This window comes from Panthera tigris, chromosome C1, assembly GCF_018350195.1.
Source record: "Panthera tigris isolate Pti1 chromosome C1, P.tigris_Pti1_mat1.1, whole genome shotgun sequence".
Taxonomy (NCBI): Eukaryota; Metazoa; Chordata; class Mammalia; order Carnivora; family Felidae; genus Panthera; species Panthera tigris.
Genome location: NC_056667.1, coordinates 128245522 through 128389700, shown reverse-complemented (window position 1 = coordinate 128389700; position 144179 = coordinate 128245522). Strand labels below are relative to the sequence as shown.

Here is a 144179-nt window from a genome sequence, read left to right as displayed (position 1 = left end):
AAAGAGAAGGCTCAAATAAATAAAGCTAGAAATGAAAGAGAAGTTACAACTAATACCACAGAAATATAAAGGATCATAAGAGACTACTATGAACAATTATATGCCAACAAACTGGATAATTTTGAAGAAATGGATCAATTTCTAGTGTTCATCAGTGGATGAATTGATGAAGTGCAGTATATAAACAATGGAACACTACTCAGCCATAAAAAAGAAATCTTGTCATTTGAACAATGTGAATTTGAGGGTATTGTGCTAAGCAAAAAAAAAAAAAAAAAAGAGAGAGAGAGATATCATGATTTCCCTTATATATGGAATTAAAAAAACAAACGAACAAACAAAAAACTCAGAATCAGAGAACAGATTTGTGGTTATCGAAGGGGAAGCAGGATGGAGGTGTGAAAAAAGGGTTAAGGAGGTCAATTTTATGGTGATAGATGGTAACTAGACATACTGTGATTGTCACTTTTAGTGTATACAAATATCAAATGATTATGTCACATGCCTGAAATTAATACAATGTTATATAACAATTTTACCTCAATTAAAAAACAAGCAAAAAAACAACCTCCTCTCTTGGAAATGAAATAATTTTTTCTGTATCAAATAAAATTATATTTTTGAGATAAAGTTCACATTATTTTTACCATAGGTTACTTCTTTTTCCTCTATTTAAGAATCCCTGAGTATTTGGACCTTGGTGTTTAGTGGGAAACAGTAAACCAAGAATCTCTACTTCAATTATCCTGCCAGCTTACACACTGCCTTCTTAGTTGCTAATGATCTGAAACAAATGTCACTAAGTAGAAAGGAAGATTAATTCCAATAAGACTGTGTGGGTATGCCAAATCTATTTTCTTTCCTCATGCAGGAATCTGTGAGGAGGCCAAAAGTACAATCTGCTTTGTGTAATACAATAGGGCAATTTTCTCCATATTTTTCTTTGCCTTTAGAAGTCTTTTTACATTGGCTTTACCTTCCAGAAATCCTCTCTAGCTTCCTTAATAACCCGGGCTACAGACACCCTTATGATGTTTGATAGTAGATATTACTTGGTATCTAATTCATTGGGATTCCTCATCCTATAGCTGTTAGGTTTCTGACTTAAACAATTTCCCTGATAGCCTCTCCCAGTTCTCACTAAAATATGCTTCAAATACATGAGAACAAGAAATATAGAAATGGCAAAAGAAGAAAACTCAGAAAAAAGGAACTAAAATTAGAAACTAATATAATGCCAAAATCAAAGTAAAATTCTCCATTGCAGACGGAGCCAGATGGAAAAATCCTTCACATTCCATTCTTCTATTCTCCAGACACATTCTTCTGTTCCTAAGACATGGACAGCCAAGGAAACAAGCAATTCTTCTGTGGTGTCAAGTCTATGATGCCTACCTCATTTGAGTGATGGAATTGTGAGTAAATTTTATGTTTTTTTGCTGATACTTATTCTTTATCTTCTAACTTTTTAATCTAAATAGCTATAAAAAGAATATCTGTGTATCTATCTGTCTACCTATTAGCAGAAGATTAAAGTAGTTATTTTTGGGATTAGGAGTTTGGGTGATAATTTTGCCTTTCTATGTTATTATATTTTGAAATATTTCTATATTCATATTTTACTGTATAATTAGGGAATAGAATGTAGTTTTCAAAAGATAGTACTTTAGAGGACGTTGAGGAAATTCATTACCTCTTATTTTAAGTCAGATTTGCAACAAAATATTTTCTACTTGGTGTTTTTTTTTCTTTTTCTTTCTTCTTTCTTTTTACTACTAACGTGAGAAAGAGTATCTTTTTTATGAAGAAGATTGATATATATGTAATTCAAGATGGTGATCTGGGTTCTTACCCAAAATGGATGGTATGTTTAGGTGGTCTGCCTTAAAATATAGTCTAGGTAGTATGCGGAACTCACAATAGTGGTTCCAGGGGGCCGTTAAAGAGATAGATTATCTAGAAGATAAAAATGGGGATGGCTTTTCAATAATAATGACTTTAACAATGTTGAAACAATTATTGAGATAATGTACTATTAATAAAATTTCCTTGGATGCACGAGGGACTATGGCATATCTTAAGATAGGAGCCATCCTCTAAACAACCAAAACTGAGGTATAAGAGACTCTTGTAGCTGATTTGGAAGCATCTGCTTTATACTTCATTACTTTATCATTATTGTAATTGTTATTATTAAGGCATAATTTATATACTTTGAAATGTATAGATCTTAGGTGTGAGTTCTAACAGTCCTGACAAATGCATGTACTGTGTAATCTGTATCTATATCAAGGTATAGGTCATTTCCTTTTACCAGAACATTTCCCAGAAAATTTGGCTTCTTTTCAGTGTAGGGTTTTTATGAGTAAAAATGCTGTGGACACTCCTGTCTGGCATGATGGGCATAAACACACATTCCTGTGGGCAGATGTCTGGAGTGATTGGTAGATCATGGGATATGTGTTTCTTAATATTTAGTAGGTACTGTAAAACTTTTTTTCTATGTGATGGGATCAATTTACACTCTCCTGGCTACGTAAGAAGTTTATAGTTGTTCCGTATACTTGCCAACACTTAGTATTGCTCATCTTTTTAATTTTACTCATTCTGGTGAGTATGTCATGGAAACTTATCGTGGTTCTAAGTTACATTTTTCTGGTAACTAATGATGTGTGTACTTTTTTATTTGTTTACTGGATATTTTGATAGCCTCTGTTGTGAAAAGCCTACCTATCACAATGTATTTTAAATGGTATATTTTCTTATCTATTATTATGCCCCAACAACTGGTCTGTAAATTCCCTAAAGGTAAGGAATATTTTTAAGAGATTTTCTTAGTCTTGATACTTAGCACTTTGTACTAGCACAATGCAGATTCTAAGGCAAAAAAAAAAAATGATTTGAATGAAATAAAGATAATTATTAAATAGCTTTTCAAATGTGCCAGATGCTTTTCATGTTATTACCTCAATTAATTTCTGTATTAACTTCATTTATGGATGAGGAACTTAAAGCTTAGAGAGCTTTAAATATTTGCCATGACGACAGAGTTAGTAAATGGCTTGAATTGCTGTAGTCTGAAACCAGGACTTTCTTGTTCAAAAACTATTTTCTTTGTCCCTTTGAATCCATCACAATGGCTTCAGATTAGAAAGAGTTCTTTCATTGTACTTATTCTGCACCTATTTACTGCACATGTTGACAGAGAATGCTGTGCTCTCTAACATCCACATTTCTTTTCTTTTTTTCTGGGCACACAGATAAACTACATTTCTCAGGCCCTTTGAAATTAGTTTGGGTCAGTGGACAAGTTACAGCAATGGAATGTGATTTAATGTTTTGTATGATACTTCTAGGTCTCATCCATAAAAATCTCCCACATGCGATCTTCTACTTAATGTTTCTGTGGCACACTTGAACTTCACACGTTGAAGATGGTGGTATCATAAGATATAAAGAGCCTTGATCCCTGAGTAACTATGTGGAACAAAAACTCCTCTCCTCTCCCTGTCATATTGGTCTGTCATGAGTGAACATTAAACTCTCATTATGATAGACCACAGATATTTCAGAATTTGTTATATCAGCGCAGCCTACTAAAATCTCTTTCTAGGTGTTGGTGATGCAGAGATGAATAACTGTTAGCTTTAGGGAATATAAGTTTTACAGGCAAAGAATTCTAAACAATATGAGAAATGCTATAAAAAGGTACAGACCAACTTTTATGGCAAATGATGGAGAGAGATTAATTCTGCTTTGTAAATTTAGGGAATATATCACTGAGGGGTGCGTGTGTGTGTGTGTGTGTGTGTAGTTGTTTTTTTTTTTTTTTTTTTTCACTTGGGTCTTGGGAGGATCAGATGAAAATGATAGGAATTTTTGTTTGTAGAAACAGCATTAGGAAATGTGTAGAAAGCTAAAAAAAACATGCTATACTCCTTCCTGGAGATTTGTGAAGTTTTATGCGGCTAGAATACAGCTTTGCATAAGGAGGATGGTAAGAGAAAAGTCTAATAAAATAGACTGATAGCCAAAATTGAAGCATCTCATATGCCATGATAAAGAACTAGAACTTGGTCTTATGATCAATGGGGAGCCATCTCTTAAGAATTGAAGGGAGAAAAAACTGGAAGCAGGAGAATCATTTGAAGGTAATGCAATTATCTTGATAAAAAAAAAAAACGAGGATCGGAACTAAGACATTGTCAATGAGAATTAAGAGGAGGTAGATTCTTAAAATTAATACGGCTCTGGAGGCAAGAGAATGACATTTAGACTGTTTCTTTGGTTGAATGTCACCCACCATTAGAAAAGTGTTACATAAATCAAATCCAAATGAATCTTTTGTATTTTCAGGTCTCATTCTGTAGTCCATGTTTTTTGTTAAAATGTCAATTGTTGATTTCTTTCTCTAACTTCTCAGAACTTCTAGAAACCTTGTTCTATTTAACATGTGCTCATCAATAACATTGTATCAATGAAAAAAAAAGTTCTGATGCTATAATTGTTCATTCCTACACACCCTTCCTCAACTTCTCTGTTTCTTTGTTTTCTGTTTTAGATGGAAGAAAAGCAGTTGAATTCCATAAATACTTATGAGCTCCTATTATGTTCTCAGCATAGCAGTAGGCACTAATGATAAAGAGGGTATGAACCTCAGTTTCAGACTTTAAAGAATTCCTGGTCTAGTGTGGGTAGGGAGACAGTGGATTGAGAAGGATGAGATAACTCCAGATGGCTACAATGCAGTCTAACATAACTACCAAAATGAGGTATTATAAGGGTTCGTTCTAAGTGATAAGAGGGTTCAAAAGAGCGATGTTACTGATTAAGAACAATACGTATGGTTCTGTGCAGACTACACAATGTGGTACAGGTTTCAATGACAAGATGCTGCTGCTGCTGATAATGATAATGGAGGACAAGTTCCTTTTAGCATCTACAATTATGTTAGTTACTGTTGACATGTCTATGGGAATATAGCCAGGCAAGCTATTCATCCACATGCATGCCTGGTTTCCTACATTAATGATTCAAATCACTGATTATGTAATAATAATAATGAGAACTGTTAGCCAAAAAGTCAATTTCCATTGTTTGTTTTGCTTCTTCATGGAAATAAAGGCAGTTTTAGAAAACCTCCTTTGAATTTACAGAATAAAGCAAACACACAGGAGGAAAAGTATCACCAAGGATTAAGGAAGCTTATGCATCAGGATCAGAGTAGGAAACACCTAGCAGCTTAGCAAAAACAATAAAAGAGCAGTTTCTTCTCTTCTGCCCCTGAAAAAATATACTTACAAACTGAATCACAGTAGAAGAGGAAAAGATAGGCCGTCGTATGACAAGGGAAGGTAGGAAAAAAAAAAGCAGCAAGCAGGATTTTAGTTTTGTTTTTCAAGGATTAAGTAAGGATTCTGCCAGGAACATGATGAAGTGAATTTCTCAAAGCGGTAAAATTTTGGCAGAAAATCAGAATTATGTATTTAGAAATGAGCACTATTCTTTAACTGTAACAATAAAAACTCTAAATTATTCAGCCTGGAAATGAATTTTGGAAAGAATACAACAGATGTATTCATTCATTCATTTATTCTCCAAACATATTGAACGTCTATTATAGACCCAACACTGCAGAAAAAAATGGCAGAAAAAATGCTGAGACAGTGTAGTTACCCTCAAGAAGTTCATGTGGGGTGATTCACAGGAAAAGAAAAACAGCCAACAAACATAGTGATGTGTATTATGTAGCTATGTGTGGGCTGCTAAGGAAGTGGGGCGGTCTGGAAAGGTTTCACAGAAGAGAAACAATGAAACAATCTGGAACTGAGATGTGCAGGATGAGTAGAAATTGACCACGAGGAAAAAGTGGTGATAGATATTTAAGGCAAAGGGGAAAAAAATGAGAATGAGATCAGCATCAGTAATAATTGATGTAGACAAGATTCACTGTTGGATGCTAAAATTAGTGGATAAAAGCTTTAGAACAAACAAGATTTACATAGTCTCAAAGTATGTCTGCCAAGATATATATTAACTACAAAGGCAATGATAGAAATTTTACTGGAAAAAAAGTCCTGCAGAAACCATCTTCTGATAGATAGAGGTCAATATCACCAATAGTAGGACATATCAACATTGTGAAACCCATGATATGATGCACTGATAAGAACACAACATTTCTGTGTTGTTCTTACCAAAACCACATAACTTCAGTCCAAACATGAGAAAACATCAGGCAAACCAAAACTGAAGGACATTCAGCAAAACAACTGGTCCATACTCTTTAAAATGGACAAGGTCATGAGAGATAAGGAAAGACTGAGGAACTGTTACAGACTGCAGGAGACTAAGAAGCAATTACTCAATGCAAGGTGGGATCCTAAATATGATTTGGAATAGCAAAAAATGTTAGTGAAAAACTCACAAAATTTGAATAAGTTCATCTAATTTAGTTAATAATGTTATCTCAATGTGAATTACTTGATAAATGGACTGTTTTTATGTAACATGTTAGAGGGAGTAAGGAATATACGGAAAGAATTTACTATTTTTTCAACTTTTCTATAAGTCTTTGGTTTAAAATTTAAAAGTTAAAGAAAAGACCTACAGGTTTAAGATAACAGAATATGCATATGGAAGGATGAGTATATTGATAGAACCTTGATATTGGATACATGTAGGCCAAGTCCTTCCTAAGGAGTTTGAGTTTAATCCTGTATGTGATAACCAGCCATTGGAGAGATTAAACAGCAGAGTGTCACAACTGGATTTGTGTTTTACAAACATCCTGGTGACAACATGGACAGGAAGGTACGCTCATGGGAGTTGGGGACAGTGTTAAAGTAGCTAGGCCCATGGAAATATGGTAGAGGCTTGTACCAGGACAGTTGCCCAAATGATGGAATAGAATAACAGAGTTCCACAATAGTCTTTTAAGACATTCTTCATCATTCCTTTGTTAAAATTTACATAAATGTTTCCTAGGCCTATTTTTAACACCCAGCAGCCATATAGCTATGTATGTAGCTTACACTATTGTCCATTTTATCTTGATAGGTATTTACTCATTATCTCATTTGTGCTTCTCCTTCCTAACTTCTGGCCTGAAGTTTGGTGTTGTTACTTGGAGATCAGTTTCTGCTTGCATGGAGCACATCAGATTTATTTCAGTGAGTCATCCAACCTGACAGTGGTCTTTCCATCTCTAGAACACAGTCTATGCAGGCAGCAAGAAACAGAGACAAAGAACTTTCACCCTTGCAGTGCTAAAGTTGCCAATACATCTAGCTGATCAAGACCTCTAGGACTCAGGATCCAACAAATTCTGAGCCCAGCGCTGCATTACTCTTTTGCTAAGAGAAAGAGAGCGGGAGGGAGAATGGGGAATAGAAGGGAGGGAGGGGTAAAGAAGGAAAGAAGGAAGGAAGGAAGGAAGGAAGGAAGGAAGGAAGGAAGGAAGGAAGGAAGGAAGGAAGTAGGAGGAGGAAGCAAGGGAAAGAAAAGAAAAGGAAGGGGGAAAAAAAGAGAGATTGTCAAAGAGAAATTTTCTTGAATCTCTAAATAAAACACAATACAGTACACCTTCCAAACCATTTCTCATCTTTGGATTTTGTCACTACTTTATACTGTTTTACCACTCTTTCCAAATTTCAGCTGCCTGTGCTTCTGCTTGAGGCTGTTTAATTCTGTGTTGTAATTTACTCTGGAGTTTCTATTTTAAAAGGCTGGGAAATGGGAAAGGCTTCAAGTAAAATAAGAAGGCTGGCAAATGTATTCTTCAAAACTTCTACTTATTCTATACCCTCTACTAGTTTTTTGAATGCTTCCTTGCAAATGGAGCCCAAGTGACCATTAGGTAGATTAATAATCAAGCAGATTTAATTTGGTAAGTAGAGAAAATAAGAAGTTGCCTTCCTCAGTGACCTTCCATCTACTTTGTTCTAAAGACTAGTGATGTATGCCTTTTTAATTAAGCATAACTCTCAGTTCTTCCTAAATCTTTTTCTATTGAAGCTAAGATTCCTGATAGAAAGGCTACATTAGGCCACCACCATGTCAGTGTGCTCATTGTTATTAGATCTCTGTCATTGAGTAGAGAAAGTGGAAAGCCTGAATGAGTATGCTGGACACCTCAGGAGGAACAGTGGCATAGGGTCCAGGGTGAAAAAGGCACAGTGGAAGTCCTAGCCTTCCAAACATACCAGACTTTAGCACTTCTGCCTCATTGCTTTGCATGGGATTGCATAAATTAAATGAGATTAATTTAAATACATAGCTGCCCATTGCCTTGAACACTGGAGTAGGTAAGGAGTAATCTTATCCTAAGGTGGAAGGAAGTATAAAACGATTCCTGAAAAATATTTTGAAAGGAGGAGGAAAGAGAGTGTACACTTATAAGAACTGGAATTACCTCAAAAAAAAAAAAATTAAGACACACTAAAAATTAGCTTAGTGTCCAAACTGAGATGTGGAACAAAAAGTAGAGGAACTACAATCTAACCAGATGGGCAGTATAGAGTACTTAGTGGCAGGGAAAGATGAATTGTAGAGACGTTACAGACATGTGCCTGAATCCTTGGGTCTGGCTACTGCGATGTAGCTTTGCTTCCATAATCTGATGTAAAAGAACATGATAAATGTAATTAAGTCTAACAAGCTTCGTATTAAGGTTACTGAAATCCTTGGCCTATTCTGTGGTAAAAAATAAGGCCTGTTACAGGGAAGAGGAACCACTGTAGGTGGAAATTTCAATAATAAAACCATCCCAGGGAGAAATAGTCTGTATCTGTTTTTGGAGCATTGTTGTCCAGGTATTACGGGAGAGTCCCAACTCCTTCTCAGACTCCAAATTAATTGGTTCTTTTTATAAGACAATGAGGAAAATAAAGAAAATTCAAGAGAAACTTTAGACAGAAAGGCTCTTAGCAAAGTTCTTTTATTTTCTACTCAAAATGACATTAATAATCAAATATTACCCACATTAATTTCTTAGCTTGGTATGAGTGAGTTATTTTGCCTTTAATTTTTAAAATGTCAGAGTACGTATTTAAGATCTACTCTGATTTAGGAGGAGGAGACATAAAAGAGATTCGTCTGCAGTTAAGCTTGTGGACTATGCTTCTCCCTCTTGAGGGAGCCCATATTCTTCTGTCATACCCAAATGTCTTCTGTCATACCACTAATGGACATAATAACCTGTTACATCATTTCCTTTTTCATTTGAATTGTAAGAGGTAGGCCGTCTGCTTTCTGCTACCCAGATTTTACAGAGTAACAAGCAGCAAAATTATCCAGATATACAAAATATAAAGCCCAAAGAACTTTATCCACTTACCTTTCCATCCCTTGTTGTAAATCACATACCGGAATGTGCCATGATATCCTAGTGACAGTACTATCTTACGCTTATTGATCTTGAAGGAAACACTGCCACCAGGGAAGTGGCCAAGAAGAATTGTTCATGGGACATGAGAAGAGTTCCAAAGGGAAAAACTTCACCTGTTTCACAATTTTGCCCTGAGTCAGCCTTGACCTCATGGGAAAACTCCTAATAGCACTATGAGAGTGGTCCTCTCTCCATCACATTTTCACTACTCAGGACTGTAGGATAGTAGAGCCATCACCACTTGATGCACTGGCTTTCCTCCAGTAGTATGAATGGCTGCTGTTGGGACACAAAGTTGTCTATGGGGATTGGTGGGATTTTGTAACAATTACCAAGAACTAATTTTTGTTCAACATTTGTTAAGTGTGATATGCTATGTATTGAAAATATTACTAGTGATGATTTACTAGGATCTTTTGGAATATGAGGAATTATCTTGTTATGTATTATTATAGTAAATCCTCTGTCTCCTTTACCTAATAGCAAATACTTTTAGTAGGATTTTAAATAGATTTCTGATGATCTATTTTAAATATTCAACCTAATACAGAATGCTGTAAACCTATATTTTTTATCTAAAGTAAGAAGTTCCTCTTTTTTCCTTGGAGATCCTGGGCTTTAGATACACAAACTGCTGGGAAATGTGAATATGGAAAGCTATGCTTGTGAATCAACTCCCTTACTGTGTAGTAGAAAATTAAAGCTAAGAGGTTAGTTGGTTGTCCTGAGTTCATGGGCAAACCAGAGTCAAAGCCTAGACTCTCACTGAGTCTTCTTCATTCCCTGTCCAGCACATTGTCTTGCACATTGACTGAGAACAGGGATTAGAAGAAGCTGCTGTCTAGGAAGCCAAGAATGGAAAATCCACACAATGATGAGAGAAAGGAATTCATAACATATGCAAGGAATCATGTTGTCATCTAATGCTATGCTGCTGGCGGAGATAAAATGGATTGGTGGAGAATAAAGAGGTGTTCCTGGGATTCTGTTGTAAGCCAAGTTACATGTTTCTGAGTCATGGGACATCCCTTCTTTAAATAATATTTATTAAATATCTACAGCATGCCAAACATTGTGGTAGCAGTCTAGGGATCTTAGGAGCTAGGGTGAGATTTTTCCTTCCCTAGTTTCAGGTTTCTGTAAGAAGAGAAATCACAGGGCGCCTGGGTGGCTCTGTCAGTTGGGCGTCAACTTTGGCTCAGGTCATGATCTTACGGTTCGTGGGTTCAAGCCTCGCGTCAGGCTCTGTGATGACAGCTCAGAGCCTGGAGCCTACTTCAGATTCTGTCTCCCTCTCTCTCTTGGCCCCTCTCATGCTCTCTCTCTCTCCCTCCCTCTCTCTGTCTCTCAAAAATAAATAAACATTTAAGAAATCACTTGGTATCTTTCCACCCCTATACACTTATATCTTCCCAGGGGGACAGTGACCTACCTCACTGAAGAGCTTCAAAGAACTCAGTCCCTTAATCTTTTCCTTCTCTTTGGAATCTATCTGGTCAGCTCTTGGTCATGTGTTAAGCTTAACAACAAAGGTTCTATTTTAATGGGGGCCAGTCTGTAATTTCCCCTTGATATTTGTGACTAGAACTGTCAGTCTTATGAAGACTCAGTATTGTGAAACCCAATTTGCCTCACACCTATGTGAAGTTTTCTATTGAGTTCATTAATAATAAAGTTGGCTGGAGTCAGGCAAAGGGGTGCTAGGTCTACAAGCCGCATATGGGCCACCATAGTATAGGGCTGGGATCATGAGTATACAACCAGTGCAGTCACACAGAGCTCTGCTACTTGATGGGCCCATACTAGGTTTCATGCATTGATATCATCTTGTTGAAATTCTTACTAAGTTTGGAACAAAGCCCTGCATTTCCATTTTGCACTTGACCCCACAAATTATGTAACCAGTTCTGTCAAGGTCCTTTGCCCAAAAGTTTGGACTTAGATGTGGGATGCATGACTTAAATTACTCAAGTTCAGCTTGGCTGGTATTGAAAGGTCATTTTAGGCATTGGTGGAAAGAATATTTGCCACTTCTAAATCTGAACATGTCTGAGATCTGCATACAGAGCACTGGTAAGATTCTAATAGTAAAATGTTAGGTTGCACTGTATTTGTTCCCCCAAATTCCATTCCATGTTCAGGAATATGGAGGGAACTCTGTATTCCTGAGGACAATGGAAAGCTTCTCTACAGAAGATTCCCTTTTTTCTTTTCTCCTGCTAAAACAGATCTTGAATCTATGCTCTGACTTTGTTTTGGAAGAAATATGGACTTTAATGAAGATTATACCTTTTGGAAAAAGTGAGACCCGTGAAAACATCCAAACAACAGAAAATGGAGGAGTCAAGAATTAAGACAGTCAATTCCCCCTTATCCACAAGACCTAAAGAAAGAACAGCACCTGCTTCTCTGTCTTTGTGGTTGTGTCAGGCCTAGTGCAGGCCAGACCTATGGAAGGGACTCTATAACTTGCCCGACCTGTGGAAGGGTCTTTAGTTTCCTCCTTGTGAAACTGTAATACTCATTCAGTCAGACTTCTGCCTCCCAGCCTCATGGTAAGAGGCCCAGTTTTTTCTAGTCCTAGCTCAAGACTGACTTTCCTCTGACCCAGGTATCTCTAGTAGAAAAGATAGTGCTGCCAGTCCCAATTGCCTCACGCATTCTGTATCACTACCTCCAGCCCCCTGAAAACCACACAAATTGGATTCATATTGGCTCCCCATTAGTTAACTACTAAGATATTTCTGTATTGTATTGTATTTGAACAGCACATGTTAGAGATTTGGGTCCACGCGGGGCCCCCATGCACAAGTTTTGGAAGCAGTCGAGACAGCTTCAGTTCTCAGTGTTGGTCACACTAACATCCAGGTAAAGAGAGGGAGAAACTTTCTCTAGGAGGCAGCTTTCATAGGCCTAAGCACTGCCACAGCAAGGGGCTTTGTTAGCAGACATGGAGGCATAGGGAAGAATGCCTGACACCATGAGAGTGTTGAAAGTTGCTTCTACAAAGAGCTGTACCCAATAGAGGACCAGGATATCACAGACACAGGGATCGAGGAGAAATTGAAATTAGGAGGGTTTAAATACACTGAATGGGAAAGAGTGATACCTTGAAAAAGACCTGAATACACTAAATGGGAAAGAGTGATACCTTGAAAAAGACACGATGTTTGTACTGCTACATTGCGAATGTTTAAACTCCAGAAGACAGTATGTTAAATGGCACTTTCTGTAGATTGAGTTCCCTAAATCAGGTATGGTGCATAAATTAACCCTTGTTTAAAAAAAGACCTTTCAAATGAACAAGGTGATGGACTTTCTTAACAGGCTGGTCCTAACTGATATCCTTTGGAGCTGAAACCACATTTTTCCCCATATAATCACTTCTTTCAAATATCATTGAATCTTTTCTGTATTCTTTGGCAGTCCTTAGTTCTGGATTTCTTTGCCTTGGATGAGGACTTGAGGACTGAGAATTGCCTTCATTTATGCATTGCTAGGTTTGTAGCAGTACCAGAATAATCTCTTATGTACTAATATTTGGACTCTTTAAATGAGGTACCTGACAGACTTGATGTGGAATTAAGTCAGTTCTTGTGGTCTAAAGGAACTGTATTCTAGTGATGGGCAGCACAGGCTATAGCATCTAAAAGAGCCAAACTCTATTCAGGCATTGAAAAAAACATCTTCAGCTAGAACAGAATACAACAAAGACTTCACTTTCATTGGGATTTTCATACCCATGTTCAAGAATATCTGATTTTGGACTTTTTATTTTCCTATTTAAAGAGTATTTATTTTATTTTTAAAAGTTTTTATTTAATTCCAGTTAGTTAACATACAGTGTAATAATAGTTTCAGGTGTACAAATATAGTGATTTAACACATCCACACAGCACCTGGAACTAATCACAACAAGCACACTCCTTTATCACCATCACTTATGTAATTACTTTGAATTTTGATGTATTTGAACTTGAATATTCAAGGAAATCGAATCCATGGACTTTATTTTCTCACAAGGAATTTGATTCTGGAAGGGGGTTCATATTCAGGTATTGGAATTTTTATTATTAGGTTAATTTAAAGTTTTCTGGTTACTTACATACATTTTTTAATTTTTTTCTAATGTTTATTTATTTTTGACAGAGAGAGAGACAGAGCCATGAGCAGGGGAGGGCAGAGAGAGAGGGAGACACAGATTCCGAAGCAGGCTCCAGGCCCAGGGCTGTCAGCACAGAGCGTGATGCGGGGCTCAAACTCACAGACTGCGAGATTATGACCTGAGCCGAAGTAGGACTCTCAACCGACTGAGCCACCCAGTCGCCCCTTCCTGGTTACTTATATTAGGCAATGTGCTTGAACAGAATGCAGGATTGGGGGAAATAGGCAGACAGATTTCAGTTATCTACAGTGGCCTTGGAATTAGTTTAGTTAATGAACTATTTCAGTGAAGAAACATCTATACTGTCATCAGCAACCTCAAGAGGGTCTTCCCTTGATTGGTATGGGGGAGAGCTTTATGAAGACCACTTTAATGGGCTACCAATCTCCTCCCCCAAGGAGATATCCATACCAATTTTGACCATATGTTTAAGAGTAAGCCAAATGGGTTAAGAGAACCAAGGTCTTGGGAATGTTAATTGGAAAGCATCCTTTATTCTGGTTCATGTTTACAAAAGAAGCAACATTAGTATAACCTCTTGGCTTCTCCCCTCCCATCTTACTTATTCCTCTCAAAGGCAGATGGAGTGAGTGACCAGATTAATGAGATAGGGAGAGGAACTGGGATGCTCAGTCCCTTATTTCCCCTGTTTTTGGGCTCTCTGTGCCTTCAGAAATGTATATTCTCTGCTCTTGGCCATGAGATAAGCTTAGTGTCTGAGATTTTGCTTGGGGAGGCCTACAGTTTTCTCAGACTATTCAAGATTAAGGAGCAGTATTATGAAACCTACTGTTGCTTTTCACTTAAATCACAATCTCTATCACCTCTGTAATTGAAAAAGTTGATATTTTTTACTTCTCTCTGCCTTGTTGTAGACACTAGAAAGACTTCTATTTATAAGCTAGATGATCTTTGTCAAACTACTTAACCTTTCTATTTCTGTTTCCCTAGGTGTAAAATGGGAGAATGCCTGTACTTTTTTATAGGATTGTTACAGATTGAAAGAGTTCATGGAAAGTGCTTAGGCAAATGCTTTGTTAGTGTTTGCTGTTGCTCCCTTATCTCACATATCAATGTGTACATAATTTGAGGAGTGGGAATGAGGAGATGCTTTTTACTGGGTCTCCCATGAAGTCCAACAGTCGGTACTAGTATACACACAGAGTGACATCATGGTTCTGGCTTAATTCCAGTGATAGAGATGACAAGTGAACTGATAATTGTAGTACAGCATGTGATGTGTTATAATAAAAACGAGTACTATGTGCTATGGGAACTCGAAGTTGAGAGCAGCTGACAATTTAACTGTTCCTACAGCTGTACTCAAGGCTAGCCCAAGACAAATTGTGAGTTAGAGGGTAATATTTTTCAACACAGAGTTAAACCTTCATGTTAGTGGTCTTCTCCATTTTTCTGCCACACAGTGATCTATGTTCTCTCACCACTCCCTGGATGCCCTCCTGGAGTTTCTCCTTCTAATATGCAGTTCCCAGATCCAATAGCAGGTTGGCACAACAGCTGCCTGAGGCATCCATCCATATGAGCTGCCAAACCATCAGCTGAGGATTGAAAACATCACTGGATATGCACCAAAGTAGAGAAAATTGAGTTTATCTGAAAGGAAAGGATATAGTATATCAGATGAGAATCATAGTTCCAAGCAGCAGAAGCTAGCTCAGGATGATTAAGCAGAAAAAGAATTTATTAAAAAGATATTTAGCAGATCACAGAATCATTGAAAGCAAGCTGGATACTAAGCTCTCAGGGCAGTGCTCCAAAACCACACCGAAATTCTGGTCTGTGATAAAACTATAGTTAAGTCCACTGCAGAGTAGATAAAATGATTTGCACCATCACCATTTTGCATCAGGACCTCATTGCTTCTGCATTCATTGTTGCTGCCTGTACTGATGCCTCTTCTGCACCAGCAGGGAGCTCTGCACTTTCTACAACCACCATAGACCCCTAATGCTTGACGTCAATCTTTGCAACACAACAGCAAAAACAGCAGAAAAGTGGATTCCTTTCCTTTTCTGTGCAGTCCTTGCTTTTACCACTATTAACTTTCTATCACAGTTTTGCAAAGGTGCATCCAGTTGGTGGAGCCCAGGTAGCATAGCCAAATTCCAGCTGCGAGAAGCTGACAAAGCTAGTTCTCTAGCTTCTCCCTTAGGGTAGTATTAGAAAAGTCTTAGGGAGCCAGGAAATATGACAAATGCTCAGGATGCTATTCAGAACCTTGGAGGAAGAATGAAAGCCTTTAAAGACTTGATTGAATAATGATCGATGCCCATAAATATAAGGCTTTTTCTTTCTTTTTCAAATTGATGAAAATGTTTTCTTTTTCTTTTTTTATTTTACATGCAAGCTTGGAGCCAGAACTCAAAAAGGTACATGCAAGGCCAAGCAATTCCACTATGGGTTCCCTTTATTCAATGTTCCTCACATAGTGATCTGCTTCTCCTTTAAGCGTTGAGTATATATTAAAAGAAAATGTTGAGTATATATTAAAAGAAAATTATTTTGAAAGTACATCAAGTTATCAGCTTACCTGGGGCACCCATATGTCTTGATATTTCAAAACGGTGTGCCATGGTAAAGTTCTCTCCTTGCTCCTCCAAAGTACAGTGTTGTGGTTCTCTTCTTCAAATAGGATAATGTCAGATATTGTCTGATCATCAAATCCTTCTGAAATATGAACTAAATTATCTCTTTATCTCTTATCACATTCTTTCCCTCACCGGATGCCGTAACCATACTAGACACTGTGAGCCTTGCTCAAATATATCATTCTATTTGTGCCTCCAGGTATAAATTCGGGTCTTGACATGAAAAATGCCTTCAAACCTTGGTTCTGAAATGTCATAGATAAGACACTTTGGTTAAGTTTTCTTCCCAAGAATGAGAAAAAACAACACTATCAAGTAAATACTCAGAAAATATTACCCATTTATTATTATTTTTGTTAATTAGGCATAGAGGATAAAGGATTTTAATAATTTGTCCTCATGTAACTTATTTATTTTGATAAGGGGTTTCTGAAACTATATTGCAAATCTCTTAGGTATATGGGTTCCCTAAGGCAATACACATAACTACCCTTGAGAAGGGCAGTCAAGTAAGGCCTCATGGTCCAGAAGAGAGGTGGAATAATCCTCTGTTTCACAGAGAAAAAAAGAAAACATTCCTGATCCTTCAGAGAAGGATGACAGTGGGCTAAGAGAGCTGATGTCAGGAACCAAGTAGGGTACATTTGGGTTGAATTCAGCACCAAAAAGTGGAGTTACTTTTAATCTCTTCTTCCCTTGAAAGATCATTGATGGAAGCTGGCCCAATGAAAGCATGCAGTGCTGGACATCATCAGCCAAATTCTTCAGTGACACCTTTTGGTAGTAAAAAACTGTGGGTACAGAAGGTACAACAGACTGATTAGAAAGCCAGCTTCTCTTTCTTTGGACATGGAAATCCAACCAGATTAGGATGGCCAGCTGTCTTCTCAACTTCCTCTGGGGGTTGATCTGGTTTTATTTTAATTTGAAGAAATAAAGGGTGTCATCAAACTTATATGATGATTACAATATTTAAAACTGTAATTATGTTTTTATTGTTATGGAAATTGGCCACACATGCCAATATATATGGAAAGGACATGGGGAAGACTAAAGCGACAATGGGGAAATACATAGCAATATAAAATATAAGCATAGGTAATTTCACATGTTTACAGATAACAGTCTCACTTTGGAATAAGTTCTAGTGGTTATTTATTCTTCCACTGTCTCACAGGGTCCTTTTGAGGGAAAAATCACTAAATGACCTGGAAGAAACTTGGGAATTGTCTAGTCATTCAATTTGACAGAGAAATATCCTGAAGGCCAGTGAGGAAGTGAAACCTAACAAAGGTCACACAGAGTGAACAGCAGAAGTGAGACTGGAATTCTGTCTCTTCTGGTACCACCTTGCCTTGATCAAAAACCATCTAAGGATCTACTCAAAGACAGCATCCTTTGCTTTTCCTTTAAGCGTTAGGCAGACTTTCTTTCAAACTCTACTTTTCAAAATGATTACTTTGCAAATCTTAACAGCCTCATTAGAAAACAACAAATTCTAATGTTAATTATTATATGAAAAGAGAAAGAGGACTTTGCAAATATTTTATCACATCTCTAAGTAAATTGAGTTATGGGGCTAAACTTTTTTTTATTACTTTCTTCCCCAATCCTAGTTTAAAAATACATGCTGATGGGGCGCCTGGGTGGTTCTGTTGGTTATACATCTGACTTCGGCTCAGGTCATGATCTCACGGGTTCATGAGTTTGAGCTCCATGTCGGACTCTGTGCTGAAAGCTTGGAGCCTGGAGCCTGCTTCGGATTCTGTGTCTCCCTCTCTCTGCCCCTCCCCCGCTTATGCTTTGTCTCTCTCTCTCTCTCTCTCTCTCTCTCAAAAGAAGCATTAAAAAATTTAAAAAGTGAGAAATAAAAATACATGCTGATAACTAACCTGTTCCAATCAGTCCATTTTTCAGAATCCAACACTTGTCTTTGCCTCTCTTTAACGTTGGCCATCTGTGGGGCCTGCATTGGCTTTGTTCCTAATTACTATAGTATTAGCTTGCTGTTCATCTGTTCTTGGCCATTTAGTCTATGTAGACCTCTTTTCTTTGCCCTACTGATTATGAGTTGGGCAGTGGCATAACTGTGGCAATCCCACTGAGACCCAATAGATAACCCTGTGCAGTATTAATTGTCTCATTTGACGAAACTTTCACTAGCCATTCCCTGAAGCATTCCCTTTGAATTATTTATTTATTTATTTATAAAAATTTTTAATGTTTATTTATTTTTGAGAGAAAGAGTGTGAATGGGGGAGAGACAGAAAGTGAGGGAGACACAGAATCGGAAGCAAGCTCCAGGCTCCAAGCTGTCAGCACAGAGCCTGATGCGGGGCTCAAACCCACGAACTGTGAAATCATGAACTGAGTGGAAGTCGGACGCTCAACTGACTGAGCCACCCAGGCGCCCCATGAATCCTAATCCATTATTTAATAAAGTTCCCAAATTAGCAATCGGGGCTCCATATGGCTTAGGCAAGCATATCCTATGAGTTCATTCTATTAATCTAATTTTGGGGGCACAGCTTAGACCTGGGGTGCTTCTTGAGAATCTAGATCTAGTTTTAAGGTTGTATTTTGGGCAAAATATACTAAATAACTTAGTATGCAGTTTTCTCTAGATACTTCTATGTGTAAGTAGGCTTTCCATAGCACAATAAGTGAGATGGGTTGATAATCCAGCTATATTCAACTAAAAACACCTTACCCCCCAAAAACATACCCCAGATGGTCTTTCCAGGAAAAAAAATGCCTGAGACTCACTTTCCAATTATATTTGAAAAGCCCTAATTCTTTTTAATGATCCCCATTTCCAACAATTTAGTGATTACTATGGAACAGTGAGAGCAGGGCCTCAGAAGAACCCCACTCTTGGTTTAATGTTTTATGTTGCTGTCTTAAAAGTTAGTAATTTAATCTTTGTGTGTTTTATAAATGAAGTACTATGGTACAATGGAGCATATACTTGAGCAAAAGACATACATGGAAGACAGGTAAAAAATTAATATTTTAGTACTTTTAATGAAACTGTTTCTGCTTTTTAAGCAAGGAATCTCACATTTTCATTGCTATTCTGAATGAGAGTGTCATATATTGTAGAGTCCTTACTTCACCTTGGCCATTTGTATTCATGTATGGCCCTATAACCTTCTGTCCTGGTTTATATCCTACTCACACATCACCTCAATGACTAAGGTTCACTTTCTTTCACTTATACTAACACTTACTTAAACTATTTGTTAAGCACTTACTCTGTGCCAGACATGTACCAAGCACTTAATCCATATTATATATGTAATCAACATGGTGACTCTCTGAGATCACTGTTCTCATTATTCCCATTTTACATATGGTGAAATGTAGATTAAGTAACTTGTCCAAAGTCACATAGTAAGTGTTGGACTCAGAATTTGAACCCTAGAGTACTAAATCCATTGCTACTGCTCCAGAATCCCTAGTATAAGTGAGAAATATCTAAGAAAATGCTTAGTCCAAGAATATGATCTGAATGTTACATTCTTATTAATCTACTCCATTATTTTATCTGTGATCTTTGACCTTTTTTTATTTATTTTGACTTAAAAATACCTTTAATAAAAAAAATAAATAAAAAAATTAAAAATAAATAAAAATAAAAATACCTTTAATATAGTACTATTTTATATTAAGTTTATGGTCTATGAAAATACATCTTAATGAGGTTTTCATGAGGTGATAAGACCAGTAATCACCTACCTTCTCTCATTTCATTTCTTTATTGAGAGTAAGGAATATTTGAGTAACCTATTGGTCTTCTTAAGGTCCTTGGGTCAAAATTGAACTTTAGTTTACTTAATTGTTTCTATTTCCTTATCACTCCTTCTTTCTCTGAGACTCAATTTTAGACAACTATGTGCACTACAGATAGTAAGTTCAAAATCTGTAGAACTCAGTTTCTAGAACTGGATTCCAAGAAAGCATACATGGTCTCCATACCAATCATGCAGATATATCCAAAAACTATTCTCCTCTTTCCAGTTTACCCTTTGACTCCAAGAACAATCCAAAGATCCTACTATGAGGTGTTTATTCTCTCCCCTGATTGCCACATCAGTCATTCCAAATTCAGAACTGAGATGATCTTTCAGTCTGTGAATGCAAAGAAAAAAGTTCACTCTTTACTTCTTTCTTCATCTTTCCCTACTGCTAAGTCTAAGTCAAAATGTTACACATTCAATAGAGTTCCAGTATGAGCCCATCAGTAGCTGGCAACTGAAGTAGAGAATGTGTAGCTCTTATGATGAGTGTTTCCCAAACTACTTAGTGGGTGTTGTCTTGTTGGCACTCCACTGTCCAGAGTGGAAAGAGTGAGGGGTAGTGCTTGCCCTCTTGCAATTACTGGAATGGGCAACTCTGGGTAGAATGTATACATTAGTCTACCTCTCCCAGTGATGAACAAAATTTCATCTTTCTTATGAAAGATGCCTTATGATCTTTGATCTGAGATGTACAAAATGCAACTGTTTTTGGGAGAACAGATTTTCCTACGATTTATGTTCTGTTCCACGTGAGTTTTCCTAAAGAAGATGCTCTTGACTAACAAGGAGAAGGAATTTGGCAGTGGCGGCAGACTGCAGAGAAGGATAAATGACTTTGTACACACACAAGTCACCAGAACATGTATAACCATTGAGTGCGCCTAGGCTGTGTCCTCTCTGGCTAAAAGTATTTCCAAAGAGAAGAAGCTCATTTTTGCCACTTTACAACTTGCACTGGCCTCTGTGCTATTAGTCTGACAGTTTCTTGAAGTTAGAGTGATTTAGTGATAGTTTTTAGTGAGTGAATGAATGAATTTGTCCAGGACCACATATCTAGACATTGTAGAGCTTCTCTACAGTACAGGGTTGTTGGGATCATACATATGCCATTTTTTTGAAAAGCATAAAGTATGAAAATTTAAATGAAAAAAAATCATAGTACACTTTAGAAGTTTGTGTTACCCTGCATTACAAAGACATGTCTGCTGGGTGGTAAATAAATAACTAAAAGACTGAGCCACCCCCGGCCCATTAAGGATTTTATCTTCTCACTAGGCAGGCAAGGCTTATGCGTGCTAGAACTCATTGAGAACAATATTATATGGCACTTATAAATGCTGGGGAGAATAATTGGGGGAGGTCCTCCCTCTTTCGCGTTCCTTTGCATTGTTGAGGAAGAGTACAAATAAAGAAAGGGGCGCCCACCCAATCAACCTGATTAAGTCAATCAATGGAGCATCATTATAACTTTTAGCCAGATTTCCAATGTCCTATGTGGAATCCTCAGCACTGGACTTAGCTCACAAGAGTGTGTCAAATCTGATCCTACAAAATAGTGTCTAATAAAAGAGGTCTTCTCTGACACAGTGTTCACACTGCCTTGCAACTCCCCACCCCTTTAATCTCACTGCTCTTTAACATGATTTATTTTCTGTCTTCTCACCACCTGACACCATATATTTATTTGTTCTTGTTTCCTTGTTTTGGTTTATTTTCTTCGTCCCTCAACTAGAATGTTAAGTTTGAAAACAATAAGGATTTTGTTTTGTTTGTTGTTGTGTCCCTGGTCAGTAACAGGGGCTAGCAATTGGCAATCACTGAATGTGTTAAATGCATGAATAATGAAGCACTAGATTGAACTGATTCCATTCTTTAACTGAGGGACTCTGATTAGAATGGTCCTTTAACAATTCTCTAATATTATGTATTTTTGACTGGAAAATACCACTAACTCACCTCTCTCAATTTTCAGAACAAACTGCCCTGCCCTTTTACCAAATCTTTTAATTGGAGAAACTGCAGCCTCACCCACCCCTTTTCCCTGGGGAATATGGCCAAATGCAAGAGCCATGCCCTCTTCAAAAACTCTCTGAGAGTCACCAAAGGAGGCTATCTGGTGTCTCAGTGGGCCTCACTTTGGGCATGGCTGATTCCAACATAAAGAATCACTAGCTCATTTCCAAATGTTCTGTGTCTGACGATTGATCCAAATAACCACCCCACATCCCAAGAGGCCCCACACTGGCTCCATTCAGCTGTGACAATGTGCCTAAAAGCTACTGCAAGTTTCACTAAAGTACAGAGGAAATGTCAGACTTCCTTTGCATTATCAGACACACGTCTTACATGGTTTCTTTATTGGGTTTTATATCTTGAGGGGGGTCTTAATAGGATGAAAGGGAGGCTTGCTAGGTGCAAATGAGTGCCGTTCAACTATTTAAAGGCACATTTAATTAAACTGGATTCATTGCCTGCATGGGGCAAGTTAAATGAAAACTAAATAGATGGAGTATGATTACATATTATTAAGAAGAGAGACAGCTCTGGAGACCAAATTCTTTTAACACAACATTAAGCCGAGCTCATTTCATATGCACAGTTTAGCACCGGCCTATAAGGAGAACGTGTTTTGAGAAAATCAGCAGAATGGTTATGAGCTCTAAACAGCTTTTAATAAAATGCAGTGTTTCAGGGAAGGAGCAGCTTCTAAACTTCACTTAAATATGCTAATTAAAGAAAATGAAGTTTCCCACTGATTCCAGGTTCTCTTTGTTTTCCACTTTTTATGCTCATCTCATCCAGGCTACTTTCTACCTTATTTTATAAACTCCCAGAAATGCTCCAGAAACCTTATTAAAAAGGTGTCAGGACTTGCTGAGAGTTGGGGGAAAAAAAAGCCAAACCTGAGTCTGGCAAATTGATTACTTTAATTGGCTGTCTGTGTCTGTTTGACCGTAGACTAAAATAGCCCCAAGCTTCTAGCTGGTATCTAGACCATTTTGACGAAAAAGGCTCCATTAAGTTCAGCAGTAATAATAAAAATAGTTGTTATCTTTTGAGTCTCTTGAGTGGGGCAGGTACTTTGCAGACATCACCTAATTTGGTGCCCACCATCACCCTAGGAGATAGGTATTGATATCCACAGAGATGGGAAGGAAAACGTAGTCAGTGGTATTGCTGGTATTCAACTCAGGTGTGGCTAACTCCCAAACCTCCACTCCCTCACTGGCAACACCTAACCTGATCCCATCTAGGGAATTAAACCCTGTAAGAGGGAGTGATACTTGAAAAGCACATAAACTAGTCAACATAATTTTATATTACAAAATAGGAAATTCTTTGACTTTCAAAGAATAAAACCCTTCAAAGAAAGTTTTACAAAGTGTTCTTGGTTGCTGGTCTATAGGTTAAAAAAAGATGTTGAGAAAGATCAATCTGATTTACTCACCCCTTAGTTATCTTGACTGTCTCACCATTCCTGGCTCTTCAGGTTGTAACATCTAGGTGTAACTTCATGAAATCAGCTCTCCCCTTCTTTCCATTCCTGTGGCCTGAGCTGTGTCTATCCTATCCTTTAATTCCATGAATTTGCACATGTCCTTGGTCTGGTCAACAGAGCCCCAAATTGGCTTATTCCAAGAAATGAGCATCAGCCCTCATACTTTTGGCTCAAACTATTGAGAAAGATACTGTCTAAGGATGCTAAATTGGTAGAATATATGTCTGGCATCGCTTCTCTTCATGAGGGTTCTCTTCATGAGGGAGAGCCTGTCTGAGAATGAAGACAGACCCAGACATGGAGAGGCACAGAATCCTGACAACATTGTTTGAGAACCTGTGTCCAGCAATGTATAAAGTCAAACACTATACGTGGGCTTTCCAGGTTCACAAACCAATAAATTCCATTATGCTAGTAAACCAATCTGAGTTTTTCTATCACTAGCATCTGAAAAAGTATACCCCCCCCCCCATCCCTACCAATTTTAGAACCTGAAGCCCAGAGAGGGAAAATGATTTCTCAAATGTTTACTACCAGTTAGTAACATATCTAAGCTTGGAACCTAGGGTCCCTTCATCCCAAGCCAGTTTTGTCTCTCTAGACCATTCATTCTTTAAGTGCGATTAGCAGATCAGCAGTGTCAGTGTCATCTGTAACTTGTTAGAAATGCACATCCTCCAGCCCCATTCCACAGCTACTGAATCAGAAATTGGGGGTAGGGCAGAGCAATCTGTGTATTAAAAAGTCCCTTCAGGTAACTTGGATACTTGCTCATTTGAGAACCACTTCTCTAGATCAATGTTCTCAAATTTTTGAAGTGGCAGGAACAGTTTCTTTAAACAAAATTTGGCTAAAAGTTCAATATAGATACAGGCAAGTGCAAGTCATTTTGCTTGAAATGGAGATGAGGAGCCTAGAGATCTACTCGTTCCTGAAGACATATGGCAGCACCTGAAAACATTTCCAGGGACCCTTTAGGACCCCAGGAGATACAATTCAGATAAGGATTGGTGACATGCTATGTTAATAAGCACCTGCCCCAATTCACATCATGTTAAGATACTTTGTCACTAACGTTTACGCTCAGGTTTTCTATAACCCCTGAAGCTGTTTTAGGGTGAGCTATTCACAAATCTGTATATAAAAAAGAGACTTTTGAATATTTACAGAATCAGAAGGGGCAGTTGGGTTTAGGGAGTGCAAAGTAACAGAGATGTGCCTTGGGAAGTCCCAGCTCCTGCCCCAGCTCTCCTGCAAATCCACATGTGGCTGTAAAAGAGAAAAGGCAGCAGCTCTTTTAAAAGAGCTCCAGACCCAAAACTTTTGAGACTGGAAATGCTGTAGGAAGCTATGAATATTCCCCTTAAACATGTATTACTCTAAATGTTGTAAATTCAGTAGGCCTATTTTAGACAAATTTATGGAAAATTGGAATGTGTTACGGAACCTAGCTTGCCTTGCTGTATGCTTATGTAGCCTTGCCTGGAGGGGCGGGGACTTGGTCTCTTCCACGAGAAACTGTTTCTGAACTACCCATGCACACTGCAGCCTCAGACACTTAGTGTTCTACCTTTCCAGGGATATTTGCAGGGGACAGGGCAGTGTTCAAAAGAAAGGGAACCGTCTGTTGGGAAAAGATTTGGGGTCAAGGAGATTTTTACAGCCCTTCTAGGAACACTGATAGTTGCTTTTGTGTCATGGCAATGATTAGCTATTATCCCTGAAATACTCTGTGACCTTCAAATCAGTCCATTTCCAAAAATTCCTATTATTATTATGTAATTTCAGGTATCACTAATAAGTTTAACTACCGCCCCCCCCCCATGAAAGTATCCCTGTTTCCCTGTCTTCCTGTCTTCTCTGACATTTTTTGTGTTCCCACTTATCCTTGTGCATGGCTATTAAAACATTTATCATATTTTAATACCAACAGTAACATTTTTATAATAATAGATAATACATTTTATACTTATTATTTACATTTTAAGGATATATGTCTCCACTATGTGGTAGAAGTAGAAACCCTAGTGTTTCATCTGTATCTCAACAGCCAGGCGTAGCATTTGTCATACCATGGGGGCTCAAAATACCTTTTCTGTGAAAAAAATAAATCCCTTGCTAGGCCTACTCTCCCAAGGTCAGCTATGGAGCTTACCATCATGAGAACTTAATAACAGCTACCATGAATTAAATGCCTAATATAAGCCAGGCCCAGTGCTTGGTGAGTTTCAGATGAGAAAATTGAGGCTCAGACATGTTATGAACCTTTCTGGGATCAAGTAGCTTGTGGAGCAAGGACTTAATCCTAGCCTTGTTTGATTCCAAAACCTTTATTCTTATTATTGTGTCTATCTTTGCCTCTTATTCATTCACTCATTCACTTAATCCACACTTAAGGAGAGCCTCCTTTGCTTCAACAGCATGGCAGGGTACGTGGACATTCTGAGGCTCTGTTCTCAGGGGTCCCTGACTTCCCTAAGCTCACAGAATGGTGAAGAGAAAGTCCCCAAAACTGCAACAAGCAAACAGACAAACAGAATGTGATAAGGGGCCCTTGTCTTAGATTAAGTATTACTTTTCTTCTCTAGAATACAAACCTCTGAGTACATAAGCAGTGAGATCATAAAGACATTGCCCTTGTTTCACTATATTCCCCGACAGAAACAAAGCCCATTCCTTCACAACGACCTCAGGCTTGGAGGAAGATCAAATTAAGCAGGTTGTCTTGGTACTGTTCATTATCCCAGGCTGCTCGCCTATCCCCTGCTCTAATTGCTAGCTTTCCTGGGAAGAAATATTTCCAAGCTGCACGCTCTGCACTTCCTCCTCTTTTTTAATATCATCAGATTTGAAATAGACATACGCTGCAGCAGAGTTGCTGGAAATATTATAGAAGCCCAGTAGGAGATATTTGCATATTTATGAAAATAGTTTACCTTCTGCTATGACAATAACAAATGTTCACAATCTCAGCAGTTTGTTCACTTTGTCCAAGGAAAGAACCAGGAGTGTATTAGCAATTTAAGAATAACTTCTAGAGGATGGTTACAATATGATTTTCTTTTTCTTAAAGTTATTCTAAGAGGTTTTTTGGGGCATAGTTTCTCATGCAGATATAACCTTCTTCTGACCATGAGAGGCATGGAAACTTTTGGAATCCTCCCCCAAATTTGCCAAAACGTCAGACTTTGCCAAATTTACTCTAACCCTACTATACTCATAGTTCATATTCAACAAATATAATTTTTGTCGAATTTTTGATAATTACTTAGGAGTGACCTGTCAGTCTCATGAGTAATTTTTAGCTTTCTAAAAATCTTGCAGAAGACATTAAGCACAGGAGGATGTAACTCTGACTCACCAATACTTCATTTGTAGCCTTTTTCTAGGAAGAGAATGAAGATTCCCCAAAGAAATATTTTAAAACCGAAAGATGAAAATTATAGTACCTTTAATGACACTAAGTCTCTGGCAGTTGGTGTTTGTGCTAGACTACCTGCAGCTATACAACCAGTTTACTGTAATTTTGAGATGGCCTAAAATCAATGATTCCCATGTGGAACGGGCTGAATGATATATTAGAGCACGGGTTTTGAAGTTAGACAGACTTGGACACAAACCCTTACTCTCTTTCTTGCACTGGTCTTTGGGAAAAAATTTTAACCTCTTTGACCCCAGTTTCACCAACTGTAAAATCAGGATGGTCTTTCCCACCTTATATGGTTCTATAAGTTTGACATTACAGAGAAATTGTGGATAGTTCTGGGCACAAAATGCTTCCAAAATGTTAGCAGGTGTTCAGTAACATTACCTCTTGTTCAATAACCATACTCTCAGAGTCTGTATTCCATATTTTACATTTGTGTTATAGTTATTGTATAGTTTCAATGTTGCTACCAGTTTTATTTATTTCCTGTGGCCACTGTGACAAATTACCATGAATTTGGTGGCTTTCAACAGTAAGAATTTATCGTCTCACAGTTCTGGAGGCAAGAAGTCTAAAATCAAGATTTTGACAACACTTGGCTTTCCTGGCTTCTCTGAAGGCTCTAGAAAATAATCTTTCCTTGCCTTTTCCAATTTCTACTGGCTCCGTGTGTTCCTTAGCTAGTGTCCACTTAAGTCCAATCTTTGCCTTCCTATGGCCTTCTTCCCTTTGTCTCCTCCTGCTGTAAAGTGTTATCTTTGTGGGGACCACCATTCAGCCCAGTGCACTGATATATTTTGAAATTATAGTGAGTTAGCTTTAGAAGATAAACTCCTTTAGTAGCATGGGATGATAAGGCAAAAACTTTAAGGAAACCATCACTTGAATGGAAGCACAGAAGTTAGTGGATTCACTGAGATAATAATGAGAAGTTGATCAGGAAAATAGTAGAGAATGAATTTAGGCAAGATTGTCCTAGTTTGTAATAAGCTTGGGTGAAGGGACTATTACTAGACATTGATTATAACCCTATGTAAAATAATCTTTTTTCTGAGTACAGATATGATTGTTTTAATATTAATTTCCACGTCTGACTAGCTCTGAACTTTCCCCCCACTTATCTGCAGTGAGCACAGTCTTCCTAGAACCATCCTGACTCAAATATTTCTGTAAATCCCCAAGTAGGAATGGGGACATGGCAGTGAGTTGACTAACACAGTGAATCAGTCTTATACATTTTGAAGACCTGCTAGTTAAACAGGAAATCAGATGCCCCTTAAGACTAATATTAATAGGAATAGTCCCAGGCAGCTAGCAACTGAACCTCATAAATATTGGCCTCCACTTTAGTTCCTTGGGAAAACCACTACTGCATCTAGCATTTGTGAGTGTTCTAGTATTGGAGAATGTCATCTGTTTTGCCCTGCACCCTAGGTCTAGGGGTCCTCATCATTGCCCCTCTGTAGTGAAAAGAAGCAAGTATTCCTGTATTGGAACAAGGCAGAAGAAGAGTGAATCACCTGTGTTATCCACAGCTGGGTCCTCAGTTAGATAACCCAAGCTTCCAAGGATTGTAGCTCTTCAGTGCTTACCAGACCAGATATTGGTAATAAGGTTCTGGTATCAATGGACACTTTTTTCCACACTTACTAATTCCAACAACTTCAGTATTGGTGGGGAAGCTCATGCAAATATCCAGCCTCCCTACTCTCAAAGAGTCCTGTTTTCCTTTTCTGCAATTTAATATTTAAACACAATTCCCTGCTTTTCAGGCAATCTGTTATATCTCTGGGTATAAAGCTTTGGAGGTCAGAATTCCATTCCCCTTTGTCCAGATCTGTTTCAACCCTTTGCAAAAGAGTAATACAAATGGACATAAATAAAGTTATATGCCTTCACTTGGTATCATTCCCTACCCACATCCCCGGCACCTTTTGTGAATTCCTTGGAAAAATATGTGTCTCAGTAAACCATGCTTAGACAAAGAAGAGTCCATCTTTACATTATAGGGATAAAAAGAAGTACAAGGACCAGTGAATCATGACTTGCTGTGAGGTGTTCCCATGGGGAGAGAGTCAAAGACTAGGCATGTAGAATTCACTTTTCCACTGAATGTTATCTCTGGATTTCATTTCTGTTGCAACACTAAAGAAACTTGGAACATGTATTGATCATGATTGATCTTGGTATGTGAGAAGTATGAGCCTTGGAAGCAGAGGGACCTAGATTGGAGTCTTAATATACCATTTACTAGCTTTGCTTCCTTAAACAAGTTGCTTAGCTTTTTTGATTATTTAGGCCATCATTAAGTTGAAGAAAACACCACTTAGCTCAAAGTATTGCAGTAAAGATTAAATGAGAATTGAGAGCTTTGAGCTTTTTCATAAGAATTCATTTCCTTATAACTTAGTATAAAATTTAATTATTTATAGATTAACTGTCCATGACATCTTTAACTCAGAGCATCTTTGTTACTAGACCTACCTCTTTGGCTTGTTGTCTCTTCATTTTGTGATTCTCTGACCTGCCATAAACTTTGCTCCCTGATAAGTTACTTAATGGGTGCTGAAGATTTAGATGAAAATACTGTCACTTTCAAAAATCTGTCTTTAAATAAATACACAAAATCCATATTCTTATCTTTCATTTGCCTTTAAAAATATACCAATATAGATAGAACTTTCTGACACACTAAAATGCTAGTTTGAGATCACTCAACTCATTTGCATGGATGACCTCTACTTGAACTCATTTCTCTGGAAATAAAAGTTTAGTGCACTACTAATTCAAGTTAGAAAGTAATTGGAAGACTTCAGCAAATGAGGAAAATTCTAATTTTATAGGGACTTGGGACTTAATTCAAATGAAAAAAGCTTCATTGATGACATGAGTTAATTGTGCAGTTAACATGAAATAACCTTACCTAGCATTATGAAGACTCTAAAAGCATCAGTTTGCAGGTACCAATGATTAAAAGATTCTGTAACAGAAAATCACATTTCTTGAATTTTCTCCATGTTGTATAGCAAAGGAGACAGTCAGTGGTCACTAGGGAGTCTGATACTTTCCATTATATTATATTGTTGAACCCTATTAGAACCCTATTATAAAGTTACGGTTTCTTCAGATTCCAAGATATCATGTTTTCTCTTTGCAGGATCCTCATTTTTCTGCCTCTAAATGTTGTTGATCTCAGGGCGCAATCCTAGACTCTCTTATATAATTATACCTGTTGGGAGATTTCATCCGTTGCTCTGGCTGTTAATACCATTCATATGCTACTGATGTCCAAATACTCCATCTCTCCAAGGTTGAGTCATGTATCAACCTGCCCACTTAGCATTACTACTGGGATGCCTCAAATTCATATCAAAAGTAACATGTTCCAAATTAAATCCTCCCTCAAGTTGGTTCCCTAGAAGAAGAGCCTCAGACAGGGATTCTCGGGTGATTTATTATATTGGTATTGATTTAGTGATATTCCAGTGACTTATTTAGTGAGTGCCCTCAGGAAAAGGGGAGGAAAACAAGGGAGGGCTGGGTAAAAGAGCTCAGTGAGAGTAGCTTCAGCACAGTCCCACAGGGAAGCTCTGGAGTGTAAATTGTACACTAACTTGTTTTCATCTTGAGGCAAGGAGGCTGGCTTTTTGTAAGTACATGGCAGGTTTCTGGATCCCCACGAATGGGAGGTTAGAGGACATAATTTTCTGAGTACTACAGCTACTGTTTAACTTGTGAAAATTCTCTGGAGAAGATGGTAGCTGTGAGCAATTAGTGGTTAACACTCATGGCAGCTGGGGAATGGCTATATCTATCAATAAAGTAGGTAATCTCAGGGCACCAATAGCAGCCACTAAAGATTAGTTGACCCCCTCAATGCGTGGCCTAAGTTCTTCCTACAGCTTATATCTGAAATCTCTCCACATCACTTCAACTCCACTTATACCTAGGCCAAGGTCCCATCATGTCGTAACTAAACTGGTAAAATGCTTCCAACAGGTGCCCCTATGTCAAACTTGACCCAACAGCATACATTGTCCTCACAGAAACCAGAGTTGTTTTCTTTCTTTGTTGTTGTTCCTTGAATACCAGCATGATCACCTTCAAATCCTTTAGTAGCTTCTTATTGCCTTTATTATTAATTTCAAACTCAAAACCAAGATCTAAAAGGCACTTCAGAATTAGGCTTCTGCCTCCAGTGCCAACACTATCAGGCCTCTTCTCTCTGATGTTTTTGATGCTGTCCTTTGGTCTATGCCTGGATTATTAAAGTTTCTGCCTCATGGCCTTCATTCTCATTGTTTTCTCTAGTGAGAATGCTCTTCTAGATCTCTTTGTTTGGTTGGCTCCTTCTCATCACTCAGGCCTCAGATTCAAAGACACTTCCTGAGAGAGGCCTCTCCTGACCTGCTTAGCTCATTGACAGCACTGATCACAATCTGCAAAGTTATTTGCTCTCTAAAATCCTGACTATTGAATGAGCCGGATTTGGTATATATAAGCAGAAAACAACTTTCTATTAACCTTGATCCCTTGACTCATTATCCTCCACAATGGATAATCCCATAGCTTCTTCTATTCCTGTCAAATATTAAAATTCCAATCCAGTGAAGCATCTACACTTTAGTTTCTTTGACTTATACTGTTGAAAGCTTTTTAGCTCTCCCAGATTGGGCCTGCCTCAGGCTGGGAAGACTGCATTGGACAAAGAGGGGGACATCAGCTTCTTTATTATTCCCCTTACCTTGCATTCCCTTCCTCTTCCCACCCAACTGTGTAGGCTCCCTGAGTCTTCGGAACTGGAACAAGGACAGAGCTAGGAGAGATATAAAAAGACTTAATTCACTTGAATCATTGTAACCTGGCATCAGGCCTTCTGTGTTGTAGGCCTAACTACTGATTCTTTGTCGAGTTGCAGATTCCCCATCTGCAGTTTTCTCACACAGTTAATACTTTTGATACTGGTTGATTACACTCCTGGCTTCTTGTGGCTTCCTCCCCCAAACAAACATTTTAGGGTAGCCTCAATCCTTTGAGCAGTCTCCTTTTGAGATAACATGATACACGGATCCCTTTTGCAGAGGCTATATCTGGAGCAGGGACAATAATTCAGCTTTGTATTGCCAAAGTGAGGGTATACAGGATGGTCTCAGTCCATTCAGGCTGCTATAACAAAAATATCATAAATTGGGTGGCTTATAAGCACCAAATATTTCTTTTTCACAGATTTGGAAGCTGAGAAGTCCCAAGATGATGGTGCTGGCCAATTTGGTGTCTGGCGAGAGCCCTCTTCCTTATTGATGGCCACCTACTCAGTGTTATCTCACATGATGGAAGGGGCAAGGGAGCTCTCTGGGAGCTCTTTTATAAGGGCATTAATACCATTCATGAGGGCTCTACCCTCATGACCTAATCACCTCGCAAGATCTCTATCTCCAAATACCATCACATTGTGGATTAGGTTTTAACATATGAATTTGAAGAGGTAGACACATTTAGATCATAGAAAATACTTTCCAGTGAAACCTGCTACCAGATGTTACTCAAAGTTGGCTGGAGGCTTTCAGCCATGAGTAGTAAGATATCAGACCCTATGTCTCCCAGACTTCTGCTTTATGAGGATTAAACTTTCTGAGGATGAAATAATCTGCTCCCTTATACCCTGAGCTGCTTGCTAACAACACCCTGTCCATCACTGGTTAATTTCAGGCCTCTATTCTTTGTTGCTCTTTATAGCCAGGAGGTGAGTTTTGGCAATATATGGTGGAACCAATTCTATCCCACCAATCCTCTTACATAGGCAACCTCAAAGATCTAACACTTCAATTTAGAATTTGGAGTATATTACACCTACTGTTCTTAGTCTTAGGAACTCAGTTAAAACTCCCAGATGGTGATAGCCCCATTTAATACCCTGTTATTTTTTCCCGCTTTTTTTCTGTAACCCTCACTAGAATATACACAATGAAACCTGGGATCTTGTCCATCTGGTTCTTTGATGAATTCCTAGCTCTTAGCCCAGTTCCTGGCCCATAATCTGTGCTTAGTAAGTATTAGCAGAGGAAATTAATCTTTGCTATGTGTATACATTTTTTTAGTTGTTTAGTTCCTTTATCTATAACATTTGTTTCCAACTTAACTGTCAGCATGAGGGACACAAGAGAAAAAATATGTAGCATACAGAGAAAAGAATAGGGGACTGATATGTAGATTATAACCTTTATTTAGAATTTGAAGCATCTAAGAAACCAGTCACTATCAGGGATTTACAAATTCCCACCGTTACCCCATGGGTCTTTTGTTTAAAATGTAGTATTTAAACTGTCTAGTATTTTTTTTTTTCTATTTCAGTTCTTGGTAAATTATTTCCAAGTCACTCATCACCCCACTTGCTCTCCCCAGAAGAGCTATTCAACATAAAATGGCCTGCATAGTTCGAAAAGGTAAGAGCCCTGGCTCTCACCAGTCAGGTATTGGTCTTGCCAACATTGTCTTGCTTCACCTACTCCGCCTCCCCCTGGGACTTCAGAGAGCCTCAGTAATAGCTCTGACTTCGCATGAGGCAGAAAAAAGAGAAATACCTGGAGAATTTTTTGTTATTGGGTGATCAACACATCCTACTTATTATAAGAATTGTCACTATCATTAGGATGTATTAGCAGGCCACCCTACCAGGATGTTTTATGTAGTACAATTAGTGAACCTCCTGTCATCACCACTTTGTCAACACATTTTATTTCTCCAACTAATTAAGCAAACTAGTGTGTATTTGCATGGTTATAGTGAACAATTAAGTTTTGCAAAGGAAATGAAAGGAAGGGTGTCTGTCCAGAAGAACTGAGGATTCTACTCTGGAAGGTCAGCCACCTAATGAGAAGACATCTAGCTTCCCTGAGGGGCTCCTTATGTGTTAGTAATGATTTTGCCAGGTCAGTGCAGGTGAAAGTGATGTGATTGGATGCTTTGGAAAAGGTCAAGAGGAAAAAGTATGTGGACAGTTTAATAACTTAAACACAACACACGTAAGACAAGGACAAAGCCCAGCTCTGAACTTTTTCCCCAAGTTTCTCCAGAACTATTGGAAAGAAAAAGAGGAATGAGGGGAGAATTATTTCAAAGAGGAATGAGGGGAACGTTATTTCAAGAGACATCTGTGGAGACTGTCAAGTTTATTATCAACATAAGTGAATGGTAGGCCTTTTTTTGGGGGGGGACAAGCAAGATCTGAAATAAGGGTAGGAAATCACCACTCTTCCATAACAAATGGAGTGCCCAGGACATAAAAATTAAGTTCTGTGAGTTCTGGTAAAATATCTTGAAATAAAGGAGCACTATAGTTCTGCATTAGTACAGAGATAGTTTCTTCTTCCCTGAAAAATATGTGGCAACAACAAATGTTTATGCTTTACATATGGTACCTTATTTTGTTTTCACAATTTAACTTGAAGTCACACATCTTTCTAACATACTTCTAGCATTTCCCTGGAGCCCGACTGCCCAGATCTGTATCCTGGTTCTACTCAATGCCTTTGCTGGCTGCGCATATGGCAAATTTGTGCAGGCTTGAAAAAGGTGCACTTTTTAAAAAATGCTTTACTTCCATCTGTCAAAACTGTCATAATGTACTGATTTTGTTAGGATAAAACACTGTACTGCCATCTTCCGGAAAATTGCCCTATCAATACACAAAGCTACCATGACTATAATCAGAATGGCAAACCCTTAGGTGGGACATCTTTTGTGGTATACAACATATAAAAACCACCTTAGTTCTGCTCCTTTTTAGCTCTGTGAGCTTGTGCAATTATTTAACCTCTCTCTGTTTCTGTAAAGTGAAGCCAATAATAGGTTTCTGGGGACTAAATTAGTTAATGCATATAAAGTACTTAGGTACTTGGCAAATAGGAAACATTCAGTAAATATAAATTATAATCATTATTACTGATGAAGAAATATACTTTGATTAGACAGCTTCCCCAAGGATATCTAAATAGTAAAAGGAAAAACTGGGATATGAATTGGGTCTGGTTTCTCTCCCCCAGCGCTCATCTCCTTGCCCCTGATTCATGACATCTCCTGGGTCGGGCATGTGTTCTGTTGTCAAACATCAAAAGCTTTGCTTCATCAACATTGACTCTTAACCAAATGGAAAGTAGCTGTGCAATAATCTGTTACTGGTAGGAATGGCATAGACATACATTCCATTGTTTGTATTTAAATTTTAAAAATGTAAATAGTTTCCTCCAGAAAATCATGTGATTCTGCTTGGTATGCACTTCCTTTTTGTTACCTAACTTCTTGTAAAGAGTATCCTTTGTTATGTGTACTAATCTGGGACCTAATGTAATTATAGCCTTTAAAATAAAATATTTTAGAACTATGCCCTTTTGAGGGTTTATGGATTCATGAAAATCAGAGCCCTGGTCATGGGAAAAAAGTTTGCAAACAGCTATGAACCCTGGGATGGGATGGGAAACTGGTGTCCATGTTCTAGACCAGACCTCTTTCTCATTTCATGTTCCCCTTAGAGACATAGGAGATTGCCTCTGTGGGACCTGAAACAGCCTTAGAACATGGGAGACTTCCCTTCTCACTCTTCTTGTGCACTATGCCCCTGCCAGCTCCCCCTATAATAAAAACCCCCCACCTCCTTCCAGCCTGTTAAACATAAGCAAGCTTGGCTGTAGTTCGTATCCTGAAGGCCCCCATATGCATCTTCAGATCTTTTGGAGAAATTAACTTCCCCAAATTCTGATAGCTTGGAATGAGAAAAATCCCATCTTGTGTGGCTGTTCATGGAGCTGGAGGTTCATGGAGCCTCAGATTTGTTACTTTGCTTTTTCCTTGCTCTGCTCTGCAGCACAAAGGGTGGGGAGGCATTGACGGGGGAAGGTTGACTAATCCCCATAGGCTGTGTTTTCAACTCCTATTCTGCAGGCACACACTTATGGTTGGGTTTGGACGGGAAGGCACTGATGGAAGACTGGACATTGGTGGGAAGAAGGGAGAAGCTGCCATTTCTCTGCCCGTGGTAGGATTTCCAATATCAGCTGCTTCTCCTCTGTGTCTCCAGCAAACTTTGCAATAACCCATCTTGGCTCCAGCTCACCCTGGGTCACCCCCTTCCCAGGGCTCCAGTGACAACACTCTTCTCTTGTCCCTTCAAACTTGAGATTACAGGGGTCTCCTGTTCTTGATCTTCTCTGGGTTGCTTCCTCTGTACCAAATAGCTTTATAGCATGTTCCCTGTCCCCTGTATAGCTTTGGAACCAATTCTCTGTGTTTGTTTTACATACTTGGAGTGGTTTCTGCTTTTCTGGTTGGGCCCTGACTGATAAAGGCTGATTTTAGAAAAGGTGGTTGTGGTGAGCTAGAATCAAGCATAAATTCATGAATATGGTATGCAGAACAAAGATTATGCTATGAAGAATGTATATGTTGTGGGAAATGATTCAGATTAAAAATAAGATGTTGCTGGCTTGTAAATGCTATGTTGCAGGAAGAAAGGAGGTTCGTACTCACCAAACTACCATACAACAATCACACTCAGACCTTAACCCATCAAAACCACAGCTTTCTCTCATACAAGAATACAGTTCTGGGCTTTTCCTCTGAAAATTCCTTTGTACTCATCAGGGAAGTAATAGACTCCTGCCACTAAGGCAGTGCATAAGAAAACTTCTGATACTCAGGATAGCTGGTGGGGGTGCAAAATTCAAAATACTTACTTGAAAGGATGATAGGGTGACAGTGTTTGTCCTGTAAAGCATTAAGGATAGCTGTTTTGTTCAGTCATTCCATTACTATTAGTAAATGACTACCATGTTCCATGCTATTTTAGGTACTGGGGATAGAGCAGTAAGTGAATAAAAAAAATACTCTGTCTTTATGGAGTGTATAATATAGAGGTTAGGGACAGAGGAGATAGACCATAAACAAAATATATAAGTAATATGTAAAAATGTAATATATTTTATAGAGTAAAATAATGCAGGGAAATAAATAGTAAGTTTTGGGAGTAGAGGGTTAGAATTTTATTTTATTTTATTTTATTTTTTTAATTAATTTATTTTTTTAATATATGAAATTTACTGTCAAATTGGTTTCCATACAACACCCAGTGCTCATCCCAAAAGGTGCCCTCCTCAATACCATCACCCACCCTCCCCTCCCTCCCACCTCCCATCAACCCTCAGTTTGTTCTCAGTTTTTAAGAGTCTCTTATGCTTTGGCTCTCTCCCACTCTAACCTCTTTTTTTTTTTTTTTCCTTCCCCTCCCCCATGGGTTTCTGTTACGTTTCTCAGGATCCACATAAGAGTGAAACCATATGGTATCTGTCTTTCTCTGTATGGCTTATTTCACTTAGCATCACAGTCTCCAGTTCCATCCACGTTGCTACAAAAGGCCATATTTCATTTTTTCTCATTGCCACGTAGTATTCCACTGTGTATATAAACCACAATTTCTTTATCCATTCATCAGTTGATGGACATTTAGGCTCTTTCCATAATTTGGCTATTGTTGAGAGTGCTGCTATAAACATTGGGGTACAAGTGCCCCTATGCATCAGTACTCCTGTATCCCTTGGATAAATTCCTAGCAGTGCTATTGCTGGGTCATAGGGTAGGTCTATTTTTAATTTTCTGAGGAACCTCCACACTGCTTTCCAGAGCGGCTGCACCAATTTGCATTCCCACCAACAGTGCAAGAGGGTTCCCGTTTCTCCACATCCTCTCCAGCATCTATAGTCTCCTGATTTGTTCATTTTGGCCACTCTGACTGGCGTGAGGTGATATCTGAGTGTGGTTTTGATTTGTATTTCCCTGATAAGGAGCGACGTTGAACATCTTTTCATGTGCCTGTTGGCCATCCGGATGTCTTCTTTAGAGAAGTGTCTATTCATGTTTTCTGCCCATTTCTTCACTGGGTTATTTGTTTTTCGGGTGTGGAGTTTGATGAGCTCTTTATAGATTTTGGATACTAGCCCTTTGTCCGATGTGTCATTTGCAAATATCTTTTCCCATTCCGTTGGTTGCCTTTTAGTTTTGTTGGTTGTTTCCTTTGCTATGCAGAAGCTTTTTATCTTCATAAGGTCCCTGTAGTTCACTTTTGCTTTTAATTCCCTTGCCTTTGGGGATGTGCCGAGTAAGAGATTGCTACGGCTGAGGTCAGAGAGGTCTTTTCCTGCTTTCTCCTCTAAGGTTTTGATGGTTTCCTGTCTCACATTCAGGTCATTTATCCATTTTGAGTTTATTTTTGTGAATGGTGTGAGAAAGTGGTCTAGTTTCAACCTTCTGCATGTTGCTGTCCAGTTCTCCCAGCACCATTTGTTAAAGAGACTGTCTTTTTTCCATTGGATGTTCTTTCCTGCTTTGTCAAAGATGAGTTGGCCATACGTTTGTGGGTCTAGTTCTGGGGTTTCTATTCTATTCCATTGGTCTATGTGTCTGTTTTTGTGCCAATACCATGCTGTCTTGATGATGACAGCTTTGTAGTAGAGGCTAAAGTCTGGGATTGTGATGCCTCCTGCTTTGGTCTTCTTCTTCAAAATTACTTTGGCTATTCGGGGCCTTTTGTGGTTCCAGATGAATTTTAGGATTGCTTGTTCTAGTTTTGAGAAGAATGCTGGTGCAATTTTGATTGGGATTGCATTGAATGTGTAGATAGCTTTGGGTAGTATTGACATTTTGACAATATTTATTCTTCCAATCCATGAGCAGGGAATGTCTTTCCATTTCTTTATATCTTCTTCAATTACCTTCATAAGCTTTCTATAGTTTTCAGCATACAGATCTTTTACATCTTTGGTTAGATTTATTCCTAGGTATTTTATGCTTCTTGGTGCAATTGTGAATGGGATCAGTTTCTTCATTTGTCTTTCTGTTGCTTCATTGTTAGTGTATAAGAATGCAATGGATTTCTGTACATTGATTTTGTATCCTGGAACTTTGCTGAATTCATGTATCAGTTCTAGCAGACTTTTGGTGGAGTCTATCGGATTTTCCATGTATAATATCATGTCATCTGCAAAAAGCGAAAGCTTGACTTCATCTTTGCCAATTTTGATGCCTTTGATTTCCTTTTGTTGTCTGATTGCTGATGCTAGAACTTCCAGCACTATGTTAAACAACAGCGGTGAGAGTGGGCATCCCTGTCGTGTTCCTGATCTCAGGGAAAAAACTCTCAGTTTTTCCCCGTTGAGGATGATGTTAGCTGTGGGCTTTTCATAAATGGCTTTTATGATCTTTAAGTATGTTCCTTCTATCCCGACTTTCTCAAGGGTTTTTATTAAGAAAGGGTGCTGGATTTTGTCAAAGGCCTTTTCTGCATCGATTGACAGGATCATATGGTTCTTCTCTTTTTTTTTGTTAATGTGATGTATCACGTTGATTGATTTGCGAATGTTGAACCAGCCCTGCATCCCAGGAATGAATCCCACTTGATCATGGTGAATAATTCTTTTTATATGCCGTTGAATTCGATTTGCTAGTATCTTATTGAGAATTTTTGCATCCATATTCATCAGGGATATTGGCCTGTAGTTCTCTTTTTTTACTGGGTCTCTGTCTGGTTTAGGAATCAAAGTAATACTGGCTTCATAGAATGAGTCTGGAAGTTCTTTCCCTTTCTATTTCTTGGAATAGCTTGAGAAGGATAGGTATTATCTCTGCTTTAAACGTCTGGTAGAACTCCCCTGGGAAGCCATCTGGTCCTGGACTCTTATTTGTTGGGAGATTTTTGATAACTGATTCAATTTCTTCGCTGGTTATGGGTCTGTTCAAGCTTTCTATTTCCTCCTGATTGAGTTTTGGAAGAGTGTGGGTGTTTAGGAATTTGTCCATTTCTTCCAGGTTGTCCAATTTGTTGGCATATAATTTTTCATAGTATTCCCTGATAATTGTTTGTATCTCTGAGGGATTGGTTGTAATAATTCCATTTTCATTCATGATTTTATCTATTTGGGTCATCTCCCTTTTCTTTTTGAGAAGCCTGGCTAGAGGTTTGTCAATTTTGTTTATTTCTCAAAAAAGCAACTCTTGGTTTCGTTGATCTGCTCTACCGTTTTTTTAGATTCTATATTGTTTATTTCTGCTCTGATCTTTATTATTTCTCTTCTTCTGCTGGGTTTAGCTGCCTTTGCTGTTCTGCTTCTATTTCCTTTAGGTGTGCTGTTAGATTTTGTATTTGGGATTTTTCTTGTTTCTTGAGATAGGCCTGGATTGCAATATATTTTCCTCTCAGGACTGCCTTCGCTGCGTCCCAAAGTGTTTGGATTGTTGTATTTTCATTTTCGTTTGTTTCCATATATTTTTTAATCTCTTCTCTAATTGCCTGGTTGACCCACTCATTCGTTAGTAGGGTGTTCTTTAACCTCCATGCTTTTGGAGGTTTTCCAGACTTTTTCCTGTGGTTGATTTCAAGCTTCATAGCATTGTGGTCTGAAAGTATGCATGGTATAATTTCAATTCTTGTAAACCTATGAAGGGCTGTTTTGTGACCCAGTATATGATCTATCTTGGAGAATGTTCCATGTGCACTCGAGAAGAAAGTATATTCTGTTGCTTTGGGATGCAGAGTTCTAAATATATCTGTCAAGTCCATCTGATCCAATGTATCATTCAGGGCCCTTGTTTCTTTATTGACCATGTGTCTAGATGATCTATCCATTTCTGTAAGTGGGGTGTTAAAGTCCCCTGCAATGACCACATTCTTATCAATAAGGTTGCTTATATTTATGAGTAATTGTTTTATATATCTGGGGGCTCCTGTATTCGGTGCATAGACATTTATAATTGTTAGCTCTTCCTGATGGATAGACCCTGTAATTATTATATAATGCCCTTCTTCATCTCTTGTTACAGCCTTTAATTTAAAGTCTAGTTTGTCTGATATAAGTATGGCTACTCCAGCTTTCTTTTGGCTTCCAGTAGCATGATAAATAGTTCTCCATCCCCTCACTCTCAATCTAAAGGTGTCCTCAGATCTAAAATGAGTCTCTTGTAGACAGCAAATAGATGGGTCTTGTTTTTTTATCCATTCTGATACCCTATGTCTTTTGGTTGGCGCATTTAATCCATTTACATTCAGTGTTATTATAGAAAGATACGGGTTTAGAGTCATTGTGATGTCTGTATGTTTTATGCTTGTAGTGATGTCTCTGGTACTTTGTCTCACAGGATCCCCCTTAGGATCTCTTGTAGGGCTGGTTTAGTGGTGACAAATTCCTTCAGTTTTTGTTTGTTTGGGAAGACCTTTATCTCTCCTTCTATTCTAAATGACAGACTTGCTGGATAAAGGATTCTCGGCTGCATATTTTTTCTGTTTAGCACACTGAAGATATCGTTCCAAGCCTTTCTGGCCTGCCAAGTTTCAAAAGAGAGATCAGTCACGAGTCTTATAGGTCTCCCTTTATATGTGATGGCACGTTTATCCCTTGCTGCTTTCAGAATTTTCTCTTTATCCTTGTATTTTGCCAGTTTCACTATGATATGTCATGCAGAAGATCGATTCAAGTTACGTCTGAAGGCAGTTCTCTGTGCCTCTTGGATTTCAATGCCTTTTTCCTTCCCCAGTTCAGGGAAGTTCTCAGCTATAATTTCTTCAAGTACCCCTTCAGCACCTTTCCCTCTCTCTTCCTCCTCTGGGATACCAATTATGCGTATATTATTTCTTTTTAGTGTATCACTTAGTTCTCTAATTTTCCCCTCATACTCCTGGATTTTTTTATCTCTCTTTCTCTCAGCTTCCTCTTTTTCCATAACTTTATCTTCTAGTTCACCTATTCTCTCCTCTGCCTCTTCAATATGAGCTGTCGTTGTTTCCATTTTGTTTTGAATTTCATTTAAAGCGCTTTTCAGCTCCTCGTGACTGTTCCTTAGTCCCTTGATCTCTGTACCAAGAGATTCTCTGCTGTCCTCTATACTGTTTTCAAGCCCAGTGATTAATTTTATGACTATTATTCTAAATTCACTTTCTGTTATATTATTTAAATCCTTTTTGATCAGTTCATTAGCTGTTGTTATTTCCTGGAGATTCTTCTGAGGGGAATTCTTCCATTTGGTCATTTTGGATAGTCCCTGGAGTGGTGAGGACCTGCGGGGCACTTCCCCTGTGCTGTGGTGTATAACTGGAGTTGGTGGGCGAGGCCGCAGTCAGACCCGATGTCTGCCCCCAGCCCACTGCTGGGGCCACAGTCAGACTGGTGTGTGCCTTCTCTTCCCCTCTCCTAGGGGTGGGATTCACTGTGGGGTGGCGTGGCCCATCTGGGGTACTTGCACACTGCCAGGCTTGTGGTGCTGGGGATCTGGCCTATTAGCTGGGGTGGGTAGGCAAGGGGCACGGGGGCAGGAGGGGCAGGCTTAGCTCGCTTCTCCTTAGGTGATCCACTTCAGGAGGGGCCCTGTGGCAGCCGGAGGGAGTCAGATCCGCTGCCGGAGGTTTGGCTCCGCAGAAGCACAGAGTTGGGTGTTTGCGCGGAGCGAGCAAGTTCCCTGGCAGGAACTGGTTCCCTTTGGGATTTTGGCTGGGGGATGGGCGGGGGAGATGGCGCTGGCGAGCGCCTTTGTTCCCCGCCAAGCTGAGCTCTGTCGTCCGGGGGCTCAGCAGCTCTCCCTCCCTTTGTCCTCCAGCCTTCCCGCTTTCTGAGCAGAGCTGTTAACTTATGACCTCCCAGACGCTAAGTCGCGCTTGCTGTCGGAACACAGTCCGTCAGGCCCCTCCGCTTTTGCCTGCCAGACTCGGGGGCTCTGCTTGGCCGGGGAGCCGCCCCTCCGCCCCGGTCCCTCCCGCCAGTCCGTGGAGCGCGCACCACCTGGCCGCCCTTCCTACCCTCTTCCGTGGGCCTCTCATCTGCGCTTGGCTCCGGAGACTCCTTTCTGCTAATCCTCTGGCGGTTTTCTGGGTTATTTAGGCAGGTGTAGGTGGAATCTAAGTGATCAGCAGGATGTGCGGAGAGCCCAGCGTCCTCCTACGCCGCCATCTTCCCTGAGGAGCCGAGGGTTAGAATTTTAAATAGGAAGGTCAAGGAGGGCCTCACATAGAATGTTATTTAAGTAAAGACCTGAGGAGGTAAAAGAAATAGTCATGGATCTTGTGAGTAAAGAGTATATGGGCAGAGAGAGGGAAAGAACTTACAGCATCATATTTGGATGAGGTGGGAGTAATAGGAGAGACTCAAGGAGGAATACAAGGTTTCTGATTACAGCCTGTGGAAGAACAGCATTTTTATTAATCGAACTGAGCAAAAATGAGACGGGGGAAGTTGGGTTGAGTTTGGGGAGATTAGGAGCTTAATATTTAGATATATTAAATATGATAAGCCTATTGCACATTAAAGAAGAGATGCCACATAGGCAGTTGCATCTGTAAATCTAGAATTCAGAGAGAAATTTCAGAGTCGTCAGCATATCAAGAGTACTTAAATTAAATTTAAGGCCCCAAGGAAATGAGAGTAAACATAGATAGGAAAATAAAAGGCTGAAGATCGAGTCCTCATCACTCCAAAATTACGAGGTGAGGGAGATGAGGAGGAGATCAAAAAGAAGCTGTATTAGGGTTCCCCAGAGAAAAACAACCAATAGTATTTATATACAGATACAAGATACATTGAAAGGGATTTATTATAAGGGGCTGGCACCCCCAATTATGGAAGCTAACACCCTGACAGACACTCTTAGAAATGATTTTTTACCATTTATCTGTGCATCTTTCAGCCTGATTAAGTTGGCACTAAAACTAACCATAAGAAGAGACTTAGAAGTAGTGGCAAATGAGGTGCAAGGCAAGTGAAGGATATGTTTGAAGATAGAATGTGCCAAATGCTACTAATGGATAGAATACAGTGAGGACTAGGGACTTACCATTGGATCTAGCCATCTGGAGGTCACTGGTGATGCTGAAAGGAGTAGTATCAGTGGATACAACACAGAGTAGGCTCAAGGGAGAATGAAATGACATGGCAGGGAAGGACAGATTAGAAAATAAGAGGAGAGGTATATAGTAGAAAATACCTGGAGAGTTTCTGTAAAGGGAAAGACAGAAATAAATGGTAGCTAGAGAAGGAAGTAGAGGTAGTTAGGAAGAAATTTTTTTAGGTAGGAGAATAAACAGTTAGTTATTGTGTTGACAAGAAAGATGTAGTAGAGAAGAAAAAATCACGGTTCAGGGAAAAAAGAGATAATTGCTGCTATGTAGTCTTTGATCAGACTGGAGGAGTTGGTGCCTAGGGCACAAGTTAGTTAAGAACATGGACAGTGCATCCATAGTACCAGGAGAGAAGGCAGAGTGTATGGGCACAGATGGAGGTAGGTGGGTAGTTGTGGTAGGAGTTTGTAAAGTTCTCTTCTGGTTGCTTTTATTTTCTCAGTCAAGTATGAAGCTGAGGAGTAGGAATCAAATCATCAACTAGGAAAGGAGTCTGGGGGAAGAGGTATTGGAGATTTCAAGTATGAAATAGTCCACTAGAAGAGTAGAAGAGAAATAGGTGTGGAAATTCAATTTCCAGTTAGTGTTAAGACCCCACTTGAGATTAGTGGTCATGAATTTAAATTGAGGGCCTTTATCATGGTTTTAAGGTTTTTCTTTTGTCCAGTTCAGTTACACAGTTGCAGGCATAGAGTTGACAGAGTTGGACTTAACTAGGGATGTGTTTTAGCCTATGATGAAGCTACAGAAGGACAGATAAGTCATTAATAAATGCAAAGGAGGGATTACAATTATTGGTTACAGAATTAAGGCTGGATAAGAAGGGGAGTGAATCCAAGATGGGTCAGGAAAAGTAAAACATCATGGATGAATTTTAGGTCCTGACAGATCTAAAGGGAGGTTAGAGAGAAGATCATGGAAGGGAAAATGGCAGGTGGTGGTCAAAGAGTAGGATGCTGGAAATAGAGAATATGGGGGGGGATGTAATTCAGGTAATAACAAAATCTATGGTATAATCACAGAAAGAGAAGATCATAGGAAGCGGGGAGGTCACGGACTGAGAAGCCAGGATATCAGGATCATATTAGATTAGAAAGACATTTAAATCAGCAAGAAGCAATAGTGGTATAAAAGAAAATGGCAATGAACCAGGATCAAAAATCTTCAAAGTATGAGTTGATAACTATAACGAAGAGGACTGGTATGTAGAAGCACCTGATCATTTGAGATTCAAAACTGAGTGTTTTCATGGAGAAGGAAAGAGCAGTGAAGAGGTAAGAGGACACCTCTCCCTCCTGCAAGCCCAGTGTCTGAGAATACAGAGGGACCAACAGCTATTATTAAAGGGCTATTGGGGAAGTGGCATTCTCAAGAAAGAGTCAGGGACTAGAACATAAGATGTCTTTCATCATATGGGACCAGCACTTCTATAAGTCATACCCAAAGAGTTTTAGGAACTGGCTACAGTTGGAAGATGTGATCAGAAAAGGATTCCATGGTGATAAGTATATGGAGAGTATAGACAATGAAGGATTCTATATGATATTTATAATGATGGAGATTTGGGACTTCTTAACGTGGATTTCTTTTGTTGAAACTAGCTTTTTAAAACTATTGACCTATAGTTTTGTTTAATTGTGGAGAGACTAATTTCTTCTCATGGGGCAAGGTGCACAGACTTGAATACATATGAACTGGATGTGTTTAAGAGATAATCTTCCATGTGCTATGATGCACTATACTTGAGATAATGTATGGAAATTGGGTGAAAACCAGAGTTGGGTCAGGATGGTGAGATAACTACAGATTAAGAAAAAACTGAATGGAAGTGGGAAGAAGGAGTTGTTAGAATGTTAAATCAACCCTGACTTACTATTATGGGATGCTCCTTCCTCTGTCATGCTACAGGCAATATGTCATGCCCTGCTATTTTTAATATAGATTTCAAGGGTGGGAAGAGGAAGAAACTGACTGACATAGATTTTGAACCTTACATGAATGATTGATACATATCTTGAAATCCACAAAAGTAAATTTTTATTGTACTTTCTCATCAATTGGACTTACTCTTTGTTGCTTTCAACCTCATTCCCACCTAATGGTGGAGAGTATAATCCATTCACTTTTAGGTAAATTCAGATAAATAATGGTTCACTTAGTCCTTTCAAGTAAAAGCTCAAATTCATACTTTTTCTCTACCCATTCTTATCTCCAGTGTCAACACTGTAAGTCTAGGGTAGAGAGAAATTCATCTTCATTCAGGGGAAGGTCAGTGCTTACATTTAATCTGTAACATGACAGAAGGTGATCAAACATGGTGGCACAGTCTCTGTCAGCAATGCAGTGTGATCACTGACATCTGCTGTGCTCTCACTGGCTTCTAATCCCCTTGCCCAAAGCTGCCCTCTGTGATTACATCTCCTTGTCATAAACATGAGATCTGATGAGGACTAGTGGCCATCTTTTGGCTTTTACACACTCATTTGGGTGGTAGTGGGCAGGTGGATAGGGATCTTGAAAATGTTTGCTCATTCCACTCATAGGCCTATGAGAACACATCTTGAGGTGTGGTGTCCTTTGTTTTTCTCTTTGCCCTTACAGGCATGCCATGCTATACTAGAAGTGATAGTTTTACTTTGCAGTAGCTACCTGTGACTGCATAAAGATTTCTCCAAGAGGTTTGCTCTCCCTGGGCTTGACTTAGGACAGAAGACCCAGATGCCCTGTATTTTCATATCTCCAAATTTAAGTGGATTTTTTTTGTGTTACCCCACATATTTGCTATAGAGTTGGGCATGTGTGTTTCTTCCCCAGTGCTCAACAATGAGAAGAATTCTCTTTTATGTCTAACATTCCTGTTATTCTAATAATTGTATTTACTATTCTGAATTCAAACCATCTTTAGTTCATGAAGACATGGGAACTCGGTCAGGGCAGGGAGAGGAAATCATTACTTACTGAAGTCATAGGCTTTATCCCTGTAGTAAGACACTCGATACCCTTGTACTGTGTGGTTCCCCATGAAGAGAAGACATGAGGGGTATCACTGGATAAGATACATAGTAAGTTTTTATGTTCTCCTGGATTATCTATTTTTACTTTAGTGAAAAGCTTGGGTTGATAAGTGAAATAATATGTATAGCAATAGCCAAACTTTTTGGAAGAAAGGTGCTATGGAAATGGAAATAATTGTTTTAAATTTTTGACACTGAGAAAGAAAGAATGAGCAGATGGCTCGTCATGCTTTCATTGGTTTTCAGGTTGGTTCCAAATGGTAAACTATTGCCTGGGCAAATATTTGGAATCAAAATGACCTTACTCCATTTGTTCAGAATATTTCAGTACTCTGTGTACTATGCAAGTCATGTTCACCATTATAAAAGGACATAAAACTTGCTAGAAAAAAAATTTGTGATTTATTAGAGTACTGGGATGAAGTTTGAAAAGAAAGCAAATGAAGGAACAGATATCCATCACCAAATGGCAAAGATGCTAACAGAGAAAGAAAAGATTCTGAGAACATTGTGGAATTTGAAGTTAAGGTGGTAGAGCTTTTATCTAGGTGTGTGCAAAATGTGCAAACTCTGTGTGCTCTATTGTCGTAGAGACCAGGAGTATTTTGAATTATAAGTCGAAGAGAATATTGTGCAGTCTTGATGGAACCAATAATATTTGTAAGTAAATGACATTTTTAAAAACTTTAGTTAAATATGACATGACTGTATTTTGGAATAGCTCTTGAGAATAAAAGTAAAGCTAAATGATATATACTGAAGAACATCAATCAAATTATTTGGACCAAAAATAAAGAAAGAAAAATATTGAAGCATATTTAATGAGTAATATGAACTAAATTTTAGAGAGTGGGAAGTGGCTCACTCAAAGTTCTAGTTTATTACTTGAGATTAACTCAAAAACAATAGTCGTGTATCAAGGGTAGAGTGTGGCACAGCCTATACCATCAGACCTGAATCTGATCTCCCATTGTTCCACTGCCTAAGTATCAGTTTCTCCTTCTGTAAAATGGAAATATTAAAATATACTTCATAATTTGCAGAACTGAGGTGAAATATATACATCACTTAGCATAGTGTCTGGAACGTAGATTGAGGATTTTGCATCTCGTCCCTCCCAGTAAACTTGCTGTGCAACAGATTGCACTGATATCACCTGAACTTTTCAATGTTTCTTTAAAAGATATTTGAGAATAAATTTAATAAGAGAGCCCGTTTGCTCTGCGTTTTCCCCTCTTAATGACTGAGTAAAACTTAATGCCTAGAGTCCCATGGGAAGAAGGCTAGAAAGACCTAAGTATTAGTTTTCCTTAAATAGAAAGCAGATTTATTCCTTCTGGCTATGCTTTTGCTGCTGCCTGTGTCTCTAAGCAATTGATATGTTTTGGCTGTGATTTGTATTTGTCATTATTAGAAGTTGGGCAAGTATAAATTAGTCTACCCCACTGCAAGCCAATGGTCATTCCTGAAATAGGAGTCTATTATCCCCCTCATGTTGTGATGTATTACAAAAAAGGATATTGCACTGGACAGTGCGGGTGGGGGTGGGGAGGAGCCTTGAAAGAAAATGGAAAAAAAAAAAAAAAAAGATGGCACTCTTGAAGATCTTGCTCAAATGTGTCCTGTCCAAGAAATCTTTAATCATCTAGTAAGAATTAATTGTTTTATGTTCCATCAAGTGATTTCTACTCTTTGATTTTTTACTTATGTCTTTCTTTATCCTATATTGTGTTTATTTTCTTACCAGTCTCTTTTAGCTGTCTGTAACTGCTATGAGAGCTAGTCTGTCTTCTCATTCACCACAACTTTTCCATTGTACCTAGCATCCAGTCCTGTGCACAGGTGTCCAAACAAAGTCAGCCCCTGTCAATGACTCCCTTTCTGCAGTAACCCCAGGCCTTGAGGGCCTGGGGTACTGTGATTATATCCATGGAAATGCTTAATTTGGGAATTGGAAAGATTTTTCAGGTAACTGTAATGATCTAAAACCCCATTTTGAGGCAAGAAAGGTTGTGCAGTCACCCTGTAATGCAGAAAGGCCTTTCTGATCCTGCTGTCTTCCAGCTCCTTGGCTGAGAAATGGGATAGACTCGTAAAGCTTGTTTCCAAGCCAAAGGCACACCCATTTACATAGTTGTGGCTATTTATTTCAATATTACTTTTCCTTCTCCAATGCTCTTCTCCCTTCTCAATGTTTTCTCACTGCTCTATGGAAATTCTTTTATTTATCAAATTACTGATCTGAAGAGGGTAGTAGTAGGGGATATTGCATGAAAGGACCAGTCAATTGACATATATGATTATCCTGAAAACCTGACATTTCAGTTTACTTGTTACCCTCCTAAAAGTTAAATAACGTCTTTTTAGGGCACAAAACTGGGACTGCTAAAAACTCTGATTTTAAATATTCATCTGTGTCTGGGCCAGACTTAAACATATTGTTCTTCGTGGGAAATGATTATGTCTTACAGTTCCCTTCAATACTATCGTGCACAAGCCAGCAGATCTCTATTCTTTTTGATTGGAAAATGTAAATCATATTTAAAAATTGTTCCAAAACAGAGTCTTGAGCTGAGTCCTTGGACGCAAAGTTGCAGCTCACTGCAGATTCTGATAGTTGAGTTACAACTCACTGAAAATCAGGGGTTTAAAATGGAAGCACTGACAAACCTTCAAGCCAGGGCAGCACAAATGGCGCCTTGATAATTTATAGTCTACAGGCAGCTCTTGGGTTTATTATCACAATGACAAATGCACTGTCATTGTTAATAGGATATTTCCCAGCAAGGACTTCTTGTTATGCAAGCCAGGTTCGGTATGTCATGCAGCATGATAGCAATAAAGTCTACAAGAATTTGTAATGAACTTCAATTACTAATAGATTATGGTTAATGGGAAATATGTGCAGTAAAGATATGGGTTTTTATATGCGCCTTCTGGTATTCTACAAGGCAATGATTTATGCTACAATTTATGTTAACATTTTCTGCTATGAAAAGGCCCAATTTGGTAGAAAGCCACTTCATCCATAACAAATATTCAAGATAATTTTGCCACATAGTATAAATGAAAGTATAAAATTAGATATTAATCTATTTAATTTTAGCATTTTTATTTTTATTAAAAATGGAGACTATTTTCTCTCCTGAGTAGTACTGTTGGGTAAAAATTCTTGCTATAAAACAAAAATATGAGATATATTGATGTCTTTGAGTTAAATGTAACATTTTGTATGTTCATTTCTTTAACTTCCTGCTGTAATGAAGGACCCAGTTAAGATTTGATATATGCTGGTGTCTTTCTTATGTAAGTATTATTTTAAATTAAGAAAACCCACAAGTATTCATGTTAAGTTAACATGAATTTATAATCCACATCATGATTCCTCTCACTAGGGAGATTGACAGTTGTGATAATAAGTGTGGAACTACATATATAAATGATTTATGTTTGCACTTGTGTGTGGGATAAACACACAGACACATACATATACAGTCTATATACATATAAACCTTGACAGAAACAGACAAAATTGAAAAATGTGAACTACAGTTTAGTCAAGTATAGACCAAAAATAATTCAATAAAATTAAACAATAAAAAATGAAACAATTCACCAAAAGATTTTGAGTTACATGATAATGAGTTTAAATTACGAATGTAGAGGGGTGCCTAGGTGGCTCAGTCAATTAAGCATCTGACTTCGGCTCAGGTCATGATCTCACAGGTTTGTGGGTTCCAGCCCCACATTGGGCTCTGTGCTGAAAGCTTGGAGCCTGGAGCCTGCTTCAGATTCTGTGTCTCCCTCTCTCTCTCTGCCTCTCCTCCCTCTTGTGCCTTCTGTCTCTTTCTGTCTGTTAACAATAAATAAAAATAAATAATAGGCATTAAAAATTAAAAAAATAAAATTATGAACATAGAGCAAGCACAGTCTTGGGAACCTACCGAAAACGTTTTACATCTATAAGATGTGCATGTGTGTGTAAAAGCTAAGATGTTTTTAAAAAGATGAATTTCAAAAAGCTTGGTCCTTAAATTCAGAAAACATATTTTTAATGTTCTTCCTTTTCTTTTAATCCCTGGAATCATTTTTCCATAGGTCCTCTATGATATCTTGCAAATGGCAGGTACACATGTAATGAATACATTTGCACTCGCTACTGTCCTTACTTGAATAAAGTTTGAACTGTTTTTTCTCTCTGACCCATGACTGTGCTAAGAATGGTGAGTGGCCTTCATGTTCAGGAGTTAAGTTCTTGGCTTCTGGAGAAGAGACCTAGCTTTGCCACTTCTTAGCTTGGACTGTGTGCAAGTCTATCTAAACCTATCAAATATCAGAGTTTTCACCTGAAAAATGAGAATAATTAGTAAAGAATGCCTTTTGATTTTGAAAATTAAATAATGTCAAAAAATTTTCATAGTGTGTGACACATAATGAGTGCACTATTCATTTTAGATATTATTTTTATTTGCAGCATTTAGAGAAATAGTGTTCTAGATAGGTCAGTGAATGATTTAATATTTCTATAATTATTACCATCATCATTATTATTAATATTCCTTACAAGTTTCCAGATCTTGTAGGTTTTGAGGCTCTAGTAAGCCAGAGAATCACCTGGTTGATTCATAAAATAATAGATTTCTGGTACTCACATGTCGATCAGATCTAGGGTAGGACCAATAAATTTGCATATCCAACAAGCCTCCCAGATGATTCTTCTGCCAACTGAAAATTTAAAAGCAATGCATAGGTATAGTTTACAGATTTTGTTGATGTTCACGTCTCTGTAACTTGTTGAAACAGAACTAAAATACCATGATAAATGACTAAATCATCTAGTAGGTGAGATTTGACATTGTGCTGATTAAACATCTAGAATCCAGGTGATTGATAAAATAGGTATACTTCTCACCTTAATTTTTTGGCCTATTTGGGGGAAAATGTTTTTTCCTCAAAAATATCCATCTACTCTTCTGGATCCAATATACCCTGTGTTGTATTTTTCAATTTTTTTTTGTCTTATTTTCTTCTTGGTCTGCTTTACAGATTAGAAAAATGATTCTGAGAAACATGGGAAAGACTTGGGTTAGATTAACCTATTTGTGGTAGTTAGGGTGTTAACTTACTCCAAATAAGTTAACATTGTACACGAAAGGTCAAATATTGTTCCTATCTCATGTAATAGTGTGAGGATAAACAGTACACCCTGTTATGGTAACTCCATCAAGATTCAGCTCCTTCTACCTGTTGCTCTGAATTCCCTATGGCATTGCTGCTCTTTCTGAACAGTCTAGATAGCTCATTATCATATCCACATTCCAGTCATCCAGAAGGAGGAGAAGCAGAAGAGGAGAACATACCTCTTACTTTGTCAGCATAATCCACAAACTGTTACTTCTTCTCACATCCCATTGGCTAGAACTTAGTCATATGACTATATGTAGCTCACAGGGAGGGTAGGAGATACAGTCTTCATCTGGGGAGCCATGTACCTCATTAAAAATTAGGCATTATGTTACCAGAAAAGAAGGGAAGGACTGCTATTAGGAAATAGTCTCTGCCACATTACCTTACAATTCTCCACTCAGCTGGAGTTACATAGGCCTTATCATTTGCCATTACTAAGTCTCTTTTGTGATGGATACTCAAGAACTGATAACATGTTACACAAGACCAGAATACTAGATCAATTCACTGGGATTGTCCTCCCCTGCCCCAGAGGGCAGGCCACAGTTATATAGGAGTTGACTTGTGAAGGTAATACATTGTAGCATCAAAGTTGGCTAAGTCAAACAAGTGCTGTCTTTATACCAGAGTCACCAAGTGAGAACAGTCACCAGGAAATATAGTGAACATTTAGAAGCTAGGAGTTAATTCCTATCATGAAGTTCAGAGGGTTAAGAGAGACAGGAACAGAGAACCCACAAGGATCAACATTAAGAACGACTAGGATGTGGTGGTTAAGAACATGCTCTCTGGGGTTCATCTATGTGGCTTGGAATTCTGGTCCCACCAGCTGTGAGAATGTGGGGGAAGTGATACAAGCAATTTACACCTCAGCTTCCTTTGTGAAATTGTGATAAAAATAGTAACTAACTCATCAAGTTGTTAGAAGGATTAGATTAAATAATGTAACACAGTGTCTAATACATAGTAACCCCTCAATAAATATTAACTATTATTAATATGGAGTCCTTAAAACTCTTTAAGGTCTGTTTTATTTAGCACAAATCCTTTCTGCATGATCAACTCTTTTTCAAGTTGGAAATCTATAAATTAGAGAGACCAAAGAAAACACAGGGAAGCAGCTAAGCCTGGGAGCCAATGTTTACTCCACCATTCCTAGGACACACAGATGGGAAACCCATGGGTTGCCAACCTTGCCCAAACAAATCCATCCCCTGAGGTTTCTTCTGAAGCAGAAAGCCCTGGCTAATTTCCTTGTCTCACTTTCTGGGGATTTTTTTTTTTTTTATAAAATGAGAAAGAAGTCCAAAATCTTCTCCCAATCAGACCTAGAGAAATATAAAACCTAATAAAAATAATAATAAACAAACCACAAAGACTGTAAAGCACCTCCCATTAAAAGCTATCGTGCAGTAGATTAAGCCTCTTGGACAGCGTGCAGAATGGTAGCAATATCTTGATAAATAAGCCAAGGCTGCAATGTGCTTGTGCTGATAATAAGTAGCATGGAACAACCGTCTCTTCTACAAAACCCTGGGATTTATGTCCAGTCTGCTTGCATCAGAAACTAGAGAATTAACTCATGAAATCCATCTATCAACACTTGTAGAAAGAGGAATCACAGTATAGAAATGAAATTAGCATGAAATTAGTTCACCGTAGGACATAAATAGAGGTACTGACATTTTCCTGCATCTTCTGTATCAAATATCTTTGGAGAACTCGCCAAGCTTGGACTGTAGTTGATGGCCCCTATGATTTATTTCAACATTTTCTACCCTAGGCAGGTTGTTTGCAAAGTCCTTCAAGTATCATTAAGATGAATCAGAAAACAGATAATTCTTCAAGAGAAGAATATGATCATGGTAAGACACTGCTTATACAGAATATCCACAATGTGTCATTGCAGCCTCCAGAACAACGCATCACTGTATTTATTAATCCATTGCTGTAGAGATTACAGCAATCTGACACGGAGTCCTAATGAATTTTTGGCATATTTGGAAATTGTGACTGTCGTAGCCCACGGAGCCTCTTAAATCAACCCTTACCCCTTTACTGCAGTTGCCTCTTCACGGTGTATATCACATTGAGAAATGGATTACACAACCCGTAGCTTTAACTACCCTGCATTAGTTGATTGTGTACTATGGATGTGTATTGTATGGTGTATGAATCATAGGGGAGCTAGGATATGGGTGACGGATAATTTAAACATGAAATTGGTGATGCCTGGGACCTGGTAGGAATAGAGGTAGAGAAATGAAGGTAAAAATCAAGCAAATGGTTGGGAGAACCCAGGTGTTTGGGACTTGATTAAAACAAATTTATTAGTGAAGCATAGTGTTTAGAAAGAGTGCTGTTTTACCATTCAAGGAAGTCATTATTTTTTATACTACCCTCTGAATCTCTGATGCTTCTTCCTTTCTGCAATAAGATCCCCTTCAATTTTCAGATGGACATTTGGGAGCAGAGGCAATTTAGTTCCATGAAGTCTTACCTTTTATGACAAACTGCATCTAAGATAAAAGAGCATCATTAACTTAATTTGTCCACGGTAGAGACACATAGTGTGAAGTTAGAAGGTATAGAGTCTAGCTTACCCCCTGCTACAAACTTGCTTTGAGAAGTGGGCTAAATTAACTTATTGGTATCTCAGCTTTCTCATCTTCAAAATGGGATAATATTCACCAATATTTCCAATTAAGTGAGAATCACATGAGATGTTATATGCTGTTCTGTCTAGGACATCTGGGCAGCAAGAAGCAGACACCCACGAAGATACTATGAGGGAAAGGGTATTTGTTTTCAGGAAAGACATGGACAGGGATTGGAAATGGCAAGGAACATTAGTTGAGACAAACAAAGCTCATTTCCTGTTCAAATGCCATGTGATTTTACCTTCCTGGCATCTCTCATTTCCTGTGTGTGCCCCATTCCTGTCTTTCTAACCAACATCCTATGAGGGCCTGTGAGGCCCACATGGCCCACAGTGGCTACTCTGGATTGACTCTGTCTCAAGACCTTTCATCTCAGCTACTACAGAAAGCCACCTACCCTCCTGACAGTCCTTTGACTATGTCAAGCTCATTCCCACATCAGGGCCTTTGCACTCACATGTCCTTCTTTCTGAAATGCTCTTCTTCCAGCTCTTTGGATGGCTGGCCCTTGCACTTCATTTAAACTTCTGTTCAAATCTCACCCCCTTAAGGAGACCTTTCCTGAGCACTCCAGCTAATATTGTACTTTCTGGCAGTCTTTTCTCCTTATTGACTTTTATTTTCTTAATAGTGCCTATCCCTATCTGACATGTATCTATTTTTCTGTCTGCCGTCCCACTAGAAATCAAGCTAGTGGCATTGGGCACTTTCTTTTCTTCACTGCAGTACTCTCTTGTTTAAAACAATGCCTTACACAAAAAAATATTGGTTGAATGTATATTTCATGAGTAAGTGACATAATAAATCTCCCCAGGCTTATAATTTCAAAAATTTTTAAGAGAAGAATTATTAGAGGATCAATTTCATATTTTTTAAGAGAAACCACTCCAATCAATTTCTGGCCAACTGGTGAGTTGCCTTTTTGTGTCAGCTGTCCACCCATTGGTCTACCCAGACAGGGTTGAGATGGGACCACTTCAGATAGTACAAAGCACAGGTACTTACAGCATCAGACAGGCAGACATCCCAAAGTGGGGCTAGAGTGGTCCAGCCCTGATGGCACCGTAGACTTCATGAAGTATCAGCTCAGCTCTAGTCAAGGTCAAGAATTAGGTTGTCTTCTCTAGGTACTAGCTCTCTAGCCTCAGTCATAATTTTCCCAATTTTTTTTATCTTCTGTGCATTTTATATTGAATTTTTATGAGCAATTAATAATAATCACTGCTAATATTTTTGAAATTACCTGAGTCTGCCACTTTATGAGCATATTTATGTAGCTTAACTCCTGGAATCTTCATGACCATCCTCTGAGGTAGAAACTATGATTATCTTCATTTTGAAGGTGAAAAAGTATGAGAATCGAGAGAAAGTAAGTCACCTGAGATCACTTAGTGACTAACGAACAGAACCGGGATTTACACAGAAGTCTGGTTCTGCCTCACCATCTATCAAGACTATTTATTTTATGCATTAATTCCCCTGTGGGGCTTAGCAAGAGGTCCTTGTTTTCTTAGAAATAACATTCTGATGGGCTAAACACATGTAAATATGCATGCAAAATGACAAAATATTCTGTGTAAGCTATCCTTATTAAGCAAACACTTAAAATACATTAAATATACATTTAAGTCTGTGCAGTTTCACTGACTGAAGATGTAGTATTCCTTGTGACGTTTTTATCTGTTTTTATGGATATACACCAGAAATTATTACTTTTTTTTCCCCAGACTGGCAGAATTTTTTTACTAAGAAAGTTGCCAATTTCTATAATAAGCAACTACCAAGGCCCTGTAATACTGTGCTCCACTTAATGTTTTCTCTGGATTTTGGCAATACTCCCTAACAACAAAATAAAAATGTGTCAGAACTAGTTTAAATAAATTAAGGTTTATGCTAAGAGCGACAAACAATTTTGATGGGTTCTTGAGTTATGCTTATAGTAACAATATAAACACATAGGTCAAAGAAAAAGAATATAAACACATAGGTACAAGATGGATGCTTGAGAAAGAAAGAACTCACTAAATACCTGTTATTTAGTACCCATATGCATGGCACCACATTAACCACTGGGAAATGTATAATTTTGTAAAAAACAATATTCCTAATTCATGTTGCAGACTTTTTTCTGAACCACAAGAACACACTTGAGAAGTCAATATATGACTGCCCCTAAATCCTTGTAGTATCATGCAGCTTAGGCAGAAGCCAAAAATTTCACCCCTTGTACCTAAATAAATTTGTACCACTATATGGTAGGTAGTAATGAGGATTATTTTTTTAAGGCTCAAATATTTCCATGACATTAATAAATTTAAGCAAGTGAAAATTTATTTATTTATTTATTTATTTATTTATTTATTTATTTATTTATTTATTTATTTTTAGCAAGGCCTGTTTATAGGGGTGAGAGATGAGATGCATTTTAATAAATATCCATCTACAGGAGTGCTGTTCTTCTCTGTCTATAAGTAGGATGTTAATTCTATTCTTGTTTTGTTTTGCATGTGTGATTTTCAGAGAAGGCCATAATTTGCTCAGTAGAGTCTTGATTTCTCTCCTTTTGGGGAAATTGTTCAAGGTCGTCATGGCCCATATCCATCAATTATGCCTGCTTCACAGACTTCCTTTGTCAGTAGTACATATCAGTATGATTAATGGTTCAGGGTTCATATGAGAACCCTGATTGGATAACTGTCGTTTCATTTGTTGTCACTGATAATTCAGAAAACATTGATGAAGTTGTCCAAGAAAAAAGACAGGGAAAGTCAGTTTTACTTATAATGAACAACAAAGGTTGGTCTTTTGTTAGCAAAAAAAGGCTATGCACTTCAGTATATTAGGGAGGGATATTAACTCTTTTAACTGACTATCATGCAGCATTAAGTGGTGGCTCTGTAATATGAAAGAGTGAATACCACACTATGTTGAAGGCTTCATTGCTGGAAGAATGAGGGTAATGAGCCCTTCGGTAAAACCTAACTTTTGTTCTATATCTAATAGACTAGTATTATTCACTTACTTTAAATATATCTTGATTTCTTAATTATAAATTACTGAATTATTTACTTATTTAAAGAGACATGCTTTTTATATAAGAATGATGGATGTTTACCATTAAAGATAAAATTTAAAACATTAAATAAGTTTCCAAAAATCCCCTGAAATCTTACTGTCAAAGGATGGCTCTTGGTCTCAGAGGAGATACTAGAGGAATTTAAGAGACTCTAGAGTATTGAAATAGATTCAAGTTTTTCTGGAAATTTAATAAATAATACAAGGTGCATTTTAAGTCGGCAGAGTTTTTTCTTTTTCCCCAAGTAAATCATGCTGCTATAGCTACCTATCTTTTTGAGGGTAAAAAGCTTGTTCTCATTTTCACTCTCACTTTATAATTATGTAAATTCCTTTTTTAATTATTTTTTTTCTTTAAATTCAAGTTAGTTAACAGTGTAATATTAGTTTCAGGTGTACAATATAGTGATTCAGCAATTCTATACATTACTCAGTGCTCATCATGATAAATATACTCTTAATCCCCTTAACCTATTTCACCCACTCCATCCACCTCCCCTCTGGCAACCATGGGTGTGTTTTCTATAGTTAAGAGTTTGTTTCTTGGTTTGTCTCTCTCTTACTTTTTTTTTCTTTGTTCATTTGTTTTGTTTCTTAAATTCCACATATGAGTGAAATCATATGGCATTTGTCTTTCTCTGACTGACTTATTTTACTTAGCATTATAATCTCTGGATCCATCCATGTTGTTGCAAATGGCAAGATTTCATTATTTTTGATGGCTAAGTAATATTCCATTGTGTGTTACACACAGACACACACACACACACACACACACACACACACACACACACATCACCTCTACTTTACCCATTCATCAATTAATGAAACTTGAGCTACTTCCATATCTTAGCTATTGCAAATAATGCTATAAAAATAGGGGTACATGTATCTCTTTGGATTAGTGTTTTTGTATCTGGGGGTAAATACCCTATAGTGCAATTACTAGATTTCAGGTTAGTTCTATTTTTAAGTTTTGGGGGAACCTCTACACTGTCTTACACAGTAGCTACACTAGTTTGCATCCCCACCAACAGTGCAACCGAGATTCCTTTTTCTCTAAATGTGTGTGTGAAGCGATATCTCATTGTAGTTTTGAGTTGCATTTCCCTGATGATGATTGATGTTGAGCATCTTTTCATGTGTCTGTTAGCCATCTGTAAGTCTTCTTTGGAGAAATATCTGTTCATGTCTTCTGGTCATTTTTTAATTGGATTTTGTTTGTTTTGTTTTTGTTTTTGTTTTCTTGGTGTGGAATTGTATACATTCTTTATATATTTTGGATACTACCCCTTTACCAGATGTGTCATTTGCAAATATCTTCTCCCATCCAGTAGGGTATATTTTAGTCTTGTTGGTTGTTTCCAACCAGTTTTGCTGTTCAGAAGCTTTTTATTTTGATGTAATCCCAATAGTTTATTTGTGTTTTATTTTTCTTGCCTCAGGAGACATATCTTGAAAAATGTTGCTATGGCTGATGTCAGATAAATTACTACCTGTGCTCTCTTTTAGGATTTTTATGGTTTCAGGTGTCACATTTAGGTCCTTAATCCAGTTTGAGTTTATTTTTATGTATGGTGTAAGAAAGTGGTCAAGTTTCATTCTTTTGTATGTTGCCGTCCAGATTTCCCAACATCATTTGTTGAAGAGGCTGTCTTTCTTCCATTGCATATTCTTGCCACCTTTGTTGAAGATTAATTGACCATATAATTATGGCTTGATTTCTGGTTTGTCAGTTCTGTACCATTTGTCTATGTGTCTGTTTTTGTGATAGTACTATACTTTTTTGATTACTACAGTTTTGTAATGTAATGTGAAGTCTGGAATTGTGATACCTCTGATTTTTTTTTCTTTTTTGAGATTGCTCTGGGTATTTATGGTCCTTCCTGGCTCCATACAATTTTAGAATTGTTTGTTCTAGTTCTTTGAAAAATGCTATTGATATTTGGATAGGGATTGCATTACATCTGAAGATTTCTTTCAATGGTACAGAGATTTTAACAGTATCTGTTCTTCCAGCTCATGTGCATGGAATGTCTTTCTATTTCTTTGTGTCATCTTCAGTTTCTTTCATCAGTGTTTTATAGTTTTCAGAGTACAGGTCTTTCACATCTTTGGTTAGGTTTATTCCCAAATATTTTATTGTTTTTAGTACGTTTGTAAATGGGATTTTTTCTTAATTTCTCTTTCTGCTGCTTCATTATTAATGTATAGAAGTGCAACAGATTTCTGTACATTGATTTTGTAACCTGTGAGTTCACTGAATTCATTTATCACTTCTAGTTAATAGTTTTTTTTATTGAGGCTTTATGGTTTTCTATACAAATTATCATGTCATCTGAAAATAGTGAAAGTTCTTCCTTACCAAGTTGAATTCTGTTCTTTTTGTTGTCTGATTGCTGTTGCTAGGACTTCCAGTACTATGTTGAATAAAAATGGTGAGAATGGGTGGGCATTCTTGTCTTATTCCTGATCTTAAGGGAAAAGATCTCAGTTTTTCCCCATTGAGCACGATGTTAGCTGTGGGTTTTTCATATATGGCCTTTATTATGTTGAGGTCTGTTCCCTCTAAGCCTACTTTGTTGAGGATTTTTATCATGGATGGATGTTGCAGTTTGTTAATTCTGCATCTATTGAAATGATCATATGGTTTTTATCGTTTCTCTGATTGATGTGATGTATCACATTGATTGTGTGAGTATTGAACCACGCTTGTATCCTGGGAATAAATCTCACTTGATTGGGTTGAATTTTTTTTAATGTATTGTTGGATTCTGTTTGCTAGTATGTTGTTGAGGGTTTTTTCATCTATGTTCATCAGAGATATTGACTTATACTTCTCTTTTTTGTGGTGTCTTTATCTGATTTTGGTATCAGGGTGATATTGGCTACATAAAATGAATTTCAAAGTTTTCTTTCTTTTATTTTTTTGGAATAGCATGAGAACAATTGATATTAATGTTCTTTAAATGTTTGGTAGAATTTGCCTGTGAAGCTATCTGATTTTGGGTGGACTTTTGTTTGTTGGAGTTTTTTGATTACTGATTCCATTTCATTGCTGGTAATCTGTCTATTCAAATTTTCTATTTCTTTTTGCCTCAGTTTTGGTAGGTTACATATTTCTAGGAATTCATCCCTTTCTTCTAGGTTGTCCAATCTGTTGGCACATAATTTTTCATAATATTCTCTTACAATTGTTTGTGTTTCTGTGGTATTAGTTGTTACTTCTCCCATTTCATTTGTGATTTTGTTTATTTGGTTCCCCCCCCCCAACTCTTTTTTTGATGAGTCTGGCCAGAAATTTATCAATTTTTTTGATCTTTTCAAAGATTCAGATCCTGGCTTCTTTGATCTGTTCTATTAGGGTTTGTTGTTGTTGTTGTTGTTGTTGTTGGTTTTGTTTTTGTTTCATTTTGTTTTGTTTTCGTTACTATATTCTTTATTTCTGCTGTAATATTTATTATTCCCTTCCATCTGCTGAGTTTGAGTTTTGTATGTTGTTATTTTCCTAGCTCCTTTAGATGTAAGGTTAGGTTTTTTATTTGAGATTTTTCTTGTTTCTTAAGGTGGACCTGTATTGCTGTAAACTCCTCTCTTTGATCTGCTTTTGCTGCATCCCAAAGGTTTTGGACTGTTATGTTTTCATTTTCATTTGTTTCCATGAACTTTTTCTTTTTTCAATTTCCTGGTTTACCTATTCATTGTTTAGTAGCACGTTATTTAACCTCCATGTATTTGTGGTCTTTCCAGATTTTTTCTTGTGGTCGAATCCCAGTTTCGTGGGGTCATGGTCAGAAAGGTTGCATAGTATGACTTTGATCTTCTTCAATGTGTTGAGGCTTGCTTTATGGCCTCCTCATATGGAACATTCTGAATATATCTGTTAAATACATTTCACTGTATCATTCAAAGCCACTGTTTCCTTGTTGTTTTTCTGTTTAGATGATTTGTCCATCATTGATTAAGGAGGATTGTTAAAGTGTTGTTAAGGATTGATAAAGTCCTTTTCTATATTTGTATTACTATTAATTGCTTCTCTTATGTTTGTTATTAACTGTTTTATGTATTTGGGTACCTTCATCTTGGGGGCATAAATATTTACAATGGTTATATCTTTTTGTTAGATTGTTACCTTTAATATTATTATAAAGTGTCCTTCTTTGTCTCTTGTTACAGTCTCTTTTTAAAGTCTATTTTGTCCAATATAAGTATTGCTACCCTGATTTTCTTTTGACATCCATTTGCATGATAAATGTTTCTTCATCCCTCATTTTCAATCCATAGGTGTCTTTAGGTCTGAAATTAGTCTCCTGTAGGCAACATATAAATTGATCTTGTTTTCTTTATCCACTTTTTCACCCTGAATCTTTTGACTGGAGCATTCACTACATTTACACTCAAAATAATTATTTATATATATGCATTTATTGCCAATTTGTTACTTGTTTTGTGTTTGTTTTTGTAGTTTTTTTTTTTTTTATCGTCTGATCCTTCTCTTGCTCTCTTTTACAGTTTTCTGGCTTTCTTTAGTGAGACACTTGGATTTCTTTCTCTTTATTCTTTGCATATGTATTAGTGGTTTTTGATTTGTGGTTACCATTAGGTTTGTACATAACATCTGTATATAGCAGTCTATATTAAATTGATGGTCACTTAAACTTAAACCTATTCTTAATTCCTTTCTCCCTAGTACTTTTGTTATACAGTATCATATTTTGTATCCTTTTATCTTGTGAATCCTTTGACTAAGTTTTACAAATATATTTTTTACTGCTTTGTGTTTCCTACTTTTCATACTCTTATGGTCTTTCCTTTGTACATAGAGTCCCTTTTAACATTTCCTGTAGGGCTGCTTTAGTGATCATAAAGCATTTTAGTTTTTGTCTGAGAAATTCTTTATTCCTCCTTCTTTTCTGAATGCTAGCCTTGCTCGATAGAATATTCTTGGCTGTAAAATTTTCCCATTCAGCACTTTGCATATATGCCACTCCTTTCTGGCCTACAAAGTTTCTGCTGAAAAATCCACTGATAGCCTTATGTCCTCTGTTGCTGCTTTAAAAATATTTTCCTTATTACTTCTTTTTCCCATTTTAATTACTATGTGTCTTTGTGTGGACCTCCTTGGATTGATTTTGTTGGAGAGTCTCCATATCTCCTGGATCTGGATTTCTATTTCTTCCCCAGATTCAGGAAGTTTTCAGCTATTTGTTCCTCAAATAAATTTTCTGCCTTCTTTTCTGTCTCTTCTTCAAGGATCCCTGTAATGCAAATGTTATTATGCTTGATGGAGTCATTGATTTCTCTAAGTCTATTCTCATTTTGTATGTTTGTTTTCTTTCATCTGCTCAGCTTGATTCTTTTCCGTTACTGTCTTCATTGTCATTAATTTGTTCCTCTGTTTCCTCTAGCCTGATATTTATTTCATCTGGTGTATTTTTAATTTCATTTATTGTGTTCTTCATCTCTGATTAGTTCTTTTTTATCTCTTTGTTAAAGGTCTCACCGATGTCCTCCACTTATAAGGACATAGGATAGTACAGTGACTATCTTTATGATCATTACTTTGACTTCTCTATCAGGCATATTACTTACATCCATTTTGCTTAGGTCTCTTACTGTGGTTTTGTTCTGTTCTTTTCACTTGGGACATGTTCTCTCTCTCTTCAGTTTGTCTAACTCTCTGTCTTTTTCTTTGTGTTGGGAAAGTCAGATACATCTCCTACTCTTTAAAGTAATGGGCAGGGCATACACTTTTAATAAGTTGGTGCTGGTCATCTTCCGTAGGGTACGTACAGCAGCTGGCCAGTACAGGACTGGCCAGTGCTGCTCTGCAAAGCGCATGTGGACAAGGTTTGTGCAGAGATGACCCACTGCCAGGAACAAGCCCCCATAAGACATGCAGATTGGGAGACTCAGTGTTAGCAAGGTTTATGCCAGTCTTCTAGGGAAGGGCATGCAGTACATGCAAGTGACTGGGAAGAGCAGATCTGCTGACATATGGAGAGGTGCTTGGTGTAAGCAAGTTAGGTAAGGAGTGTGAACTCTGCTAGTTTCTGAAGGTGGCCAAGTGTTTATGCTGAGGCATGGGAGAGGAAATAGTGCCTGCCAGCTTCTTTGTTTCTGGAGGCGTTTCCCAGGGAAATCTGTTTCTCTGGGACATGCTCTGTGATCAGTAAATAACTCTCCCTCCCATAGGCCAGGTGCATTTCAAACTGCTGCTTCAATGCTGTATTTCCATGGGCTATTTGTTGTGCTATCTTTTTAGGGGTGAGGACTCAGTTTCCTATAGCTCACTGGGCTCTCCCAGAGCAGAGCTTGTTAATTTTTAAAATTCCAGGCTTTAAGCCCTTCTGCTTATAAGCACTCATGAAATTTGGCCCCTCTTACTTTCAAAGCCAAATGTTAGGAGGATTCACCTTTCCCATGCAGGTTTCCCAGTGTGACAGTGTATTTCTCACCTTTCTCTGTGATCCTGACTCCCTCCAAACTTCAGACAGCCAGGGACCTTTGAGCTCTCCACTGCATTCACCCTTCCCACTCTCCTTGATATGGGTTCTTCTCTACCTTTAGTTGTGGAGTTTGTTCTACCAGTTTTTGGGTCATTTTCTGGGTTATTTATGCTAATGTGAATGTTACCTAGTTGTATCCATGGGATGACAGGAGCTTAGGGTCCTTCTATTCTGCAATCTTCCCAGCTTCCTACACAAAGATTTATTTTTAGAAAAAAAAGTGAAATTGTAATTTTTTGTAATTAAATATGTTAATATTCCAAAAGCTTGGTTTAAGAAGGCCTTTTAAAATGTGTCAGAAACCCAGAAAATAAGAAAGGAAAAAACTCTGAAAGCTGACTGAATAAAATAGAAAAACTTCAGCTTTTCAAAAAACAAAACACTATAAATTCAAAGATAAAAAGGTAAACAATAAAGAGAAAAGAGAAAACAAAATGGAAGGAAACAGAACACATGAAAAAGAATTAATTTTGTAATATCCTAAGGTGCTAACTTTTAGTAATCAATAACAACAAGATAGAAACTACTAGAGGTATGAGCACAGACAATTCTTCACAAAAGGGGAAAAATCAATAAACGTATACTTTTTCTTATATATCAATAAATATATACTTTCTTAGTATTTAAAGAATCCACAGCACATGTTTTATTAAAATTTTGGTAAATTCCAGTACAATCAACAAATGGAAAGAATTTTCTGGTCAATAGGCCAGTGAAACTTAGTTGGCTCATTTTTCCAGCTTAGCCTGAATGTGGCCTCTTGACCTGGAGAAGGAATGGGGTAAGACCAACAGTATCATACATGATTCTTCATGGAAATCTGAGAATTTCTTGGAACTCTCTCTGTTTTATATATAAGACAAAATTGTCTATTTATATTAGAAGATGTGTTTGTAATTTTAATATAGAAATAAGTGATCAACATTATTCGAAATACAACTTTTTGAATACAGTTTCATAATTGATATTTATGCTTCAACCACTATGAAACTCAGATTGTTATTAAAAAGAACCTTTCCCTCTTTCTTTATACTGAATTCAGACTCTTGCAGATCTTTCATAATTTCTGCTTTGAGATCAGGTGGTGCTGTTGTATTAAAGTTGCAGGTTTCTGTCAAAAAATCCCAAAGCAGGTCACCATTTTCATTGCCATCAATAAAACAATCAGATATGTCCATGGTGGACAGAAGGTCATAACATTCATACTTAATCCCCAATTTGTCCAGCATCTGAGAGAGGTCAGACGATGTAACATATTGGCAGAGGTCATATTGGGGTAAGCGGGATCGGTACTTTTTCCACAGCTTGTCCCAGCCACTGGTTCCTGTGTGACAGAACAAAGTTCATGCTTTCATTTATTCTTATTTTCATTTACCTACTTTAGCAGGCAGTATAGTAGATGTTTAGAATAAATCAGTCAAATAAAGAAATATTCTTTCCTTTGGGTAGCTTAATTTAAGGAGTACACAGCAGGGAGAAAGAAAGTTAAATACACAAGTAAATAAATCACATATCAGATGCTGCTAAGTGCTAATAAAAAACAAATTAGAGCAAGGAATAAGGAAGGTCAAAGAGTTGGATGGATTGCTGTTTTATATAGGGTGGTCACAGAAAGTCTCTGTAATAATGTGACATTTGGGCAGAGACATGACAACTAACCATGTATTATTATTATTTTTTTAAATGTTTATTTTTGAGAGAGAAAGAGACAGAGCATGAGCAAGAAGGGGCAGAGAGAGAGGGAGACACAGAATCAAAGCAGGTTCCAGGCTCTGACCTGTCAGCACAGAGCCTGATGCGGGGCTTGAACTCATGAACTGTGAGATCATGACCTAAGCCAAAGTTGGATGCTTAACCGACTGAGCCACCCAGGCACCCCATGACAACAAACCATGTAGATATCAGAGGGAATAATCTCTCTACTTTAGATAGAGAGAAGAGCAACTACAAAGGACCTGAGGCAGGAGCATGCTTGGCATGTTAAACACTAGTCAGGGAACCAGTGAGATTGGAATTGAGTGAACAAGGGGGAGAGTAGAAGGAGACAGGTTGGATGAGTGGTCGGGGGAGTAGATAAGGTGCCAAATCATGTGGGCGAGATGTGAAGCCATTGTAGTGCTGTCTGATAGAACTTTCTGTATTGATGAACATGTTCTATATCTGTGTTGTCCAGTATGGTAGCCACTAACCATCTGTGGCTAAGGAGCATTTGAACTGCAGCTGGTGTGATCAAGGAAGTGATTTTTAAGTTTTATTGCATTGCAGCTCACTTAAATACCAATTTCAATAGCCAAATGTGGCTTTCATATTGGACAACACAACGTTAGAGTGACTTAACCTGATTTACATTTTAATAAGTTCACTTGGTCACACACATGAGAATAGATTATAGGGGAATATGGGCAGAAACTGGGAGAACAGTAAGGAGGCTATGCAATAATCTGGGTGACAGATGATAGTAAGTTGGAGGTGATGAGAAGTGGTTCGATTATTTTCTTTATTATTATGCTTCTAGATCCAGTGAGATTTGCCAACAATTTGGATACTGGGTGTGAGTGAAAACAAAGAGTCAGTGATGACCCCAATGATTTTGGCCCAAGCCCCTGAAAAGAGAGAACTGTCATTGTTGGAAATGGGAAGATTGAAGTAGGAACAGTCTAAAATGTATCCTCAGGGTCTGGTTTTGGAAATGTAAATTTGAGATATCTATTGATATCTCTATTGGATATTCCATTGGTGATTGGAGGAAGGCAGTTGTTTATGTGAGTCTTGCATTCAGAGGAGAGGATCTAAGGTTAATAACTGAAATAGAAAGAAAGAGCACAATAAATACAATCATGATTTTCTCAAAAGGAAGATGAGGTAGCCTCTCATGTCTCCACTTCTAAGATGCTGCCTTGGACTGCCAAAAATGAGGCTGATTCTTAGAAATTTTGTTGCCAGCTTTAGAAGATGTTTTAGCAATGTCTATTATGTTTAATTGAAAACCCAGCCCAGTGTAGAAGCTACAAGATGCAGCCTCTGAGAGAGAAACACAGGTTGGAATGTACTTTTCACACTTCATGAATAAGATGAGATTCATTATTTAGTCTCTCAGAACCTTAGTTTTCTCATCTGTAAAGTGGGGATAACCATACTTACCTCACATGGAACTACAGTTATTAAATGAGATAATTGAAGTGAATTGCTGCACAACGTTAAGCACGTGGCAGATGAGTAATAAGTACTTACAAAATAAATGAATACTATATGGAATTAGTTTGATAATGTATTTTCACTGGTTGTAATCTTGAAAAAAGCAAGCTTGCTCTTTGGAAATCTATAATACTAATAAATTAACACAAATGAGCATCTATTATTTATGGAGCCTCTAATACATGCATGTAATAATGGGATGTTATATACACAGTTGATACAGTGTAGTAATTAAGAAGGTCTCTAAAGCCCAACTGCCTAAATATGAAGGCTGGCTCTTCCTCTTGACTAGCTTTATGAAACTTTGCCTCAGTTTTATTATCTGCAAAATAGGGATAATAATAGAATTTATTTATAGAATTGGGGCAAGAATAAGTAAAGATACTGAGAACCATGACAGGCACATAGTAAATAAACATCGCTGAAGTGTTAGGAAATTAAGTTGGACCTGGCCGAAGCAATGTAAGGGAAAGCCTATATTTTCTGTGAGCTTCCAGGATTATCAGTGAAGATTTCAAAGGCTTAAGGTATTTTGGTTCCCAAACCTCTTTTGTGGTCTAATGAAATGATTAACTCTCCATAAAAGTACACAAACAATATATATGCATACATTCTGCATAAAATTATTGGATGCTCAAAGACCCCTGGCCTTCATCCATGGACTAGGCTAAAGTCTCCTAACTGACGTCAACAAAAGAGACTATCCAAGGCAGGAAATGGTAAAATTTAAATAGTCTAGATAGTTGACATTCTACTAATACTTCAGAAGAGGGAGCAATAATTGCAGGGTATTCTCTAGAAGGTACAACTGGAATTAAGCAGGAAAGAAAAAAAGAAACCTCAGTCCAGTGGGGAAAAAAATTAGGGTCACAATTATGTATTAAAAATTCTTTCATTCCAAAGAGAGTGATCATCTGCCCAAATAAGAATTTGCCTACCAATAAGACTTCACAAGAAAGTAAATATTTCAGTGGTTGAGGAGAGGCTCTATTATCATTATTTTTTATTTTTAACCTGCCAGAGGAAAAAAAAAAAACAAAACAATCCAAACACTGATTGCAGAAAATTTGCTGGTGTCAGTGTTGTGTGACTTGGTGCCATTTCTGAGCTGAGCAATTATACAGTTTCTAACTGATGCGTTATCATAATGGCTTTTGGTGGGCACAACATATGGTGTTACTTTTGTCTCCAACATGATATAAATGAGATTCTTTTATCCCCATTGTATTAAAAATAACATACCATGATTTGCCTCCTTCCTTAGTCAGGTATGGAGAGGGAAGGACAACAAACAAACAAAACCCAAAACTGTCTCCTTCTGGCTAATACTCCTTAACCAGAAACGTTGCCTTTTAATTAGCAACTCTCTCAACTAATGCCTGGCTACTATATTTGAAGAAAACTGTGCTACTGATATCATTAAAAAATTTTTTTGAACGTTTATTTATTCTTGAGAAAGAGAGAGAGAGAGAGTGCATGTGTGAGTCGGGGAGGGGCAGAGCAAGAAAGGGACACAGAATCTGAAGCAGGCTCCAGGCTCTGAGCTATCAGCACAGAGCCCTATGGGGGCCCCGAACGCAGGAGCCTTTGAGCTGTGAGATCATGACCTGAGCTAAAGTCAGATGCTCAACTGACTGAGCCACCCAGGTGCCCCCGATATCATTGTAGTGTGAGATACTCACTTTATAAATCCACTTTGTCCTTATTTCTCTTCCTTTTCATATCCAAATCGAATATTTTATCTTTGTATAACCAGGAACTTCTGCTTGTTATAATTAAATGAATATTTATTGAGCTGGGCTACTAAGGAACACAGAGGAAAGCCTCTCTTCCCTCAAGCAACATGTATTCTAACAGGGTGACCAGTAAACTCTGTCATTTAATTACGATATCAATTTCTCTTTCTTTTCCTAATGAGTTTCACTTGCCTACCCTTCATCACTTTTGTCTGCCTGTTTCAGCATACACTGTAGTATGTGTGCGAGTATGTATGTGTAGCTTTTTTGTTGAGTCTTTTATTCCTGTTTATTAAACATATGTTTAGATCTCCAGAACTTAATATATCCTCTGATTCCATGTCCATCATGTAGTAGGTTTTAGCTAAAACATACTCTCTTTTGTAGAAAGACATTCAGAACTAGTAGTTTAGAATATTATAAGGCAGCTCTAATAAATTGTTATTAAATAATTTATTCAGGGGGCGCCTGGGTGGCTCAGTCAGTTAAGCGTCCAACTTCAGCTCAGGTCATGATCTCACAGTCTGTGAGTTCGAGCCCCGCATCAGGCTCTGTGCTGACAGCTCAGAGCCTGGAGCCTGCTTCGGATTCCGTGTCTCCCTTTCTCTCTGCCCCTCCCCTGCTCATGCTCTGTCTCTCTCTGTCTCAAAAAATAAAAATAAAAACATTAAAAAAATAATTTATTCAGTTCAATTCAGATATTTATTGAGTGTCTGTCTTCTAGGTGCCAAAGAGACAGAACTCCTGCTCTCAAGGAGCTCTCCTGAAACTCCCCATATGTCTCTGACACACTTAGCATACTGCTCCAAGTATTTCCATGTCTCAATCCTCCATTAGTTAGGAGCCATTCAAAGGCAGAAAAAAAGTAATAGTCATCTGCATCCTTCATTGCCTACCAGTGACTGACTGTAAGAACTCATTACAAGCTGCATGAACCAAATCTACACAACAGCTATACTGTGCAGCCAACAAGGAACTGAGAACACAGGCTATGTACTGTTTTGAATATGGCTGAACGCACATAATACCTTGGTACACATGGTGCATATAGCCATCCTAGGTCTCTGTATAATTAAATCTAGAAACTGACACCATATTTCATTATCTTATGATCTAATAAATTGCAAAGGTGGGTGTCTATGGTACTCAGAAAACAGTAATTCAGTCTATTCAGAGAAATACATTGTCAACTTAGTAACAGGTCAGTTGTCTGACTGAAATAGACAGGAAAAAGCCTTAGTTATGTAGCATATTTAAGACAACCCTTTGGAGCAAGATAATAATCCAGAAATACCATTATATGCCTAGATATTATCTAGATGAGTATTCTTAGAAATTTAATTTAGTGACTAGTTCCAGGCTTGTCTGAATCTGTCTATAATGAGCAATCAATTTTCTGCATTGAAGTGTAGCTATGGATGACAGTACTGCCCTGAAACAAGGATAATATGCAAACAGGCTTTTTCACTTCCAGGTAATTATGAAGCAAAGTCTACTTAGAAAGTGACTGCAAGAAGCTAGATAAGAATAGAACTTAATGTGAACCATTTTGATGTGCGTGTGTTCCAAGTTTTAGGGCAATATTCAAATTTAATGAATGTTTTCATAACGCAAATATGGACAGTGGGGCTTCAAGAATCATAGTTTGAACTGAGAATGGCAGTTTAGAGCAATGGTTTTTATACAGGGATGAGGGGGTAAGTTGCTCAGTCACCTCATATGACCCATTGAGCATTCTCAAACCTAGCTGCTAGCCACAAAAAAAGAAAAAAGAAAAAAAAAGTGTATGTGATAAAGGTAGGGGTCTTTAAAGTCCCTTTAATAGTTGGACATTTGTTATTTGTTACATTCTTATGTTTAGGAACAGTATCTGTGAACAATTTTTTTCTTCTTTGGGATACCTGTCTCCCATGCTTGGTACAGTAATGAAGAGTTGTTTACTGCATAAAGAAAAAGGTAGTAAAATACAAACTTAGTAAAATCAAACTACACAGACTAACTTTTATTCAAAATACTTTTTTAAGAAAAAGCTCACTGATAGTTGAGTCTTTATTCCCTTTCTTTGATTTTTTCCCCATTAATGTACATACACATAGTACATATGAACCACATATATACATAGATGCAATGTAACATAGGTATGATTATCCAGAAATAGCCCTGGAATAAACAAAGGCTAACAGACCAAGTTCACACAGCTAGGAAGTGCCTCAGCATTCTTGCTGCATGTGTCGTCATACATTTCACCGTGCCTGTTTTGGTTTGCATATTTCTTGATGCCAACAAGCCATGGATTGTATTAATATATTCATGAGATAGTGAGCAGAATACTGTATTTGTAAGGGCACTTAGTCAATTCTCAGTTGCTTGTAGACTACTCATGCCACTTTCTAAACCTTAGTCTGTTTTTTTCCTATTGGTAGAAATAGACTCATAGAAAACTGCTTTCTGACGTTGAAATACTTCACTTCTGAAAATATTTAAGAGTAAACAAAATATAAATAAGAGTGGATATGCTATTGATATGAAATATATCCTAAAATCAAACATACATGACTTCTGGATAAATTGCTGTTTCTGTCTGTAACACTTTCTCTTCACTATTGACACAGATTATCAAGAATAGACTGCCCTCAATGGTGACAACTAATTTTTACATTTCCTAAATGTACTATAAAGGCTTTATCCAAGTGTCTTAATTTGGAGAGAGGTTAGTAGGAAGCATCCGGTTTACATAAGCCCTTCTAAATGGGAAGATAGAACTCTCCCACATAAATGGGTATTTTTAACCAACCAGAGATAAAAATAGTTTATCAAAATGTTCCTTTGGGGAAGAGATTGTATGGCGGAGCTCTCATTTGCAAAACTGCCACATGAGTTCAAGCCTAGGATTACAAGCAACAGGCAAGCTTGCCATCTTTAAAGTCATTCCTCATATTTAAGAATAGATAAATGTTGTGAGTTATGGTTTTGAGTACGGGGTCTGATATAAGTTTAGGAAGATAAAGACTCTTGTATATGTAGAATCAACCTGACTCCCACTGTGTGCACAATCCACAAAGAATGCTGAATGAAATAAGTAGTGAATTAATGAACTCGACAGTGTCAGTGTTTCATTTATTAACATGTTTGCTTACATTTTCTGTGTGGTACTTATTATATAGTGGGAGCAACATGACATGATCAAATGCCTTCTTTGGAAAATAATAACACAAAATAAGTGAACAATTTTTGGTTATTTGAGAAAATCTATCATGAACAATATTGACAATAGCTCTAGAAATGCAAATTAATCAAATATGAAAGCATCCCAAATATTTAAGCCTGTATTTATGTATTAATAAACACCATAGAAGGAAAAGAGATAGTCAAGAAACAAAAAGGAGGTAAACAGAAATATTTACTATTTTCGTTCTCATTAAAAAAAATTCCTATTAGTGCTATTTGCTCCATGTTATATAAAGAAGAATTTATATAGAGACAATAAAGACAAATTTTCCCCAAGAGAAAGGAGTAAATAGACATTTAATTCCATTAAACTCCCTGTATTGAGAACCATCGTGAAGGACTTTCTGAATACTGTATTAATTGACTATGATCAGAAGCCAAGTCAAGAATTTCATAACAAAGACAAAATATAGCAGCTGCCTTCAAATACATATATCCAAGCACATATGCACTTTTGCTGTTTAAAAATTCAGGATGAATGTAAAAAATTTACCTGACACAAGAATAATGAGAATCTTAGCATTGGTAGCTAAGAGACTATGGAAGAATTTCAGGGTAGCTGGGATATCTTTTACATAATACAGCATCTAGAAATGAAGGAAAAGAGAAATTAGACACTTTTCTATATCAATGTCTTTGTTACTTGGGCTAGATATTCACTAGAAAGTCTGATGTTCAAATTGAGTAGATTTTTACTCAACAAAACACTTTAAATATTAAAGAGGTTATATGGAAAGAGAGAGTAATAATGTGATAAAATATTAGGGAAAAGGGAAAACTATGCTATTTGCTCAATTACAGCCAAGTTGTTTTAAATTTACTCTTTCTGGCTTCAATAACACAGACATTTATAGCTGGAGATACTTAGTCTCCTCTCCACATGGGGGCATTGATTCTATGCGTACTCTATATTTTGTGAATTATAGTTCTTATGGGAGAAGATAGTGCTGGCACCATAAAAACAGACCCCATTTCATGGAACGTTGCTTTAAAATTAAGCCCTTTGCACTAGCTTCACCATATGCTCACAAATGCTTTTTTAAAATCATAGGAAATATGGCAGGCTCTGATGTTGACAGATTCTCTAGGAAAATGGACTGAATAAAGCATGAGGTTACATGCTTGGCCACAAGGTGCTAGGGGTCAACCCACCACTTTTAAATAACTCTGGACTATATCTGGTGAAGCACAGGGAGAGGCCTTTTCATTCAATACAGGTAGAGCTTGGAATACACTGACGGTGGAAAATTTTCCCCAGAGCTTGCATCCTGGGAATCTACTCCCACAAACACTTACTTCTTATATCTCATCTCCATCTCTCTTGGACAAGAATTCAATATATTATGTAGATGCCCATGACAGAATTTACTGCATAAAGCAAATACAACTTAAACTGTGTCCCTCTCACATAAATGAATGAGATAAAATGGACCTGCACATGGCCAATGCTGCTTCGGGGCCATATTTAGTCTCATGTCATTCCATGCTGTTCACAGGGGGAGAGATACCCAGATACATAATCTAATCCATAAGATGCCTAACAGTCTATGATGTGACCTGGCTAAAAAAGAGGAGGTGGCCCATAACAGATTCTTTGAAATTTGATCTAATAGACACTGAGATCTCTGAAGTTAACTGTGAGTATTAAGTTGAAAGAATGTCATGAGAGTGTTAAGACTATAGGGAGCAATGAAGAGACAAAAATATAACCCATAAAATGCAGAGTAGACAGAGAAGAAGATAGAGAAATAGAATAGTATAGTAATGCAGAGCAAGCAGAATTGCTCTAAGAAAGAAGACGTGCAAATTTTGAGAAATGGGAGAATGATCTCTAAAGCTGTAACATTTTATAACAGGTAAAGAACTGAATCCAGAGCACAAGTGGAGAGATTGGCTTTTGATAAAAAGACACTTTTATGATAAGATGAAAGAAAAAGATGGTAGGTACAGGAGCAGCTATGTTTGTAAATTTGGAGGGTAAAAGATGACTTTCCATCTAATGATTTCACTTTTCACTATACAGTATGAAGTAAGGTCATCAGTTAGGAATGAATCATGAGGGAGGGGTTACAGGAAGTGTAAGGAGAGAGAAGGAGGTATGAAATAGATATATGAGGAAATAGGAAAGTAAGTCTGATAGAGAAACATTATACGCTTGCTGGACAATTTACGTGCTCCCTTATAGGTAAAAGATTTTGTCAGCTAGGAGAGCAGAGGTGTAGGACTGCTTGGATATGCCAATGTTAGAATCATTTCTTCCTTGGGTTTCTTATAAGTTTATTCCCTTGGGATGACTGAACTTATGGACTATAGAAAGAAAGAAGTCTCTTGCTGTTAATATTGGTATTTCTAAAGTACACACATTTTCTAATGGTAGTCAACACCCAAAGATTATACACCCATATGCTATCCAGAAATATCAGTGATTCTCGTAATTGTGTCCCCATACCATATAATGAATAGTCATGTCCTTTCCAAGACATACTCTAGTGTATTTCTAAGAAATACGCTATCAGTGCTGGATTATGGAAATAAATTCCTACTGAATGGCTGACTGTATTAGTAAACTTTATTGACATGACAAATCATCTAACATGCCCCTTCAGTTACATGCACATTAGCCAGGTCACCAACATAAGACAAAAGCAAGAGGATTCAGAAAAACTCTGGGACATCAGAGTCCCATCCAGACCATTAGAACTACTGAAGAACTATGCTAGGATATGTTACACTCTACTGTCCTCAAACCTACCTATGAACTTTCAATCCTACAAAGTTAATTAAACCAACATGGAAAAAAAAAACTATAAAGTAATTCACGTATAAAAAACTAGCTTTTTGAGTGTTAGAGTGAATCTCTTAGTATTATAAACATTTTTATCCTCATTTTGGACAGATAATGTTCACTTGTAAAATCAGAAATCAGATTTTCATTTTTCTTCCTAAAGGTATAATATTAGGCACTCTTCATACATATTTCTGAAAAATCTCCTTTCTGAGAATATACAACAATAAATATTTCTTACCTGAATCATATGAATAAAGTCCCACTTCTGAATTTCTTTTTTCTCTGTGATTCTGTTTTGATATTCAGATGATGTCTCCTTATGCCAAACAAACTTTATGTTCTCAAGGTTTGATGTCTTGGCTACAAGCTCTAAAATACAGGGAAGAGGTGGCACACCATCAATTTTAATTGCAAATGCAGAATCCATTTCCATTTCGAATTTTAATGCAATCAATGTTATATACATAACAGATATAAAGCACATTTTTCTTTTTTATGTAGCTCTGGAAGACCAGAGTTCATACTGATTTTTTTTCTAGTGTTAAATGAAATTAGAGATGAAAGAAAGAGTCAGTAAGAAATAATGAGAACACTTATCAGACATAGGTTACATTATCTCTGTGTTGATGAGGAATCAACTGGTGAATTTTATCAATGGAAAACAAGTGATATGATTCTGTAACCCAGGAGTCAGCAGACCATGGTCCGTGGACTATATCTGGTCCACCACCTATTTCTAAATGGACTACAAGCTAAAATATATATACTACTGTACTTCCTGACTTTATGCCTATCTTTTATATCTCATGTCGTTACACTTTAAAATGGCTGAATAGGGGCGCCTGGGTGGCGCAGTCGGTTAAGCGTCCGACTTCAGCCAGGTCACGATCTCGCGGTCCGTGAGTTCGAGCCCCGCGTCAGGCTCTGGGCTGATGGCTCGGAGCCTGGAGCCTGTTTCCGATTCTGTGTCTCCCTCTCTCTCTGCCCCTCCCCCATTCATGCTCTGTCTCTCTCTGTCCCAAAAATAAATAAAAAACGTTGAAAAAAAAAATTTTAAAAAAAATAAAATGGCTGAATAAAATCAAAGGAAGAATAATACCTCATGATATGTGAAAATGATATAAAATTCAAATTTTAATGTTTATAAATAAAGTTTTATTGGAACATATGAACACTTAGTTTATCAGTATCATCTATGGCTGCCTTTGTGCAGAGTTGATTAGTAGAGTTGATTAGTGGTGACAGAGATCATGTGGCCTTCTATGTCTAAGATGTTGACTGTGTGTTTTTTCAGAGAAGTTTGCTGACTCCTGTTATAATCCATTAAACACAAGTTCTTTAAGAGCAAGGATTCTGTTTAAATATTTATTAATGAATTAATGACTACGTCTCTAAGAAAAAACATCAACGATAATAGCTGATAACCAGGGAATAGATGAAAAGTCAGTAAAAAAAGGAAGTCTAATTATTCACTGTTTATATTTCTGAGGTGTTAGTCATGTCTGTCAAGAAAAAAAATTAAATATGTTCTTTTCCCAGTAAGCTTACAAAGAATATATCACAGCAATTATGTTGTTAATGATTGAGGCGACATATTTGGAATGATAAGCCATTTGGGATAGGATTTGACATACAACACCATGGGTTACAGGTACCTTTGTACTTGGCAATTTGCTCACCACTTGGCTCAACAACTTCATTGTTGATATGAATTCCTGGATATTGAGCCTGCACTTTGGAAAGAATTTGAAGATCAATTTCACCTAAAAGACAAGCATATGGAACAAATCATGTAATTCCAGAAAGAAATGCTTAGGAATAATTTGAGGTAGTTTATTGCCTGTCTTACTTGTACTAGGAAAGTTCAGCATAAGTAAAGAACGATGCTCAACTGTGGCCCTGCCACACTGTCTGTGGTGCTAGGTTGTAACTAGGAATAATAATATGATTTGAGGAGGGCTATGATTGCTATTCATTCCTTCATTCGTATAACCTTTATTTATTATCTAGTACTGCATTATGTTAACTCGAAGCTGCCATTGATTATAGGACTCAATCAACTCTTCTTTTTCTACTAAGTCAGAAAAAAACACTGTCAATTATAATTTTAAGATTCCATCAACTGAAAGATGTATCCCAATTTCAAAGATGTTAAAATATGAAAAAAAAAGCACCTTAGAATTGATACACTTGGCTAAGCCAGAACCATATAAAATATGTCAGAAGAGGGGCACCTGGGTGGCTCAGTGTCTGACTCTTGGTTTTAGCTTAGGTATTATCTCATGGTTTATGAGTTTGAGCTCCGCGTCTGGCTCTGTGCTGACACCATAGGGCCTACTTGAGATTCTCTCTCTCCCTCTCTCTACCCCTCGCCCATCTCAAAACAAATAAATAAACTTTAGAGAAGTGTCAGAAGAAAAATATGTTAGGTGCAAAAAAATGATACAGAAATATGCCAGACATCTACCTTCAAATACACCATGGTCTAGTGGAAGACACAGACATGGAAGGAACCCTGTCAAGTTGGGCCATGGTGGCAAGAGGAAAGGAGACAGTGAGGAAGAGGATAGGAGGAGAGGTCAGAGAAATGGAAAGATTTATGGAAGTAGACCACTCCTGAGCTCTGTGTTACAGGCTCGGTGGAAGTTAACTGAGAGACCTCTGGGGAAAGGAAGAATTGCAAGTGGATAGGATAGCAAGTTAGAGATATGAAATCAGGAAATGGAATGGTGTACATGGACTACTGGAAGCTCAGAGTTTTGGAATATTGGACAAGGGAGAGCCTCCAAGCAAAAGATGATTCTAGTGAGGTAAATGAAGAGGAGGCTATGATAGAATAGATACCTATTCATTAATTCATGCACCAACAATTACTTGTTTATTATGTGTCAAGCACTGCACTAGGCTCTAGCAAATGATAGGAAGAGCACAGAGCCATCTGTCTTCATGAAAATTTAGCTTGTAAGTGATTGCATGTGAGAGATAGTGATGTTTGATGGACTTGAATTCCAAACCTGTCTTCTCTACTTACTAGGTGTATATAACTTTCAGCAATTTGCTTTACCCTTTCAAGCTGCATTTTCCTCATCAGAAAAATAGCAATAATAATAGTACAGAATTTATTAGTTGTGAGAGTTCAGTGAGGCAATGCATATAAAAACTCAGTGCAAAATAGACACCCAATAAATGTTAGCTGTTCGTTAGTTTTATTGTTATCTTTGAGTGCCATGCCTCTCTTTGAAAATATCTCCTCTGTCCCTATTGCTGATACCTCCAACTTATGTTCTGCATTTGTTCTCTAAGGTTATGATATTGACCTTTACTAAAGTAGACCTATGTGCTGGCAAGACTAGCATATGAAAATGATGTTAGTCTTTAACATTTTGGCATAAATGACATTAACAGAACCTTTACAAGGTTAGATATAGCAGGCAGCAGCAAAAGCATAAGTTATAAGACTAGGAAATCTGGAAGGAGGGAAATGAGGAAGATAAATCAAGAACAAAAGATGCTAGACCAGGAAAAGAGGATAGTTTAACCGTATCATGAAAGCCCCAAGTACTGGTAATAGGAGCTGGTGCGGGTCGGGAGGGGAAGGAGCGGGAAGGAAGCTGAAATGGAGGATAAAGGAGCCTATGTGACAGTTTTCTGGCCTCACCAACATGAAGCCTTTTATACTTTCCTTAATAATTCTTCTAGCTCCCACTTATTGGCCACCTACTATTTGTCAAACACTGTGCTAGGCAATTTACTTGGATCATCTCACTTAATCCTGCACACAATGTTATCACTCACAATATTATTCCCAACCACATAAGGTGATTTGAGTAATTTGACACACAGGGGATATTAATATGCCTAAAGTTAAGGCACACTTTTCTGACTCTGAAGTGTTAGTTCTTCTACTTCATACTAAGAAAGAGGAGGGCACCAAATACTAAAAGGGCATAAGAAATGTTTTCCCTTCTTTCCAGTAACTATTTTTGAATGATAAAAAATAATAATAACTAGAGCAAAAAGCTGTGGACTAATGAGAAACAGATTCCACCTTGCCTCAAAGAATCAGAGGCCCAAAATTCTATTCTTGCCTCTATCAAACTAGCCATATATTTTAAACAAAAAAATTCTGAGGATTCATCAATTCTGAGGATCCCTTGAAACTCAGAAGGTTGCAGTAATTTCCTCTTGGGCCTTGATGAGCTGCTTCTCCTAAGATGGACCCCAACATTTTGGATCTGCCCAAATGGCAGAATGTATCCAGCACATATCCACAGTATATTCCTATATTGTTACTTTACCAACCAGCAGAATGTTCTACTACAGTCAGAGCCAGCCAGTGTCTCTTTTTAGGGCAGTGATGGAAGAGACAATGCTAGAATTACAACTGAAACATGGAAAGCATGGGTTTACATGACAGCCTCTAGAATGTGAGCCCATGAACATTTGTGCATTCACTGCTGGATCCCTAGCAGAAATGAGTGAACAACAAAAGGAGATAATGAAACTATTACATCAGGAATTAGCACATAAAGTCCATTTCTGACTTCATAAGTTGAGTAACCAGACTTCTCGTTTGCCAGGGACAATTCCACTTTATGCTTATTGTGCTGGTGTTCCATCTGGTTTTGTTTCTTATTCTAATATTTTTTTAATTATTATTTTTAAACAAATATTGTTAGAGTTTTATTTTTGTAAATAGTTTTTTAAATAACTATTTTATAGTTATAGTATTCTTAGCATTTCATTGTACTTATAGTATCTTATACATAACTATTTTATAAAGAAGTTTTATAATAAAAATATCAATAAATATTTTTAAAACTTATAATAATTTTAATTCTTTACTCACTCACTACAACTCTCATTAATAAAAGCATCCTGAGTTTGACAGTAAGTAATACCATCATGCTTATGGTGATATGGGGACACTTATTTTCTGTGCTATGTTTATTATTTATAATGGACTCTTTTTTTCTTATTGCAAAAGATAGATAGATAGATAGATAGATAGATAGATAGATAGATGTAGAGATCACCCAAAATATAAAATATTCCTTGATCTCATACCCTACATAGTTTGCTTTCTGGTATCTCTCAGAAATAGGAGACATGCATTTTAAAAAATGATTTATAGGGGCGCCTGGGTGGCTCAGTCGGTTAAGCGTCCGACTTCGGCTCAGGTCACGATCTCGCGGTATGTGAGTTCGAGCCCCGCGTCGGGCTCTGTGCTGACTGCTCAGAGCCTGGAGCCTGTTTCAGATTCTGTGTCTCCCTCTCTCTCTGACCCTCCTCCGTTCATGCTCTGTCTCTCTCTGTCTCAAAAATAAATAAACGTTAAAAAAAATTTAAAAAAATGATTTATATGAACATCTTCAACAAAAAGTGAGTAACAGATGACCTACAGTATTATGTCCTATAGTCTAGCCTAAACATTTAGCAATTCTTTATGTTTTTAACAAATCACCAGTGCTGTTCACTATCCATCGAGTCCTTCAAGCTTTGCTCTTTGCTTCATCCTTCCCTAGCCATGTGTAAATTTTCCTGCCAAATGTTTCTTTATTTTTTTTTTACTTCTATTAGCAATCCTTGTTCAGGCCAAAATTATCTGTCTTGGAATACTGCAAAAAATACCCTAAAAATTCACCCTATCTTTGCTGAACTTTATGTCCCTCCAAAGCCACCACTACAACAATTATTCAAAACTCTATGCTAAGCAAACCCATCATTTCCCTGCTTAAAACCTAAGGACTAATCAACTGGATAAAGTCCAAGCTCCTTAACTGAGCATGGACCACCCTGCCTGATTCCTTATTCTCATCTCTCACAGCTTCATATTTTGAAAATTTAGCTCTAGGAACTTTGAATTTCTTGCATTTTTACCCTTCTCTCTGCCCTCCATATACACCATGCTCTTCCATGCCTTTAGTCTTTTGCCCATGTTTGCTTCTCTGCCAGGAATCCTCTCCCTTCACTTCCTTATATCATCTAACTCCTATGTGTCTTGAACTCTTCAACACATGACCAATTACCTTGGTGGTCTTTCCCACAGAGTCTGGGATAGCATCAAAATCTTTCAGACAGAAACTACCCATCATTACCCACAAGATAAAACCTTGTGTGCCCTGATATAAATTATTGCTTTACTTCACTTATTTTATTCACTAGCAAAGGCTTGATTCCAATGAGTTTGTTAAAAAGTATCAAGGACTCTAAAATGCTAGATTGAACAACTGAGCAGGTTTGATCATCAATCACTGAAAAGCATGTGAGGGATTATCAGACCCTATAGTATCATGAGCCAGCAGTAAAGAGATTCAAACAAACAAACAAACAAACAAACAAAAACAGAGAGAGAGAGAGAGAGAGAGAGAGAGAGAGAGAGAGAGAGAGAGAGAGAAGGAGACCATTTGTTCTTTCTTAACTGAGTCCTCCTGAGTAGGAGCTGTAACATTATGAATGTGTTCCAGTATCAGGCATTAAGCACCCTATAAATGCTTTTAGAGAGCACACAAGCCAGACTAATGTGCCAAAAGTAAACTAGAAACGAATCAATCAAATAATTCAGAAATTGTCAGCAAATTCAGGGGTAAACAAAAGAAATGTGGAAGCCAGTAGCCCATTTGTATTGTGCATTGAAAAGCCTCCTGGGAATCTTAACTTTGAGTTCCAAAACACAGCATTTAAGGGGAAGAAGGCATGCATGTCTATCTCAAAGTCAGTTTCCTTTTACATATGATCTCTCATTAGGCATTGCTTGATTATAGTTCTGACAATAGTAGGCTACTTATTTTTTTAATGTTTATTTATTTTCAAGAGAGAGAGAGTGCAAGTAGGGGACAGGCAGAGAGAGCAGGGAACAGAGCATCTGAAATAGGCTCTGCACTGACAACATTAGCCTGATGCAGGACTTGAACCCACAAACCGTGAGATCATGACCTGAGCCAAAGTCAGACACTCAACCAACTGAGCTACCTAGGTGCCCCAGTAGACTATTTTTAATATCCTAACCTTTAGATAAATAAATGCCAACAATTGTTTGGGTTAACTAAAGCCTTATTATGTGTTTCCCCTTAAAGTTTTGGAAGAAAATCTGCAGTTTCCTGCGACAAATGGAAAAATTATAATGATTAAACAACTCTATTTCAACATACCATCCTTCTTTGGAGTCTGTGCATGTTATTCTGATGTAACTGATTTTTCTCAGTTGGTTAATATGTGAAATTTTAGCAAACTTGGTAAAATCCAAACATGTCAAAATGTTACAGAGTATTTCATTTCAATATACAGTGTTTGGAAACATACACACCAATTTACAATCATTGGTTATTTCAGGGTGATGGAATTATAGGTTATTTTTCATTATTACCCTTTTTACCTTTTATTCTTGTGACTTATTCATTCCAGAATTGGAAGCCTGTATCTCCCACTCACGCTTACCCATTTTGTCCATACCCCCAACCCTCTCCCCTCTGGCAACCACCAATTTGTTCTCTGTATATATGAGTCTGTTTCTACTTCATTTGTGTTTGTTTTGTTATTTTTAATTTTTTTTTTGGTAATGTTTATTTATTTTTTAGATGGGGGAAAGAGAGAGAGAGAGAGGGAGAGAGCAAGCGCTAGCGGGGAAGGGGCAGAGACACAGGGAGACAGAATCCGAAGCAGGCCCCAGGCTCTGAGCTGACAGCACAGAGCCCAATGCAGGGCTTGAACTCACGAACTGCAAGATCATGACCTGTGCTGAAGTTGGACGCTTAACCGACTGAGCCACCCAGGCACCCGATGGTTGTTTGTTTTGTTTTTTAGATTTCATTTATAAGTGAAATCATGTAGTATTTGTCTTTTGCTGACTGACTCGCTTCACTTGGCATAATACCCTCTAGGTCTATCCATGTTGTTGCAAAATGGCTAGATTTCATTCTTCTTTATGGCTGAGTAATATGTGTGTGTGTGTGCGCCACATCTTCTGTATCCATTCATCAGTTGATGGACACTTAGGTTGCTTCCATATCTTGGCTATTGTAAATAATGCTGCAATGAACATAGGGGTGCATATATCTTTCCAAGTTAATGCTTTTGTTTTCTTTGGGTAAATCCTCAGAAGTGGAATTATTGGATTGTATGTATACTTCTATTTTTAATTTTTTGAGGAACTTCCATAATGTTCCCCACAGTGGCTGTACCAATTTACATTCCCACCCAGGTGCATTTTCTCCACATCCTTGCCCACACTTGTTATTTCTTGTCTTTTTTTTTTTTTAATGTTTATTTATTTTAGAGAGAGAGGCAGACAGAGTGCAAGCAGGGGAGGGACCAAGAGAGAGGGAGACACAGAATCTGAAGCAGGATCCAGGCTCTGAGCTGTCAGCACAGAGCCTGACACAGTGCTCAAAACCACGAATTGTGAGACTATGACCTGAGCCAAAGTCAGACCTTAACCAACTGAGCCACCTCTGGTCTTTTTGATTCTCTCTATTCTGACTACTGTGAGGTGATATCTCATTGTGGTCTTGAATTTCATTAACTTGATGATTAGTGATGTTGAATATATTTGCATGTGTTTGTTAGTCATCTATGTGTCTTCTTTGGAGTAATGTCTATTCAGATCCTCTGCTCATTTTTAATTGAATTGTTTGTTTGTTTGTTTTGGTGTTGAGTTGTAAAAGTTCTTTATATATTTTGGATATTAGCCCCTCATCGGATATAGGATTTGGAAATCTCTTCTCCCATTCAGTAGGTTGCCTTTTTGATTTTTCGTTTCCATCACCATGCAAAAGATTTTCTTTTGGTGTAGTCACAATAGTTTATTTTTACTTTTGTTTCCCTTGCCTGAGGATACAGATCCAGAAAAATATTTCTAAGACCAATGTTAAAGAGATTATTGCCAATGTTTTGTTCTAGGAGTTTTAGGATTTCAGGTGTCACATTTAGACCTTTAATCCATTTGAGTTTAATTTTATGTAGGTGTAATAAGGGGTTCATCTTTTGCATGTAGTCCAGGTTTCCCAGCACCATTTACCTAAGACACTCTTTTCCCCTTGTATGTTCTTGCCTCCTTTGTTGTCAACTAATTGACCGTATAAGTGTAGGTTTATTTCTGGGATCTCTATTCTGTTCTATCGATTTATGTGTCTATTTTGTGGCACTGTGTGCCAGTACTGTATTGTTTTGATCACTACACTTTGTCATATAACTTGAGGTCCAGAGTTGTGATGCCTCCAGCTTTGCTTTTCTTTCTCAAGATTGCTTTGGCTATTTGGGGTCTTTTGTGGTTCCATCTAAATTTTAGAATTTTTTTTTCTAATTGTTTGAAAAATGCTTTTGGTATTTTGATAGGGATTGCATTAAATGTGTAGATTGCTTTGGGTAGTATAGACATTTTAACAATATTGTTCCTCCAATCCATCAGCATGGAATGTCTTTCTATTTCTTTGTGTTGTCTTCAATTTCTTTCATCAGTGTTTTATATTTTTTGGAGTAAAGGTTTTTCACCTCTTTGGTTAGGTTTATTCCTAGATATCTTATTATTTTGGGTGCAATTGTAAGTGGTATTGTTTTCTTAATTTCTCTTTCTGCTGCTTCATTATTAGCATATAGAAATGCAATCAATTTCTGTACATTGATTTTGTATCTATGAATTTACTGAATTCATTTATCAGTTCTAGCTATATTTTTTGGTGAAATCTTTAGGGTTTGCTGTACAAAGTATCATGTCATCTGCAAATAGTGAAAGTTTGACTTCTCCCTTATTGATTTGGATGCCTTTAAGGTTTCTTTGTTGTCTGGTGGCTGTGGCTAGGACTTCCAGTACTATGTTGAATAAAAGTGGTGAAAGTGGACATCCTTGTCTTATTCCTGACCTTAGCGGGAAAAGCTCTCAGTTTTTCCCCATTGAGCATGATATTAGCTGTGGGTTTTTCATATATGCCATTTATTATGTTGAGGTCTGTTCCCTCTAAGCCTACTTTGTTGAGGATTTTTATCATGGATGGATGTTGTAGTTTGCCAAATGCTTTTTATGCATCTATTGAAATGATCATATGGTTTTTATGGTTTTTATTATTTCTCTTGATTGATGCATCACACTGATTGATTTGTGAATATTGAACCACCCTTGCATCCTGGGAATAAATTTCACTTGATTGTGTTGATTTTTTTTTATTGTATTGTTGGATTCTGTTTGCCAGCATTTTGTTGAGGTTTCTGCATCTATGTTCATCAGTGACATTTGGCCTGTAGTTCTCCTTTTTAGTGGTGTCTTTGTCTGGTTTTGGTGTCAGGGTAGTGCTTGTCTCATAGAATGAATTAGAAAGTTTTCTTTGCTTTTTTTATTTTTATTGTTTTGGAATAGCTTGATAAGACTAGGTATTAGCTCTTCTTTAAATGTTTGCTATAATTTGTCTGTGAAGCCATCTGGGCCTGGACTTTTGTTTATTGGTAGTTTTTTCATTACTGATTCAATTTCTTTGCTGGTTATTACAAATTTTCTAACACTTTTTTTGGGGGGGGATTAGTAGTTTATATGTTTCTAGGAATTTATCCATTTCTTCTAGGTTGTCCATTTTGTTGGCATATAGTTTTTCATAATATTCTTTTATAATTGTTTGTATTTCTGGGTGTTGGTTGTTATTTCTCTCCTCTTACTTGTGGTTTTATATATATGTGTCATTCTCTTTTTTGCTTCCTAAGTCTGGCTAGGGGGTTATCAATTTTATTGAGGTTTTTCAAAGAAACAGCTCCTGGTTTCATTGGTACATTCTGTTGTGGTTTTAGTTTCTATATAATTTATTTCTGCTCTAATCTTTATTATTTCCTTCCTTCTGCTGGTCTTAGGTTTTGTCTGTTGTTCTTTTTCTTGCACCTTTAGGTGTAAGGTTAGGTTATTTATTTGAGATTTTTCTTGCTTCTTGAGGTCAGCTTGTATGGCCATAAACTTCCTTCTTAGAACTGCTTTTGCTGCATCCCAAAGGTTTTGAACTGTTATGTTTTCATTTTCATTTGTTTCCTTGTACATTTTTATTTCTTCTTTTATCTTCTGGTTGATCCATTTATTGTTTGGTAGCATGTTATTTAACCTCCATGTATTTGTGGTCTTTCCAGATTTTTTCTTTCGGTTCACTTCTAGTTTTATAGTGTGTTAATCAGAAAAGATGCAGAATGTGATTTCGATCTTCTTGAATTTTTGAGGCTTGTTTTTTGGCCTTTTATGTGATTTATTCTGGAGAATGTTTCATGTGCCCTTGAAAAGAATGTGTATTCTGCTGTTCTACGATGGAATGTTCTGAATATCTCCGTTAAATCCATTTGTTCCAGTATGTCATTAAAAGTCATTGTTTCCTTGTCGATTTTCTGTTTAGATGATCTGTGCATTGATGTCAGTGGGGTGTTAAAGTCCCCTACTATTCTTGTATTATTATCAATTAGTCCCTTTATATTTGTTATTAACTGTTATATAAAACAGTTATATTTGTGGGTTCTACTATGTTGGGTGCATAAATATTTACAATTTGTTATATCTTCTTAGATTTTCCCCTTTATTATTATATAGTGTCCTTCATCTCTTGTTAGAGTCTTTGTTCTAAAGTCTGTTTTGGGGTGGCTGGGTGGCTCAGTTGGTTAAGCATGTGACTTTGGCTCAGGTCATGAGCAGTTTATGCGTTCGAGCCCCACGTCAGGCTCTGTGCTGACAGCTCAGAACCTAGATCTTGCCTCGGATTCTGTGTCTCCCTCTCTCTCTGCCCCTCCCCTACTTGCACTCTGTGTCTCTCTCAAAAATAAATAAACATTTTTAAAAAGGCTGTTTTGTCCAATATAAGTATTGCTACTCTAGCTTTCTTTTGACATCCATGTTTCTCCCTCCCCTCACTTTCAGTCTGCATGTGTCTTTAGGTCTGAAACTAGTTTCTTATAGGCAGGATATCAATGGGTCTTGGAATTTTATACATTTTGTCACCCTAAGTATTTTTACTGGAGCATTTAGTCCATTTACATTCAAAATAATTACTGATAGATATGTATTGTCATTTTATTATTTGCTTTATGATTGTTTCTGTATAGTTTCTCTGAACTTTTGTCTTTCTCTCCTTCATGATTTGATGATTTTCTTTAGTGATATATTTGGATTTCTTTCTCTTTATTCTTTAGATATTTATTAGTGGTTTTTAACATATGGTTACCATTAGGTTTGTATATAACCTTTTCTGCATATAGCAGTGTATATTAAGTTAATAACCATTTAAGTTTGAACCCATTCTTTACTTTTCTCCTCCCCATGTTTGAGGTATATGTTGCCATATTTTACATCCTTTTATTTTGTGACTTCATTGACTGACTTTTTTATAGAAATATTGATTATTACTGCTTTTGTGTTTCCTAGCTCTATATGGTTACTTTTGGTATCCTCTTTCTATTCAAAGAGTCTTTTTATATTTCTTGCAATGTGGTTTAGTGGTCATGAACTCCTTTAGTTTTTGTTTGTTTGGGAGACTCTTTATCTCTCCTGCATTCAGAATGATAGCCTTGCTGGATAGAGTATTCTTGGCTGCAGATTTTTCCCATTCAGCACTGTGAATATATCATGCCACTCCCTTCTGGCTAAGAAACTTTCTGCTCCAAAATCTCCTGCTAGCTATATGGGTTTTCCCTTGCATGTTATTGTCTTCTTTTGTCTTTCTACTTTTAAAAAACTTTTTTGCTTATCACTATATTTTGCCAGTTTAATTACAATATATCTTGGTATTGGATCTGTCTTTCTTGATTTTGATGGGAGTTCTCTGTGCTTTTAGATCTGAATATCCTTCCCCAGGTTACAGAAGTTTTCAGCTATTATATCTTCACATAAATTTTCTGCCCTCTTCTCTCTCTCTTCTTCCTGTGTTATTTTTTGTCAAACAAAACATGCTGATTTTGATTTACAAAGTTAAATGAAAAGTCATTTCTTAAAATCCTCCTCCTTGCAAATCTCTTTCCTTTGTACCACCCTGTCCCTCAAATCAGCCATAAATATAAAATAACTTCTCATGGTTCCTTTTGGGCTATGTTAAATGCTTTACTTAATTTTACAGTCAAATATCTTGATTTCACATGAGTCATATTTTAAATTCATCATGCCTATATTTAGAGGGATATATATTTGAAACCTATGACAGTGGAACTTATAAAAAGCTCAAAAACAAGGAAAGGAGGGAATCTCATCTTCTAGACATCTTTTCTCACCCTAAACTTCCATGATATATTGAGATAGCAGAGGAATGTTGTATTTTTGCTCTAAACCCAAGGTCAGCTGATTAAAAATGGAAAAAAATGAAAAGAAAAGTTAGAAGTTATGGACAGACAAAACTGGGCTCAAATTTAGTATTTACCAGAATTACTTTATACAAACTTATTAATATCTCTGCCCTTTAAAGTACATATCTGTAAATTAGGGATAATGTGGTTCATGCTACTGGGTCACTGTAAAGGTTGAAGGCACTATATGGAGGTGATTTACTTCAGTTCATAATTATATAGTAATTGTTCAATAAATTGAAACTATTATACATTAATTCAACAAATATTTTTGAGCATCTACTAACTGCCAGGTTCTAATCAATGGGTATATAGTAATGAATAATGCAGATGAAAACATTCAACTGTTGTGGATAGTGATAAGCCCCATGGCGAAAACCAAGGCAAATAGGAAGGAGGGGAAGCCATAGTGGGGAGTTTGTGATTTTCAACTGCATGGTCAAGTAGGCTTCATGGAAAAAGTGACACTTAAGAGAAAGTTGAAGGAGGCTGGGAATGAGGGAGTGAAGATTTGTCTTCTAAATGGGCAACCCCATAATAAAATGACAACTTGGAAGAGTGCACATCACATATTCATATTGTCTGCTTTGTTCTTCTATCTTAGCCTACATCAAATGAAACACAAATCCCAGCTTGAGAACCCTGGGTCTTCCCCAAATGAGAAAATCTGCAGATCAAGAAAATGGAGTATTAATAACTGTGGAGATATCTCTTGCCATTTGATTTCCGTCTATTATTGCTTCATTTCTCATATCGAAATACATGTGAATTCTTTAGATTATCAGTAGGAAAAATTTTATTCTATTATATGTTGTATTAAGATTATTATCTTCCTTTTCTCTCTACCAGAATACCGAGCACAAATAAAATTGCTTGTAGGGAGAAAAATTGCCCAGATAACTCTGTGCTTAGTGATGAAAAATAATTTCAGCTATGGGTTTGCAACCAGAGCAAGAACAATCTGATTCTGAGCAGCAATGGGAAAGATAGAAGATTGTTGACAAGATCACCTCATCTCTCTCCCCTTCTCTCTCAATCTCTCTTTCTTTCTTTCCTGGGTAAGTATTGAGTATTCACCACTGAGACAATTCTGTCAGTATGGAAATATGAGAGTAGAATATTAAAATAGCCATAGGGTCTCAGGAAGGGGATTATAAACATAAATTCTGAGTCAAAAGGGCATTGCCATTGCTTTCATGTGTCTTCTGGCTGTTAGCCCAGGAACAAAACTGCCTGGATGCTTTGCAATTGCAGGAAGCCTAAGAAAAGCCATGCTACCAAAATGTTGTATGAAATACAAACTTAGAGAAAATTTCCCAAAGGGTGTTGAACATTGAAGCGTAGAGATATTTAATAGACAGCTCACATAAAAGACTGAATTTTGCCTTTTAATTTTTAAATTTTAAACATATAGATATTTGACTGCTACTTTAGCACATACGTAGAAAGTAGCAAGTTCTATCTATAGAATGTTATCATGTTTAAAAGTTATACTGAGTTACCCTTAATGAAGTGCCAACTCTCTCCTACCTTCCTCAAGCCCAAAGACAGGATTTATAAGATGAAAGTAGTTGGACTGGCAAAGACAGTCCAAGATAATCAGGTAGATGGTGTGATTTCACTGATATTGGCACGCATGCATGCTTTCTCATTCTTCTCTCTCTCAAATAACTTTCATAAGCTCTCATAAGAGCCTGCAACATTAATGATTGTTAGAACACAAATGTTGAGGAAAATTATCAGTGATTTATACCCTTTATGAGTAGAGACTGAGGACCTGCTGTCCTCATGGAATAAAAAGCAAGAAATAATCAGTATTATCAAGAATCTTAAGGAAGAGACAGTGGACAGCCACCTTCTTTTTTGTCCATCCTTACCTCATCATCATGGCTAACCTGTACTTCGAGTAGGCATGATAGAATCTGTGTACTCTGAAGAAAATCTCTGCTAACCTACAACACAGATGAGATAGTTCTTCAGATATTTATACAGGTATAATGCTATTGCCAGTGGGTAAAAAATGGCCAAAGGAAAACTGTCCTGAAAACATATGTGTGGGAGCAGTGCTTTGGACATGAGCCACATAGCTAAAGTTGCTATCAGAAGTCAGTCTACTCTTTACCATCATGTCTCGTCAACTATAAGATTATAGTTTTAACTAGGTTTATTTTTTCCTGCACCTAGCTATAAATAACTACTGTAGAAAACTTGAGAAATAGACAAAGGTATAAAATAGAAAATAAAATAAATGTCTCACTACCAGAGAAAACCAAAGTTAACATTTTGGTTTATTTCCTTGTAAGTTCTTCCTTTTTTTTTTTTTTCACTTTTAAACAAACAATTTTCTTTATTCTACCCAGGTGAGATTATTATGCATATGAGTTATTTTGATTTTCTTATTTGAGGGTTAAACCACTAATATATCAAAAATTTGTTTAAATGAGTAATTATTTGTGGCAGCAACACTATATCCTCTAACATGGGTATGTGGAATGATTGATTTAATTATTATCTTTGATATTATAATATAAATACAATATAAATTTATATAAATGTATACATTTATTTGTGGAAATATATAAAAAATTTATATATGTAAATACATTTTTACATATAGTTACTATATAGTTAGTTTTAAATTTTTCACTATTATGAAGAACCTGACAATAAACCATGACTTTTGTGAAAAAAATCTTAATTTTTTCAGTTTAATTCCAAGGACCAGAATTAATGGTTAGAATGAGACCCTTTATCTTTGGTGGTATTAAAAATAAAAATACAAAACAAAAAAACCTTAAGGACAAAGGTGCCAGATGCTGAGAAAGGATGCAGACTGATGACCTGTCGCACATTCTTAGAGGCCCTCTCATTGGATAAGACCAATCTAATTGCTGGAGCACTTGGAGATGGGGGGTAAGGGGGCAGGGGTACAGAATGGATGCAGGGATGTCCAGGAGTCCATGAGGAGGGGCTGAAGCAGCAGCTAGGGTGTGTTAGGACAGCAGGGGAGTGGCTATTTATTAAGTATGTCAATATTTTCACCACCAGCATGACCAGGCCTGTGTGTTTTAAATGAACGTCAGAGCTCTTCTTGATACATAATGTCACATTGCTTTCAGGAAAATTTCATTTCATTTCATGTTTTTACCTTTTGTACATGAAAGCTTCCATATCCCTATCATCTCGTTGGTATTACATATTGGCTCTTTAAATCTTCTCAAACTGTTCTCAGTAAAAAATTTGAACTTTTCTCCAAATAGGTTGCTTATTTTTGTATTAAATATAATTATTAGCTAACTAATCCAACATTTTTTCATCATTTCTATCAGTCTGTTATTGCTAATAGAGACAAAGCTACAGAAGACCCTGTGCATTGACCGCAGTCTCTCTATATTTTTAGGCTTACTATCTATAAAATGAAGATGATAACAGACCCCCTGCACCAGGGTTGCATGAGGATGTATATTAAATCACAAAGTTTTATTCAATAGTAAATGTCAAGTGGAAGCCTATTCACTAATTAAGAGATTGTCCTAAAGTGTCATAAAAGGACTGGCAAGATACAAATTTTTTCTTCAGGGAAATTACAGATAAGCACATGCTAAGGACTTCCAAGTACATTGTAGATACTCCAAACTGTGAATGAAAACATTCATGTGTTAACAAAAAAGAATGTGGATCTGTCATACTTCTTTTTATCTATTTTACCTGTATCAAGCCATTACTGAATTCTTAATTCTAAGGCTGTCCAACTGAGTTTATTTGCTTTTCTGAGTATACAGTCATTTAATCTGCAAATAATGGTAGTTTTGTCTTCACTCTGCTCATTATCCTGTTTTCCTGTTTCAAGCCTTATTGAATTAGTCAAAACACTCTTGTTTACTCTGGCTTTAATGCCAATGGTTCCAATGTTGTAGCATTAGTTTGCTTCTCTCAAATTGGTAATGTATCTGTTGTTAACAATACTTCTATGTTCACTGAAAGTTTTAAATACAATACAATGGGGTTAATTATTTTGTTTAAATTATATATGGAGAAGTTTATTTTTGAATGATATAGATGCCTTTAAAAAATGCCTTTATATCTGAAGCCCCAAACTATGATTACACAAAGTAGACAGTCCTAAATTCTCTAGTCAATCAGTAGAGTCTCTATCCTTCTATCGAGTTAACTGCTAGCATGCTGCATATTAGTAAAATGGTACTTACTCATTTCAAGTTATAAGCAATAAGAATACAGATTAAAAATTATCTAGGTATCTACAAGTCACAGTTAAATTCCACCTCCTTAATATAGCCAAACGCAGTGTTAGCCATCCCACTCTGGAGAAATGCCTACCTTTTTCTAGAAGGTTACTCATGAAACCATAGATTTTCTGGACCAAAAGCACCTTTAATGGCCCCACCATCCAAGAAATCAGTGCTTAAGTCCTTTCCACAGCATGTTTGAAAAGTAACTTTCTGGCCTAGGCTGCTGCCTAGAGTCACAGATAATACCTTATCTCTCGAGATGTGTGCTTTCATTTCTGGACAGGTTTGATCATTACTAAATTCTCATATTGAATCAAGAAATCTTTCTCTCTTACAATCATTGGTCCTTTAGCAGCAAATATTCTGTAGTTTGATCAACAGGAAATATATGAAGATGGGAATATGCACATTAAAAAAAATTATTCTCTAGGCCAAGAAAAAAAAATCCCTGATTCTCTGCATTTCCCCAGTTATTCCTAATTTGCTAATACAGACTGTTGGCTTACTCTGAATCACCGGAAAACATTAATCTTTGCTTCTTGCCACCTCCTGGCTTCTAACCTGACGCACTGGATTGTTTAGTTCCTGCCCTAATTATATTTGTTTCACTTCTATCCAACTAGCTTAAAAAATTAAACTTCTGTGTCACCTTAACATGTCATTTATGAACAGAGGCAAAATCAATAATCTGAAAAGATTAAACTTTCAAATAGCTGGTTATTACTAAATACCTAATATCTCCTTTTTCAAGTCAATAATTAACTTTTATATCTGTTTAATATAATTTGTTGAACTGGACTAAAGTCAAGAGACTTGGATTTTGTTCTGCCTTGGTGCTTCTCAGGTTTCAACATCTTTAAAATTAGATGTTGATGGTCTCCAAACTTTCTCTTTTTTAACCTCTGTAGGAATGCCAATGTCTGTATGTGGCAGAACAATAAAACTACCTAACTGCTCTCAATATATGTCATCAAAATTATTACCAAAAAAATGTTATGGGAGCATTCATACTACCTGTATTTCATATGTGAGTTTTACCTTGATTGAAAATTATCTATTAACATATATACTATTATACATGTTATGGCAATTGAGTTAGTACACAAAAGGTTAATAAAAATAGAAGTAGAAAGCTAGGTAAAATTAGATTATTTGAGTTATCATTTTGTCTAATGCTTATAAAACTTTCTGGTGTTTGAACATAGGAACTGAACACAGATTCTCCTTTAAGCAGAGCCCAGGGCAAGGAGAATACATTGCCCATTACTGCCTTTTGGAACATTTTTCCAGGAATAAATGCATGCACTATAAATAACTAGCATTCTCCTTTACCAAAAAAGAATATGGGTTTCTTTTTCTCCATGTACTATGTAACATAAAGACACAATATTCATTAAAAAACAAATAATAATGAAGCTCCATTGGGTGGTTAATTTCAAGAACTATCAATATTGAGGATGAACCAAAAAGCATATTCTACGAGATTTAGAATACAGTGCAGTTGTTCTCAATATCTAAAAACAACTGCTGAAGTGAACATAGTGTGAGTACTTCAAGACCTTGAATAAAGCAATTCCAGATACCCCGTGTTTCATTAAAGCACAAACTCATGCAATGTACACAACACAACTTTATACTTCCCATTTGGGCTCTGTAAAAGCTACGTGGTCTGTATTACCTTTCATGATGTTTTTCTCCAGATTTTCTCTCTTTATTTTTGGGTTCACATACGTATTTCATACATTTTCCTAATATTAAATATATAATCTATGGCTAGCAGTGCGATTTGTCAATTGTATTTAATTGATGTGGAAGATTAAAAATGGCATTAAAAAGTTTGCCATGAATTTCCTCTCTTTTGAAGTGCTCAGAGCCCTAATAATTTCTCAGCTTCTGAAATGAATAACCAAACACGTTTTTCAAAAATGTTACATTCTCTTAAACTATGGAATCTCTCTCTACACAATCACCAACCTCTACAGAAGAGAGGCAGAAGACAGAAAGGGTGTATATGTACCCCCTGCTCCTGCCCCTATGTTTCTGAAAATAAAGATAGGCTGTCAAAGAACATGAGCCTTAAGTGATATAAAAGCATCAATTTCATTTAGAGAGGTTTTTAGTTTGTTTGTTTTTGATTTGTTTTTCTGTTGTGATGGGAAGAAGTGGTAGCACCATTATGAATGCAGAGGAAATATTTGCACCAAAGATATACAGAAAATGATCTGCAGGTATCTGGACAATCAGGAAGAGAAAATTTAAACACTGAAACCAGAGAGGTCCCTAAGCTAAAAACGAAGTAGAACCTTGTAAGATACGTTATGGGAGGGGCCCCTAGGTGGCTCAGTCAGTTAAGCATCTGGCTTCAGCTCAGGCCATGATCTCATGATTCACGAGCTTGAGCCCCACATAGGGCTCTGCACTAACAGTGCTGATACTGTGGAGCCTGCCTGGGATTCTCTCTCTCTCCCTGCCCCTCCCCTACTCTCTCTCTCTCTCTCTCTTTCTCTCTCAAAATAAACAAACTAAAAAAAAAAAAAAAGATACATTGTGGAGCACAAGTACTAGATAGGGCCAATGATCTTGTTTGCCATGGATTGGAATTCAGTGACTGACTTGAAAGGATATTGAAGCCACAGGACAATGCAAAACTCTCAGGCATGCTATAGATTGCGGAACATGTGGGGAGACCATTTCTCTAAGGCAAAGACAGGAGGTATCTCATTGTAAAGTGATACATTGTTCTTTTGCACAGTGCTTGCAGTTAGGCAATGACAGGTTATCAGATAAGCATCTCCCTGTTCTATGTGAGCACTCAAACTAACTTAACCGGGTCCTTTCCCTACAACACACTGCTTCTTTCATGCCAGGAACATGTAGACCTAGGAATTTTAAATAAATCAATTTTAATTTCATGTAGCTTATTTACTGGAGCAGAGAAAACTAAGTTATCTATAATTTGAATTTCCCTTGGAGTTCTTCTTCTATTTCTGATCAGCTTCTTAGGAAGAATAACCTTAAAAGGCACCCATATTCTATCCAAGGCAGAGCCTGTTACTAATACAGTGTTAGCGCTCAGTCAGAAAAACTCCAAGTGTTGCTACCTTTGTTTTGGTAAGTTCTCTATATTAGCTCCTATGTGCACCTTTATGTAAGGAATCACTGTGCGGGCCAAATGTCCCTTTCTCTAGATAGCTTATAAGCATCTGGATAAATTTACATTAGAAATTCAATTAACTTTATATTAAAAGGTCAATTAACTTGGCCATGATAGAGATTGTTTTTAATTACTTTTCCTTGTGGGGCTTCACTTCTTGTCCAAGCACAAGTGACACTATCAAACGATAGTCTCAGTGACTGTTGGATGCCTGAAACTAATATGCAAAACTCACTGGAAAGGACTGTCTTGGTGAAACGAATTCCCTTTTGTAATCCTTAGGACTTAGAATATCAGTAGGCAACGAGAGGGTACTTTAGCTTAAACAATCTCTATAATATCATTCATGATAATATCTTTCATTATTTGTCCTTGTTGGTTTTTATTTTCTTGGTGAAAGATGATAATAAAGAAAAATTATTTTAAGAGTTAGCCCTCATTACATTATATCACACACAGTATATTTTATGAAAAAAATAAACAAATGATTACATAAAACTAGTAATTCTATTCCATTAGAGGGCTCCTGGTTATCTTTGTGTAAACATGGTTCACAATTTAACTCATTCATGTGTCACTAGAGTACTTAAGAAACTAAAGAGGTTAACACTTGGCACTATATAAAAAGTTGTAGTGTACTGTTGACTTGTTACCAAGAAGTAACCAATACTAAGCCATTGCTCAGTCAAAAGAAAATAAAGAAAGATATAAATATGTGAATAATATATGTAACTCTATTTTATATATTGATATATTAAATCAGATCTCCAGATGACTAGCAAGTTAAAAATAAAACAAATGCTACTCAGGAGTTTGATATGAGGCAAAGTCTGCACGTGAAATTTTTTGTTTTATTTTTGAAGGACCAGCCTGTACCTTACAGGTGTAGTAACAATGTGCTAACCATGATATAAATGTTATCTATATAATTCTCACTACAACCTTATAAGATATAATTCATTGTTTCCATTTTACTGATGATTATACAGAAGTTATGTATCAGCCAAGGGCACAACGTTTCATACCACACCCACATCAATCTGCTTTTCCGGATTTCCCATTTTCTCCTAGGATGAAAGCGCAGGTCAAAGAGTAGAGAGACCATGAGGTGCTTATAAAAGTGGGTTTGGGAGTGTGCTGAATGTTTGGAGGGCAGTTTTGGAACTGAATCAGAGGAAGGAAATAGTTTTAGCCAGTGCAACTCAGAGTTGGGTCACAACAGTATAAGTTAACTATGTCATTAAACATATTTTCCCCCATAGTGATACTTTCTCAATGAAGGGAGCTGTGCACTGATTTTCATTCCAGTGCATTCTTACCTCCTCCTGGTCCAGTAAGTTTGCAAAGCTGCAAGCGGTCCATGGACCTCACTTAAGTAGCACAAGCTTAAGGAATGTCTAATGAAATTCCCCTTTACTGTGAACAGTTAGATCATTTTGCACAAAAGTTATCCTCAAAGCCATCCTATGTGGTTTTCCACTTATAAAAAAGAATTAAAAAGCCATATCTTATCCATATTCTGGATACTAATGGAGACTTAAGTCCTAAGTGTTATAAAACGATGGGGGCCTTAATCTTAGTTGAAGTGATCCTGCTCTTACTAGTTTTAGTAAGCTAATCTCTTCCAGGAGCAAAGAAAAATAGTTTTCTTAAAGAATGAACAGTATGCCATCAAAAAGCATGATGTTTGGGGTGAAATACAAATTTTAAAAATGTGTTATTCATACCTGCACCTCCGCCAATGCTTAGAATCTTAATTTCTGATTTTGTATTTCCAATCCTGAAAAAAAAATTATATAGTTTAAGAAAAAGATTGCCATGTGCCTTGTAAAATCTGATTATCAACTCTAGTGGAAGAGAAAAATTTATAGTGAACAAAAACTAGGCCAACATGAAAGGTCACACTCATGTCAGTGATTACACTAGTGTCTTTAGAAATCTTTAGAAAATATGTCCCACTCATTAATGATCTTGATTGGAAGACTTTTAGAAACATTACTATAAACATCTCAGAAATAGGAAACACCATTTGTTTAGAGATTGCTTGGAGAGTAAGAACAGAAAAAGTGGGCCTTTGAGTCTAGTGATCTAATAAGCCATTTGTTATAGATGGGAAAAAGGCTAAGGAGATTCATACTGTATATCTGCCTTCCTTCTTCCTTGCTAACTTCCTTTCAATGAAAAAATGTTTATTAAACATTTATTATGTGTCTATATTTAGCATTGAGGATATAAAAATGAATAAGACACTACTTTGCTTTAAAGTTGAAATGTGAGATAATAAAGCCCAATATTAAGAGAAGGGAAAGATGGCAGAGTAGGAAGACCCCAAGCTCATCTCCTCCCACAGACACACTGAGGTCACAATGACATATAATACAACTCACCCTGAGAACTAGCAAAACATATTTTCTACAGCTAAAGACATAAAGAAGAAGCCCTTTGGAGAAGGGTAGGAGGGGCAGAGATGTGTTAGGGAACCAACACCCTAGCATGGCAACTACAGGCTGGAAGGACATCAAAGGCATGGAGATCCTTCCTGAGGAGTGAGGAGATCAAGCCCCACCTGAGGCATCCCCTGTCATGGAACCTATACCAAAAAGACAAGCTGTCATAGCATCTTGCTTTCCCAATCCTTAGGACTCAACTCCAGGAGAGCCAGGAGGGCTATAGGAAACTGAGACTCTGCTCTTTTTTTTTTTTTTTATGTTTATTTATTTTTGAGAGAGAGAAAGAGAGAGAGAGACAGTGTGAGTGGGGAGGGGCAGAGAGAGAGAGGGAGACAAAGAATCCAAAGCAGGCGCCAGGATCCGAGCTGTCAGCACAGAGCCTGATGCAGGGCTCAAACTCACAAACTGTGAGATCATGACATGAGTAAAAGTTGGATGCTTAACCGACTGAACCACCCAGGCTCTCCAAGACTCTGCTCCTAATATCACTCAATCAGAGACCCAGTACCGAGACTGAAGTTTGAAAAGTGCCTGAACCATATAGGAAGGAAGTTTCTTGACTAATTTTAGGATTTGTGTTGGAGGAGCAGGGACCTTTAGAAGCTTTCTCCAGGAGTGGAAATGCTGGCAGGCATCATTTTTCTTGCCCTTCTTCAGCCTAGCTTGCTGGATATTGGTAGGAGCCAATGATGACACTCTCCATCTACTGCTTGCACTGCCCGGCATGCCCCACCAGACCTGCCCCACCAGATACCCCTACAAAGCGGCTCATACACCCAAAGCAGCCCACCACACCCAGAAGACAACCCCAGCTGATATCAGTTCCCCTCCAAAGTGACTTCTGTGCCAAGGATACTGGGAGCAGCCTCACCTGCCAGTATGACTGCAGTAATTGTGGCTGGGCCTCTCGGCGGGCTGTGTTGGGAGCTCATACCACTGACCAGTGAGCCCACAGAAGCTATAGCTTGGTCTCTCAGCCAGCCAGGCTATGGGCTATTTCCACCCATCAGTGTGCCCATAGTAGTTTCAGCCTAGTCACAACAGGAATACATATGTATCCCACAGAGGGGATACCCCTAGAGTACCCTTAGTGAATGGGGGCATTGCACTACTGGCTCCCTCAGGATGCCTTCTACACAAGGCCACTACTTTCAAAACTATGAGATATAGCTGATCTACCTAATGTGTGGAAATAAACACAGAGAATCAGGTAAAATTAAAAGACACAGGAATACATTCCAAATAAAAGAAGAAGACAAAACATCAGAAAAAGAACTAAACAAACTACCTGATGAAGAAATGTGAGTAATGTTTATAATGATGCTCACTAGATTTGGAAGAAGAGTGGATGAACTCCATGAGAACCTCAGTGAAGAGACAGAAAATGTAAAAAAGAACCAATAAGAGTTTTGAAACTCTCAGACGATAAGAGTTTGAAAACACAGTAACTGAAATGAAAAATATACTTGAGGGAATCAACAGCACATTAGAGGATGCAGAAGAACAGATCAATCTGGAAATCAGGATAGTGAAAAGCCCCAATGCTGAACAGCAAAAAGAAAAAATAATTTTTTAAAAAATGAGGAGAAGTTAAGGGTCCTCTGTACATCAGGTGTGCTAACATTCATATTACAGGAGTGCCAGAAGGAAAAGAAGAGGCAGAAAACTTATGTGAAGAAATAATTACTGAAAATTTCCCCAACCTGTGGGAGGAAACAGCTCCAGGAGTCACAGAGAGCCCCAAACAAGATGTATCAGAGGAGGTCTACCTCAAGATACATAATAATTACAATATAAAAAAATTAAAGATAAGATGAAAATATTAAAAGCAGCAAGAGAAAAGAAAACAGTTGTGTAAAAGGGAAATCTCATAAGGCTATAAGCTGATTTTTCACCAGAAACTTTCCAGGCCAGAAGGAAAAAACCTACAACCAAGAATATTCTACCTGCAAGGTTAACATTCAAAATTGAATAAGAGATATAGAATTTCCCAGACAAACCAAAATTAAAGGATTCTATCACCACTAAACCAGACACACAAGAAATGTTAAAGGGGCTTCTTAACAAGGAAAATAAAAAGCCATAACTAGAAGTAAGAAAATTATGAAAGGAAAAAAAAATCACTGGTAAAAGCAAATAAAGCTAAAATGAAGTATAAAACACAAAAGTGGTGAAATAAATTATAAATATATATATAAATTATATCTACAAAAATTAGTTAAGGATTACACAGAATAGAGATATACAATATGACATCATATACATAAAATGTTGAGGGGGGTGTAAAAATGTTTTTCTTTTAGAATGTGTTTGAACTTAAGCAACCATAAACTTAATATGGACTGATATATACATAAGATGTTATATATGAGTCTCATAGTAACCATAAACCAAAAATTTGTAATAAATACACAAAAAATAAAGAGAAAGGAATCCAAGCTTTACACTAAAGAAAGTCATCAAATCACATGGCAATAGAGCAAGAGAAAAAGAACAGAACTACAAAAACAATTAACAACTATATATATTTATTCACCCAACATAGAAACACCTAAATATATAAAGCAAATATTATCAGACATAAAGAATTAACAGTAATACAATAATAATAGGGAACTTTACAACACCTTTACATCAATGAATCAGTTAACATCCTGGCAGAAAATTAATCAGCAAACAATGGCTTGGAATGACACATTAGATCATATGGACTTAACAGATATATACAGAACATTCCATTCAAAAACAGCAGAATACCCTTTTTTTTCAAGTGCACATGGTAGGCCACAAAACTTGTATCAATACACTTAAGATAACTGAAATCATACTGAACATCTTTTCTTCTCATAGCCATATGAAAGTAGAAATCAATTACAAGAAAAAAAATGGGGAAAAAAAACATGGAGGCTAAGCAGTATGCTACTAAAAACCCTATGGATCAACTAAGAAATCAAAGAGGAAATAAAAAAAAATATCTGGAAACAATAAAAATGGAAACTCGACAGTGCAAAGTGTTTGGGATGCAGCAAATGCAATTCTAAGAAGTTTATAGTGCTACTTGTCTACTTAAGAAACAAGAAAAATCTCAAACAATCTAATCTTTCACCTAAAAGAACTTGGAAAAGAATAAACAAAATTCAAAATTAGTAGAAGGAAGGAAATGATAAAGATCAGAGATGAAATAAATAAATTAAATACTTAAAAAACAATAGGAAAGATCAGTGAAACCAAGAGCTGATTCTTTGAAAAGATAAACAGAATTCATAAAACTTTAGCCAGATTCATTAAGAAAAAAGGAGCGAGGACTCAAATAAAATCAGAAATGAATGAGAAGTTACAACTGACACCATAGAAATACAAAAGATTATAAGAGACTACTATGAAAAATTATATACCAACAAATCATACACCAAGAAATAGAAGATTCTAAGACTGAATCAGGAAGAAATAGAAAATCTGAACAGGCAGATTACTATCGACAAAACTGAATCAGTAATCAAAAAACTTCCAACAAACAAAAGTCCAGCACCAGAAGGATTCACTGGGGAATTCTGCCAAACATTTAAAGAGCTAATACCTATACTTCTCAAATTATTCCAAAAAAGGGAAGAGAAAGGAATGCTTCCAAATTCATGCTACGGAACCAGCATTACCCTAATACCAAAATAAAAAGCAGACAAAGACACTACAAAAACAAAAGAAGACAAAACAAAATGGCCAAGATCCAAAATAGATTCATAAATTCTCAGCAAAATATTAACAAACTGAATTCAACAATACATTAAAAGGATCATTCACCACAATCAAGTAGGATTTATTCTGGGATATGAGGATGATTCAATATCTGCTAATCAATCAACATGATATACCACATTAACAAAATGAAGGGTAAAAATCATATTATCATCTCATTAGATGCAAAAAAAAAGACATTTGACAAAGTTAAACATTTATTCATGATAAAAATGTTCAACAAAGTGGGCTTAAAGGGAACATACCATAACATGATAAAGGCCAAATAGGAAAAACCCACAGTTAACATCATGCTCTCGTGAAAAGCTGAAAGCTTCCCCTCTAATGTCGGCAATAAGACAAAGATTTCCACTCTTACAACTGTTATTCAACACAATACTGAAGTCCTAGGCACAGCAATCAGACACGAAAAAGAAATAAAGGCATTTAAGTTGGTAAGGAAAAAGTTAAACTGCCACTATTTACAGAGGACACGACACTATATATAGAAAACCCTAAAGATTCCACTAAAAAACTATTAAAAGTATAAGTTCAGTAAAATTTTAGGATACAAAATTAATTGCAGAAATCTATACCATCTCTGTACACTAAACAAACTAGCAGAAAGAAAAATCAAGAATGCAATCCCATTTACAACTGCATTAAAAAGAATAAAATACTTGCAGCACTTGGGTGCCTCAGTTGGTTAACTGTTGCCTCTTGATTTTGGCTGAGGCCATGATCTCACCATTTGTGAGATTGAGCCCTGCATCAAGCTCTGCACTGACAGCACAGAACCTGCTTAGGATTCTCTCTTTCGGCCCTTCCTCCATTTGCACTCTCTCTCAAAATAAATAAACATTTAAAACAATAAAAATAAAGAAAAAAATAGAGCCCAGTATTTTGGTTCTAGTACTAGAAATGGAATGGAATTGATGGACTGGGAGGTAACATTGACTTGTTTTTGATTGATGTTAATAAAAAAAGGTGGGGGGTATTAGAAAAAAGTTAGAGTACAGTGACTGATTAATTTCAAGCTTGGATAACTGCAAAAATCATGGTGAGAAAAAGGAAGCTGGAGAATATATTTTGATGACAAGTTTATATTTTGTAAGATGTTTTGTTTTTGTTTTTGTTTTGTTTTTTAAAAAATCATTTTAATTTTATTTAAATCCAAGCTACTTAACATATAGTGTAACAATGATTTCAGGAGTAGAATTTAGTGATTCATCACTTATGTATAAAACCCAGGGCTCATCCCAAAAAGTGCCCACCTTAATGTCCATCACCCGTTTAGCCCATCCCCTCCTCACACCCCTCCAGCAACCCTCAGTTTGTTCTCTTTATTTAAGAGTCTCTTGTGGTGTGCTTCCCTCTGTTTTTATCTTATATTTCCTTCCCTTCCCATATGTTCATCTCTTTTGTTTCTTAAATTCTGTATATGAGTAAAAAAATAAAAAAAATTCCGCATATGAGTGAAAATATGATATTTATCTTCCTTTGGCTTATTTTGCTTCGCATAATACACTCTAGTTCCATCCATGTTGTTACAAATGGCAAGATTTCATTCTTTTATATTGCTAATATTCCATTGTATATATATACACCACATCTTCTTTATCCATTTGTTGGTCGATGGACATCTGGGCTCTTTCCATAATTTGGCTATTATTAATAGTGCTTCTATAAACATTGGGGTGCATGTGCCCCTTCGAAGCAGCACACCTGTACCCTTTGGAATAAATAGTAGTGCAATTGCTGGGTCATAGGGTAGTTCCTCTATGGAGGAACCTCCATACTGTTTTCCAGAGTGGCTGCACCAGTCTGCATTCCCACCAGCACTGCAAAAGTGTTCCCCTTTCTCTGAATCTTTGTCAACATCTGTTGTTTCCTGAGTTGTTAATTTTAGCCATTCTGATAGGTGTGAGGTGGCATTTCATTGTGGTTTTGATTTGTATTTCCCTGATGATGAGTGATGTTGAGCATCTTTTCATGTGTCTGTTAGCCATCTGGATGTCTTCTTTCAAAAAGTATCTGTTCCTGTCTTTTGCCCATTTCTTCACTAGATGATTTGTTTTTTGGGTGTTGATTTTGATAAATTCTTTATAGATTTTCTGATACTAACCCTTTACCCAACATGTCATTTGCAAATACCTTCTCCCAATCAGTTAGTTGCTTTTTAGTTTTGTTGATTGTTTCCTTTGCTGTGCAGAAGCTTTTTTATCTTGATGAGATCTTAATAGTTCATTTTTGCTTTTGTTTCCCTTCCCTCTGCAGACAGGTATACTCAGAAGTTGCTGTGGCCGAGGTCAAAGAGATTGTTGCTTGTTTTCTCTTCTAGGATTTTGATGGTTTCCTGTCTTACATTTAGGTCTTTCAACCATTTTGAGTTTATTTTTGTTTATAGTGTAAGGAAGTACCCCGGTTCATTCTGCATGTTGCTGTCCAGTTTTCCTAACACCACTTGCTGAAGACACTGTCTTTTTTCCATTGGATACTCTCCTGCTTTGTCAAAGATTAGTTTTCCATGTGTTTGTGAGTCCATTTCTGGGTTTTCTGTTCTGTTCCATTGACCTATGTATCTGTTTTTGTGCCAGTACCATACTGTCTTCATGATTACAGCTTTGTAATACAGCTTGAAGCCTGGAATTGTGATGCCTCCAGCTTTCTTTTTCTTTTTTAACACTACTTTGTCTATTTGGGGTCTTTTCTGGTTCCATACAAATTTTAGAATTGTTTGTTTTAGCTCTGTGAAGAATGCTGGTATTATTTTGATAGGGATTGCATTGGATATGTAGATTGCTTTGGGCAGTATCAACATTTTAAAAATGTTTGTTCTTCAAATCCATGAGCATGGATTGTTTTTTCCATTTCTTTGTGTCTTCTATAATTTCTTTCATAAGCTTTCTGTAGTTTTCAACGTATAGATCTTTTACCTCTTTGCTTAAGTTTATTCCTAGGTTTTTTGTGGTATTTGGTGCAATTGTAAATTACATTGATTCCTTCATTTCTCTTTCTCCTGCTTCATTATTGGTGTATAGAAATGCCCACAGATTTCAGTATGTTGATTTTATATCCTGTGACTTTGTTGGATTCATTTATCAATTCTAGAAGTTTTTTGGTGGAGTCTTTTGGGTTTTCCATGTAGAATATAATATCGTCTACAAAGAGTGAAAATTTAACTTCTTTCTTGCTGATTTGAATGCCTTTTATTTCTTTTTGTTGTCTGATTGCTGAGTCTAGGACTTGCATCACTATATGGAACAACAATTGTGAGAGTGGACATCCCTGTTGTGTTCCTGACCTTAGGGGGAAAGCTCTCAGTTTTTCCCCATTGAGGATAATATTAGCTGTGGGTCTTGTATATGGCCTTTATTATCATGAGGTGTTTCTTTCCCTACTTTCTTGAGTCCAGGGCTGAGTGGCTTTCCAGGAGAATTCTACCAAACGTTTAAAGAAGAGTTAACACCTATTCTTTTGAAACTGTTCCAAAAAATTGAAATGGAAGGAAAATTTCCAAATTCATTCTATGAGGCCAGCATTACCTTGATTCCAAAACCAGACAAAGACCCCACTAAAAAGGAGAACTACACACCAATTTCCGTGGTGAACATGGACGCAAAAATTCTCAACGAGCTACTAGCAAACTGAATCCAACAATACATTAAAAGAATTATTCACCACAATCGAGTGGGATTTATTCCTGGGCTGTAGGGCTGGTTCAATATCCACAAATAAATCAACGTGATACATCACATTAATAAAAGAAAGGATAAAAACCATATGATCCTCTCAATAGATGCAGAAAAAGCCTTTGACAAAATACAGCATCCTTTCTTGATAAAAACCCTCAAGAATGTTTTTAATAAATATGTATCTACAGACATTTGGATATGCAAGATTTAAGCTGAGTGGGAGAGAGATCAGGGTCGGTGATGTATTCTGGAGAATTAGCATCATAAAGCTAATGGTCAAAACTAGGAGACTAGATTTTATCACCCAAGCATATTACAAAGAATTAGATGATCAGTGGGATGATATGCAATGTCAACTTTTAAAAGTCACTGCATTATGGGGAACCCACAAAGGGGACAAAGAGGAAAACAATAAAGCTCATAGAGGATAGAATTAGAGAAACTCTGAGAAAGCCATAGGTAGTGTCAACAGTAGCCGAGTGTACTACCAAAAAATAAAGGAGGAATCGTCTCCAATGAATTTGGCAATATGAATATCTTTGATAATAGTTTTAAAAGAAGGTTGAGGGCATAAGTCTGATGGCAGTGAGATTAAAAGCAAACCAAATAAAGAGGAAGAAGCTAGAGATTGTTGACATAGGACAAAAGAGTAAGAATGGGAAGAGGAAGCAGGAACTGAAAGAGTAGTGCTTGTTTCTTGGCACTTTAGATTTTTTTTCCCCCTGAAGTGAAAGAGCCTACACAGAGTAGTATGACAAAAACAGAGACTGAAGCAAGGTTTTTAAGAAAACTGGAAAGGATAGAGTCAAGAGCACATATGAATGAGTTGCCTTTCTTAGTTCTAATTATCTTCCCATTCATAATCATAGTCCTGATACACCCATCTCTATCTATGCTCTTGGTTAATTCTTAAAACTGCTTTATATTGTAGATAGCACAGGGAAGCTATGAAGCAGAGTACCAAGGTTGAAATCCCAGCTTACTGATATGTTACCTTGAGCAAATTATCTAATTTCTCTGCATCTTTATTACCTATGAAATAGGATAATAATACCATCTACTGTGTAGGACTGTAATAATAGTAGCTGGCTTAAGGAGGAGTTGTATTATATTATTTAATTCATGTAAATCTCTTAGAAATATGTCTGTACGTGGCAAGCACTCAACACGTATTAGCAATTAGTATTATTCCAGGCACAGCTAAGTGATTTTACTCTGAAACTTCACAACTCTTCTTTGAGTTAGACACTATTATTATCCCATTTCATATATTGTAATGATTAATAATTATTGAAAACTTACCACTTACTACTTACTACTTGACTTTAGAGTCAAGGCTCTAAATGCATTACATATAGCAACAACAAAAAACTTTATTATTTACAGCTATACTGGAATTCTCCCCACCCCATGCTTCACCTACAGATAGGGGATTGTTTCCAATCCAAAAGAAATCAAGAAAAGAATGGCATGAGATCTAGAATTAGGGAATCCAATATTTCAGAGAAGGGAAGAGAATATCTAGAAGGTGAAATAAATTATCTTATTAATAATCGTATAGCAGACGGAGAGCAAATCGCCACAGACTGAAAAAATGAACAGAGCTCCAGAATAGATGTTCCCATGGGGAAAAGTTAACAGATGTCTTGATCTGCTGGACTGTATTGAGAGGATTAATACTTCTGCTTGGGGTATAAGTAGTGATAGTGATGTGGAGAACGAAACAAAAGAAAAAAATTAAATTTCCTTACAACTTACAGCCCATTGACATGTCCTTGAGACAGAGTGACCTTCCTCAAGGAGCTTAGTTACCTCGATGTTAATATTTTGCTAAGGGCAAAAGGCAGCCTTGGCTTAACATTAGCCTGAACTTCAGGATTCTAGAAGTCTCCTTTAACATATAAAAATTCCTTTGGAAGCTTCCTTTCTCTCTACTCTCCCCAGATATATGTTAGCAATCATCCTCCAAGCAGATGGCCCTTTGATATACATCTGAAGGGTCTCTTGACTAAGGTTTAACTAAATAGTAGTAAATGGCCTTTTCCTAACAAAAGCTAGTTCCTCAAGGTCCTGGAAACATTGCTTCCAAATTTTTAGATACTTAATGCTATCTCTAACCCCTTTCCAATTCAAAAGTATATAATCAGCCACTCCTCATAACCCCTGTACAGCTCTTTCTGCCCATGGGTCCTGTCCTGCCTGTGCTTTAATAAAACCACCTTCTTTGGGGCACCTGAGTGGTTCTGTCGGTTAAGTGTCTGACTCTTGATTTTGGCTCAGGTCATGATCTCATGGTTTGTGAGATCAAGCCCTGTGTAGGACTTTGCACTGACAGCATGGAACCTGCTCTGGAGTCTCTCTCGCCTCTCTCTGCCCTTCCCCACCCCTCTTTCTCTCTCGCAAAATAAGTAAATATGAAAAATTAAATAACTAAAAATTTAAAAAACACCTTTTGCACCAAAGACGTCTCAAGAATTCTTTCTTATCTGTTCCTTCCCAAACCCCAACATTTTCACATCAGTAGATATATGGAAAACTAAGAAAAGAAACTAAAATAAAAACAATAGTTATCTCTAGGAAAAACAAAAAAATACCTGAAAGGAAATGTGATTGTAGTATAACCCATCATTCAATTATGAATAATATGTACATAGGCAAAATGATATAAACATTCAAATTATTTAACCAAAAATTTTGACATAAATATACTGACATGAGGGGTGCCTGGGTGGCTCAGTCAGTTGAGCGACTGACTTCGGCTCAGGTCATGATCTCACGGTCTGTGAGTTCGAGCCCTGCGTCAGGCTCTGTGCTAACAGCTCAGAGCCTGGAGCCTGCTTCGGATTCTGTGTCTCCCTCTCTCTCTGTCCTTCCCCCACTCATGCTCTGTCTCTCTCTGTCTCAGAAATAAATAAACATTAAAATTTTTTTAAAAAATTAAAAAAATAAATATACTGACATGATAGGGGAGGAAATGTGCGTATTTAGCTATTTTAATGCAGTAAAATTAAGAAAGACAAGAATAACATGTTATTTAGAATTAGGAAAGAAAATTTCATAAGAAACAACTGAAATATTTCAAAGTGTTGAAGGTGGTTGCTTCTGGAGAATGGGAGTCAGATGGGAGTGAGTAGGGCTAGGAATTTTTACCACTGCAATATTTTCAGTATTTTTAGCACTGCAATGCAAATTTAATTATGCCTTTGAAAGTTCTACAGTCTTTCAGAAATTCTATATTCAAGATTTCCAACTAGATTGTATACTCTGTGAAGATAGGGGTCATCATTCATTATGTTATAACCATCCATGGTACCTATTCAAGCCACTGATGACCGAAGAAAACCAAGGATCTGGATAAACTACAGACATGAACACAGACCTTTAGTACTACAATAGAATTCGGAAATTAAGTCATTACCTTTAATTTTATAAATGAGCAAAAAGACCCAAAAAAGTAAATTATTAGTTCCTAGAGAAGAAATTATCTTAATGTACTGTATGCTTTGATTTTGGCATCATTATCTATTACTTATTAATTAGTAATAAATTATATAACACTCTATTAAAAAAAAAACATTTAAAAACTGAACCATGGGGCACCTGGGTGACTCAGTAGGTTAAGTGTCTGACTCTTGGTTTCGGCTCAGGTCATGATCTCAGTTTGTGAGTTTGAGCCAGGTGTTGGGCTCTGCAGTGACAGTGCAAAGCCTGCATGGGGTTCTCTCCCTCACTCTCTGCCCCTCCCCTGCTTACTGGAGCATGCACTCTCTCCCTCTCTCAAAATAAATAAACGTAAAAAAAAGTAAAAACTGAACCACAAAAAACAGAAAGGGAGGGCCGCCTGGGTGACTCAGTGGGCTAAGCATCCTACTTCAGCTTAGGTCATGATCTTGAGGTTCATGAGTTTGAGCCCCATGACTGTCTGTGCTGACAGCTTGGAGCTTGGACACTGCTTCGGATTCTGTGTTCCCTTCTCTCTCTGCCCCTCCCCCACTCACACTCTGTCAGGCTGTCTCTCTCTCTTAAAAATAAATAAACATTAAAAAAAAATTTAACAGTAAAAAGAAAAATAGGGGAATGGAATCCCCTACACATCCAGCAATATCTGCTCTGATCAGGCAGAGGTACTGTCCTGGTGAAAGAATGTCAGGCCTACAATAGAGAAATCCAGCAAAAGATAAAATATCAGTTTCTGTTGCTGTTGTAAATTGGATCCACAGTCAGTCATTTCTTCCCAGTTTTCTATCATTATTTCCTGAAGCAGAGTAAGTTACAGCAATCCACCTCCAGATAGGTGATTTGATTATCTTTAGCATGTGGAATCTTTTACTCTCGTAATGCTTATCAGCTCTGGCACAAATTGAACACATTAATCACCAAAAAAAGAAGTCTGCAAGAAGGATAGGAACTAGTGAGTTTCACTGATAATGGAAAAATGCTTTTTTTTTTTTTAAGAACCACATTGCTAATATTAAGTTGAAAGGAAAAGACAATTTTTTTGGAGTGATAACTATAATAATGAGTACAGAAGTGAATTTAAATGGACATTAGAAGAACTGAGAAGCACTCACTCAATCCTCAGGGGCAAACAGGAGTTGGTAATTATTTATATTTGATTCTAATGAAAAGAATACTAGACTCTCCGTTTGGGATTTTTTTTTTGAGACACGTAAAATCTGGAGGAGGGCTGAAAAATCTGAGCTCAAAGATCTGTATCTTTTCCCAAATGAACATATGGATGTGTGCCTTCAAATGGTTAACGCTTATCTCGGCGCGGCTGGAAACACTGCACAAATCACAGCCTGTGAACGTTGAAAGCGAGCGTCTAACTAAAGCGCCGCAGGAGAAGGGGCGCCAGGGGGGCGAGGAGCGCCAGGCGGCAGCTGCTATCAGTAGCTCCTTCTTATCCCCTCGCCCAGCCTGCAGGGCTGGGCTCGACCCATCTATCACCGCATAGAAAGAGCCCGAGGCTTGGCTCTGACAAAAACGTCCTTTTTTGTTACCTTGCTATTATGCCTGGCAGCTTCTGGTCCATGAATTCCTGCATGCACTGGTGTTCCGTGGAACTGCTGAGAAACCTCCGGAAAGATTCAACGTATCTGCTGTGGTCAGAATACAGGCTCCTCATGGAAGATGCCATGTTTGGTTTCTGATGGAAGGCAGAAAAGGAGGAGAAGCTTTAACTTCCCCTCCTCTTCCCAGTTCCTTGTCTCTCTACTCACCCCCACCAATTCCTATCCCCACTTCTCGCACCACTTCCTCCCCCCCCCCCCCCCATGCCAGAAAAGCCTGCTTTGAGTTTTAACATGCAACGAAGGCTGGTGTGCAAATCACATTCTTACGTCAGTTATTTGTTCAGGACTTTGAGCTGATACTTTAACCCCTGCAGTGTTCCTTTATAAGAAACGGAGGTGGTAAAGCAAAGCAATAAATCCACTGTTACAACTTGTTTTTAAACGTCTGAAGTTCGGAAAGTCATAAAAACTGATCCCATTCTAATCACTTCCTGTTTTGTCAGCCTTTGCCAGGAGTGAATTCCAAGTGGGACAGTGGCTGCTTTAAGGGCCAAAGGCGACAAACACAGGGTAAACAGCCAGTTACAAGGCTACAAACCACTTTCAGAAATATACCCCTGCTGAAATCTTTGACAGAAGATGGATGTCTGCCTCCATGCTTTCTACAGGAGAATTTCTTGCCTTCACCCTTCTCAGAACATGAACTTTTTACACTCCTCCACTGCGTTTCTTCAAATGCTGGTTTGTTGTGATTCAGGAAGTCTCCTTAGCAGAAACCATCCTGGAGGGACCTGGAAATTATTAATTGGAAGGTGTGAGAGGCCTGCTGGAGTATGGGGAAGAATCAGGGGAATGAGAGTAGTCTTAGGGCACAAAATGCAGGAGAAGGGGTAAAAGCCAAGTCCATAAAAGTCATTCCCTAAATTCTTCTGAACATGAGATTTTAGATACTTAGGGTTAGATGAACCTCTGGCAGCCTAGTGGTGTCACCTATCAGAGACCCACAGTGTTAGAGTGTTCATGTGCCAGAGCTTTGTTTGGGAAGTGGTGTTGAAGAAGACCACTCCTTCTCCAGCACAGGATGTTAATAATAGTATCCAATGGAAGAGTTGTAAGAATTAATGAGTGAATTCATGTGCCTCTCTTAGAAATGTATCTGCCTAAGCCATTCCTCTGCTCTGATTCAGCTCCAAAACTGCCCTTCAAGCATTCAACAAACCCTCTTTTATAAGCACTCATGGTCTCACTACTCTTAGAACTGTGCTTTTATCCTAGGAGAAAGTGGGAAACCCGGAAAAGCAGATTCATGTGGGTGTAGTGTGTAACTATGTGTCCTTGGCTGAAAGACAAGTTTCTGTTTGCTCATCAGTAAACTGGGAACAATGAATTAAAATCTGATAGGGTTTTAGTGAGAATTATGTGGATAACAAGTACGTTATGCTTAGCACATTGTTGCTGCTCCCATAAAATGCAAGCTGGTCCCTTCTGGATGAGAAACAAAACAAACAAACAAACAAAAACACTGAAATTGAGTTTCATGTCATTTTCACATGTCATGAAATATTACTCTTCTTTGGATTTTTTCCAGTCATGGAAAGATGTAAGTTATTCTTAGCTCATGGGCTGCACAAAAACAAGTTGCTGGGCTGGATTTGACCACCAGGCGCTAACTTAGCAACTAGGGCTACACACATACAAATATACGCTACTCAACTGTCATGTCTATCCAACCAGCCCTGTCTTCCTCAAACTGACTCTCACAAGCTTCTGGTTCTTCATTACCACCTCTGCTCTTTTCTTAAGCACTCAATCCAAATCATTCATTTACATATTCATCTACTAAACAAATATTTAGTAAGGGTGTATTCAGCTGTGAAGAAATGTCATTGACCTTAACTTCAAAAGTGCCTACTAAAACCTGCTTTTAATTAAAACTCATTCTTCACCTGAGACCATCACCTGCGTCCCTTGTCAAATTTTTCTCCAACAGTCAGCTCTTCATTTATGTTTCATTAAGGATTTCCTCCCCATTCTCAGGACCTCTATCCTACTTGAGATTCTGGTTGCTGTTGTTGTTGACCTACTCTGCTATTTTCTTCCTGGCCTTCGTGCCTTAGGAGTCACACAGATCCTCGCCAATTTTATTGCCACTGCCAAATTCAGTTTTTTAAAGCACAGTAATGATAAAGTCACTCCTCTCCCTGCAAAATGTGTACTGTCTCTCCACCATACCCCAAGTTAAGTCCAAGACTCACTCTTTGCCCACCACCCTCTCCCCCTCCCCCAAATCATCCAGACTTCTGTTTCATTTTCCTTTGGACTTGCCAGTGTGTCCCTTCCAACTGTGCTGCTTCTCTGGATGTATCCCTGTGCTTTCCTTCCTACCCCTCTCCACATAACGGCCCCTCCTTCAGTTCCTCCTCTTACCCCACCCACTGAAAATATTCCTACTCTTCATAGGCTACCACTTCCATGAAGCCTTCCATATTCCCCCCAAAAGGATTAGCAGTTGTGCTCTTAACTTTCAGCCTCTTACAACTTTGATGGCATTTGTCCTTATGTTAGGGTTTACTAACATACTTGCCTCATCCCCCCTGCTAGTCCCTATGTGATTGCTAGCTAATAGAGACAGGAATTGCGTCACAACTCTCCATGATGTGTGCTGCCCACAGTAGGCTTTCAGTTATTTTAAATGACTAAAATTGTACTTTATCATTTTCACTATTGAGCTACTCTCCACCTTCAGATACTCTTCATCCTTTACATTATTGGGGGACTCTGTTAAAATACAACTATGATTCCATTTATCAAGTTCTTATTATGTGCCAGGAATTATATGGATCTTTTCTAACTTAGTATAGGATTTTAAACTTTGAAGCACCTCTGTGGGCTTGCCTATCTTACAGATGAGAAAACTGAGATTCTGAGAGGTTGCGTCCTTTGCTCAAGCATGCTTAGCAAGGAAGGGTCAGGACTGGGAATGTAATTCTAATATTTCAAATCCCTAACCGGTGCTCTCACAAACTATGTTCAGCCCAAATCTGCCTCCCTGTAACTTATACAGGGTACTGCTTAAACTGAATGGAAGGATTCTAGTTTCTTCCCCATATAACACTTACTGAAAAATTGGCTCATAGGATAGCCCTACTCTCAAAGGTGTCTGTTTCGTAGTTCCATAATTCTTAGTCCATTTGGGCTGCTATCACAAAAATGCCATACACTAAGTGGCTTAAACAAGGAGCATTTGTTTCTCAGAATTCTACAGCCTGGGAAGGCCAAGATCAAGGTGCTGGCAGACTGGGTGTCTGGGGAAGACCCATTTCTTTGCATAGTCATCTTCTCACTGCCTTTTCACATGTTAAAAGGAACAAGAAAGCTCCCTGGAATCTCTTTTCTAAGAGCACTAATCCTACTCATGAGGGCCCCACACTCATGAACTAATCACCTTTCAAAGACCCCCACCTCCTAATACTATAACATTGGGGCTTAAGCTTTCAACATGTGATTTGATGGGTACACAAATACTTGGTCCATAACAGTTACTAATCATTCCTTTCCAGTATAGCTTTATATAATCCATTATGCTAGTTTCCCCCTTTGGACAAATGAATTTGTCAGGTTTTCTTTAAAAAATTGGTGTTGTGGGGGGCGCCTGGGTAGCTCAGTTAGTTAAGAGGTTAAGCATTTGACTTCTGTCATGGTCTCAGGGTTCGTGAGTTCAAGCCCTGCACCGGGCTGTCAGCGCAGATACTTCTTTAAATCCTCTTTCTCTGTCTCTGCCCCCCCCCCGCCAATGAATAAATATTTTTTTTAAAAAATGGTGTTTGGAAATAAACACAGTCTCCCAAAAGTTGCCTAAGAAGTACAGATTAGACTAATATTTCCCAACCATGTTCTGTCCAATCCGAGTTCTTTCAGATGTTACTACTGCTTTCCAAAAAAACCCCCCAAAAACAAAAAAAGCCCCGAGTTCAACAGATTCCTCTGGACAGTCATAATTCACATTAACATAAGAAAGGTTTATAAAACCTTTGCCACATGCCCTGTTAAAATGCAGATACACCATGTCTATGGCATTTTGGCATTTCTCTGATTAATCTTTCAGCCTCTTCAAAAAAGGGAAATCTTGTTGCTTTCAGCATGACTTGCACTTAACTGAATGCTGGTTTTAGCAATCACAGCTTCCTTTTAAAATTGCAAATAGAGGGGCGCCTGGGTGGCTCAGTCAGTTAAGCTTCCGACTTCTGCTCATGATCTCACGGAGTTTGAGCCCCACGTTGGGCTCTGTGCTGACAGCTCAGAGCCTGCTTGGATCCTCTGTCCTCCTCTCTTTCTGCCCCTCCCCCACTCTTGCGCGAGCGCGCGCTTGCGTGTGCACACACTGTCTCTCTCTCTCTCTCTCTCTCTCTCTCTCTCTCTCTCTGTCTCTCTCAAAAGTGAATAAACATTAAAAAAATAAAATTGCAAATAGAATATCTGTCTCATAATCCAAAACACATCTGTAATGTCCCTGGGGATTAAACATTTAGCTGGCTGGTAGGAATTAACTAAATTTTAAGAGCCCTCTTTCCCCCTCGTTTTTGAAAATGGGAGCAACTGTCTGGCACATCTGTCATTTGCCATGACTTCTCAAAGTTTACTGGCAATAACATCATTGCTCTTATAAATTATTTTGGTATATTCTGATGTGATTCTTCTAGGCTGTGAAAGATTGTCTTAATTAGAATTCTCAGATGTTCTCTTACCTATTGGGGTTTCTGTCCTCTATTACTTACCATATATTAAGCTGTTTCTGTGTCAAAGTACCTTTCACACATTATCTCATTATACTCCTAATCCTCTGGGAATGGAACTATTGATATCATCAAGCAAGACTCAGAACAAATACATTGTACAAGATCATATATCTCGTGAGAGAAGAATCTGGATTCAAATTCATGTTGTTTAACTCCATGGACTATTTTTAAAAATTCTATCATACTACTTCTTACCACTCTGTACCTTATCAACATGAAGATTGTTTTCCATATTAGAAAACTCTGGAACCAACAAAAAGTGGAGCGATTCTGTATTCTTCCTATCACCTATTAATATAATAATGTCCATGCTAGGTCATAAAGGAAAGGGTTTCCCTTGTTTATTCTTAACAAACACAATTTATTTGTTTATTTTGAGAGAGAGAGAGAGAGAAAGAGAGAGAGAGAGCATGTGAGGAAGGGGCAGAGAAAGAAAGAGGGAGAAAGAGAGAATCCCGAGCAGTCTCTGCACTGTCAGCAAAGAGCCTGAGTCAGGACTCAAACTCACAAACCATGAGATCATGACCTGAACAGAAATCAAGAGTCGGACACTCAATCGACTGAACTACCAGGCACCCCTATTCTTTTTTAAATTTATTTTTTTATTTTTTATTTGAGTATAGTTGACACACAATGTCTCATTAGTTTTAGGTGTACAACATAGTGAATTGAAAAGTTTATACATTACGCTGTGTTCACCACAAGTGTAGCTGCCGTCTGTCCTGATGTATCACTATTACAGTATTATTAACTATATTCTTAACAATGTGCATTTTATTCCCGTGACTTATTCTTGCCATGACTAGAAGCCTGTATCTCCCCTCCCCTTCACCCACTTTTTTTCGACCTCCACCCCGCTCCCTTCTGGCAATCATCAATTTATTCTCTATTTATAGGTATGATTCTGCTTTTTTTTTTTAATTTCCTTTTATTCTTATTGCTTTGAATGTGCTATGCCAAAAAACAAACAAATGAACAAAAGAGGAATAAACGATAGCAAAATCCCAAGGACCCATTTTATGGTACGTAACATTCTTCAGCAGTCTCCACTCTGGTCTGTAGTCTTTTGAACACTGTTTTTATTGGCCTTATTCTTATCCTTAGCTATATGCCCCATAGCATAACATATATGTAAATGATAATGACAATATTATTAAATTATCTTAATCAAATAGTTACAAGAGTCCCACTTTATTTTCTCTTGACAAACATGGAGGAGGAAGGTATTTTATACAAATTGGTTGGCTTATTTGATGTGCTAGTTTACTTGAAATTTAACAAGCAGTTTAGCCCAACTGTGGTCTTGAAGGGAGGTTTGAAATCATAGTACATAAAATATTAGAGCTCAATTTGATTGGTAACATCAGGCACAGATGATAGATATCAGAATCTTACTTTTAACAGGACATTTAGCTAAGTTTCTTGTAAGGGTAGAAATAAGCTAAGAAGCGAGAAACTTGAGTACTATATACAAGCTTAGCCTCTTACTAGGTAAATAACATCAGGTAAATGATGTAACTGCTTTAAACTTCCTCCCCCATCCCCTACCACCCCTACTATATATAAATATGAGGAAAGAAGGTAGACTAGATGGCCTTTAAGGTTCCTTGAAGTTCTGATTAGTCTTCATCTTTTAAAAAAGATAAATTACTTTGGGCTTATGAAACTAAAGTTAGATGTATTCATAGCTAGCGGAGCCACCGTATACAAAGACTATCAATGAATCATAAATGATAACCTGAAGATAATCTCTGGGTAAGCAGCCCCTTGACTTTATGTGAAATATCCCTGGCCACATTTTATCAATGGAAGTTTCTTAAACTCACACAACTGGTAATAATGCCATTATGTCTTGTTTTTAATGGCATAGTTGTTTCAATTGCTCTTTTTTAGCCTGGAGTTTATGCTTTTGTTTTAATTAACTTAGAACAGAAAAATTAAAAAGGTCCAAAATACCCAATAAGAGAGAAGACAAACCAAATGAAATAATGCAGAATAAATATTTGGGGAATAATTACTTGGGAGGTAAGAGGGTGGATGAGTAGACAGAAAGTAAAAAATATAGAAGAGTAACCAATGATATTCTAGAGACTTAAGAAATGTTTAAGGGTAGGAATAAGTAATGAGACAAGACAAAAAAGAAATAGAGAACTTAGTTCCTATTTAATAATCCAAAAATTTAAAGTAACCTGGAAAGGTCTAGATCCCCTTCCAAAGATAGAAGACGGTAAATATTTAGAACCTGATATATTATCAGGAACTGGGAAATTATGAAAACAAAACAAACATAAAAGAATGCAATTCATCAAACAACCTTTGCCTGAGTCCATTATACAGATCATCTCAGTTACTGTCTCAGTGACTATAAGTCTAGTGTTGAATTAGGGGTCTGTGAAGGTTAAGGGTTCATGTAAGAAAATTTTTATAAAGAGAGTGTTAATGGTAAACAGACTACTCTGGGATTTGGTACAGAGGCATTTGTTCAAGTATATGATGGGTTAAAACATTCTCCCATCTGAGAAGCCTTGCTTGTACATGATCCAGAGACTAAGAGGATGCACATGCCTATGAGGCTCAGATATTACTTAAAAAGAATCAAAGCACAATTTATATATAATAAAGTACACAAATCTCAAGTGTACAGCTTGAGGAAGGTTTATATGTGTGATACACCCTAGAAGACTAATTTATGTCTGCAGTTAATAATACAGCCCCCCCCCCTTCAGATAACGACCATTCTGATTTTTATCCCCATAGATTACTTTTTCCTGTTCTTAACTTCCTATAAAAGGGGCACACAGAATGTATAATTTTATGTCTGGCTTCTTTCTCTTCATAATATTTTTGAGATATTCCCATAATTTTGGGGGGGTGGGGCATCAGCAGTTAATTCTTTTTATTGTTGAATATTATTATAATGTATTATTTTTTATCTATTTTTCTCTTAATGGACACTTGGGCCATTTCTGTTTGGGGCTATTATAAATAAACCTGATGGAAACATTCTTATACATGTCTTTTGCCGCACTCGTTTTTGTTGCCATGAGTGAAATTATGTCATAGGATAAACAAATATTTAGCTTTAGAAGATATTGCAAAAAGATCTGCAAATGTCCACAATCACTAGCAAAATATAAAGATATTAGGTGCCACATCCTCATCAATTCTTGATACTGCCAATCACTTTTGTTTCATCCCTTCTGGGCGTATATGGCAGTATGTCTTTGTAGTTTCAATTTTCATTTTCAACCGATTAGTGACTTTGAGTGTTTTTTCAAATACTTGTGGGCCATAAAAAGTGTGTAGTCTTTCATGAGGGGTCTGTTAAAGTCTTTTGTCCATTTTAAAAGCCTGTATTGTTTGTTTCTTTTCTTATTGATTTATATAAGATTTCTTTATATATTCTAGATGAGTCCTGTCATATACGTGTGAGTATGTATACATATGTACACATTATATACATATATATACATACATATATGTAATATCTTCCAGGTTGTGGCATGCTGTTCATTTTTTGATGATGTCTTTTGAAAAACAGAAATTCATCAACTTACAGTTTTTAAATCCTTAATCTAAAAATGTATTTATTTAATATAATCAGGTCAACAAAAACTAGCCATGTGCCTTTTTAAAAAAATCTTTGTTTATTTTTGAGAGAGACAGACAGACAGACAGTGTGAGTGGGGGAGGGGCAGAGAGAGATTGGGAGACACAGAATGCAAAGCAGGCTCCAGACTCTGAGCTGTCTGTATGGAACCCAGCGCAGGGCTCAAACTCATAAACTGCAAGTTCAGGACCTGAACCAAAGTCGGACAGTTAACTGACTGAGCCACCCAGGCACCCCAATCATGTGCCTTTTAGACCTTTAGCCAGTAGTATGGTGGAGTTTCAGGAATTCTGGGAGCTGGTTGATATCATATCAATAGCTTAAAATCAGCCGTGGTGAGAATATTTACACTATGGAGATGGGCAAACACTATGAATCAGGACTTTTTAATTTTTCCTGGAGGGCAGATTGTTAAACAGCAGTACACAGATACTGTCTAGCATGACCTTGCTAAAGAGTTTGACCACTCAAATTCTGGAAGAAGTGGTACCCTATTCCAACATCTCTTAATTAATTGGTTATCCTCTTACTATGATCTAGAAACTGATCTCAGCATTACCCTGGGTCTGCCACTAACTAGTATGACATTGGATAGGTAATTTATGTTCCTTGAGCCTCATTTTTTTAATCTGTGAAATAGGAATAATAGTATTACCTCATAATATTTTTGTGAGGATTAAATATTTTTGTGAGGTAATATTAAAATATTACCACATAATATTTTGTGTATAAAATGTCCGGCATAGTATTTAAACCATAGTAATCTCTCTGGAGTGAGACAGATTTCTCTAACCTTCAGTTTCTTCATTTATAGGATGAGGACAATAATACTCTATTAGCCAGGTTTCAGTCCAAATTGCAGAATTCTTGTGAGGTGGTTCAGAGGGAATTTTTAATACTGTCAACCAATTTAAAAGGTCTTGAAAGAGCTGAAAAGGCAAACAGAGATGTTGAGGCAACCTATCAGGAAGCTCCCACCACCTGTAGGGCTGGAGGAATAAAGGGAGGACATGTGTTACCAAAGCTCTGGAGCCTGGGCTACCCAGTAAGAGCTAGAACAATGGACGAGACACAGCTACTCTTGGAGATGCTGCCTGAAACCAAAGGAAATGGACAGAAATACCCAGCATCTTCCCTCTTCTTATGCTCTCATCTTTGCCAGTGTCCCTCTTTACTAAAGCTGAGTGAAAGCTAAGTTGGCAAGAAAGCATGGGTGATTTAACTTGCAAGATTCAGCACCCTGTAATACTGAACAGAGCAGAAGGACCAAAAGTGGATCTGATAGCAGCCAGTGACTAGCACAAGTGCTTACTATGCTGATTTGTTGTGAGAATTAAATTAAAAAAGTATAAAAGTGTAAAGCAAAACACCTAGAACATATTAAATGCTCAATGAATGCCAGGTAATCACAGTAAAATAGTGAAAATAAAGGTATTTTCACTGTGTTATGATATTATTATAGCTATTATGATATTGCATGTTGCATATTATATGATATTATTATAGTTAATATGATAGCTATAGGGTCAAAATAAGGCTGTATTATTGAAATCTTAAAGAGTGGAGATGATTGACTATGATCATTAACTCCCTTAGGACATCAGGAAGATTGGCTTTGTTTATGAGGAAGGTATTTGCTGGGAAATTATCTCTTCGGAATTCATCAGAGTTCATTAAATTCATGAGGGAGAACCATCAGTGGGCACCTGGGACTCCTCTAGCCTCTGAAAGTTGCAGAGTTAGCCACGGGCAAAGTCAGGAGGTCCCTGTCTCAGACAGTCGGAGGAAGTTACTAAGTGGAGTAGTGTGTGATACCCTGGTTCTTCTTCTGTTCTACTCCCTAGCTCCCTGTGTGACTTTGGGTAAGTACTTAACTCAGTGGGAGTTCAGTTTCTTCAAATGTGAAGAACTAGATCCCACCATCTCACTTCCAGTTCTAAAATTCTAAGGATACTTGAGTTTAAACCTGGTATTCAGAGATGTGGCTAGTATTTCCGGTTGGAAGCAGGATGCCACTTCTCAGAAATTTGGCACTCTGTATACCTCATTCTCTGATTCTATGGTACCACCCCTTCTCTAAATCCAAAGCTATTTTCCATTTTTAAGCACAGATTATACCATCAGAATGCACTCTTTGGAAAACAGAAGGAAATCATACTAATTACCCATATGCTCTCAGGCAGTGGAAAATAATTAAGATCTGTTTATCAGTATGGCTAATTAAAAACAAAAAGCATATGTGTCAATGTTTGTTTTACTATTTCCTATTTAGGCCTCTAAGAGTTTTCATGGATACCTATAGGACCTGAAGAATAAGCTCCTTTCCCAGCATGTTCTATAATCAGACATTATACAGGGGGTGTCAGCCAGTTTCAGTAGCTAGAAGATGGTCTTCCATAAACACAATTGCCCTTATGTTTCAGAGTTATCAATTGTGAATCCATTTTGTGCAGTCAAGTGAAACTTGCAGCCAATAAACACAGGGTTAAAGAAGGAGGCATGATATGTACAAAGTGCCTACAAAACTTCTCTATTTGCCTAGTGCAAATAAATACTTCCATTGATCCAGTTCTAGCAGAAATGAAATACAGATTGGGTCAAGGATGGTGAAGGTATGTGGCATTGACTTGTTAAGTTTTGAAAATTTGCTTTTGGGAATTCTGAATACGTATGTGAGCTCTCTTGCCTCTGGAATGTCATGCCACCAAAAAAAAAAAAAAAAAAAAAAAGGCAGAGTGAGTTTTGCCTCCCACACATGCCTGCTGTGTATTACATAGTCTGCTTTTAACTTTGGATGCCAAAGGAAGCTCTCTTTGGAATTTCAAAGTTGGTTAAAACTTCACAGTATTTGCAGTATTTGGCCCTTTCACTCCTCAGATAAACAACAAAAAGCTCACCTGTTTTTCATAATATTGCTGTTAGAATAATTTTTCTAAAGTTCATTTTATCACCTTTTTATCTCTAGTCGGGGTAAGAAATGAATGCATATTGGAATTTAATTTGTTTAGGGAATTCGTTTTGTTTAATTTGGCTCTAAAACACTCATGGCAATCCAGTATTGAGAACAGATAGCTCAAACTCCTTAATAGCCAAATCCAGAGAGATTTCCATAGTGAAAGTGGAGGGAGATATTGATGATATTCAAACAAATGATTTTAGAAAACTCATGGAATGAGCCAAAATTATATATGAAAACTCAAATTGGAATTAGAATTCAAAGCAAGGTCTCAGTGAATACGGGGCCCTGCATACTGCTGCTAGGTGGCAGACAGAGGGAAGAATAAATGAGCTCCAGCTTTTGAGAAACTTAATTAAAAGTTATATCAAACCTGGGATTCTCCAGAAAGAATTTGTACTTACTTTAATAAAGGCTGTTTCTCCTTGAGAAGCAATTCTAATTTTATACCAGGGTTGCAATTTCTGTGCTGAAAATGGCCTTTCTATGAGATCGTGTTCATTTTTGCAAACACAATATATCCCCACCCCCAGGACCTTTCTCTGGCACCCAGACAGGAGAGTATTTGCCAAAACAATGATAGGGATGCTTAGAAAACAATAGCTCTTCTTTGAACTTTATTACTATGAGCTACAGTACAACAAAACTCCAGACCAAGGGCGATGCTGAGATAGGAAGGAAACTACATTTACCGACCAGATGGGAGATTTTCATTTCCCGTTTTAAAATTCTAGTAGCAACATAGAGCTGGCTCAGTGGTTGACAGGGGTTAAAGGTCAGGGGAGGAGCAGACTGTAAAGGAGAAGCAAGAGAGACTCCTTTTGGAGTGATGAACTCTGTACTCTGGGTGCCATGGTAGTGCATGTGTCAAAACCCTTGGAACTGTATGCCAGGAAGAGGGATTTTACTCTTTGTAAATTAAAAATTAAACAAACAAGCACACATGGTCAACTTTGACATTTTTTTTAAAGTGCATCAGTTTGGCTTTATGTTATATGTGTGCACCAGTAGACTTGACATTTACCCAGTACTTCTTTGCCTCCCTAATTACTATTTCAAAGACTCTTCCCTTCCACCTCTCCTTAGTTTCACCTCTTTCCCAGGGTTTGCTATGATTTTCTGGTTTCTCTTCTTTTCAAAACAAAACAAAACCTTTGCGGACCAAGTCCTCAAATTAATGATGATGAAAAGAATTCAGACCTGGGCAAGAGCAATCTGATAGTGGAGAAAATGTGCTTCTGGGAAAAGATTTATAGAATGTTGGCAGGGACAGGGCGTCTAGACAGGTTGGCCTGACGGGGGCAAATTGCAAAACCAAAGGGTGGGGAATAGGGAAGAAATAAATAGAAGGCTATCATGATAACCCTGCCTTCTATTTGTAAAGTGTGTCATGGCTTATGATAATCTGAAACTGGCTCCTTTAATATTCTGACACCTTGCTAATGTAGGTGGAGTCATTGCCGCCATTTTATAGATGAGAAAACTGTGGCCCAGAAAAATGAATTGTCTATGGTCACAAGGCTAGTACATGAAAAAGCTTGTACTTGAGCTGGAATTCCTGGTTCTAAGCACTGGTGTCAGGCTACAACCAACCACAGGTAGGCCCTGCTGTCCAGAGCTCCTGATAGCAGTGTCACATCCAGTGAAATCCTTGAGGTCCTTGGGGTCTGCTGCCCAAAGGACATGGGTAGGAAGTAAATCAATAATCTCCACTTTGGGCTTGTCTTTTAGGGATGGCACTGCAGCTAATTCTGGGTTGATGGGCCCACTCTTACCCTTTCAACTGGGTGTGGAAAAGCCACAGAAATAGGTAGCTCCAGTGGGACAGTGTTGTTTAAGTGAAAGACCACCTCCAGAGTAGGCATCATCAAACTGAAAATCGAAACACAGGAAATAGTGCCTGAGATCTCATCTCCCATGTGCTGAAGGAGAGAAATTTGACCAATTCAAGGATGAACACGTAAGACAGTCTTTCTCTTATGAGGCAGGAGGTGGTAAACTAGAGATAAATATCTTTATTTATTCTGTGCCTTGTTTCACAAATGGTTGGAGAGAGCTGTCTAGGAAAGCACAAATCTAGTCCTATTAACCAGATATAGTTCAAGAAAGATGGGCCCCAGCACTTCCTGAGAAATTTCCTCAAGAGACTGGTTTTGCCAAATGTTGTATGTTTTGCCTTCTGTAGTGGATTCAGTATTTCTCAATATGTTTCAAAGTATAAATAGCAAACCAGTTGAGCAAATGCCCATCTGGTTGTCTGATCTCCTCTTTAAATGGAGAAAAAGAAATTGTCTTTGACTTGAGAAAAAACGTAGAAGAGTGTTGGTGGCTCCATTCTAGCCCTGACCTGGTCCTAGTAACTCATCAAGCAGCACCGGAGTCATTTCATCAGAGGGATGGTCCTCGCCCCCCATAATCCAGTCCCCTCCCTGGCCTCCTACAGCCTATTACTCTCTGATAGAACTTAGATCTTTTCCTTCAAAGTGTTTGTAAAACTCTCCCTCGTTAGGCTGACATGCCACGGGGGCAAGGAAGCATGTGTTTGAGCCATGATTGGATCCCCAATGCCTCGCACGGTTCCTGGCACATGATAATAAGTTAAACTAATAGATGGACTGGATTGCTGTGGAGTGTCCATCACTATATTTCAGAAGAGCTGTGCTTCCTTTCCTTTGTAAGTCAGAGAAATACTTTTCCTGTCTCTCTTTCATTCCTCATTTTGGTCAGTAGGAAGAATGGACTTCATGTCAGTTAATTCTGGGTACATGGGCAGCCCCCCAAGAGTAGCATTGGGACAATGTAAAGTCACTCTTTCTGCCTTAAGAACAGGGATAAAAAGTTTTCTCTTGTGAAACTTGGATACGCTGGAAGCAAAAGATTTAGGATGATTATTCCTGGGGTCTGCTCTATTTTGGTGTGAGATACTCAGTTTCCTAAAAGTAAAATGTGCAAAACATTGTGGAAAGAGCACTGGGCTTGTTGTAATCAAATCCTAAAAACAGAGCTGGAACTACTTTAGAGACCAGCACAGCCAGTGGTTTTCAATGTTCACCATGTATTAGATTCCCCAGTAGAGACTGATATAAATGTATGGATGCCTGGGCCTCGCTGCTAGGGATTCAGATCCAATTGGTCTCTATGATATTTTGTCACTTAATTTATCCTTGAAGCTCTCCAGGTGATTAATCTGGATGGCTGGGTTTGAGAATGACAAACATGAACCAGACGTATAATATGCATTGGTCACTTGTTTCGGCCACCCAACATGTGACGCCCTCTGTGTTCAGGACTTCCCCCCCTTCCCCCCCCCCCCCCCCAGGTTCACCAGCTTCCCTCGCAGCTAGAACCAAGCCATTAGGGCCTTCAATCAGACACAGTCCTGGACTCTGAATGGGAACTGGAGACCCCAGGATGCAAGAGTCACCGAGACTTGTCTTTGCTGGCAGTGGCTGTGACACCAAGAATGACTTTGGGGCAGCAGTCGAATCAGGTCTACTGTAGTATGTCTCTGGGGCAGCTGCAGCCACGTCACCACGTCAACCCCAGTGCATCATCTCAGACATGGTTCTGGTCTGTCTTCTCCAGGCCTCCCTGTGAGACCAGCAAAGTCCTCAAGAGTATTAATGTCTTTTTCCCCCACATTAACTAGACCCAGTTTGTGCTGCTTGTAAAGAAAGACCCTGAATACTGCAAATGTTTTTTTTTTTCTCTCTCTCTCTCTATTTCTTAGAATCTTCTGGTTCTGCAAGTATCTCAGGAGCAACAGAGTAAGCCAGACTTGCAGTTTCCTGGGGTCTTTGTCCCCTTCAACCAGAGCAGCTCAATTTAACATTTTCTTATGAAAAAGTGTTTCTGAAAGAAAAAAAAAAGTTTAGAAATTACATTTGGGTGGCAGAGAAGTTCTTTAGTGTATCAAATTCCATTAATTTTTCTGGATTTCCCCTAGATACAAAGACAGAGCTATTCTTACAGACGTGGGTGGGAAATTCTAGTAGTAAAGTGAGCCAGAGTGACTGCCTGCTTCTCCTCCAGCATTCCAAGTCCATTCAGTTCATATTTGTAACCAGGGGTCTAGAGACCCAGTGTAAGTTGTATTTCTGCCACTTCTTGTCCTTGTCACCAGGGACAAGGACAAGGCAAATACATTATTTCCACTAAAATTAAATTCCCTTTTCTGTAAGATAGAACAACTAATACTTTTCTGTCAACCACATGTGATATCTCAAATGATATAATAAATTCAAGTGGTATAATAAATAAAATCATCTTATGTACTTATAAATCATTCTGTGCATGCAAGATGGAATTATTATTACCAATACTGTCCATGAAATTTTAAATCAGTTGTTAAGCTTGTTTCCTGATATGAATGAACTGAACTAGTTTATCTGATGGAAGAAAGGGCTAGTTCTTATCACAGGGGGATGTACAGTCTTCTAGCATGGGTCTGTGGTTAAACTTTGAGGTGATAATGAAATCTTAAATAATATTTATACTTCAGTGGCTTGTATCCTTTGAATGACTTCTTGCTTTGGGTATATTATTTGCAGAGAGCCAGCAGTAATTAAAATGGTTGAAGGACAATATCTCTTATATTTTCATTTGTATAAACTTGTGTATTTATCATTATATACAAATATCAATCAAAGGACAAATTCTATTAAGCATCTTCTAAACACTATACCATATGATTCCATGGTCATATAAAAAGTAGATTGGCATGGATTGTTCGAGTCCTGATTATTAGCCTGAAATGCTTGGATTCTGCTCAGTAGTTAAGAAGCTATTGTGAGGGGGTGCCCGAGTGGCTCAGTCGATTGAGTGTCTGACTTCATCTCAGGTCTTAATCCTAGGGTTCATGAGTTTGAGCCCCCCATTGGGCTTTCCACTCTCAGCGAGGAGTTTGCTTCAGATTTTCTGTCATCCTCTCTCTCTCTGTCCCCTCCCCAACTCTCTCTCAAAAATAATAAACACTAAAAAAAAAAAGAAAAAAAAAAGAATCCATTGGGAGTATTTGAGATGCTTTATAAAATAAAAAGTGTTTTCTCAAGAAGTAAAGATTAATGGATAATAACTATTAAGGAATTAGAAGGGTATAATATAATTTAAAATTCCAAACTTAGGAAATTGAGAGAATGACATTGCCCATAGAAAAAAATGTCTGGATGGTGTTTTAGATGAACCTTTAGAACATGTAAAAGTTCTTCACATATGGCCAGAATGAAAAGAGGTGCAGTGAGTACAGAATATTCTTGATTTATAACCACTTTTAACAACCACTGCCACCTGGTGGCTTGTGACCCTGTTTCCACTGAAGGGAGAAACTTGATTCTTGATTTCGGCAGGGCTGAAGCAGAATAAAAGGAACGCTGACATGGTGTACCTGAGATCTAAGTTTTTGGAGTGCAAGGGTTAAGAGCCATGTAACCTTGTTCAATGTTATAACATATCTAGATATATATATATATATATATATATATATATATATATATACATATATACGTATATATGTATATATATATATATATACATATATACGTATATATACATATATACGTATATATGTATATATATATATATAGTCATCTAGCTATAAATATCTACATTTTAATGATTTCTTACAAAACTCACAGCCAAAGCTGAAATCCACCAAGATTTCTGATAGCAGTAGATATGGATTAAAACTGCAGCTCCCATCACATATGTTTACATCACTCCTGTTTCCTTTTGATTCAGTAAGCCTCATATCTCTACTGAATTACTGAGTAATGGAAGACATACAGGAACCAAAGTAGTTAAGGAAAGAAGAAGTAACAGGTGGGCAGACAGAGTCACAGTGAGGAAGACAATGAAAATGGACAGCCTAAAACATTTTAAGGAGTAAGTAAACAACTGTATTTTTCTGAAACAACATCATGGTCTAGGCGCATAGCTGCTGTGCATCTTGATTCTGAGAGTGAAGAAATATTTCTTCTCAGGGCCAACATTCCATTGCTCATAACTTCTTTTTATTTCCTGAGAACAACAGACGATTTTACGATTTCCTGATACCTTACTTGACGCCTCTTTCTACTTAGGAATTCAACCATACTATCTACATGTTTCTTTCAGAAACTTCTTGTTCAAAGGTTCCTCGTTCTGGGAAGGCTTCTAAAACTCTCCCCGAGAGATACAGTGTTTCTCTCCTCTGTGTCACCACTCTGCATTCCGTTTTCCTGTGTTCTCACCAACTCCTCATTTTACTCCTGTTAAAATAATGTGTATCATATCTGTTTAAGTGCATGTGAGTGTCACCGTACTTTGGCCTTCAGATCAGACACGTTATGTTTCAGTTATGTATTCTGGATATTCTATTGGTTGACAGCTGCTAGAATACATAATGCCGCTTTCTCACATCTCAGGAGGATAACTCTGGGAGGAAATGAGTAAGAGTGTGATGGATCTAGACACCAGGTTCTCTGAGCGTTAGGGAATGAAAACAGTTTATATAAATGTCTGCATGTTTGTAACACCCATGGATACTGAGCTCCTAATACTGAGTTTCTTTGGGTTTCGCTTGGGGTGCATAGGTAGAGTTTGCTACCAAGTTTGGCTTTTTCACCGAGCCTTCCTTTACTGACAACATGTAGACAGATTTTCTGGGACTTTTCCATCTCTCTGGAGAGGACTTCACTGTTGCCATGGGGTATAGCTTCTGACTGCTAGTCAGTGTTCTGGAAGTAAGGCAACACAGGATGTCCAGAATATTTCAAAACAGTGGGAGAAGGAAGCAGAAGAGGCAGAACCAAAGAAACGACATCATGAGAAACATTTGATTGAAGGGCGAGTCAAAGAAGCTTCTAGAAGCTGGAAAAGGCAAGAGCGTGGATGCCACCCTAGATCCTCCAGAAAGGAAGGTAACCCGCTTTTTGATTTTTAGCCCAGCGAGATGCATTTTGTACTTCTGGCCTCCAGAACTGTGAGATAATAAATGCACATTGTTTTAAGCCCCTAAATTTGTAGTAATTTGTTACAGCAGTAATGGAAACTAAAAAAGACAACATTGTATTGATTATTAGTCCTCTTGCTTGGTTGCTTTAGTTTAGGACATTTACTCTGGTCTTGTTGTCCTTGTCCCTAATCCCTGGTTCCCAGGAGTGGTTCCCTCTTCCTACAGGATCTGTCCTCTGCTTTGCTAGAACACCCAGTCACCTCTCCATACTGCACGTAGACCAGTCCTGGCTCCTTATTGGCTTGGAGTCCCAGAACTGCAGAGTGTCACTGAGTTAGCTCTGGCTGTCCTCCCTCACACTCACCGTTAGCCCCTGGAAAAGGGTATCGACAAGGACACCAAACCTCCTGAGAATCTTTGACATTGTATAGAGACAAAGAGGGTTGCATACTGTATCTTCTTTTCCCCCTTCAGTTTTCAAACGCACTTAGGTGACTGTTTTCAGCACATGGATGAATCACAGTCATCTCGATTGAACTCTCCATGCACAATTTTTAAACAAAAATGCTTTCAATTACCCAGCTCGGCTCTGACTGAATCCTTGATGTCAACCAGAAAAACTATCCTGCTGGGGTCCAGTTCTTGCCAATCCACAAAGAACTATTAAGTAAGGGCGTTTCTCTTAGAGTTGCAAAGTATTGCGGACTACTGAAAACGGGAATCTTTAGCCAGAGATCTAAGGGGGAAAGAGTAAGAGGGTCTATCAAGAACATAAATAATGACTGAGAGATCCCAAAGAGGCCTGCTGTGTGCAGAGGGCCGTTAGTAATGAGGAAGATGCCAGGAGTGACAGGAGAGACCCAGCAGAGGCAGGACTGTGCAAGACAGGTCAAGTTCATTTGAGTTCAGAATCTAAGTCATATGAGAAAGTGCCTGGCTTGATAGCAATTTGCCCCAATTACCCATTTCCCTCTGACCTCAGACTAAAATCTAATTATACTCAGCATGAGAGGAGGCCTGGTAGGGTTTAATATCCACAACCTCTCTCTGATCTCTTTTACAGAGCACTAAGAGGTGGCCTGCGAATGTAAACGAAACCTGCAACCAGAATTTTGCATTAGGCTGGCAAAACCTCATTTTAGGAGACAACCACACTGTCAGGGATAAAAAGCAGATTCCCCTGTCTCCTGTGATTCTCCAGGGTTGTTTTTATTAACATGGAAATTTCCAAGGCTTTATGCAGGGCTTACATGTCAGTGAAAGAGCTGCTTCGCCAGCAGCAGAGCTATAATTGTCTCTTCTCGTTCCTGAACTCAGCACTTGGCTGTTCGTTAATTAACGGTGTACCCCATGAGCATAGCATTTCCCAATGGTGGGCTCCTCAACAATTCCTCAGTAAACACAGTATCGCCTGCATTAGCGTTGCGGCTCCTTGCAGTCATGTACTTCTAATTATAATTTTATTCATCTTTTATTTGGCACATCTATATTGAACTTCTGGTGCCATAAGCCACTTTATTAGCTGTTGTGGAGGACATGGAGATCAATGAGCTGGAGTCAGTGGCTCAAGGTACTGAAAGCTGGCAGCTGGAGTGACCCCAGAGGAAATACAGAATGTGTGACTATTGCCTTCGTATTAAGAATACAAACCCCCGGGGCACCTGGGTGGCTCAGTTGGTTAAGCGTCCGATTCTTGATTTCAGCTCAGGTCATGATCTAACAGTTTGTGAGTTCGAGCCCCACATCAGGCTCTTCACTGACAGTGTGGAGCCTGCTTGGGATTCTTTCTCTCCTCTGTCTGTCCCTCCTCTGCTCATTCTCTCTCTCTCTCTCAAAATAAATAAATAAAACTTAAAAAAAATTAAAAAAAAAAAACAAGAATACAACCCCTGAATTACTTGCCTCTGACCTAAGCCTTCTAGTTTTACTATTAACAACATTTTTTTATTATTTTTTTTTTATATTTTACTTATTTTTGAGAGAGAGAGAGAGATAGAGCATGAGCAGGGGAGGGGCAGAGACAGAGGGAGACACAGAATCCGAAACAGGCTCCAAGGTGTCAGCACAGAGCCTGATGCGGGGCTCGAACTCACAAACAGTGAGTTCATGACCTGAGCCAAAGTTGGATGCTTAACCGACTGAGCCACCCAGGCGCCCCCCACCCTTTTTTTTTTTTTTACTAAATGATTTCAGTTGCAAAGTAGCAACTTCAAGAAATGTTTGGGCAATGCAATTAGACACTTTTGGATACTGTGGTTGGTGGCTGACTCTCATAAAACCTTATAAGGAAAATGACATACTTTCCTGTTATATGTAGTCTGAATTTTCCCAGTTTTCACAGGACTCATAAATGAGGTTAAAAAATTGGCTATAACCTATGTTTTACTTACTTTTTCTTATACTCACCCATGAAGGACTTCCAGGAATATGTGTATTTCCAGGCATTTAATGGACTCAATACTTTCCATTCCTGGTGGGCCCACACTGTGACCTTCTCTACAGTTGGGATACCTGTGAAGATGAGGATATTTGGGCTGGGTATGTCAGTGAGCTACCCAAGGGGACATGCTTGTAAGAGACAGAAGTGGGTCACACTTTGCACCTCTGACTCCAAGTGCAGCATCTTCTGTGTTAGAGCTAATCTATCTCTTGTCTAAATACAAAATCTAAATACAAAAATCATCCCATATTCCCCTCATGTATATTAGTATGTACTTTCACAGTCACACAGGCTAGCAGAGAAGGGCAGAGTGAGGGGGTTGGGTCTGAAAAAAGCCCCAGGAGACCAAAGGGCAGCAGTCCCTGAGAAGAGCAAACACAGGGGCTCAGTGTGCAGGCCTGAGGAGGGGGCATTACCAAGCCCAGGCCTCACTATTTGTCTGGGATGAGCATAGCTGGGATAATATTATGTACTTAAAATCTAGTAGTATCTAGTACATAGACCACAAACTTCATCACTCAGCAGAAATCCATGCCAGTATTAACCTGTTGCCCACTCTATGCCAAGAATATATTCTGTTGTTTGGTCACTTATATGTATTTATACAATCTTCACAACAAGCCCTTAAAGTCATTTGGGACAGAGAATGTCTCTTGCTTCTTGTACCCCCTAACTACCTTGCTCATAATGTGTGACTATTACACTTTGCTGTTTTAAATTCCAAAGTGAATGGAAATTCAATAATTATTAACCAAATGGGTCCTCCTTGAACAGGGCCAGTGCCTTTCCTTAGGATGTAATCCAGGAACGTCATTGTAATGAACAGTTCTGCAGTCAGTGACTGCTGACTCCCCTTTCCGTCTTTAAACATCAGTGACTGCATTTTACTTTTCTTCTTTTGCAGGATTAAGAAAGTCAAACCCTCAGTTTCTTGGAGAAAGTGCTCATCTACTGCCCAGAAATCTCTCTTCTGGGAAGGGCACGACCTCAGAAAAGTGATCACTTGACTTTTTCTAAGGTAGGGAATATTTCATCCCCCTTACTTTAAGCAAGTATTGAACCACATATTATTCCTGCGTGTTTCCCCTCTGTTCACTCTTAGCTCCTTCCTCCTGTCTCATCTTCAAGCGAGAGCTTCAGATTGCAAAGGAATTCTAACGGCCCTATCCTTTTCACTCTTGACATTTCTATGAGCTTCAACAAGAAGAATTCTGTTTCCCTGTGCTTACCAACTGAATTAGTGTGGACAGAAGGGCACATACCACACACCATTTTCAGGGACTATTTCTTATGATCAGTAATTTTAAAGCAATACACCTCCTCAGGCTCCTAAATATGTCATCCCAGGAGCTGCTGCTCCTGTTCTCCCTTCCCCTTCATCATCCGTGTGTCAGACATGCCTTGGGCCTGCTGGGCATCTGCTGTTTACCGGTGGGCCCCTCCCTGCCCCCGCCCCCTGGTAAAGCCCTTGGAGGAATGAATTATGGAAAACACAGAAGCTCACAGGGAATATGATCCAAAAATGTTTTCTCTCCCAGCTTGGCAAAAATAGGTAGTAAATTAACTAAAGGTTTGCTCACTGTGGGCTCCACTCATAAGCATAATATTTAAAATGTAAAAATAAATAACTCCTTCTGCTCTCTTGCTCTCTAAAGTGCTCTGGATAGCTCAAAATGGTGATTTTTGTACGTTCTATTTAACCAACACAAGTTTTGAGAGGTAGCTGTGGACTGGACATTTTATATCATTCAGGAGGTATTTTGATGAATAAGGCATGGACCAGGCAAAGCCACAGACTTTTGTGGGGAGACAAACATGTAACAGATAAAGCAGAGTGTGGTTAGAACAATAGCAATGCTGTTTACCAGTCGGAGTGCGGAGAAGGGTCACTTAATGCAGCCTAATCGAGTGCAGAAAAGGGAGACTAAGAAATTCCCTGGAAAGAAGAGGCACTGAATTGAGGGTTAAAGATTGAGTAGTTAGTATCTTTTAAAAAGGGAGGAGATTGGTAGAAAGGAGAAAAAAGAATTCTTAATTCTATTGTCCTCCAACTTGTGTGTATTATTAGCACACCCTGGGAAATCTCTAACTACTGCTTCTTTAGAATTCATTACACCTGCTGAATTCCATGGGCCTCCGCCCCCCTTATAATTTCTATGAATTTTCTTAATTAAGACCCTGTGATAGACTGGGCAGACATTTCCTGGCAATTAATAATCAGCTGGGGGAGCTTAAGTCTGGAAGCAAAGCTGTGAAAATATGCACTTATATTTATACAAAAAGTAGTCAAATTGTTACCTTTTCATGTTTTGATCAGCCAGAAGTTGAAAAGCCACATTGTTGGGGTTGACAAGCTGCATTTACAGTTTGGTTCTTTTCCTAATCACTGAAAACCATCCACAAATAAACAGAATGAGAGAAGCACACACTTTGTCTTTGGCATTAGGTGTTTGGAATCCAAGTGAATTTCTGGAGAACTTTCCTAAGAGTAGCTGCTGGTTAATACTAGGATTAGTTACTTAGGGTTGTGGTGTAACCATCATAAAGATGCCTAGAGATGGTAGAGTGGTATTATCGAGTCTGGTGTTTGTCACATAAGATGTTTAGGATCCACCAATCCAAAGCATAATAACTTAAATTATGCACAGAAATGACCATATAGTATGGATTATTTACCTATTGTGAATTCAAGAAGATTCCAGGCTTTGCCCCAAGTGTTTTTTTATCTGTAACAATTTTAAGGCTTTGGAGATCCTTTCCTACTTAGTTTCTCTTGTAGGTGGACTGATTTCTTGCACCCCCTCCCACCATTTGGACTGAACATGACACTGGAGTCTTAAAGGAAATTAGGAATGAGGAGAAAATGATACAGGACAAGTTCTTTTCAGAAAGGAAAAGTAAAAAAAAAAAAAAAAAAAAAGGAAAAAGCTCACCCCTTCTTGCCTTAAGGGATCCTAGAAGGAGAAGAAAAAATATAGCAGTAAAGCAAAAAGGCTCTTACTTCTAATTCCCCACCTAAGAATCCTATACATCAAATGCAGAAGTCTTTTAGGAACATAGAAATGAGTGTGAGACAGCATGTAAATATCAAAGGAATAGCTTATTTTCCAGAACAGACTGTTGGGGAGGCTGCAGACCCCTAAAATGGCTTGTACTTCAGCCAAAGCCAGACCCCGTGTGGCACTGAAGCAATCCTGTGGGGCTGGGGGATACTGCAGGGTAGATTCAGATGCGTGAGCCTGAGATATGGGCCTGGTTCCTCTTTGTCTGCATTTGGTATGACAAGAATCCAGAAGTCCCCATGTGCCCTAGATGGGGAGGAAGTGTTGAGAAAGGAGTAAAGCAACTTTGCAAAGACAGGGTCACAGTGAACAGGAGAAAGTGATAATAGAATTGGGGAGCACTTGAATGCCTGGAGCCATGGACTCCAGCAGTGGGTGCCAATGTTTCATTCCAAAAAGAATAGGGAGGGGCACCTGGGTGGCTCCATCAGTTGAGCATTGGACTCTTGATTTTGGCTCAGGTCATGATCTCATGATTCATGGGTTCAAACCCGGCATCAGACTGCACTAACAGTGCAGATCCTCCTTAGGATTTTCTGTCTCCCTCTCTCTCTGCCCCTCCTCCACTCATGTTCTCATTCTCTCTCCATCTCTTAAAATAAATAAATAAACTTAAAAAATATATAAAAAGAATAGGGAGAACTAGTCACAGCCCAGCAATTGCCAGTATTGGGGAAGGTAGGCCAATCTGTCCATAGCAAGCAACAGAAAGCATAGGGGACCCTGCCTGAACTAAGCCTGCCCCCCGTTCCCTCCACCAAAAGGACAGAGTAAACCCCCTTATATGCCCGGTGACTTCTCAGGGAAGATTAGGGAAAGGGGAATCTAAAAGTCTGAGCAGTGTCTAGAACAGATTCTATGACTGAAGTAACTTTCAGTTCCTGGATCAGACAAAGATCACATGATTGCCTTCACTATCAACTGGAGTGTGAATTTACAAAGAGTAGACCAACTACAGAACAACAGGAAGCTACATTTCTTCACCTGTGTTTGACTAGGAGTACATTTGCAACCCTACTGTACATGTGTTTTCTCACTGAATTCCTAGAACATTCCTTTAAGTAAGAATCACTATTGTTCAGATGATAAAACAGACTAGGAAAGATCATGCTACTTATCCATAGTTTCATAGCTACGAGTGAGTGTAGAATGGAATATAGATTGGTCTGAATCCAAAATCCATGGTCTTCTCATGATGACTCATGATTTTCTTTCTTTCTTTCTTTCTTTCTTTCTTTCTTTCTTTCTTTCTTTCTTTCTTTCTTTCTTTCCTTCTTTCTTTCTTTCTTTCTTTCTTTCTTTTTTCTGAATATAGAAACATCTGATGCTTTCTACTTGAAGGAAAATAACTATAATAAATGGTGGGGATTCCATGTGACTTTTGTCTTTGGGGACTCTTATTGGGACCTGCGGGGAGACATAAAGGAAGAACAGTTGCCTTCTAGTAGTTCTGAAGTTTACTGTGGCATAACCAGATGAGTGTAGGCAGTACCCCCACAAATGAGTTAATGTTTGAGCTTTTTTGAAATGAAGAAACCACAAAAATATTGATTACTCAAGAGGTAGCAAGCAGCATGTGGTATTGGTTTACTTAGAAGGGAACAGAGCTTAACAATTCAATGCAGTAGACATTTTTAAGCTTCTGCTATATACATGGCACGACGTGAGAATAAGATGATGCATATTCCATAACCGGTACCATAGATTATACTAAAACCAGTGCTCTGAAACTGGCTTTTCCTCCTGTTTTCAAAGCAGCTTCTTTCTTGCTCTAATCTTTGTAAAAATAAAGGCAAAATCTGCACCTGTGCGAAGGAGATATGGCAGAGAGCTCTCAGGAAGGATTGAACCACTTAATAAATTTGCAGCCTCTTTTCACCTTGTCACGATCTCACTCTCTGTACTACAGTATCTGTGGCCTCGATCGCATATTATGCTTGTCTTATTTTCTTTAAACTCTTATCCAGTTCAGCTTTGTTTGCCAGCTCTTATGCAACCTACACAAGTGGAATTCTCCTTGGACTCTTCTGGCTCAGATATAAATTGTAAAACAGCAACTTTGGCAATGGCCCGTTGGACGCGTTTCAGTGCACTCATATCTCAATGAACTGAGTCAAAGAGGCCAGCTTGTTTTTACTGACAACCTAAAGACAAAAGCACTTCAGAGTAATGAAAAAGGCTTACTTTGAAAGTACAGTAAGGAGGAGTGTGTGGAAAAAAGAAAAAAGAATGGCAATGAGATTTTACTGTTTTCAAGAAATTAAAAAAATTAATTTTTAGTTTATTAAACCCAGATTGCTTTAAAAACATTGGACCTTCATTTGTACTTTTACAAAGAGCAAAAAAGTACTGAGTTTAATACTACTACGAGAATTAATTAAAAGGGAGAAATGTGTTCTTAGGAATTTCTCACCAAGGAATGAATGCCCCACCCAGCCCATCCTGCTTCCACATTAAGTCTGGCTTGCTTTCTTCTCCAGGAGACCGGGATTCTCACCTCATCATAGTGGCCCTGGGAGGTCCCCTACACACTTGACCCACTCAATATCTTATGCTGAGAATAGTGCCCTAAAAGGACCCCAGTGCAGTAGCATGGGGGAATGGTATAGGGTTTTAGTGCTTGGGAGATAAACCTGTCTAAACCATGGTTTTGAAGTGTGCTTAAGGTTTACATAGGATTTCTTGGAAAGATAGTAGAGGAAGTGAAAGGAAGACGTCTGTCTTTGGACAGCAAGCTTTGGATTGCTTCTTTTTCTAGGGTTTTATCCTACTTCTCTTGCTATCCATTCTTACCATTATAGAAAACATGAAATACATACAGGACTTCTTCTCTTTTCTTGTACGCACAGAGATACTGCACACAAATTACATGACTCTGCATGCGCAGTGTGAGGGCTTCAAGACTTCTCAGATTTAAGGTGGTTGAAGCTCTTCCCATTCACCGCACAAACGTTCTCAAACTGATCCACACTGGCTATTCCTTCATTCTTTATATCTAAAACATAAGCTGAATGTGGCCTTATACTCTCTCTTCCGTATATGAATGCATTATTCATGCAATTATGGAGTTATGTATAGCTCCATAGGTGAAAGCAAGTAGGAGAATTTGGGGAAGAATTTGAAATGAACATGAGCTAGAGAACATTCTGGAAGAGCTCAGAAAAGGTTTTTTTTTTTTTTTTCTTTTTTTACCATGTCTAGGAGCATCAAGGGCTATGGTACAGATTGGAGAGCTATTCACCAAACCCATTTATTTTACACTGGCCACACTCTAGACATTTCCCAATCCCTCTTGCAGTTAGGTGACATATGATTGCGTCACCAGTCAGACCTCTGTAGAAATGATGAGTGTCCCCTCTTACCTTCTTGTGCCAGTACTCTTTCTCTTTCCTTGTTGCTGCTGAATGTTGACACTCAGGGAGACCTTGGAAGGTCCATGCTGAAGACAGTGAATCTTCATTTAGCCTAGATCTCTGAAAGACTGTGTGTACCATCGTTATGGACTCAATTATTGTCCTTCTCTGAAAATACATATTTTGACATATTTTGTCCAATGTGTCTATATTTGGAAATAGGGCCTTTAAGGAGACAATTAAAGTTAAATGAAGTTGATAGGCTTGGTGTCCTTATAAGAAGAGGAAAGGACACCAGAGCTTGCTTGCACTCTTTCTCTTTTGAGCATGTACAGAGAAAAGGCCATGTGAGGAGGCAGCAGGATGTCCACCTTTTACAGAGCAGAGAGAGGCCGCCACCAGAAACCAACCTGTGGGCACCTTGATCATGGGCTTCCCGCCTCCAGAACTTTGGGCAAATAAATTTCTGTTGTTGATGCCACCCAATCTGTGGTGTTTGTTATGGTAGCCCAAGCTGACAAATACAAACATAGATTCCACTCTCATCTCCACACCTGCTGTGGGTTGGTTTTACAAAATGAAACCAATGTGTTAAGCCACTGAGATTTCAGGCTTTATCTCTCAACAACAGCGAGTGTTTACTTTTCTGATGCAAAGACCAAGCAGAGCTAATCAAGTTTCTGATATCCCGTTTCTCAAAATGCATAGTCTGGAATTTATGTAAGCTTTACCTCAGTGCAAAACGTTCCTTGGGGTCAGCTCCACAGATTATTAAAAAGAATAAGAAAAGCTTTTAAAAAAATCAAAGCATAATATTTATTTTTGTTTTGTTTTGTTTACAGCGTACAACATGATGGTTAAATATTATACACACATTGTGAAATGATTGCCACAATTAACACATCTATCACCTCACAGTTACTATTGGTTTTTTTTTTTTTTTTGGTTGGTGAGATCACTTAAGATCTACTCTCTTAGCAAATTTCAAGTGTACATCACAGTATTATTAACTATGGTCACTATGCTGTACATTAAATCCTCAAAAGCTTTCATTTTATAACTGAAACCTTGTATCCTTAAGTCAACATCTCCCCATTTTCACCCCCTAACCCCTACCATTCTATTCTCTGATTCCATGAATATGACATTTTTAGATCCCACATATAAATGAGATTGTACAGTATTTGTCTTTCCATATCTGGCTTATTTCACTTAGCATAATCTCCTCCATGTTCATCCAGGTTGTCACAAATGGCTGGATTTCCTTCCTTTTTAAGGCTGAATAACATTCTGTTGTGTATATATATGTGTGTGTGTGTGCGTACATGTACCTTTTCTTTACTCATTCAGTTGTTGACAGAAAGTCAGCTTGTTTCTCTATATCTTGGCTACTGTGAGTAGTGTTGCAGTGGACATGGAGTACAGATGTCTCTTTGAGATACTGATTTTATTTCCTTTGGGTATATACCCAGAGGTGGGATTGTTGGATCATATGGTAGTTCTATTTTTATTTTTTTGAGGCCCTCCATACCATTTTCCATAATGGCTGTATGAATTTACATTCCCACCAGTAGTTCACAAGGGTTATTTTTTCCTCCACACCCTTACCAATATTTGTTATCTCTTATCTTTTTTGATAATAACCATCCTAATAGGTGTGAGATTATATCTCTTTGTGGTTTTGATTTTTATTTCTCCAATAATTAGTGATGTTAATCACTTTTTCTTTTACTTGGCTATTTGCCTTCTTTGAAAAACAAAATGTTAACACTTTATCAAGTAGATGCTTGCATGTATTTTCTACCATTCCATAAGCTGACTTTTTCATTTTGTTGTTTTCTTTGCTGCACATAAGCTTTTGTTTAATGTAGTCCCATATGTTTGCTTTTGTTTTTGTTGCCTGTAGTACTGGTATCATAACCAAAAAAATCATTGCCAAGACCAATATCAAGGAACTTTTTCTCTGTTTTATTACAGGGGTTTTACAGTCTCAGGTCTTGCATTTAAGTCTTTAATCAATTTTGAGTTAACTTTTTTTTTTTTTAGTATAAGAATCCAATTTCATTCATTTGCATGTATATATCCAGTTGTCTCAGTACTATTTATTGAAGACATTCCTTTCCTCATTGTGTATTTTTGATACCCTTTTCAAATATTAGTTGACCATATATATAGGAGGGTTTATTTCTGGGCTCTCTAGTCTGTTCCATTGGCCTATGTGTATATTTTTATATATTTTTATGCCAGGGTCATACTGTTTTGATTATTATAGTTTTGTGACATAATTTGAAATCAGGGAGTCAAGAGACAAAGAAGATCACTGTATAATGATAAAGGGGTTAATTCATTAAGAGGATATAACATTATATCCTCATTAAGAGGATATAAGAGATTAATGAATATAATTCATTAAGAGGATATAATTCATTAAGAGGATATATCATTAAGAGGATATAGCTCCTTTAATAATAAAGGGGTTAATTCACTAAGAGGATTATATCCTCTTAATTCATTAAGAGGATATAATATCCTCATTAAGAGGATATTACCCAATATTATATATTGGGTAAATATAATATGCACCCAACATTGAAGCATCGGAATATATAAACCAAATGCTAGCAGAACTGAAGGGAGACATAGACAGCAGTACAATAATAGTAAAGGACTTTAATACCACAGTTTCAACAATGGATAGATCGTCCTCACAGAAAATAAATGAAGAAATAGTGTTCTTGAGTAACACTGTAGACCAAATGGACCTAACGGACATGTACAGAACATTCTATTCAACAATGGCAGAATACACATTCTTCTCACACCACACTGAACATTCTCCAGGATTAGATCATATAATAGTTCACAAAACTAGTCTTAACCAAATTTGGGCAGATCGAGATCATATCAAGTGTCTTTTCTAACCATAATGGTATAAAACTAGAAATCAATAATAGGAGGAAGATGGGGAAATTCAAAAATAGGTGAAATTAAACAACAGAGTTCTGAACACTGACATAAAGGCCTAATGTTAACTTGTCTTAGTCCGAAGAGACTTCCAGCACAAGGCTGGATGAGGGACAGATATGAATGAGGAAACAAAAAGTGCAGCTGGGATACTTACATAGTTCACACGTTTGTAACATTCTTCAGAGGTGGTCTGTACAAGTTGGAGCCATCATCTCAATATTAATACATAAATATCATGTTTTAAATGTAGTCAGAGAAATTTCTAATTAAAAATAAATGGTTCCCAACTGGTGTTTGGAGAGTAATGGAAGGAGGCTCAGGGGAAAATATATGAATTTTTAAAAAATATATTTTTTGACCACAGAAAAATAAAAGCTCAACCTAATCAGTGTGTAGAAATGTACATAATAAACTATCTTCTAAGCATATGAGTGATTTTACAGGGGCTGAAAGATGGGGAAGTGGAGAAGGTTTATCTCCCAAAAACTGCTTGCAACTTCACAAAACTTTTATGTTTATCAAAAGGAAGTATGAGGTAAAATAGCCTGAGAAACAAGAGTTTAAGTTATTCCACTACTGATGTTAATAGACTGTGTGGCTTTGGGTAAGTCCCATAAACTGCCTGGGCTTCAGTTTGCTCATCTGTAAAATGAATATGTGTATGTATATATATATATATATATATATATGTGTGTATATATATATATATATATATGATATATATATATATCTTATGCATATATATATCTTATGCATAAACTATATGTCTATAGTATATGTATATAGTATATACATATAGTTTATGCATAAGATATATATATATATAGTTTATGCATAAGATATGTGTATGTGTGTTTATGAGCAACAGGAACTTATATTTCCAAAAATCAAGATTTCTTAGTTGTGGTACAGTTGTAATAAAATAAAATAAGTGAAACATTTTATTTTCATGACAATTTGCTCATCCCATCAGGTAACTCTGGTCTTAGTACAATATCATCTCCAGTTTCTAAAGCATAGATCTTTTGTCTCAAAAACAATAGCACCTAACTAGAAACACTTTTTGTATTTGCCTTTCAATATAAAGAAACAAAAAAGAAGAATCAGTTTGAATGATTAGCTATACCTGACATTCATGTCTTTTGAAAGACCAAATTTTCTGAACATTAATTTTATCTTCTTATTGTCTAGAAGAGTAAGACACAACATAAGTATGCAGTATTCCCAGCCTAAAACCTCCACTACCACAGTGAGAATTAGATCATTAAATCATCCCAAAGAGGAGCAGTCATTCTAAAGTTATCATAATTCAACAACAGCAGAGGGTAGACTCAATCAGAAATTTTGATTCCCAAGACATAATGAAGCTGGTTAATTTAGAAATGAGTAATGACCCCATGAGACACATTTAGCATTTTTACCATCAAGAAGCATATCAGAAAAATCCAGAACATTAATCTTTGGGCCATACAGATTTGGAAGTGTGCATGCTCCATGAGCTCTTCTTTCCCTTCCTGGGAAATTGATACTGCCCAGCTCACAACTCCATTCAAAGCAGCTCTGAACTTTTAAACTCTGAAATTTTATCCAACACTTCTAAAGAGTTGAAAAATCTGAAGAAAAAATGAAAAGATATTGGTGGCAGTTGGGGAAGATGATGGGAAATTTCTTGGGCAGGAAGTATTTTTACATAGACATAAATCATGCAATGGCACTTTCTGAACTATGAAGAAGAAATGGTTTGTTTTTGTTGCTGCATTAAGAATAAAACACTGATTTAGATTCCAAATACAACACGTTCTATTAATTTAGAACCTTAAAAAAATAGAAGTGCTTAAACTGTGATGAAAAATAGTAGACAAAAAAAGAAAAAAAGAAAGAAAAATAGTAGGCAGAGTATATACTCATGTTCATAGCAGTGAAGTCAAGAGGTAGAAGCACCCCAAGTGTCCATCCATGAATGGCTAGGTAAAGAAAATGTGGAATTTGTATACAATGGAATATTACTCAGCCATTAGAAGAAATGGAATGACACATGCTACAGCACGGACGAAACTTGAAGACATTATGCTAAATGATAAACCAGTCAGAAAAAGACAAAGTACATAATTCCACTTATTTGAGGTATCTTAAAGTAGTCGAATTCATAGGAACAGAAAGAAGCCCTTGGTGGTTGCCAAGGGCTGTGGGAAAAGGAGGAGGCATTCCATGGATGTAAAGTTTCATGTTTGAAGGTTAAAAGGTTTTGGAGATTCATTGCACAATAATGTGAATACACTTAACACCTGTGAATGGTACACTTAGAAGTGGTTAAGATGGCAAATTTTATGTGTATTTTACTACAGTTTTAAAGATTAGTAAAAGAAAATGGCAGAAAAAATGTATTGCTAATCATGGCTTCCCACTGCCAGTGTTTGGGGTTTCACACAGAATTTTAGGTTATTTATTTAGTCATATTTTATTGCATCATGGGTGTGTTTTCCTACTGAAAGATGACTAAAATGAGGGAGCTTGGAAGCATAAGTCACTTACAGGGTCTGCTCTAAAAAGGTAAGCCCATTAAGTCTGACTTTGAGAAGAGTTATGAAAGCTGTGCCACATCCTTTCCACTCCCTCCCATCTCCCGGGACCAAACTACTTCTCTCTTTTTTTTTTTTTTAATTTATTTTTGGGACAGAGAGAGACAGAGCATGAACGGGGGAGGGGCAGAGAGAGAGGGAGACACAGAATCGGAAACAGGCTCCAGGCTCCGAGCCATCAGCCCAGAGCCTGACGCGGGGCTCGAACTCACGGACCGCGAGATCGTGACCTGGCTGAAGTCGGACGCTTAACCGACTGCGCCACCCAGGCGCCCCCCAAACTACTTCTCAAACATAAGAGCAGAAACTTAGAAAAGTTACCTCCTGTTATTCCATTAGACTATATAAATGAGTTAAAGAGTTATTAAATTGTAGTCAGCCTGTATACTATCGGAGCCTGGATTATAAGCCACTGTTTACTCTCACAGTGCCTGGCAAAAAATAGGTACTCAGTAATTGTTTTGTTTTCAAGAGGAACATGGTGTTCACCCTTCCTGAACTCAGGAAGGGGAGTAATCAAGCCAACAGGTTTAAGCACATTTTTAAGGAAGCTATATGGTACACGGCTCTGGAACTAGACATTTTAGAAACACTGGGTTCAATTCCTGATTCTGCCATTTACTATCTGTGTGACCCTAAGCAATTCACTTAACTTCCTTCATCTTCATTTTCCTTCTGTGTAAATTATTACATTAATAATA

General features: G+C 37.6%; 1 protein-coding gene across 1 annotated transcript; it reads right to left on the bottom strand.

Annotated features, from left to right (window-relative positions):
- Positions 1-64870: 64870 nt before the first annotated feature.
- Positions 64871-111028, bottom strand: HNMT (histamine N-methyltransferase). Its single transcript, XM_007086403.3, has 6 exons — positions 110773-111028; positions 97620-97672; positions 76860-76967; positions 75443-75573; positions 72910-73003; positions 64871-65581 (listed from the first exon to the last, which is right to left on the bottom strand). Exons 1-6 carry the CDS (start codon positions 110907-110909, stop codon positions 65226-65228), a joined length of 879 nt encoding a protein of 292 aa, XP_007086465.1. The 5' UTR covers positions 110910-111028; the 3' UTR covers positions 64871-65225.
- Between the last annotated feature and the right edge of the window lie 33151 nt (positions 111029-144179).

What these genes read in the sequence shown, in the direction of transcription:
- HNMT (XM_007086403.3), bottom strand. Translation starts at nt 110,909, where the DNA reads ATGGCATCTTCCATGAGGAGCCTGTATTCTGACCACAGCAGATACGTT. An exon ending in GCAAATTGCCAAGTACAAAG is followed by an intron (nt 75,574 to 76,859) that starts GTACCTGTAACC and finishes CCTGTATTTTAG; the next exon opens with AGCTTGTAGCCAAGACATCA. An exon ending in ACTTTATTCATATGATTCAG is followed by an intron (nt 73,004 to 75,442) that starts GTAAGAAATATT and finishes CTTCATTTCTAG; the next exon opens with ATGCTGTATTATGTAAAAGA.